The sequence below is a fragment of the Palaemon carinicauda genome, chromosome 11 (genome assembly GCF_036898095.1).
Source record: "Palaemon carinicauda isolate YSFRI2023 chromosome 11, ASM3689809v2, whole genome shotgun sequence".
NCBI lineage: Eukaryota > Metazoa > Arthropoda > Malacostraca > Decapoda > Palaemonidae > Palaemon > Palaemon carinicauda.
This window is the reverse complement of record NC_090735.1, coordinates 126,165,495-126,290,494: the sequence shown is the minus strand read 5'-3', so window position 1 is coordinate 126,290,494 and position 125,000 is coordinate 126,165,495. Positions and strand designations below refer to the sequence as shown.

The window sequence follows — 125,000 nt, the reverse complement described above, 5'->3', positions numbered from 1 at the left end:
GGATTTCTAATTACATTGAAAAAAGGAATGAAGGTAAAAATAAACATGTTATCATATATTTCCATACATTTATTCTAGCGATACACTCTTCGTACACACCTCGCATTCTCTTCAGAATCATCGTTTCAGCGTCCAAGCACAATCGCTCAATTGCCTGTGTGTGCTCCTGTCGCTGGATCCACATAGTATTGCTGGGGGTTCACTCTAGAATGCTGGTACCCCATGGCATTTAGGTTGCTATAAGCGGCCACTCATCTGAATGAATCACCAAACCATATGCACATTTTTAGTACCCTTAATCGAAAAACTGATTTAGGAGCTGTTGTTGTTGTTGTTGGGGTATTAAAGCCAACACTTGTTGTTGGCACGGGCCTTTCCCTTGGTTGGCCCGTAGGGATTTAGGAGCTCCATTTGCTTCCTTTTATATGGGCAGGTCACGCGGACTGTCGGACAGGTCATGTTTTTGTGTGGACTTGGGCAGTTCGGTTACTGTAGGTGCGGGGCTCTGGGACGCTGGTCACGCAGTAGACTTCACCCTCTACCTGGGTAGGCGACATATGGCGGTAGACCTCATACTATAGTAGCACCCTTTCAGCTTATGATATTAGGATTTCTTAAAGGAAAAGTCAATTTAATCTTCTCTCTCTCTCTCTCTCTCTCTCTCTCTCTCTCTCTCTCTCTCTCTCTCTCTCTCTCTCTCTCTCGTCTAGAACAGTCAAAGCACGAGGATAATGCTTTGTCTTTTTTTTTTATTCTAGAAATTTAGTTTGTCCACATTCTTCTTATTATTATTATTATTATTATTACTTACTAAGCTACAACCCTAGTTGGAAAAGCAGTATGCTATAAGCCCAGGGGCTCCAACAGGGAAAATAGCTCAGTGCGGAAAGGAAAAAAGGAAAATAAAATATTCTAAGAAGAGTAACAACAATAAATATCTCCTATATAAACTATAAAAACTTTAACAAAACAAGAGGAAGAGATATAAGATAGGAGAGTGTGCTCGAGTGTACCCTCAAGCAAGAGAACTCTAACCCAAGACAGTGAAAGGCCATGGTACAGAGGCTATGGCACTACCCAAGACTAGAGAACAGTGGTTTGATTTTGGAGTGTCCTTCTCCTAGAAGAGCTGCTTACCAAGAACATTTGTGGCTTCAGACGTGCGGATACAGTACAATGATTTGGTTACATCCGTGAAAGGACCACGGTTCATCTTCTCTTTTGTGAAATACTTGTACACTGTGTACACTCCGCCCTTCTTTATCATATAAATATACATTTCCATTTATTTTTAGGCTAAAAATCTCCTTTATATATATCTGTGTATATGTGTATGTATATGTACATGTGTGTGTATATGTATGTGTATGTATATGTATGCATATGTATATACTTATGTATATGTATGTGTACATTTAGTTTATCTATATCAATATTTACCTTTCATAATTTTTTTAATTGATGATATTATTGCAATTGTATTATTGCCCAAAGAGCTCTGCTCCACATGGGCTTGGACTGAGCCTTTTTTGTAAATATTTTCTATGTAAATATGTTTTTGTCCAATAAACATTATTATTGTTCTCTAGTCTTGGGTAGTGCCATAACCTCTGTACCATGGTCTTCCACTTTCTTGGGTTAGAGTTCTGTTGCTTGAGGGTACACTCGGACACACTATTCTATCTTATTTCTCTTCCTCTTGTTTTGTTAAAGATTTTATAGCTTATATTGATATTCATTTTAATGTTGTTATTGTTCTTAGAATATTTTATTTTTCCTTGTTTCTTTTCCTCACTGGGCTATTTTCCCTGTTGGAGGCCCTGGGCTTATAGCATGCTGCTTTTCCAACTGGGGTTGTGGCTTAGCAAATAATAATAATAATAATAATAATAATACATTTTCCCTGCAATCGGGAGAAGTTTCCATAATCAACGTATAAGTTTGATAGCTTATGTAGTCTCAAAAAACTGCATTTTACACTTCAAAATAAACCATTCATGGATTAAATATGGCTCGCTGATCTTTGCCTGATAAAATTTACCCTTGTGACCTCCAAGATGTACTGGTCAATCAGATTTCAAACCTCCTAGGTCTAGGATATCTGGACCGTGGACGGACCAGGCCATCATGCTTGGTTTAACCTCCTATCAAAAGTGTACTAGGGGTTCCTAAATAAAGTCTTTGATAATATAATATATATTATATAATACATGATATAATATATACTATAACGTCTTTTATTCTTTATAAAGTACTTTAAAAAGTCGAGAGATTTGTAATGGATAACAAAAAATTAAGTTGTTTATTTGCTCCAATCATGAAAAAGAGTAACGGTTATAACCAAAAACGAGGACAACTTCGAGGGATACTTTACCCCAAGGCTAATAGCTCTACCCAGGACCCATACAGTATGGGTCCTGAGACTCCCAACTTTTCCTTTACTGATTAACCTTTTATAAGTACGTGAGAGGTCGGACCGTCGGGGGTATAACGACTCCTTGCCCCCAGGGGGTCATCTGGATTCCTTTTGTCGCCAGGATAAACATTAGCTGGCATCCTCTGGGAACCAACCTGTTTTTACTTCTTCTCTGTTTGTTTGCATCAACAAACATTTTATACTGTTTTCTTCGTATAAAGTCTCCTTCAGGCTTTCAAAAATTATACCCAGATGAAGATACAGTAAAAGATTTGGCATTAAACTCCAATTCATTTATAATACTTTATAAGAAATGTGAGAAGTTAGATAAGATATTTATTTTAATGTTGTTACTCTTCTTAAAAATTTTATTTTTCCTTGTTTCCTTTTCTCACTGGGCTATTTTCCCTGTTGGAGCCCCTGGGCTTATAGCATACTGCTTTTCCAACTAGGGTCGTAGCTTAGCAAGTAATAATAATAATAATAATAATAATAATAATAATAATAATATCGTGAATCTTCCGGAGGAGAATTTCAATAAGCCAATTCGCAGAGAGAGAGAGAGAGAGAGAGAGAGAGAGAGAGAGAGAGAGAGAGAGAGAGAGAGAGAGAGAGAAACGGTCTGTTACTTTGATCGGCAGCCCTTTGTCCTTAAAGCCAGGTAGCCTACAGAGATTATAGCCTAGCTGTGAAAGAGTACAGCATCCCCGGCCAACTGTTGTCTATAAACAGAAAATAGGAAATAGCATTAGAAAAATATAAATTTAGGGGAGTGTTGTCGTATCACAGTCGAAATTAAATTTAAATTAACGAAAACAAGAATGTAGTTATGTGACATGAACTTTAAACCTAGAACGAACTCCTAATGTGGTACATGTGACTAATTACGTAAAATTTTATCGTGTTTATTTGCAGTTTACAGTTGTAAAGGAATTAATAAAAAAAATAATACATCATTCTATGTGTTATCTAGTTTAAAAAGTCAATAGTTGTAAGCGTATTTTTGTCTCCACAGGAAGGAAAATTAGGCCTAATCTGAAACTCGAAGTTTCGTTTATAATTACTTGAGATCCTGAGATGAACTTCCAAACAAAACAACTCCACAGAATGGCGAAGACGCTAAAATACAATCATTTTACTATTCAAAGATGTAGTCATTCCCCTAGAAAATAAACCATGCTAGAAAAAACTCTCTAAAATGTATTTTTACAAAAGAAAAAAAGAAAAAAAATAGGATTTTTTATTCTTTTGTCTGAGACTCAAAACTGTACACAAGCAAAAACAAAGAGGGCAATAGCATTACTACTGTATATTTATATTTTAGGACGTATGTTGAACGTTGAACGTCTTTAAGTAATTATTTCAACCTGAAGTATACTACATATAGGCCTATCGGTCTTTAGTCATTGCAGAAAGTGGAATAAAAGATCAATTGAAAGTAGAAGGAAGAGGCTTGTCAGCTGATATGTTTCTGTTGGCAAGACTGCTTTCAAAAGGCAGCTTGTAGTTCTGTGCAAAATAAGAAAAAAGGAAAAAATAATAAATAAGAAAATGGTGTATGTCCCATTTGTTTTTGTATTTGTGTCTATCAATATATTTCTTCCTCTGATTATATATCAATAGGTCACCAATGCAGGTCTTCAAAATGCAAAATGTTTGACTTGCTTTATTCCATTTTTCCATATTTGGTCGATTATGACAATTCTTTTGAGAATATTCGTTTTTTATGTGATATACCATCTATTTATCATTTTAGAAAAAGTAATCATTATACAGTATATAATCTAAATAACTATAGCAGCACCTTGCTTTTCTTTTGTTATTCTAAGAAATATCTATACCAACCAACCCTTAAATATCTTAATCTCTGGCATCAAAAGTTTTAATTAAATCCATATGTTTTCTTTCATTAATCTATTAATTTCTATACCTGAAGCTTACAGGCAAGATCTAAATTTTGAACCTGATATAAAGGGTCATTTAAAACCCAACGTGACAACGTCTTTGATAGACCTAAGGGTAGAGTCCTAGACCTAAGCCAACTTCTATTTTTTTTTCTTTTTTTTAAATCTAATCAGCTGTAGCTTTAAAAGGCAAACCCATTAGTAAAAGTGGCCAAAAATATAACATTTAAGACCAAACTTTCTCTTTAAGATATTGCTTTCGGCCAACCAATTTTTGAAAATAGGTCAAATTAGAAGTTTTTGGCATGAAAAAGGCTAACCTGGCAACTTTGAGTTGATGCTCGTTTATTTTTTTTCCTCTCGTGGACGGTGGACATAGTCCTAGAGACCTAGACTCACCCCAGACGTCCAGGAATCCAGTCCGAGTTCATCAGCCATTAGTCACCCATAACAATGACCTCTCTATCCGGTCCCAGACAATTCCCCAAGATGAGACGGCCCAGCGTTAGGTCGAGGTCACCAACTCCTCCACCTACAGAGGACATCTCTCAGTCAACCCTTGACTGCTTATCGAATATCGGTTAGTTTCTAAATAGAATTATCTCTTTTAATGTTTTTATTTTCTATTTTAAAATTCATATATTTAATTCAATTCCTTGTGTTATAACAGAGTAGTTATTTGTTCATAATTACATGCCCTTTGTTCGTTAGTTTGTGCACCATGGTAAGTCTAATACTTTACCCATTTTTTTATTTACTTCCGTTAATTATTTGAGTTTTTTAATTATTTAAGATTTCCTTATATATCAGTTTAATTCGGCCAAACTTACAATGCATATGTTAAGCATCTATGTATATTTAAAACCACGTTGGTTGCGGGCTATGCATTTCATATACAGTATATATATATATATATATATATATATATATATATATATATATATATATATATATATATATATATATATTCTATCTTTGAAGACCGTGAGATTTTAAGAACAAAGGAACTTTCCGTTTCCCGGACCGGAAGTGGACAACTCGAAGTTTGTAAACATGTAAACAACACGAGGTATTTTGCTTATAGATAAATCATATAATGATTAAGGAAAACTATCAACTGAATTAAACAAAAGAATTGTATTCTTGTTCTGCGAAATTAAACAATTAATCATTAAAAGAAAAACAAATGATAATGTCTTTGTGTTAGATCGAGTCTCACGTGTTGCTAATTTGTATCATACTTATATTATTTGTACTTTTCGAAGTTAGACATAACGAAAATGTGATAACTTTTTTTCTATTGTTTACTCGTTATTCATTAATCTCAAATTGAAAGAAAAAAATTAGACAAATTTTCTTTATTAGCCTGAGTCAAAGATTTGTACACACACACACACACACACACACACACACACAAAGTTCCTACAATTCGGTCTCTATTAAGTAATAGATCTTTAGGTTTTCGTATTTTCCTCCAGCCATTTCAAAAAATGTCAAATCATAAAAGAAAATTAACAGAAAATCTTGTTCACGTGTTAATTATAGGCGAAACATTACTATATTTTTAAATTTATGTAACTGCTAACTATGATTCACCTAATTCTAATAAAAAAATAAAGATCTTGTCAAGATTAGCGAACCCAACATCTCCATGTACTGTACTGGCAGTTTTGATTATTAGCTATATTTCTATAGGCTCGCCATTCATCGTTGTAATAATAATAATAATAATGTTTATTGGACAAAAAAAAAATATTTACATACAAAGATTTACAAAAAGAAAAAAAAAGACTCAGTCCAAGCCCATGTGGAGCAGAGCTCTTCGGGCAATAATACAACTAAAGTAATATCATCAATTAAGTAAAAATATAAAATAAAGTAAATATGGATATAGATAAACTAAATGTACACAAACATATATATAAGTATATACATATGCATACATATACACACATGTACATATGCATACACATATAGGCCTACACATAGATCCATATAAATGAGATTTTTAGCCTAAAAATAAATGGAAATGTATATTCATATAATAAAGAAGGGCGGAATAATAAACAGTGCAAATTTTGAATTTAAACATTGATATGGTAGAAATGCTAGAATTACAAAAGTATAAAAGCAATAAACAATATAAGAATCAAGAACATTATAATGTGCATTAATGGTTAGGTCATGAAGAAATGTCTCACTACTTGTAATGATGTTTGTATTTAAATTACTCTTAAAAGTCAAAATTCGTGCTTCGGTTGTTATCACTTGCGTTGTCTAACACTGGCGAGGATGTAAAGTTTACTTTGTATACAGATAATATTTTTGTGGCCTGTCACAGCTTGGTGTTCAAACCGTATAGGTGGCACTTCGGTATGTATATTTTCAGTTATGTTTTGTATTTACTATGGAATTGTGTATTTGTTTTAATTTTAGTTTGACTAGAATAATCGCATTGCTATTAGACTGTTAATGTTTAATCCTCGAGTGATATAGCCTTCCTTGTCAGTGTAAAGTATCGTGTGTTACTATGTTAACGTGTTCGTAAGAGTTCTTTATTATTTAGATGTTTCTTTTTGTTACAATCTTACCGGTTCACGACCGGATTTATGGAATAGAGCAATAAAAACCTTGTTAACAATACGAGAAATTCCTGTTCCCGCATTTCATTGCACAAGCAATATATGACATGAATCCACGACTGCAATTTTACTTTTTAATTAGTCCATCCTTATTGATGAGTTTCGTTTATACCGTGAACACACTTTTACCTGGCACTTCCATACATAACAGTCTACAGAGGCCCAGCACTTTATCCAGTTCATAAATATGCCGCTTGATTCACATTTTAATTCCGGTCGAATAATTGATTTGTTTTTCATCCAGTCAATCATAGGTAACATTTCCTTCCCAACTAATGGTTTCACAACCTCCGTGAACGTAGACCTATCCATTTTGAGGGATAATGGATATCTGAATATCTAAATTGGTTTTTCTTTTATATTATATATATGAAAACCATTTTTGAAGAATTTGGTCAGGTTTAAGTAGGAAAAAATTTAACTAGTTGATTAAGTGAATAGAAAAAGGTTTAAAAAGTAAATAGAAGCTTTAAGTAGCTATTGAAATGCTTGGACTTGTTTAACTAGCAATTTAAGTGAACAAAAAGTTCAAAAAGTGAATAGTAGCTTTAAGTAGCGACTGAAGAAGCTCTTGTAAAGATTAAAGAATCCCATTTTCACATGTCAAGAATAGGGAACCCAATTTACCACATATCAAGAATAGGGAACCCAATTTACCACATGTCAAGAATAGCGAACCCGGTAATGGTTGGGTTCGCTACTCTTGACAAGATCCAAAAATAATTGTATTTAAACTCTATTCAATGTTTGATATTTCACTTGCTTAGTTAATTGTTTTTATATTTCACTTGCTTAGTTAATTGTTTTGAGTCTCGCGCGATGACGTCATTACTTAATGACGTCACTACCCTGCTGTTTATCAAAAACAATTCTCTTTGTCGTATTTCGTCCTCATCGTTGGGAACAACATTCTCAACCTTGTTCTCATGTTTCTTGGTTTATATTTAGGCGAAAAATTACTAGGTTTTCAAATTTATGTAACTGGTAACTGTAATATACATGATTCAAATTAATAATAATGGTATTTTTACTCTATTCATAGGTTATGACATTACACTGGCTTAGTTCATTGTTTTGAATCTCGCGCGATGACGTCATTACTTAATGACGTCACTACCCAGCTGTTTATCAAAAACAATTCTCTTTGTCGTATTTCGTCCTCATCGTTGGGAACAACATTCTCAACCTTGTTCTCGTGTTTCTCGGTCTATATTTTGTGGTAAATATGAGAAGTATTCAATTTAAAAGTAGTTTAAGTGCAAAAGAACGATCTCAAGGACCAGTAGTGATAATAAGTGTGACGTTTTCTCGAGAATTAAAGTCAAATTCGTCGAAAATATTTCCTCAGACGTAGCTGAGTCCAGATCTTGGGTAGCTTGCCACTGCTTAAAATCCTCAATTAACCAATATCTTAATTATTTATTACGTATTTATATGACTTGCATTTTTGCAATGGCCTAAGCGTATTGTCTTTTATATTAATTTAATAAGTCGATGTAAAACTCGCTACGTAAATTATTGCGTCATTGAACAACGTAGTTACTTCCAACGTGGAGCTTTTCAGTTTCCATGAACGTAGTAATGTGACCTTGAGGTTTTTGCTCTTATATGGTAAACATTAGTGTTCTATGTGCTTTTTTAGGGTATCTTAGTACTGTTAGATTGAATTTAAGGCATTTTTCCTCTTTGGTAGGCTAAGCTACACTGATTAGCTTGTTATCAGACTGACGCAAGGTTACGATGCTTATTTGTAGCCTTTTGTAATTTATAATGGGAAATCTATCCTTTGATATTAATTTTAAATTGCATCCATGATGTAGCCATTATAGTTCATTGTGTCATGTATATAAACACTTTACAAACGGACAAAAGTTTGATATTAATTTTAAATTGCATCCATGATGTAGCCATTATAGTTCATTGTGTCATGTATATAAACACTTTACAAACGGACAAAAGTTTGATATTAATTTTAAATTGCATCCATGATGTAGCCATTATAGTTCATTGTGTCATGTATATAAACACTTTACAAACGGACAAAAGTTTGATATTAATTTTAAATTGCATCCATGATGTAGCCATTATAGTTCATTGTGTCATGTATATAAACACTTTACAAACGGACAAAAGTATTCCATTTAAGCTAAGGTTCCTCACCTAACCTAATCTAGGAACCGTATCCTTATCTACTGCCTACCACGGTCTACGGCACCCTGCAACCCCACAGTTGGTTTTATTATACTTGTGGACGGGTAAATATATTTCTTATAGAAAAAAAAACCCCGTTCTCTTTGAAATTAACAAAATTTTTGTTTTCCTGTCCGAATCTATAATTTGGTTTGTTATAGTTACAGGGGAACTTTCCTACTTAAAAACAGTTTTTACCTACAGAAATACGCCCGTTTTCCTGGAAAACGACACATTTTCACCGCAAATAGATAATTAGTGAAATATCTATACGTATGTGTCTACTCCGCAGTCAGTGGGAACCCGGGTTTTGGGTGGGGAAAAGATACTGAGAACAGTATAGGCTATAATGGTAAAGCAAACATTTCATTCTCTATATTATTTTCTGAGACGTATAATAAATCCATGGAAAACTGCGCAAATCTATATGCAACTACTGGTATATTTTTCATTGTTTGTTGACATATATGAATCGGTTGTATTTGCTCCCGTTTGATTGTATGTACATGCGTGTTAACCCTTTTACCCCCAGGCTCTTTGGAAATTTCCAACCCTTAACCCCCAAGGGGTTATTTTTTTCCCAGCACATTTTGCAGTATATATTTTTTAAATTGCTCTAACAGCCTTTATTTTTTGTCATAGAGAGGTCAGGTTGGTCTCATTCTCTTGGAAAATGCCTGAATTTTTTCAAACAATTATCAAAAATATAAAAAAATATTTCTAGCATTTTTTTTGCAAGGACGTACCGGTACGTCCATGGGGGGTGAAGGGATGGCTTTTGTGAAACGTACCCGTACGTCCTTTGGGGGTAAAAGGGTTAACCAGTTTTAGAACTAATGTGCCTAAAGTCCCTCCCTCTTTATTTTCATCAATAGGATTTCTCGTTTTCTTATAAGGCCTCCTCATTTTTACCCATGACATTAAAGTGTTTGACACATCTAATACCGTATGTATGTATTCGTTGTTGCAATACCTATGTGTAAATATTTCTTTTTACTCACGACATTCGAGTATACCACGAGACTTGAGTCTTAATACCGTTTATTTGTATTTGTTAATGCAATACCCACGCGTATATTTTTAATTTTCTCAAGTTTAAAGTCTTTTCCTCCGTTATTAAAACATTTTAATGTATTCTAATGAAATATTTATTCTTTCCTTCACATCATCTTATTTAATTGTTATTCATTTCAGTTTTTAAATATGTAACTTCCCCTGGTAGTTACGTATATATAGCTTTAATCCCACTGATTCGGCGATATATATATATATATATATATATATATATATATATATATATATATATATATATATATATATATATATATGTAACTACCAGGTAAGTATATTTAAAAAAATTTTTAAAAATAAAAATACAATTTTTTTTCCTATTATTGCCGTGGTACATTCAGTTTTCACATATTAAATACTTACTTTGAACAAGTTTACACTACAGACACCGCACTGTTAACCCAATGTTTCTCTTAACCAATCACGCAACCGTATGTATGGAAACTTAAATAGGGGGTTTATATTTCCCCCTTCCTTTGTTATTTCAAATGCTTCATTTCAGTACTTGCCAAATCCTTTTCATGTGTCGCCAAGTGTAGCTAAAACTTTTCTAAATTCGCCTAATGACATGCCACAAAAATTAGTGGCCGAAGTGTCGTTCTTGGTCATCATACAAGGATGGAAGCACCTTCGACGGCCCAGTCATAGATGAAGTCATTAATTTTATTTTATTGAATTTTAGGGTCTGTGATTTTTCCATCCATATACCAAAGGCACTTCCCCCAATTTTGGGGCGTAGCCGACATCAACAAGAAACAAAACAAAAAAAAGGGGACATCTACTCTCTACGTTCCTCCAGCCTAACCAGGGACTCAGCCGAGTTCAGCTGGTACTGCTCCAGCCTAACCAGGGACTCAGCCGAGTTCAGCTGGTACTGCTAGGGTGCCACAGCCCAACCTCCCACATTTCCACCACAGATGAAGCTTCATACTGCCGAGTCCCCTACTGCTGCTACCTCCGCGGTCATCTAAGGCACCGGAGGAAGCAGCAGGGCCTACCGGAACTGCGTCACAATCGCTCGCCATTCATTCCTATTTCTAGCACGCTCTTTTGCCTCTCTCACATCTATCCTCCTATCACCCAGAGCTTTCTTCACACCATCCATCCACCCAAACCTTGGCCTTCCTCTTGTACTTCTCCCATCAACTCTTGCATTCATCACCTTCTTAAGCAGACAGCCATTTTCCATTCTCTCAACATGGCCAAACCACCTCAACACATTCATATCCACTCTAGCCGCTAACTCATTTCTTACACCCGTTCTCACCCTCACCACTTCGTTCCTAACCCTATCTACTCGAGATACACCAGCCATACTCCTCAGACACTTCATCTCAAACACATTCGATTTCTGTCTCTCCATCACTTTCATTCCCCATAACTCCGATCCATACATCACAGTTGGTACAATAACTTTCTCATATAGAACTCTCTTTACATTCATGCCCAACCCTCTATTTTTTACTACTCCCTTAACTGCCCCCAACACTTTGCAACCTTCATTGACTCTCTGACGTACATCTGCTTCCACTCCACCATTTGCTGCAACAACAGACCCCAAGTACTTAAACTGATCCACCTCCTCAAGTAACTCTCCATTCAACATGACATTCAACCTTGCACCACCTTCCCTTCTCGTACATCTCATAACCTTACTCTTACCCACACAAACTCTCGACTTCCTTCTCTCACACACCCTTCCAAATTCTGTCACTAGTCGGTCAAGCTTCTCTTCTGTGTCTGCTACCAGTACGGTATCATCCGCAAACAACAACTGATTTACCTCCCATTCATGATCATTCTCGCCTACCAGTTTTAATCCTCGTCCAAGCACTCGAGCATTCACCTCTCTCACCACTCGATCAACATAAAAGTTAAACAACCATGGCGACATCACACATCCCTGTCTCAGTCCCACTCTCACCGGAAACCAATCGCTCACTTCATTTCCTATTCTAACACATGCTTTACTACCTTTGTAGAAACTTTTCACTGCTTGCAACAACCTTCCACCAACTCCATATAACCTCATCACATTCCACATTGCTTCCCTATCAACTCTTATCATATGCTTTCTCCAGATCCATAAACGCAACATACACCTCCTTACCTTTTGCTAAATATTTCTCGCATATCTGCCTAACTGTAAAAATCTGATTCATACAACCCCTACCTCTTCTAAAACCACCCTGTACTTCCAAGATTGCATTCTCTGTTTTATCCTTAATCCTATTAATCAGTATTCTACCATACACTTTTCCAACTACACTCAACAAACTAGTACCTCTTGAATTTCCACACTCATGCACATCTCCCTTACCCTTATATAGTGGTACAATACATGCACAGACCCAATCTACTGGTACCATTGAAAACACAAAACACACATTAAACAATCTCACCAACCATTCAAGTACAGTCACACCCCCTTCCTTCAACATCTCAGCTTTCACACCATCCATACCAGATGCTTTTCCTACTCTCATTTCATCTAGTGCTCTCCTCACTTCCTCTATTGTAATCTCTCTCTCATTCTCATCTCCCATCACTGGCACCTCAACACCTGGAACAGCAATTATATCTGCCTCCCTATTATCCTCAACATTCAGCAAACTTTCAAAATATTCCGCCCACCTTTTCCTTGCCTCCTCTCCTTTTAACAACCTTCCATTTCCATCTTTCACTGTCTCTTCAATTCTTGCGCCGGCCTTCCTTACTCTCTTCACTTCTTTCCAAACTTATTCTCTTCATATGACTGACCCAGTCCCTGACCCCACCTCAGGTCAGCTGCCCTCTTTGCCTCACGTACCTTGCGCTTTACTTCCACCTTTTTCTCTCTATATTTTTCATACTTCTCTATACTATTACTCTGCAGCCATTCTTCAAAAGCCCTCTTTTTCTCTTCCACTTTTACCTTCACTCCTTCATTCCACCATTCACTGCCCTTCCTCATGCTGCCTCCAACAACCTTCTTGCCACATACATCACTTGCAATCCCAACAAAATTTTCTTTTGCTAACTTCCACTCCTCCTCTAAATTACCAGTTTCTCTTACTCTCACCTCGTCATATGCCATTTTCAACCTTTCCTGATATTTACTTTTTACCCCCGGTTTTATTAGCTCTTCAACCCTCACTAGCTCCCTTTTACATCCACCTACTCTATTCCCCCACTCTTTTGCTACAACTAATTTTCCTTCCACCAAAAAATAATCAGACATACCGTTAGCCATACCCCTAAACACGTGCACGTCTTTCAATCTTCCAAACATTCTTTTAGTTATCAACACATAATCCATTAATGCCCTTTCTACTACTCTTCCATTTGCCACTCTTACCCATGTATACTTATTTTTATCTTTCTTTTCAAAAAAGCTAGCACTTATTACCATCTCTTGTTCAACACACATATCTACCAGTCTCTCACCACTCTCATTTTCACCTGGTACGCCATACTTCCCAATGACACCTTGTACCTCTCCAGCGCCCACTCTAGCATTTAAGTCACCCATGACTACTACATAATTCCTTCTACCCAGTCCTTCTACACACCTAGTTAATTCATTCCAGTTCTCATTCCGCTCTTCTTCACTTTTCTCACAACCTGGCCCATACGCACTGACAAACGCCCAACATTCCCTACCCAACCTAACCCTTACCCACATTAACCTAGATGATATCTCCTTCCATTCCACTACTTTACCTGTCATCCATTCACTCGGCAATAAAGCCACACCCTCTCTCGCTCTTCCCCTTTCAATCCCAGACACACTACCAGACATTTCACCAAACATCACTTCACCCTTTCCTTTCATCTTCGTCCGTCTCACACAAGGCCAATACATCCATCCTTCCAATCTCACATCTTTTACTCTCTATCGTACTACATCCACGCACATTCAAACACCCCAAAACTAGAGTGCGGGGAGCAGTCACTCTCCCCCCAGCTCCATCTCTTTGTTGCTGTCTCACAGGATTTTTTATACAGGAGAGGGGGTTCCCAGCCCCCTCGTCCCGTCCCTTTTAGTCGCCTCTTACGACACGCAGGGATAACGTTGGCGCTATTCTAATTGTTTTATGCCCCCGCGGCCACAGGGGGCATTTTTAGATTTACAAAAATCTGTCGCATAATTACCAAGAAATAGAAACTGCTTGGCGAAGCAAGAACCATTAGTTATTCTAAAAAAAATATTTGTTCCATAACTGGAATACAAACCTAACGGCCGTGGACACCGATTATCACACCCTTTGTCCCGCCTGCCGAGGTCAACGGTGTGATAGCGAAAGTAAATGTAGTGAGTTTTGGGAGTGGTCTACCTCCCATTGGGAATGGTTTGGCACCGTTGGGGGTGGTCTGCCTCCCAGTGGGAAAGGTTTGGGCGCCGTCGGGAGTGGTCTTCCTCTCAGAGGGAAAGGTTTGGGCACCGTTGGAAGAAGTCAAAGCGTGATATTTCTTCTTTGAAGGGGAAAAAACCTAAGGCTGCTTCTTTCGCTTCCCGACCTTCCTTTGAAGCTCCTATTTGATCGGCCTCTCCTGACAGACCGTCGAGTAGTGACATAGGCCCTTTAATTGATGGTCAACCTGGTCCTCGAGAGATGGTGTTGCTTCCCCTAGTGAAGCAGCTCCACCTCTCACCCCGGGTGAGCCCTTAGAGTTTTTCTCCTTTTATTCAAGTGTGGTAATCCTTGGGGCTACCGGGTTCGCCCTCTAAGGACTCCTTGCTGTAGCTCATCATCCGTAGTGCTAGTGTTCAGCCTTCGTCGACTTCGGAGGTGGATCTTCTGTTGTGTGTCGACGTAGTGGTGTTAGAAACTTCTTCTGCTACTGCTGCCCTCGCCCTTACCCCTTCAGACTCTTACCGTTACTGATCATCCTTCGAGGGGGAAGTAAAGTCTTTAGGCTATCTCACCTGCGATTGTTTCTTGTCCTCGGAATTCACTCGTAGAGACTCTTCTGCGGAGGACTGCTGCTTCCAAAGTTAAGCTTGCTGAGCCACTGGCCCCGAGAGGGCATCTTCGATCTTTAACTTTGTCCTCTCCTGGACCTTTCAAAGGGCACATACATGTTCCCGATCTTATGCTTCTCGTCGACCTTCTGACCTGCCTTCTGTTCCCGACTCCTGTTCCACGCCTGCCTGCTCGTAATGTGTTCAAACGTCACTCGCCCTCGTGAACGCGCCGCCATACGCAGCGTTCCAGATCTCCAATGCACCAGCGCTCACCAACAACTCTTCAGCGCCCAGCACATCAATGCTCGTTAGTGCTCTCCAGTGCATCAGCACCCTCTAGTGCATCAGCTCTCTCCAATGCCCCAGCAATCTTCTGATTGCTAGTACTCTCCAGCGCATTCACTCCTTGCCAAATGCCAGCCTTTGCCAGCGCGTCTGCGCTCTCCAGCGCAACAGTGCTCTCTTGCGCATCTGCGCTCTCCTACACGTCAGCGATCTCTCTTGCGCCTTAATGCCAGAATGCCTGAAAACTTTAATTGAATCTTCATTCTCCAGCTCGCCAGTGCTCTCTGGTACATCAGTATTCCTCAGCTCACAATCAAAAGGAACAGGAACGTAGAAGTTTTGACAGGTCACTGTCACCCCATTGCCTTCCCTGCAAACGCATTACAGCGCGACTGCCGGGGAAAGAGGGAAAGGTCTCAATAGAAGGGTTCAAGATACCAAAGATACTATCTTCGAAGGCGGACTCACTGCATCAACCATAGGTCGAGACTCCTCACAGGAGAGCTTTCTGACAGTGCCACTGTCAGCAATCAGCCTTTGTTCAGTACTATGGTCCGAGCAGTTGTGCAAGCCTTCGGGCCTGCGTTTTCATCTCGCTCTTCTGTGATCTCGCAACATCTAGCGGCACCAGCAGAGCTAAAGTGCCTCGGCTTCTTCTCCCCTGAAGAGGAAAAGAGGAGTCTGAAATGCGGTAACATCCAATAGGGTGAAACAGACTCCTTTTAAGCCTTCCAGGTCTGTCCTTCCGGACTCTCCCTCCGGTCGCTCAACTGCCTCACCTCTGCAGAGGGAGCCTAGTGTGTGACTGATTTCCTCCCTCCCGCCTTTAGAGGGAAGTTCTCGCACAGACTGCTCTCCACTCAACGGGTTTTCCAACCTGGAGATTCCTCTGTGAGAGGGCAAAGACAGTCTTAGATCTTATCTTTGGCACTCAGAAGCCCTCAAAGACCAGTACAGCCTTGGCCTAGTCTTAAGGGCTAAAGAGTGGCCAGGCAAAAAAGATCGCCCAACAGCTCTCCGATTTCTCCTCTACCGCCAAGCTCCTCCCACCTCCTTGCGTCCAGCAGGGGAGATACTTTGAGATCTTGGACGAGCCTCGTCCAGCTCTTCCACTCCACCACTCAGGAAGAGCTCACCAGGGAGGTCTCTCTTGAGAGGCTCTCCAGCTGTTAGGTCTCTTTCTCGGCAGCTGAGATCCTCTACTAGGAAGAAGTCACGAAGTATGCCATGTAAGCTGCTTCTTGGCTGGATCTTTGGTGAGGAATCGGTGTACGGACTGGGAATTTTTTCAAGGAATGTACCAGGAAAGCTATGGAAACTTTCCTTCTCAGGCACCCACACCATCGAGTTTCTCTCCCATCAAGTTTCGAACTTATGGGCGCACACCATCCTGAAACATCGAGATGCGGTGTCTGAGAGATTCCATCAGCAGGTCCCGAATGCCGAGATAGTTAGGCTCAGGAACTCTTCCAGAGCGATCGTCCCTTTTTGAGCGAAAAAATATGGAACTTGCTGTTGAGAGATGGAGGAAGTCTTACCAGGACTCCCTCCTCCATATGGCTTTGACTTCCAAGTCCTATAAACCACTAGCTCCTCAGCAATCCCATCCAACTAAGACCTTGACAAACAAGACAGCAACGAAGCCAGGGGTGTCTAAAAAGCCTTTTCCGTCCAAGGACAGGCAAGACGAAAAGTCCTCCGGGGGAGGAAAACATCCTAGAGGGAGTGACCGAGGCCGCAAACACTAGGATATGCACCCCCCCCTTGTCCACCAATGGGGGAATGCCTACAGTGTTGCTGGAACAGGTGGAAGCAACTCTGGGCCAAGCCGTGGACAGTCTCCGTGATTTGTTCAGTGTATCACATCCCGTTCACAACATCTCTCCCTCCCCTGACCAGAAATCCAGTGTCAATAAGACTCCTTTGCGATGGGATCAGCAAAGGTCTAGCCCTGCGGGCAGAAGTCCAGACCCTGTTGAAGAAGGGTGCTCTCCAGGAGGTCCTCGATGGGTCTCCAGGCTTCTCTAGTCAACTTTTCTTGTGGAAAAAAGTGTCTGGAGGCTGAAAACCAGTCATTGACCTCTCGGCTCTGAACAAGTTTGTCTAGCAAACTCCGTTTAGCATGGAGACAGCAGGCACGGTCAGACAAGCGGTAAAACCACAGGACTTCATGTGCACTCTGGGCCTAGAGGACACGTACTTCCAGATCCCAATCCATCCGTCTTCAAGGAAGTAATTAATATTCAGCCCAGACAAATCTCCACCAAAGTGTTTGCCCTAGTGTCATCGTGGGCACACAGGATTAGCATTAGTCTCCTCCGTTATCTGGACGACTGGCTAATCGTAGCGGACTCCAGCCCCTATCCCATTTAGCAGTAGAGATACTGAGATGAGCCGAAATCCACTCAATACGATTATCGGCACTCTTCATTCCAAGCTAAAGGAATGTTTGCCGACAACCTGAGCAGAGCATCTCGGATGGTGAGTACAGAGTGGTCTTTGGATCATCTTGTAGCCAACAAAGTCCTGACTTTGTGGGGCTCTCAGACTGTGGATCTCTTAGCAACGGCCCTGAAATTCAGGCTCCCGTTGTACTTCTCCCCAGTTCCAGACCCCAAGGCTCTCTGGCAAAATGCATTCCATCAACGGTGAGACGACATCGACGTTTACGCCTTTCCCCCATTCTATCTGATGAGGAAGGTACTCAACAATGCCAGAACATCAGTCAACTTCTCAATGACTCTCATAGGAGGAATGATTTCTGATCTTCTGCAACTCCTGACGGAGTATCCAAGAGAACTCCCTCCATGACACGCTCTACTCAAAGAACCACGTAGCTTCACTACAACTTCACACCTGGAGACTATCCAGCATCTCACTCGGAGAGGATTTTCGCAACAAGTTGCAAAGAGGATGTCTGGATACCTGCAGAAATCATTAGCAGAAGTCTACCAGGCAAAGTGGAGTCTTCTGTGGTTGGTGTCATGGAAGGGGTATCTCTCCTCAATGCCACTATTCCAATAATAGCGGAGTTCCTTGTGTATGTGCGTGAGGAAATACACCTTTCAGTCTCAGCGGTTAAAGGCTATCGCTCAGCCTTAAGCCTCGCCCTTAGACTAAACAAAATTGATATTTCCTCATCACTAGAACTTTCCTTACTCGTACAGAGTTATGAACTTACTTGTCCTCAGTCTGAAGTAAGACCTCCCTCATGGAACGTGGTTCGTGTTCTCAGTTCTCTAAAGAGACCTCCCTATGGACCATTATGCCAGGCAACAGATCGCCACCTTACTTGAAAGACTTTGTTCCTACTAAGTTTTGGCTTCGGCCAAGCGAGTCAGTGAACTTCATGGTCTCTCATACGACATTGCCCATTCAAGGGGATGGGGAGAGGTAATGTTCGGCTTCATCCCTGAGTTTGTAGTCAAGACTCCGGGAGTAGCGGATCCCTGATTTTGAGCCGCCGCTCTGTAACTGATGACCCTGATCATCTCTTACTCTACCCGGTGAGGAGTTTGAGGCTGTACCTCAAGAGAAGACTCGCAGCCCGTCTCCATGTGTCTACCCTTTTCGTCAGTACTCGTGGAGGAACAAGAGGAGGGTCACTAACACCATATCAGCCAGGATTTGCTAGGTTATAGACCATGCCCTGAATCAGGACCTTCCTCCTTAATGTTATCCCAGAGCCCACGATTTTAGGGGCTTAGCTACGTCTCTGGCATTCAAGAGAAACTTTTTTGTGACGCAGGTTCTACAGGGTGGGGTGTGGAAATGTCAGAATATGTTCGCAGCCCACTACCTGCAAGACATGGCCCATAGGAGGCTCGATATGTTCTCTATCGGCCCTGTGGTGGCTGCACAATTGCTGGTATAATACCTCGAGCTCCTTATGGGATAAGTAGCAGAAGGTTGATGTCACTGTTACCCGGTTTTAGTCTGCGTGAATAAAAATGTTTGGCTTTTATTCTTTTCTTCCTCCCCTCTAGTATTAAGCTAATACTGTTGCGTCCCCATACCCTGGAGAGGTGGTATTGGGAAAGTCTTTGTTACAACAGTATTTCCTACAAGAAGCCTCAGAATAACTTTACCTGGACAGTTCCACTTCTAAATATCTCGACACACAGCTTGCCTAGGCCACGGACTTTGCATAGCAAGGTTTTAGCAAGGAGTAGGGACTCCTTGTTTCGAGTACTAACATACTCGGATAAGGAGCCCCCGGGTAAAGCTAAAAGCCATATTGGCAGGGACGTCCACCCTTCCTAATGGTTGAGTCACCCCTAGATAGATAGCTTAGGTTTGTATTCCAGTTACGGAACAAATTACTTTCGTAGATCATTTGTATTTTTCCTAAAGATACAAACCTTAGCTATTTATACAAATTTGCCTGCCAGCCCTATCCCCCTTGAAGTCCTACCTCTAAGTAAAGTGAGCTAAATCACCAGTGTGTGAGCGGAAGTGGTATAAAGCTACCCCCCCCCAATTCCCACTAATTAGCAGATGGGTAGGAACCTTCGCTAAATTTTAATGGCTCGTCATTTCAGCTTTGCCGAAAGTAATACCCCTTAATAGATACCTAGGTTTGTATCGTTAAGAAAAATCCAAATTATATACGAATTTGTAATGTGTATGGCTCATATTAAGGTTGCTACAACAGTTTCAAAATTTTATTCATTTTTTTTTAATGCTAGTGACTAAATGACCAAGGCCCTGGTCCTGGGTGCAACATATTGTGATCATGAAAGTCAAACTTTCTTTCATTTTATAAAAACTTTTTTCATTGTAATTTATTTGTTTTTATGCTAGTGATCCTTAAAGTTAATTATTTATGAGAATTTTTTAACATTGCATCTAAATTTTAACTTGTCAAAATAAAATTTGTGTAAAGAATAAGACAATATTTTTTTATCAGTCTTATTGCTTTATAATTGACCTCATAGAATGCAGTATCAGAGTGGATGAAATCTAGCAGTCAAGAATGTAAGTTGCATTTATGAGATTGAATACAAAACCACAGTACTGTTCAGTAAATGTACTGTACATTAACTAATGTTTTTTTGCTTACAATTCTGCTTCCTTTTTACTACTGTATTTTGCTGTCAAATTTCTTGAATTTTCATGGCACAACTCTGGGGACTTAACCGCAGTTGCGTGTTGGTGCTGAAGGCTCTCCCTGGCCATAGCAATCTCTAGAAATTAACCCTTTTACCCCCAAAAAACGCAGGTACGTTTCACGAAACGCATCCCTTTACCCCCATGGACGTACCGGTACGTCCCTGCAAAAAAATGCTATTTACAATTTTTTTTTTCTATTATAATTAATTTTTGAGAAAATTCTGGCATTTTCCAAGAGAATGAGACTAACCTGACCACTCTATGACAAAAATTAAGGCTGTTAGAGCAATTTAAAAAATATATACTGTACTGCAAAATGTGTTGAATAAAAAATAACCCTTGGGGGTTAAGGGTTGGAAATTTCCAAATAGCCTGGGGGTAAAAGGGTTAACATATGTATTTTTGTAAGTTATCTCAGTGTTATTTGTTACTGATCTTTGCAGGTAATGTGGTGATGCAGGGAGGTGGGCTGGATGGACGAGTCCCAGTATTCGTCTTTCCGACAACTCTCACATTTTACCTGAACGATCCTTCAACGCATAAGCAAATCGTGACTGTATACAACCCTTATGAGTTCCGAATATCATATCAAGGTGAGCATTGAGAGTTTAGTTGTCCGTCAATTCTTGTTACTTTATCAGATGTGATAAGTATTTTAATTGGAACCTCACATGTGAATGTGATACTGTACTGTGATAAAGGTATTGCTTTTTTATGGTGATTAGAACCTTGCAGTCCATAGATTGTCATCAAAATTTCCTTTCATTTACTTTCTGGCTTGAGTATACTGTACAGTGTTTTGTTTTATGGCTTTTGGATTTTGATGCATTTTTCCCACAATAATTATTTGGAAATTTCAGTAAACCTTTGCTTATATGGACTTTCTTATCCCTGTCACCTTTTCATCTGGACCAATAAGATAGTTTTTAACCCTTTTACCCCCAAATGACGTACTGGTACGTTTCACAAAAGCCATCCTTTTACCCCCATGGACGTGCCGGTACGTACTTGCAAAAAAATGCTATAAAATATATTTTTCATATTTTTTGATAATTTTGAGAAAATTCAGGCATTTTCCAAGAGAATGGGACCAACCTGACCCCTCTATGACAAAAATTAAGGCTGTTAGAGCAATTTAAAAAAAATATACTGCAAAATGTGCTGGGAAAAAAATAACCCCCTGGGGGTTAAGGGTTGGAAATTTCCAAATAGCCTGGGGGTAAGTGTTGGAATACAATGGTTGAAATGACCCTACAGTTATTTGTTCCGGCACAAATACAAACCTTCGTCCTTTACATAAGATAGATTATCAGTGAAACTGGAATATGGCCATTGAACTTTTTTTAATGAGGTATAAACAGGTGGCCGGTAGTGCCGACCAGGAGCGGGAAAGCCCTTCCCCTTTGCTTGCTTACTGAGCACCCATTCTGATTTCAAATGTCTTTAAGAATAGACAATCTGCTACTGGCTAGTGTTTGTTTTAAATTGCTCCTTTCTAGTATTTTTGTGGTTGTTTGCTTAACCCTTTTGCCCCCAAAGGACGTACTGGTACGTTTCACAAAACTCATCCGTTTACCCCCATGGACATACCGGCACGTCCTTGCAAAGCCGTACCGGTACGTCCTTGCAAAAAAAATTCTAATTTTTTTTTTCATATTTTTGATAATTTTTTGAGAAAATTCAGGCATTTTCCAAGAGAATGAGACCAACCTGACCTCTCTGACAAAAATTAAGGCTGTTACAGCAATTTAAAAAAAAACATACTGCAAAATGTGCTGGGAAAAAAATAACCCCTTGGGGGTTAAGGGTTAGAAATTTTAAGTAGTCTGGGGGTAAAAGGGTTAACTATAGATAAGCAAACAACCACAAAAATGCTAGAAAGGAGTAATTAAAAACAAGAAGCACCAGCCAGAGTAGCAGATTGTATGTTGTCACCTTTTCCAGTCATTGTCCCCACATTCAGAGTTGCTACTCTCATCCTCTCCACAGGAAAATATCTGAGGAGAGGATGAAAGTAGCAACTCTGAATGTGGGGACAATGACTGGAAAATGTGAGAACAGACAATCTGCTACTGGCTGGTGCTTCTTTTTTTTTTTAATTACTCCTTTCTAGTATTTTTGTGGTTGTTTGGTTGTTTGCTTGTCTATAGTTAAGCAAATTTGACTTTAAAAGTTTCTTTCAAGTAAAGTTTCGATGAATTACTCGAAAAAGGAATAATCTTCAGCACTTTATGGCAAAGCCCTTGAGACAACTTAGTTTTAGTATGTCTGAAATTGTCCTCCCACCATAGGAGTTTGGAAGAAGACGATATCAGGAGGAACAAGTGATCTTTCAGAGTGGAGTTTTTCAGCTTTTTAGGATACCTACCAACATTCTTGGGGCCATTTGGACGTATATGTATTCCCCCCCCATTCTACCTAGTAATGAAGCTCCCCAGCAGGTTACAATCTTCAACCCACTTATCCGTCAATGATAGCTTTATGGCAACGGGTAGAATGGTTCTCTGACCTTCTACTGCTGCTGACAGTAGTTCTGAGGGAGCTGTCTCTGCTCCATGAATTGCTATACCAACCATATGCCCAGTGACTGGGAGTCCTACAACTTCATAACTGTAGGTTTAAAGGATTAAAGGTCGCTCATGAATGGCAAAGGCAAGGGACAGTGACATTGCCCTAGCGATCAGGACAATGCCCTAGAGACTGACCATATATTATATGATCAGCGCCCAAGCCTCCTCTCCACTCAAGCTAGGACCAGGGAGGGCCAGGCAGTGGCTGCTGATGACTCAGCAGATAGACCTATAGGTTCTCCCAAACCCCCCAACCTTAGCTCACAGGGATGGTAAGGTTGCAGACCCTAATGGCACTAACGAGTCTGAGCGGGACTCTAAACCCTGACTGGGAAACACTAGGCAGAGACATTATCAATCAGGCCACAGAGAGAGAATTTTTGTGACCAGTGGTGAAATAGATGTCTGGGTACCTCAAGGGGTCTTCAACCTCAGTCTACTAGGCAAAGTCGGTGGTCTTTTGTCGCTGGAGTTGTAGAAAGGGTGTCTTTCCACTCGGAGTAATTACACCCAAATTGCCAAAATTTTACTTTACCTCTGGGAGGAACAAAAATTTTACTTTAGCTCTGGGAGGAATCAAAATTTTACTTTACCTCTGGGAGGAAAAACTCTGCTCAGTCGCAGCGGTAAAAGGCTATCACTTAGCCTTGAGGCAAATCTTTAAACTTAAAGGGTTAGATATTTCCTTTTCGATACAGCTATCCATGCTCATACAGAGTTTTGAATCGGCTTGTCCTCAGAAGTGAGACCACCTCCATGGAACATTGTGAAAGTTCTTTATTCCCTAAAAGAAGCACCTTACAAGCTGTTAAATTGGACTTCAGACCTTGATCTTATGTTGAAAATGGTATTCATTCTCTCTTTAGCCATCACCATTCAGGGGAATGGAGACAAGTTATGTTCAGCTTTGTCCCCGAGTTCGTTGTCAATAGACAAAATCCGTTGGTTTCCAATCCTAGGTTTAGTTCCTTCTGAAATTCGAGTCTTTGGGGGGTAACTTAGTATCCTTATCAACTGCTTTTGTGTCCTTTGAGAGCATTAAGGGGCTACTTGACACAAACTCGAGGAACTCGCCCACACCTTGTGCAGGGAGAAGAGGGTGATAAGGAACACCATCTCCTCATGGATCAGGCTTGTCATTGACAGACCGTCAATCCTTACACTCCTCAACACCAAGGTACACAACCCTGACCTTAGATTGCCAGGAGCATAAGTATGTTCTTGACTTTTAAGAAGAACTTCTCTCTGATACAGATACAGTACTTCAAGCAGGGATGTGGAGGATATAAACAACCTTCACTGCCCACTACCTGAAATGTGACTCTCAGGTCCTTAGATAGATTTTTTATAAGACCTGTGGTAGCTGCACAGCAAGTGGTTTAGCTACCTTACCTTCTCATTGGACTATTAGCCGTTGTTAGAGGGCAGAGGTTACTGTGTTAGTGTAGGACTGCAGGCAAGTCCCATTTTGCTTGTAGCAAGGATATACTGTATATGTATATCTATAAATTCCCTGTTGCATCCCATTCTCTTACGAGGGGGAGTTGTTTATACATACTATGACAATGTCATTTACATTCTTATGTTCATTTTCACTTTTTCACCAGCCTTCAACCTGTTGGTATTGATAGGCCAACGGTTTACGAGGTGTCAGGGCACTCATCCTTTGCATTATCATTCCAGATACAAACTTTTTCAGTCCGTTTAAGAGACTTTCACCCACTGAAGTGTTAGTCTGCTATGCAAAGAATGTAAGGTTTGTATTTTGTGAAGGAATAAATGACAAAGTTAAAGTAATTTTTATTTTTCCTAACAATACAAAGGTGTAGTTCTTTACACATACTTTACCTGCCCTCACCTAGCCCCCTGGTGAAAGTCCCGTCTGCTACCACTGGTAACAACTGGAATGGTTGTTGACACCTCGTTAAAAGTATTATAGCTATGTTCTTGCTTGCGCTGATTTCTTCCCTTGTGCAAAGAACTACAGGTGTTTATTGTTAGGAAAAATACAACTTACTTCTAAATTTGTTTCAGTATTTTCATTTGTTCTTGAATTTGTAGCAAAGACCCAAGGGCCATCTATAAGCGACATTCTGTTTGACTCCTCCATTTCATCAATCAAGGAGGCAACTGATGAATTGGACAGTTTGCTGCTTTGTCTTTTGAAGGCAGTCCATCTTTATTTAAGGAGGATCACTAGGATTTGTATCCACATGGGAACAAACTATAAATATTAGAAATAATTTTTAATTTTCCTAGTTATGCAAACCTGAATCCTTTACATATATTACCTGCCTGAACCACCCCAGAAGTCCCGACAGTGTGGGAACGCTGGTGGGTCCATGATGCAACCATTCAATGTTGCCAGACCCACAATAATTCTTCAATTTGGTCGTAAAGTCACAAGTTTTCTTGAGTTAAAAATGGTTTTTATGTATGGAACAAAGATATTAATTTATTTTATGTTAATTGGTTTTGCATTTAGTAAATTGAAAGGGGAAGGATGTTCCTTGCTTGTCAATTTGATCAGTAGATTTCAAATTATATTTCTCTTGCAGTGCTTTGTAACGCTCCGGGACGGTATCGAGTCGAATGTCCGCAAGGTGTCATTAGACCACACTGCTGCATTGATATTGTCATCACCCACTCCGATGCTACCTTGAACAATGTGTTAGCTCCTGATAAACTCAGGTTTCAAATATGTGAAGATGGGAGCAGACAGGTTTGTTTCCAGATAATTTTTTTTTTTTGCTTATAACCTTCTAAGTACAGAGTAGAGTTTGATCATATACACCGTAGACATTAAGAAAAGTTATTGGTTATTTGTACAAAATGAGAAAAAATCCTTTGAGAATAACAAATAATTATAAAAATAAGAAATATAAACAAGCCCAAAGTGAACTATAATTGTATAGGAACTTTAATTATCTATATTTTCATTAGTTTGTGTCTTTTATTACAGTACAGTACTTTGCTTTTCCCCTTTTTTCTTCACCAAGCAATCTAACTTCCAGATTGTCATACCTTAGTTTTCTCTTCATTCATCTATAGTCCTTTAGGGATTTCTTACTGGTGATTTACTGGTTCAGTCAAATTAATGATGATTTCTGAATTGAATTAGTATATTCTTCGACACGACTACTAACCCTAGTCTTTTAATAAGAGTGTTCATTTAGTATAGCTGGAACTCGGCTGTTAAAATTTACTATGAGGTGTCGGTAGTTTCTGGCGAGTAGCGGGGGAACCCCGCCCCCTGACAACACACTGAATAGTTACTGTCTTTAGCTGCCGGAGAGTACAGGAGAACTTCTGGCCTTTTAGTAGATTGTTTGTACTTTTAGTAGATTGTTGGCTACACACATTCATTGTAAGCGAGGGATATATGATGTGAACACTTGCATCGCACAAAAAAATGAGCGGCTATTTAATCATCATAGGTGTAGTATTGCGTAGTGAAAGATTGTCAATCGAGGTTAGTCTAAGCTTGTATGACTTAAACATGCGTAGGGTAGAGGCAATATATGATGAGAGTTTGTAATGAAAAAGGCAAGTGATGAAAGGAATAGCAGATTTAGAAATTCTTTCTTTAAATGTCTCGCTAAGGTAAAATTGAAGGAATTCCATGGTGTGGTTACAGCTAGGTAGCAATTAAACCTAAATATGCTATGGACATCCATTTGATTTTTTTTTTAAATCGGTACTGGGCATATTTCATGAAACTACAATGTACACAGTAAATGTATTTTAAGGTTGTAAGTTTAGAGCAGTGTGTACTGTGCACAATTACTTAATCTTGTCAAATGCCGTTCATCTAGATTTTCTTACAAATTAATGTTTTTGATCACTCAACTTTGTATGTACTGATTGCTTTTGATTTGCTGTACAATGTAGGGAACCGCTTATGCAGTGTCCGTGATGCAATTAGATACCAATATTATTATTATTATTATTAGGATAGAATAGTGTGTGCAACTGTACCCCCAAGACAGTGGATGACCATGGTATAGAGGCTATGGCACCACCCAAGTCTAGAGAACGATGGTTTGATTTTGGAGTGTCCTTCTCCAAGAAGAGCTGCTTACCATAGCTAAAGAATCTCTTCTACTTTTGCTAAGAAGAAATTAGCCACTGAACAATTACAGTGCAGTAGTTAAACTCTTGAGAGAAGGAGGAGAATGTGTAAAGAACAGGCCAGACTATTCTGTGTATGTGTAGGCAGAGATTAAATAAGCCGTAACCAGAGAGAGGGGTCCAATGTAGTACTGTCTGGCAGGTCAAAGGACCCAATAACTCGTTAGTGGTAGTAATGTATGTCAACGTGTGGCTGGTGCCTTGGCCAATCTACTAGCTAATAATGTAATTTAGACAACTAACTTATATGTCAACATGTGGCTGGTGCCTTGGCCAATCTACTAGCTATTAATGTAATTTAGACAACTAACTAGCATTCAATCTTATACTGAACTGTACAATTTTTTACACTTTTAGATTCTAGGGCGAAAGGATGTCTTGGCCACACTGGTGCAAGGTGTCCCGGATCCAAAGAGTGCAGGGGATAGCGATCGGTTTGAGTCCGTCCAGGCTCCAGAACACGGTGCTGTGGTAGTGGCTGGAGATGGTTATCGTGGACGCAATCAACGACCAGTATTTGGGGCCTCCCAAGGTAAATATGTGTAATAATCTTGTTCTTTAAAGTTTGTTTTATGGAATTAGAATGATTTTATTTATAAAGACATTCTTAATTGTATGAAAAAATTTCATTAACCCTTTTACCCCCAGGCTATTTGGAAATTTCCAACCCTTAACCCCCAGGGTTTTTTTTTTTTTTTCCAGCACATTTTGCAGTACTGTATATATTTTTAAATTGCTCTAACGGCCTTAATTTTTGTCTTAAGAGGTCAAGTTGGTCTCATTCTCTTGAAAAATGCCTGAATTTTCTCAAAAGATTATCAAAAATATGAAAAAAAAAATTTTTATAGCCTTTTTTTGCAAGGACGTACCGGTACGTCCAAGGGGGTAAAGGGATGGCTTTTGTGAAACTTACCAGTACGTCCTTTGGGGGTAAAAGGGTTAAATGCCATTGTTATTTCATACATGAGTTATGTCTTCATAATTAGGATTTGTATTACCTGGTAGGATAATCTCATGTTACTGATTTTAAACTTTTTTTTTTATTTATTAATGGAACAGTTCCAGAGAGATTGGAAGTTTAAATGAAATTATTATAGGGATTAATTTCATTACTAATACCACAGTTTGTTGTTGTACAGTAATCTTGTATTCTGTGTTGAATTCCTGTTTTTATCTTAAAGCTGTTATGAAGAATGTTTTAGTAATCATGATTGAGTAAAGTCACAAGTTAATGAAAAGGATAACAAAAAATTAATTTTCAAGTACATACATTAATTAGTTCAAGTATTGTATATTAAGCTTTAAAACTGTTAATTTCCTTAACATACCATAACTTAGGTGTTTGCACGTCCAATTAATTGTTATAGGTAACTTAAGAAGGGGGCAAGAAATATATGATTAGTACTGATTATTTGATAATGTTGAAAATGCATTAATTCTTGGCTAATAAATACTAAGTTAAAGAAAGGTTTATTGATATCAATCATTTCACAGCCATTGAAAATATATTTAACCAATAAAAGTAAATGCTCTGTATATTTTCAGGCAAGAATGGTCCAAGTGTAGTGTTGGTTGCAGCTGCCATAGTTTGCGTGTTAGCTTTGCTTCTACCGACAGAAGGTGATCAGTCGGACTCGAGAATACCAACATGTATACATCCAAGCGCCAATGTCAAAATTGCGATCTCCTTTGCACTGGGTAAGTTGATATGTTTGTCTCATTTAGGTTCTGTGAAGTATTTATGGCTATTGATAAACATTACGTTAAGATAATTCGTGTAGCCCTAAATCTCCAAACCTAACCCAAAATTTAATAACATTGGTAACCCTGCTACCTCCTATTCTGTCCCCTAGTTGGAAACACGTTCAGCTGAACCAGCTTGCCACCCCCAATGAAAATCAGTTGTAAACGAGAGCTTGTGCTTTTAACGTCATGATCACAGTTAAATTCCCAAGCTAATTTTAGCATTGAAAGAAGTTTCGTTCCTAAGTACTTGTTGAAAATCATTTGTAAAAGAGTGCTCTTGTTATTATCACTATCCAAGCTACATCCTTAGTTGGAAAAGCGAGATGCTATAAGTCCAAGGGCTCCAACAAGGACAAACATTCTTGCTTCTACGATTCAGGCTTTCCTTGTCTCCTTGAAGCATCAACTATGTTTTCCATCAGTGTCAGAGGGACATAAGGCCCATTTGTTGGCTATTATGGCTTTTGACAGTTCTGTACCTTGTTTGATATGACAGTTCTTTTGGATATTTTGATGGATCATCAGGGGATATCACTACTGAAGCCAGAAGGGCCTTATCTGGAGCTTTCTCTAGGCTTCTTCCCCTTGGATCAGAGGGAAAGAAAAAGGCAAGTGCTGGACATGGACAGCAGGCTTCGGATCATTCTAGTGCTGCTGCTGCTGTAAGGTTAACCTTGACTGGTCCCTCTTCTTAGGCCTCTGATGCCACAGCTCCCTCTTTTGGCACAGTTTTCAACAAACACAGGACTCATTCTTGGTGTGGCTACAGAGGGAAGAGAAGTTTTGTGATTTCCATCATCTCCTCTTACGTCTGTTGACGCAAAGGGCCTCGGTAAGATTTTGCAGCCGTCTCTATCCTGAGCTTTTAAATCTGTACTTCTCCATTCATCATCTACTTCATGCTTCATAGTCCTCAGCCATGTAGTCCTAGGTCTTCCAACTTTTCTAGTGCCCTGTGGAACCCAATTAAATTTTTGGTGAACTAATCTCTTGGGAGTGCTAAGAGCATACCCAAACCCTCTCTATCTACCCCTCGCCATGATCTCCTCAACACATGAGTAATCCTTCTTATGGTTTCATTTCTAATCCTGCCCTGCCTATCAACTCCCAATATCCTTCCGAGGATTTTGTTCCGAGGTCTACTAAATCTATTGGAGATGGTTTCATTGTCATACTATGACAAAACTGATATATAGTCTTGATTTTTTGTGTGTGTAATTCTTGTCAATTTAATTTCCAAATTTTACTTAAGCTAGCCATTGTCTGATTTGCTTTGTTCAATCTTTCACTAACCTCCAATTCTAAAAACCCTGTATTGGAGATCACAGTTCCTAAATACTTAAATAATTCTACCTCATTAATCCTTTCTCCTTGCAATGATATTTCGTTTTCCATTGCATACTCCATTCTCATCATTTCTGTCTTTCTTCTATTTGTCTTGAACCCAACTTCATGTGATATTTCATGCATTCTGGGAAACAAGCATTGCAGATCCTGTATTGTTCTGCTAAGGATAGCATCATCAGCATACTCTGGGTCTGCCAATTTCCTATTACCAATCCAGTCCATTTCTTCTTCATCCTCTTGGTCTGTTCCATGCATTACAAAATCCACGAGGAAGATAAACAACATATGTGACAACTCATTCCTTGGAGTACTCTTTTGTTCACTGAAAATTAATTTGATAGCACTTCTATGCTCATTAATAGAATCAAATTAATTCATGTATTTAAGAGGAATTCCATAATAATGCAGGACTCCACAAAATTGGCCCGTGCACACTATCACAGGCTTTTTCATAGTCCAATAATGCCATCTAAAGTGCATTTCTATATTACACGCATTACTGTAAAATGTTTCAAAATTAGAGGTCAATACAACTACTTTTTCCAAATTATGCTTGTTCATCTCTCAGCTTTTCATCAATCTTTCTAGTCTCTTTGGAATAAGCATACTATCAATCTTTCTAGTCTCTTTGGAATAAGCATACTATCAATCTTTCTAGTCTCTTTGGAATAAGCATACTATCAATCTTTCTAGTCTCTTTGGAATAAGCATACTATCAATCTTTCTAGTCTCTTTAGAATAAGCATACTATGTATTTTCTTAACTGATGCAAGTGTGATGCCTCTGTAATTATTTTGTGCCATTTTCGCCAACACACCCAACTCTCATTCTTCAGGTTTTGTATCTTCATGCCACATTCTACGAAATAATCTTGCAAATATTCTTAGGGTCACTTATTTTTCTGCCTACATCTAGGCAGTTATTTCATCGTATCAAGGGGCTTTCCTTATCTTTTTTTAATTATAGCTTTGACTTTGACATCAAGGTCTTCATCAGCTTCAGGTATATCAATCAAATTATTCCCTTCATTATCTCCTATTCATGACCTTAGTTAAGTGTTCCATCCAACATAGTCTTTCTTCATATTCATTTGTTATAACAAATTCATCTCTTTTTGATGGGTATACAGTATACAGCTTCTTCTTTGCACCTATAGAGATTTCATTAATAATTCTATTAGCAATTCTTACACCATAGCCATTCCCGGAATTCATAGCTTTGTCAGCCTTAGTGTCAAAATGTTCTCCCCAGTCATTCCTTTCCTGGCTTTTATTTTGACCTCTATCAATACTCCTTCAGTTCTGGGCCAAACTTCATGACTAAAACCTAGAGACCATTGTCAGTACCCCCAGTTTCGAGTCCTCCTTCCCTTTCCTTCAGAAGTTGGGTGGTGATCAAGAGCAGGGTTGCCAGGCTGGCCTTTTTTCATGCCAAAAAACCCCCTAAAATTTGGCCTTTAGTAATATCATGAAAAGGCGGGTTTTAAATACTATATATTTGGCCTTTTTCTACTAATGGCTTGGCCTTTTAAAGCCGCGTTTAATTAAAACTGGCATTTTCTTATTTACAAATCATGGCAACCCTGATAAAGAGTAGTATGCTGTGGTGCTATCCAAAAGTTACTCGACACATCAGGTCAGTTTTTTTTTTTTGTTATCAGTGGTAGGTCCATGAGAGACATGTTTAGGAATCTCTCTTTCTGGCTTCACAAGATGTTCAGCAGAATTTTTTTTTTGTTACTAGTGGTAGGTCCATGAGAGACATGTTTAGGAATCTCTCTTTCTGGCTTCACAAGATGTTCAGCAGAATTTTTTTTTTGTTACTAGTGGTAGGTCCATGAGAGACATGTTTAGGAATCTCTCTTTCTGGCTTCACAAGATGTTCAGCAGAATTTTTTTTTTGTTACTAGTGGTAGGTCCATGAGAGACATGTTTAGGAATGTCTCTTTCTGGCTTCACGAGATGTTCAGCACAACATACTCATCGATTAGTGAGAGTTGAGGTGCCAGCTAGGACCAGAACTCACGAAACTTAGGTTTTGCCCCACCCTAGCCTTCAGGAGAAATCTGCCAGTGGGGTAAGTATTGAAGGTCAGTATCTGGAAGATAAACCAGTTTCATAGCCTTTTTCTTATAAGAGTACTGTACTCGCAACTCCCTTGACCTTATGCTCGCATTACGGGACAAGGATGCATCTTGTCTATGGTAATGTGTACATACAAGTCTGAAATAAACTGTGTTATAGCTGGTGTGTCTCCATTCTTCTATCCCTCTTCGCAGGTACAAAACAGTCCGAAGTGAAAACATTCAAAGCGTTCAATGCTGTGGTGATTTTCACTTCAGATCTTTTCTTTAAGTTTAAAGAAGTATTTCTCCCCATCCTCATTTGATGACCGGGAGGATGGTGGATCTTATACCAACCTATTAATTTTTACTGGATATTTGTTTCCAACTGATGCTCCCCCCCCCCATGGCAGAAAGGAATCTCCTGTTTAAATTGGTCGTTCATCCGTATGAAAGACGGATAGGAGTCGGCAAAGCTCCTTTCTTAGCTTCTCCATACATCAATTGTTGATCATTTAAGTCCTTCAGTCCTTGCAAAATACTGCTATTTACTTTTTTTTTTTTTTTTTTTTTTTTTGCATGTTTTTGATAATTTTTTGAGAAACTTCAGGCATTTTCCAAGAGAATGAGACCAACCTGACCTCTCTGACTAAAATTAAGGCTGTTAGAGTAATTTGAAAAATATATACTGCAAAATGTTCTTAACCCTGGGGGTTAAGGGCTGGAAAGTTCCAAATAGCCGGGGGGTACAAGGGTTAAGTAAAAGTATGTTACATAGGAACAAATGTGAAATTTTAAAAGCAATTCATATTTAATCTAACGACCCTCCTCAACCACCCTTCTCAGTCCTAGGTCAAAAGAGAAGGCTCTAGTAGGAGAGGGTCAGGACTCTTCACCCCTCCCCCCCACACACATCGGTTAGATAACCACTTGTTATCTAAGTTTAACGATGAATCCAGCTTACACTGAAATAATTTCCCTAATTAAAGAACTTGGTTTTATGTGTGGGAAAAATACAAATTATTTTTAAAATGTCATATTTTCACCTGTTCATTGTAATTGGTAAACTGAAGTTTTGTCTTGTAATTATCTTTTACTAGAATATTTTAGTATAGAAGACAAGGCATGAAAAATCAGTAGATAAACAGTTAATGTAATAAAACTTTTATTGGGCCATGTCAAGTTCAGGTGAAATGTTTTGTTTTGTTACTTCAGTCCATGGTGAAGTAAAAGAAAAATAGTTTCTTGTTCATATCATTCATCAGCTGACTTTTTCTGTAGCTATTTGATTAAATTTATTTATTTTTTTCTGCACTGGATTATTTCCTTTGTAGGTAGTAGGTTGGCCAGGGCACCAGCCACCCGTTGAGATACTACCGCTAGAGAGTTATGGGGTCTTTTGACAGGCCAGACAGTACTACATTGGATCCTCCTCTCTGGTTACGGTTCATTTTCCCTTTGCCTACATACACACTGAATAGTCTGGCATATTCTTTACATATTCTCCTCTATCCTCATACACCTGACAACACAGATTACCAAACAATTCTTCATCACCCAAGGGGTTACTGCACTGTACTTGTTCAGTGCCACTTTCCTCTTGGTAAGGGTAGAAGAGACTCTTTAGCTATGGTAAGCAGCTCTTCTAGGAGAAGGACACTCCAAAATCAAACCACTGTTCTCTAGTCTTGGGTAGTGCTATAGCCTCTGTACCATGGCCTTTCACTGTCTTGGGTTAGAGTTCTCTTGCTTGAGGGTACACTCGAGCACACACTCCTATCTTATTTCTCTTCCTCTTGTTTTGTTAAAGTTTTTATAGTTTATATAGGAGATATTTATTGTTGTTACTCTTCTTAGAATATTTTATTTTCCTTTTTTCCTTTCCGCACTGAGCTATTTTCCCTGTTGGAGCCCCTGGGCTTATAGCATACTGCTTTTCCAACTAGGGTTGTAGCTTAGTAAGTAATAATAATAATAATAGGGGCCTTTGGGTTTGTAGCATTCTGCTTTGCTTCTGTTTTTTATAATGATAATAGTAAAAATGAGTGGGTTCAGTTTTAGCTTGCCAGTATTGTAAAATGGTAAAAACTTTAATGCTAGAGTGGGCGCTGGAGAGGTAGAAGGTGTCATTGGAAAGTATGGCGTACCAGGTGAAAATGAGAGTGGTGAGAGACTGGTAGATATGTGTTGAACAAGAGATGGTAATAAGTGCTAGTTTTTTTAAAAAGAAAGATAAAAATAAGTATACATGGATAAGAGTGGCAAATGGAAGAGTAGTAGAAAGGGCATTAATGGATTATGTGTTGATAACGAAAAGAATGTTTGGAAGATTGAAAGACGTGCACGTCTTTAGGGGTATGGCTAACGGTATGTCTGATCATTTTTTGGTGGAAGGAAAATTAGTTGTAGCAAAAGAGTGGGGGAATAGAGTAGGTGGATGTAAAAGGGAGTTAGTGAGGGTTGAAGAGCTAATAAAACCGGGGGTAAAAAGTAAATATCAGGAAAGGTTGAAAATGGCATATGACGAGGTGAGAGTAAGAGAAACTGGTAATTTAGAGGAGTGGAAGTTAGCAAAAGAAAATTTTGTTGGGATTGCAAGTGATGTATGTGGCAAGAAGGTCGTAGGAGGCAGTATGAGGAAGGGCAGTGAATGGTGGAATGAAGGAGTGAAGGTAAAAGTGGAAGAGAAAAAGAGGGCTTTTGAAGAATGGCTGCAGAGTAATAGTATAGAGAAGTATGGAAAATATAGAGAGAAAAAGGTGGAAGTAAAGCGCAAGGTACGTGAGGCAAAGAGGGCAGCTGACCTGAGGTGGGGTCAGGGACTGGGTCAGTCATATGAAGAGAATAAGAAGAAGTTTTGGAAAGAAGTGAAGAGAGTAAGGAAGGCCGGCGCAAGAATTGAAGAGACAGTGAAAGATGGAAATGGAAGGTTGTTAAAAGGAGAGGAGGCAAGGAAAAGGTGGGCGGAATATTTTGAAAGTTTGCTGAATGTTGAGGATGATAGGGAGGCAGATATAATTGCTGTTCCAGGTGTTGAGGTGCCAGTGATGGGAGATGAGAATGAGAGAGAGATTACAATAGAGGAAGTGAGGAGAGCACTAGATGAAACGAGAGTAGGAAAAGCATCTGGTATGGATGGTGTGAAAGCTGAGATGTTGAAGGAAGGGGGTGTGACTGTACTTGAATGGTTGGTGAGATTGTTTAATGTGTGTTTTGTGTTGTCAATGGTACCAGTAGATTGGGTCTGTGCATGTATTGTACCACTATATAAGGGTAAGGGAGATGTGCATGAGTGTTGTAATTCAAGAGGTATTAGTTTGTTGAGTGTAGTTGGAAAAGTGTATGGTAGAGTACTGATTAATAGGATTAAGGATAAAACAGAAAATGCAATCTTGGAAGTACAGGGTGGTTTTAGAAGAGGTAGGGGTTGTATGAATCAGATTTTTACAGTTAGGCAGATATGCGAGAAATATTTAGCAAAAGGTAAGGAGGTGTATGTTGCGTTTATGGATCTGGAGAAAGCATATGATAGAGTTGATAGGGAAGCAATGTGGAATGTGATGAGGTTATATGGAGTTGGTGGAAGGTTGTTGCAAGCAGTGAAAAGTTTCTACAAAGGTAGTAAAGCATGTGTTAGAATAGGAAATGAAGTGAGCGATTGGTTTCCGGTGAGAGTGGGGCTGAGACAGGGATGTGTGATGTCGCCGTGGTTGTTTAACTTGTATGTTGATGGAGTGGTGAGAGAGGTGAATGCTCGAGTGCTTGGACGAGGATTAAAACTGGTAGGCGAGAATGATCATGAATGGGAGGTAAATCAGTTGTTGTTTGCGGATGATACGGTACTGGTAGCAGACACAGAAGAGAAGCTTGACCGACTAGTGACAGAATTTGGAAGGGTGTGTGAGAGAAGGAAGTTGAGAGTTAATGTGGGTAAGAGTAAGGTTATGAGATGTACGAGAAGTGAAGGTGGTGCAAGGTTGAATGTCATGTTGAATGGAGAGTTACTGGAGGAGGTGGATCAGTTTAAGTACTTGGGGTCTGTTGTTGCAGCAAATGGTGGAGTGGAAGCAGATGTACGTCAGAGAGTCAATGAAGGTTGCAAAGTGTTGGGGGCAGTTAAGGGAGTAGTAAAAAATAGAGGGTTGGGCATGAATGTAAAGAGAGTTCTATATGAGAAAGTGATTGTACCAACTGTGATGTATGGATCGGAGTTGTGGGGAATGAAAGTGATGGAGAGACAGAAATTGAATGTGTTTGAGATGAAGTGTCTAAGGAGTATGGCTGGTGTATCTCGAGTTGATAGGGTTAGGAACGAAGTGGTGAGGGAGAGAACGGGTGTAAGAAATGAGTTAGCGGCTAGAGTGGATATGAATGTGTTGAGGTGGTTTGGCCATGTTGAGAGAATGGAGAATGGCTGTCTGCTAAAGAAGGTGATGAATGCAAGAGTTGATGGGAGAAGTACAAGAGGAAGGCCAAGGTTTGGGTGGATGGATGGTGTGAAGAAAGCTCTGGGTGATAGGAGGATAGATGTGAGAGAGGCAAGAGAGCGTGCTAGAAATAGGAATGAATGGCGAGCGATTGTGACGCAGTTCCGGTAGGCCCTGCTGCTTCCTCCGGTGCCTTAGATGACCGCGGAGGTAGCAGCAGTAGGGGACTCAGCAGTATGAAGCTTCATCTGTGGTGGAAATGTGGGAGGTTGGGCTGTGGCACCCTAGCAGTACCAGCTGAACTCGGCTGAGTCCCTGGTTAGGCTGGAGGAACGTAGAGAGTAGAGGTCCCCTTTTTTGTTTTTGTTTCTTGTTGATGTCGGCTACCCCCCAAAATTGGGGGAAGTGCCTTTGGTATATGTAAAAACTTTTAAGATTGTATGTAAAGTTTATCAAGAGTTATTTACAATATTGCTTAGTTTAAAGTCTTCATTTTCAATTATTCACCTTAATGCAGGATATAGTGTGATTTAAAGTTAGTTTATGATTAATTTTTTGGCCCATGTTACTATAAATTGTAGTTATAGCTTTTAGTGGTTATTTTTCAGTTGGAAGAAATAAATTATAAATTTTTCTTGTAGGGATGATCACATTGGCGATATTGAAACGTGGCTGACAAAATACTTCATAGTATTGACTTGAAATGGCTCCTGTGGAAGATGGGACTGTTGGACCCAGGGTGGTATATGCAACTCTTCAACTTTACGTTAAAATTAAAATTGACCTCAACTTTTGAACTTTTTCCAATTACATTAACATGTTTAATAATGTGCAGTTCATCCATAGTTCAAATATTCAGCTACTTAGTCTTGTGAAGTTCATCAGTAGAGCACTTTTTATATTGCATAATATCCATCAAGTAATGAACATAATTTTAAGATATTTCAATTCATGTATTTTAGAGAAAATGTTTTGTCAATAGATCATGTACGATAAGAGAATCTAAGCTCATTTTTTACAATATAAATATTCTGTATAAAATATTCTTTTTTACTTTTATGTCACAATGCTGTAAAAAATATTAGTTTCTATCATCATTAAAGATTTTTAAAATTTATAATTTTTTTTTTGTAAAAAAGAGAATTGCAACCTAGTGAATAAACAATTTGCATGTACTGTATTTGAGAAAATTTATGTTTAATGTGTATATTTTTATTTGCTATCAATCTGTTGTTCTGAATTACCTGGCCCTTCTGGCCAGACACAGGATCTTGCAATAATGCAGCCAGTAATATATATTCTATTGGGCAAGGTCACAGACTCTGGCATTTTAAATGCTTTATAGGCTGCTATATATTTGTGGTACCTTTTTTATGAATAAATTATATTAATAACTCTCTCAATTAATGAATATGCCTTGCAAATGTGAACTTCAAAGATCTTGAATGCTTTTTCTTTTAACACCTAATACAAACCCTTTTGTTCTTTACTTAAAGATGTTACTTCTCGGTAACCCTTTACGTAAACTGGCTATTTACTTTCTTCGTGTTTAGGAAGTGGTCCTCCTCCTAGTGGGAGCTGTCCGGTAGACTACGAAAGAAGAAGGCTTGTTCCCTCCACGTTGTCTGCTACCGGAGGACAAACTAGTAAGAGCGATGACTGACTGATCCCCAAACAACCCTTAGGTGCGGGCACCATAGCTAACCCTAGTGAAGGAAAGACACCTACAACCGATTTAGTCTTCCCCGTTGCTGGTCACGGCATCCTGTCTTCCCTGGGGCTGTCGGGTCTCCCCACTAAGGAATTGCTTTCGGAGTCACTACAGTTAGAGGCAAAGCGGGAGTGCACCGCTGCCTCCCCAGGTGTTGACCTTGGTCTTATATCCTACAAGGCTCTAAAGTGGTTAATCCTACCGAGCTTCTCACGCCCTTAGCTGCGGCGCCCTATGCATCTGTTCTTCCATTCTTTCAAGCAACTCCGCCATATGAACGTGAGTGGTTGCAGACTGTTCCTCGTTGTTACTACCAGTCGGGTGACCCTAAAAGCTGACCACAGTTTGCTCAGCACGCTGAGGTCCCATAGTGTAAGAAGCATCTAGCTTCTCCACCTGGTATTGAGCACCTTTCTCTTTCATGAGCGAGACCCTTCACCTGTGTAGTCACCACCCTGGGGTTTTAGGTAACAAGTTTTCGATTCATTGGTGCCTCGTTCCAGCTCTTCAGAACTTTCTTCTTTGGATCACCCAGATGGTGATGCCTTACCAACCACTAGCGGCCCACTGTCTCTCCCATCGTGCCCTCCTGGACACAATGAATCTTGTGAGATATAACTCTTCAGGATTGTGAGATATAACTTTTCAGGATTGTTACCACAGATGTTGATGCCTGCCCACTGCTTGCCGCCTCCCTTAGGGCACAACAAAGCTCTCTGCCTTGGGCTTCCTCTTACAGGGAAAAGCCTGCTTTTCCTGCTGTGCATTAGCTTCTGCCTTCTCCTGTAGGAGCGCAAGGCTACTCGTCAACCTCCTGTAGGAGCGCAAGGCTACTCGTCAACCTCCTGTAGGAGCGCTGATGAGTGTTCGTGAACTCGTAGACCCTAGTCATGCAAATTGTTGTGCAACCAGCCACTAAGCTCCTTTCACTGATGATCTTTGTAAAATTGTATTTCATGCAGGTTTGGTGCATGGACGAAGACACTATTCATCATAGTGTCTTGCGCAGTGGTAAGCACCCCGAAACTGAGCATTAGCTTAGTGGGGAGCCGAGATCCTCTTGCTGATGAAGGTCTGTGTAAAACTACGGTTGCTTGCCAGCACTCCCTATAGTGAGGTTCAGGCACGGGCTACTAAGATTGCGCATGTGCTCTTGCCTTTATGACAGCCAGATCTCGCACAACGAGGCTTATGAGACATAATCCTTTGGGGTTATTATTGCAGATGGGAATTCCTGCTGACCTCCGACTCTTACTATTGCTCGACCTGGGCACACAAGCACGGCATCAGGATGATAAGTTACCTCGACAATTGGTTGCTGCTTTCAGCCTCAGAGGTAGCCTTAAAAGATTGAGGCATTCGCCTTGTGAATTTCTGCAAGGAGCTCGGGATAACAATCAATCTCGGAAAATCCCAGCTAGTCCCCACCACCAGGATGACGTACCTGGGGATGGTGTTACATTCCCTGATGGTGAGAGCCTTCCCATCCCAGGAGAGGCTAGACAACCTGGACCAGGCGATTCGTCCGTTCCTAGCCGGTACGCCGATGAGAGCCAAGGATTGGCAGAGATTAGTGGATCACCTGGTCTCGGAGAAGTTGGTTCCTCAGGGCAGGCTCAAACTCAGACCGATTCAGTGGAACCTGAAAGATCTCTGGTCAGTGGGAGGTTCCCCACAAAAGACAGTCCCGGTGTCTCGTTCCTCCAAGGATGCTCTCCTCTGGTGGTCCGACAGGAGGAATACGTTGAAAGGAATTCAGTTCGGCGCTCTTCCTCCGGAGATGCTGCTCCTCACGGACGCATCGAAGGAAGGGTGGGGAGCGCACCTCCTCGAGGAAACAGCGGAGGGGAAATGGTCAGTGGAGGAAAAGACCCGGCACATCAATCTTCTGGAGCTCATGGCAGTGCAGAGGGCACTGGTATGTTTCGCCCGCCTCCTTCGGGGGAGCTCGGTAGCCCTCATGCGACAACGCTATGATAGCGTACATGAAGAAGCAAGGAGGATTAAGGTCAAGGGAATTACGCGATCTCACAGCTCAAGTCCTAGAGTGGACCGAAAGGAACGACATTCTCCTATCAGCCAGATTCATCCCCGGAATAAGGAATGTCCTGGCGGACGGACTAAGCAGGACAGGACAAATACTAGGATCGGAATGGTCCCTTCACCCCCAAGTGGCACAGGAAGTCCTCCGTTGTTGGGGCTCCCCAGTGATAGACTTGTTCGCCACAAGACTAAACGCAAAGCTCCCCAGTACTGAATCCGACGGCAGCCTTCCAGCACCCTTGGGACAACCTCGATGTCTACGCCTTTCCCCCCTTTGGAATGATCAGGCAGGTCCTCAACAGGTTAAGACAGTTAAAGTCCACAGAAGTGATGTTGGTAGCGCCCTGGTGGCCAGAGAGGGAGTGGTTTGTGGATCTAAAGCACCTAGCCACCCTTCCTCCGTGGCCCCAACCGGCAAGAGAAGACCTGCTAAGCTAACCACACTTCCAAAGGGTGCACGAATACCCTCGGGCTGAGGCTACACGCGTGGAGGTTATCAAGCGGCTGTTAAGGAAGGAAGGCTTCTCGGACAAAACAGCGGATAGTATGTAAGGGTATCTACGGAAGTCTTCTTGCGTAGTATACCAAGCGAAATGGGCAACCTTTGTCAAGTGGTGTGCCACTCAGAATCTGAGGCTCTTGGACGTTTCGGTCCACAATATCGCTGACTTCCTGGTACACTTGAGGGATGACCTAGGAGTCTCCATCCCAGCCATCAAAGGAGTTCGAGCGGCACTAGGTCAGGTGTTCCAACTCAAGGGGCATCAATCTGGGGACCTCGCGTCGCATCTCGATGCTCGTCAGGAGTTTTGAGCAAACTTGTGACCCCCGCACCTCGAGGGTTCCCCAGTGGGATGTCGCCAAGGTCCTCACGGCCCCCGTATGAGCCTCTCAAAGATATCTTGGACAAGGATCTCGCCCTCAAAGCCGTCTTCTTGCTAGCCCTGGCCTCAGCGAAACTAGTGAGCGAGCTCCACGGTCTGTCCTTCGAGGTGTCCCATTCGAAAGGGTGGAAGGACATGATATTCAAGTTCTTGCCAGAGTTCGTAGAAAAGACCCAGAACCCTGCAATTGCGGACCCTAGGTTCGAAGAATTCTCAATTCCGGCTATTCCGCGTTCGGACAACCCTAGTGACCTGCTCTTGTGTCCCGTAAGGACTGTCAGGAAGTACCTTAGTAGGACGGCCAAACTCAGACCGGCTGTGAAAAGTTTGTTTGTTTCCGCAGGCTCGGTCAAGAAGGCAGTTTCCAAAAACACCATTTCCTTCTGGCTGCGGCAGGTGATAAAGAGGTCCTACGAAAGTGAGGGCTACACGGTAGCTGGGACCCCGAGACCCCATGATATTAGGGGCCTTAGCACGTCCTTAGCGTTTGGCACTAACATGGCGGTAGGCCAAATCTAACGTGCGGGCACTTGGGCTAGGCAGTCCACCTTTACAGCCCATTACCTCAAGGACTGTACGAGGAAGTCCCGGGATGCCTTCTCCATCGAGGTAAGTACTGTTAGGAAAAATATTTGTGATGTTATGAGGTGACTGGAGGGGGAGGGACTCCTCTTGATCCCATATCCTATCCAGTCTCGACGACCGATTCCAGCTCGTGCGAAGTATCTCCCAAATTAAAGGATGAGGGTTGGTATGTCACATAGGACGAAGTTGCACTGTAGCATTTTTTTTCTAAAGTGTCTTCATTGTTTCTTAATCAATTACATTGTTATAATTTTTCTAAGGGGTCTAGGTTGCCTCGCCTAAACTATAGCATTGTTACATTAGTTTTAGAATAGAAACTTCAAAACAGCAATCATTCAGTCCAAGTTGTAACAGCAATAAGGTGTACAGTATAATTTATTAATCAAATTCATAAAGAAAACTAACATACATTTCATACAATGTGTAACTCTACCACTATTAGTGGTGATTAACAAAATGGAATAACAAATTAACCTGTTATAAAGTCATGGTTTAGATATCTAATTTTCCTCACATTTATAAAAAATAGAAATATGATATTTCACACCTTAGTCTAGAGCACCGGTGATTCATACTGGAATGATGTAAAAGTTGAATAAGCAGTTATTTGACCATAAAACATGAAAACAGAAACTATTACAGCCACTAAAGTGTTAAGCAGTGCACCTATGTATTAATATGATTTTATAACTATCCCATACTGTAATTCCAGTAATATTTCAAAATCAAAATAACTTAATTTTCATAAGGCCCTTTTTACAATTACTAATGCAATCTTTATATAATAGACTTTCTTTCAAATAAAATTACTTCTCGTGAAGGAACAGAGCACCATCCTTCATGAGTTACGTTTAAGACTGAAAGGCAGTTCCTCTATAAAGCAAAGTTAGCAGAAATATATATATACAGTACTGTAAAAACTAATCTTAATGACCATCATAAACTAAGCATTATCATCTGAAAAATATCAGTACACACTAATGATGAATTATATACAGAAGCATATTTTAATACAGACAAAAGAGTTAATGCAAAATAATTTGACACTATCAATATTGTGCTGAAAGCATTCAAATATCTGCTAAAATACTAAAGGAAGATAATGTTTCAACAGTTCTGAGAAATGCTTTTTCAGACATAACTCAGTCATAATGTCACTGCTCACTATCTAAGAACATACTCGTACATGAATGAAGGAAGTAAATGTTATTTGCTTTCATCAATCTTAGTAGCTTTACAGTTACATTAACTTGTGTTCACCTTTAATGCTGGTAAAGAGGAAATGTTCTACTTTTAATAACATAACACAATTTTTTTTGTCTTAAGCAGTTCCATATTCACAGATATGACAGGATACTAGAGCAAGCGGTGAGTGGATGTTGAAAAAAAGTTTTTCCTCTTTCCCCAAAACAGACTCCCGGTACTGTAATTATTTTTTCTATTATAATTCAATCTTGTTATTTTACTGTACTCTCAATGCAACTTATACTTTAGAGCCTTCGCTTAATACCATTTCAATTCAATAGATTACTTTTACTCTTGCACTTAAATAATATTCTGATATTACGTTTCTAGTACATAGACACCCTTATCTTAAACATTTCAAACTTTGTAAATATCAAGATGGTGTTTTTAGTCAATTTTGCAATACTGTAATTTTTTTAACTTTATCTTCATTGGCCTGAAAGTTTTGAATTATAATTTTGAAACCTGACAGCAAAAAATTGAAGATCCATACATTGTTTAATCTATATACAGTAGATTGCTATTCTAGACTTTAAGCATCTACTAAACAAATATATATACTATATTTTTTTCTAGTATTACTACCAGTTTATATCAAATCGCCTCTAAAAATTTAGTTTTAATGATTTAAATTTACTCTAAACTTTTCTCTTGTCAATTCCACAATATATGAATCATGGTATATGCACATTAACTTAGATAAAATGGGTCTGCCTTGGGTCCCTGTAGCTCTATAGAAATTAATTTAAACAATATTTAAATATTCTTGAGACTTCCATAAGTAATGATTACTTTTCCAAATTCTCAAAGAATTGTAGGTAGCAAAACCAAAATATGCTAGTAATAACATCTCCATTAACATACACATCACTTAAATGATGACTAGTAATTTTTCGTACTTTCCTTCTACCCAATCGCTATCCATACACTAAGGGGTCAGGTACCTTGATGCTTTTTATTTAACTATATTAATTAACCCTTTTACCCCAAAAGGACGTACTGGTACGTTTCACAAAAGCCATCCCTTTACCCCCATGGACGTACCGGTACGTCCTTGCAAAAAAATGCTATAAAATTTTTTTTTTCATATTTTTGATAATTTTTTGAGAAAATTCAGGCATTTTCCAAGAGAATGAGACCAAACTGATCTCTCTATGACAAAAATTAAGCCTGTTAGAGCAATTTAAAAAAAATATACTGCAAAATGTGCTGGGAAAAAAATAACCCCCTGGGGGTTAAGGGTTGGAAATTTCCAAATAGCCTTGGGGGTAAAATGGTTAAAAGCATCTTTCTCTATCACCCACTTTAAAGAAACAAGCATTTATGGGAAAAAACAAATCTGTTACATAAGGCAATAATTTCCATGAGTCTGGCTTATCAAGCTAGATGAATTTTTTAAAGTGCACTTCTGTACCTGTGACCTTTTCTATAAACTATCTACAGAAAAATTACATAAAATATTTTTGTAACCATTACCCTCAACAATAAAAGAATAATTTATATATATAATCTATGAAGAAGCTAATTATGCAACAGGATTCAAATTAACAATAATCTTTCTACTAGAGCTTTTCACTCATCAATTTACATAAAATTCAACTACAGTATTACCTCCATTTACTAGATCCATCAATAATATACCAGTTATACATGCATCCTACAAAACTAATCATATATCACAAATTACCACTTCTACACAGACATACCTTGTCAGCAGGGTTTGCTCATAAATCAGGGATGAAAATCAAAGCAAGATGTAATTAAAAAGTTGGACAGCTTATTGGGAAGAACTCTATAAAAGGTAAAGGCTGAGGAGTAAAAGACAAAAAAAAAAAAAGTTTTGGGGTGAATAGAAGCCACAAAAATTACTAAAACAAACCAAAAAGATTAATTTAAAAGGTAAAAGGTTAAAGGTAGCTGGTTTCAGTTCTGGTTCCATCAGAATAGATGCTCACCAGAACGTCAGCCGGGCAAGCCCAACCCCCCACTGTGGTGCCCTACCACAGCAGTAGCCTCCCCAGTAAACAGCTTAAACTCACGGTCCTGGGCGGGGATTGATCTCTTGCCACGCGAATGCGAGGCAAACACGTTACCACTGTACTACCTTAATAAAGAACTTGGTTATAATTATAACAGTATCTGGTTCTGATTAGAAGATATAAATAGGGCTTCACTTTACAAGAAGATTCAAATCTAATTTGATGGGATCATAGCTGCACCTGAAAATAATACATTTGCATAAAACTAGGTACGGATTAATTTTCTGTGTGGACGGATGGGCTTTCTACATTTACAGTACTTAGATACATTACAAATCTCGATATTATATTCTGTGCGCTAGTCCTAAGTTCTAGGTAATTATGCAACTATGTGACCCCACGTATAAGTACACTATAGTAGTTTTCCATTAGAATAATAGGAAAGGTAATTAATATTTTATCAAAATATAAAGCAACAAAAAATAATGTAAAGGCCACAAATTTTTTAGGTAATTTGCATTTTTCCTATCTATATAAATCTGAGTCATTTAATTATTAAGACTGATTTTTTGTAAGCTGAAGACGGCTGTTAAATCTTGAAGAATACTCAGTTTTCCATATGGTGAGGGTGCGGGCCGAGAAGCTCCGCCTCCTTTCCCAGCCAGAGAGCTTTGTCCCGAGAGGACAGAAAAATGAAGGAGAGGAGCCAGTCATTCTACCGTTCATTCCAGACTTACATCTACAAGTTACCATAGATGCTTTCTGTCCCATGTGGGAGATGAACAGCCACCACAAGACCATGCACAAAGGTGTCAATGGATTAGTGGGAAAGGGGGTGGGGCTCCTTGGCTAATATCCTCACCAGATGGATAACTACTCGTTATCCAAGACCTAATGACTGTCTCCAGTTTATGCTAAATCAATCTCCCTAATTAAAGGACGATGATTTATATGCCATTTAGGAATAAATCCCATTATACTTTGGCATCTATATCTAAAAATTAATGCTCGCCTTTAATTTGTGATCAAGTGCTTCATTGAAAAGGCCCTTAACTCCTTTGACCTTTAGCCCATGATTATAAAGTGTTCTAGTCTCATTAAAATATATGATAATGATTATAAAGTATTCTAGTCTCATTAAAATATATGATAATGATTATAAAGTATTCTAGTCTCATTAAAATATATGATAATGATTATAAAGTATTCTAGTCTCATTAAACTATGTCATCAAATATATGAATTTGCTATTGTGCCACTGGACTAACCTAAGGCCTTGGATTCAATCAAATAGAGCTTATCGTTATTCACAGAATAAATGATTACTTGAAGACTAACCTAACAATATACTATTAATCTATTTTACACAAGGAATACTTACATCATAGATCCCTATGACTAAGCAACATGTGATTCATTTTACAGCAGTTAAAATTAATTTATATATATGTTTCAGGACAAAAATATTGCACTCTATTCATATATAATTAACCCTTTTACCCCCAAAGGACGTACTGGTACGTTTCACAAAAGCCATCCCTTTACCCCCCTGGACGTACCGGTACGTCCTTGCAAAAAAATGCTATAAAAATTTGTTTTTCAAATTTTTTTTTATAATTTTTTGAGAAAATTCAGGCATTTTCCAAGAGAATGAGACCAACCTAACCTCTCTATGAAAAAAATTAAAGCTGTTAGAGCAATTTAAAAAAAATATACTGCAAAATGTGCTGAGAAAAAAATAACCCCTTGGGGGTTAAGGGTTGGAAATTTCCAAATACTCCGGGGGTAAAAGGGTTAATTAAGATTAAAACAATCTTGTCTATTTACAAAGGTAATCTCGTTTCCCTCCAGTTTTACTTAATAAGCAAATACCTGAGATTACAATTTCATGACTTACAGCTTTACACATGTCATATACAGTGAGAGCTGCTACCGAAGCAGCTGTGAGTGCTTCCATTTCAACACCCGTCCGACCTGATGTTGCAGCACTTGTTTTAATGGAAACGCAAAACAATTCTCTTCCATCTTCAGTCTTCTCATGTAGGCTAAACTGCACTTCTACGTGATCTACGTATAAAGGATGACAAAGAGGAATTAGTTCTGAAGTCTTCTTGGCTGCTATGATGCCAGCAATCCTCGCTACCCCGAGAACATCGCCTTTCTTCATTTTGTTCTCTTTGACCAAATAAAAAGCTTCAGCTCCTAGGTAAACATCGGCTTTTGCTTCTGCTTTCCTCTTGGTCACTTGTTTTCCTGCCACATCAACCATTTGTGCTTCGCCTTTTAAATCAACATGGCTTAATCTTGGAGCATTTTCTGTACAGTCAGAAGTAGTAATCTTTTGTGGCTGTGTTAGAATAGTTGGTACAATTTCAGAGGTCCCAGAATTCTCTGTACTTGGAGGAGATTCCATGTAATTCTCACCAAATTTTTTCCAAAAATTGTAGTTGTGGTTAGTTTCATCTATTTTAGAATCAATATAATTATGTGCTTCATCCAGGGAATTGGGTCTATTTTGTAGATTTTCTGACTCACAAGATTCATTATATATTTCATTATTAGAAGAAGACGACGACGATTCATTTTTCTTGACTGAAAGAGTTGTGTGCAGCAAGGCAAAACTAGTTGTACAAGTAATTGATCCGTTGCGTAACAATGATGGAGAGTAGTTTAATTGGAATCTACGATGATTATATGAAGTCTCTTTATCTGTTATGTAAAAGTGAAAAATAGAAATACAAATTAAGTGGAAATATACTATGCGTTTAATGTTCTGAAGGCACACACTAATAGCAATCTTTTTAGAATTCGTACAAAATACTAAAACTACTGTTCCTGAAATCATGTCGTTTTAAGCTTACATTTTCATCTGTTACTATACTAATATTTGTCACAGTGAAGTTTGAAAAAAAAAAATGGATGAAACCATGAAAAGCTTCTGCCAACCATAAAATTGGGTTATTAAGTATTTTCTGTTCACATCTTGATAATAATGCCAGTTTAGTATGGCAACCTTCAATTTAGCTCAATAAGTGCACAAATGGTGAACATATTTTGGAAAAAAAAATAAGTTAAAATGAAGCTTCTAATGTCTTCACACTTTAAATACTGAGTATTCATTTTGCCTTTACATTTCCTCACAAATTAATATGAACAGATAAAACTTGGAATACAATGTTTATATGGATAAATATGTATATGTACAGTATGGCTGCCCTCTAACACATCAACAGTGTCAGCATAAATCCATCCATCCATATACCAAGGCACTTCCCACAATTTTGGGGGGTAGCCGACATCAACAAAGAAACAAAACAAAAAAGGGGACTACTCTCTACGTTCCTCCAGCCTAACCAGGGACTCAGCCGAGTTCAGCTGGTACTGCTAGGGTGCCACAGCCCAACCTCCCACATCATCCACCACAGATGAAGCTTCATAATGCTGAATCCCCTACTGCTGCTACCTCCGCGGTCATCTAAGGCACCGGAGGAAGCAGCAGGGCCTACCGGAACTGCGTCACAATCGCTCGCCATTCATTCCTATTTCTAGCACGCTGTCTTGCCTCTCTCAAATCTATCCTCCTATCACCCAGAGCTTTCTTCACACCATCCATCCACCCAAACCTTGGCCTTCCTCTTGTACTTCTCCCATCAACTCTTGCTTTCATCACCTTCTTTAGCAGACAGCCATTTTCCATTCTCTCAACATGGCCAAACCACCTCAACACATTCATATCCACTCTAGCCGCTAACTCATTTCTTACACCCGTTCTCACCCTCACCACTTCGTTCCTAACCCTATCTACTCGAGATACACCAGCCATACTCCTCAGACACTTCATTCAAACACATTCAATTTCTATCTCTCCATCACTTTCATTCCCCACAACTCCGATCCATACATCACAGTTGGTACAATCACTTTCTCATATAGAACTCTCTTTACATTCATGCCCAACCCTCAATTTTTTACTACTCCCTTAACTGCCCTCAACACTTTGCATCCTTCATTCACTCTCTGACGTACATCTGCTTCCACTCCACCATTTGCTGCAACAACAGACCCCAAGTACTTAAACTGATCCACCTCCTCAAGTAACTCTCCATTCAACAGGACATTCAACCTTGCAACACCTTCCCTTCTCGTACATCTCATAACCTTACTCTTACCCACATTAACTCTCAACTTCCTTCTCTCACACACCCTTCCAAATTCTGTCACTAGTCGGTCAAGCTTCTCTTCTGTGTCTGCTACCAGTACAGTATCATCCGCAAACAACAACTGATTTACCTCCCATTCATGATCATTTTCGTCTACCAGTTTTAATCCTCGTCCAAGCACTCGAGCATTCACCTCTCTCACCACTCCATCAACATACAAGTTAAACAACCACGGCAACATCACACATCCCTGTCTCAGCCCCACTCTCACCGGAAACCAATCGCTCACTTCATTTCCTATTCTAACACATGCTTTACTACCTTTGTAGAAACTTTTCACTGCTTGCAACAACCTTCCACCAACTCCATATAACCTCATCACATTCCACATTGCTTCCCTATCAACTCTATCATATGCTTTCTCCAGATCCATAAACGCAACATACACCTCCTTACCTTTTGCTAAATATTTCTCGCATATCTGCCTAACTGTAAAAATCTGATTCATACAACCCCTACCTCTTCTAAAACCACCCTGTACTTCCAAGATTGCATTCTCTGTTTTATCCTTAATCCTATTAATCATTACTCTACCATACACTTTTCCAACTACACTCAACAAACTAATACCTCTTGAATTACAACACTCATGCACATCTCCCTTACCCTTATATAGTGGTACAATACACGCACAAACCCAATCTACTGGTACCATTGACAACACAAAACACATATTAAACAATCTCACCAATCATTCAAGTACAGTCACACCCCCTTCCTTCAACATCTCAGCTTTCACACCATCCATACCAGATGCTTTTCCTACTCTCGTTTCATCTAGTGCTCTCCTCACTTCCTCTATTGTAATCTCTCTCTCATTCTCATCTCCCATCACTGGCACCTCAACACCTGGAACAGCAATTATATCTGCCTCCCTATTATCCTCAACATTCAGCAAACTTTCAAAATATTCCGCCCACCTTTTCCTTGCCTCCTCTCCTTTTAACAACCTTCCATTTCCATCTTTCACTGTCTCTTCAATTCTTGCGCCAGCCTTCCTTACTCTCTTCACTTCTTTCCAAAACTTCTTCTTATTCTCTTCATATGACTGACCCAGTCCCTGACCCCACCTCAGGTCAGCTGCCCTCTTTGCCTCACGTACCTTGCGCTTTACTTCCACCTTTTTCTCTCTATATTTCTCATACTTCTCTATACTATTACTCTGCAGCCATTCTTCAAAAGCCCTCTTTTTCTCTTCCACTTTTACCTTCACTCCTTCATTCCACCATTCACTGCCCTTCCTCATGCTGCCTCCAACAACCTTCTTGCCACATACATCACTTGCAATCCCAACAAAATTTTCTTTTGCTAACTTCCACTCCTCTAAATTACCAGTTTCTCTTACTCTCACCTCGTCATATGCTATTTTCAACCTTTCCTGATATTTACTTTTTACCCCCGGGTTTTATTAGCTCTTCAACCCTCACTAGCTCCCTTTTACATCCACCTACTCTATTCCCCCACTCTTTTGCTACAACTAATTTTCCTTCCACCAAAAAATGATCAGACATACCGTTAGCCATACCCCTAAACACGTGCACGTCTTTCAATCTTCCAAACATAAATGTCTATTCAAAAGTGGTGAATAGGTTTTACATAGTTAAATAGCAGATATATGTACAGTAGATGACCTAGACAAGAAGTATTTGTACAGACAGAATGGAAAATTTACATACTGTGTAGCGAATCCCTCAGTCACCCACCAATTAGAATCATTGGTCGATTCTTTAACTTGGCCAGATTCAGCATACCTGGAAAAATAAATGTAGTAAACATAAACTAAATCTAGACATTTAGTTTTTAATTGTAATATAGTCTCACGCAGTTCTTTCATGTAATGAACAAAATATCTCGGGTCAAATTAGCTGTCTTGGGTGTTAAAGTTCTATGGTGTCTGTTATTAACTGGGCTCTTACTAAAGTTCTTGAAAAAGTCTTAGAGGTCTTTAAAGATAAAATTTAGAGGAAAATCACGGGAGCCATTTTCGACCAAGAAACTCTAGAATGGAGAATTCACCACAATTAGGAAATAAGAGATAGAACCTAACAACCCAATATCAGCCAAGTTGTAGAGTCAAAGAGGATTCAATTAGCAAGTAATATTGCGAGGAAGAGAATACACGTATATCCAAACAAATGCTAACTGCTGAAGTTATGTAGCAGAGACCTTTGGAAAGCCCTAGAAAGTATTGGAATAGATGCCTCAAGGAAGATCTCGATTTGGAGGGAATTGAAATGGGTACATGGATGGATTTAGTGAAAGACAGAGGCTGGAAATGTCTTTCGAGAGCAGTCACGGGTCAACGAGTGGCCAAAAGACCAGTGGAGTATAGTAGTAGTTATTAGCTGTAAGAAGGCTTTTCAACTACTGGGTAATTGTAAGTTATATTACCAATCACATAAAATAGCAGTACACTACTGTAGTTATGAAATATCATTTAAAAAAATCTTTGAACATCTGACTATTATGCTCCATCCTTCATATCTTGAATATCCCAATACAAAAAGGAAACCTTAGAGGATTTCATCTCTATTTATATGCACAGCGACCGACGATACAGAACTTAAATAAAACCCACCAGCATGTTGTCTCTTCTTTCTGCTTACAGCTCCCCCTATTACTTCTAATAAGTCAGCATCTGAGCACCCACTGCGCATGGAGTCCCTAAAAAAGACGAAATTTAGCATTAAAAAAGTATTAGTACTTTAACTAAATTGATATACTTAAATATTACTATAGTGTATAGCAACAGCATACAAAAGATACAATTACAACAGTGAAACTTTCCTCACTTCCAGTTTTAACAAGAAAGCAAAATTATCAACAATGACCTCAGAAGTAGTACATACATATACCAAGGCACTTCCCCCAATTTTGGGGGGTAGCCGACATCAACATTGAAACAAAACACAAAACACAAAAGGGGACCTCTACTCTCTACGTTCCTCCAGCCTAACAAGGGACTCAACCGAGTTCAGATGGCACTGCTAGGGTGCCACAGCTCACCCTCCCACATTATCCACCACATATGAAGCTTCATAATGCTGAATCCCCTACTGCTGCTACCTCCGCGGTCATCTAAGGCATCGGAGGCAGCAGCAGGGCCTACCGGAACTGCGTCACAATCGCTCGCCATTCATTCCTATTTCTAGCACGCTCTCTTGCCTCTCTCACATCTATCCTCCTATCACCCAAGAGCTTTCTTCACTCCAGAAGTAGTGCCTAGTAAATATCAGCAACGACATTCTTCAAAACTAGACTGGAATGTAACTGATTCTTATGTAAGTACACAAGATATGCTTAAATGAAATAACCAAATTTCAATCCTTCTATCTAGTTTGGAGCATTAAAGTTTTATATCAAATGCAGTACACAAAGCATTTCAGAGGCATGCTTTTGTTGACGTAACTACATAAAACCTTATCAAGTAGTATATGTTATACAATACAGTGATACCTCTGGATACGAAAGTTTCTGCTTACGAAAAATTCAGGATACGAAAAGCGATACAAAGATTTTTATGCCCCAGTATACAAAAAAAATTTCAGGACACGAAAAGCTTACGAGATCCCAACTCGTTGCCGAGAGTACAGTACCTTTTTTTTCAGGGTATCAACCCTTAATTTAGGTGTATAGGTAACAATACACCTTCACTGATCCAAATGCTTTACATACAGTACCGTAACTTTTATACAGTAGTAAAGAAAACGGACCGTTTTCTTAGGGCTTGGAGGGGATAACTAGGCTATAACTACATTATTGAATAATCTCATGGTGGTTTCTGGAATGGATTAGGCTGTTTTTAACGGTTGGGTTAATTATTGAATGATAGAAATGGCTGCATTGCATGTTTATTAGTACAGTTTAGCGTGTTTATGAAAGAAAAGGTGTCTTTTCCTAAGGCTTGGAACGGATTAGGCTATTTACATGTAAAACGCGACTCAGGATACGAAAATATCAGCATACGAAACCGTATCCTGAACGGATTACTTTCGTATGCTGAGGCATCACTGTATAGTGAATATTATAAAATAAACATAAGCAGCTGATGCTAACAATAACATAGCAATACTACAAATGGTGCAAAACTCAATGGGACAATAATACCTCCTATCTTCAATCTTTGATCAGTCTAACTTTTTTTACAAATAGAAACAAAATAAGTTTCTAGTTTCTATAGATTCAGACAATCAATAATCAAATAAAGTTTCATGGATGTCATGAAAGACTCAAAATGTGTTAAAAAATTCAACAAATCTTGCTTTGCTACATCACTTATAAACAAAATAGGCACTAAAAAGAACTATAATAATATACTCCATGACTATTCACCTTAGAGAGACTTCGGATGATCCAAACAAACAAACTTTGAGGTTGCCATCAGCTGTTATCCTCGCCCGACTGCAAGTTCCGCAGAAATTTTCGGTCATGGAAGTGATAAACCCGATTTGTCCAATATATCCTGGTACCTTAAATGCCTAGGAGAATATTAAAAAGATTACTTTGCAGGCATAATAATTCAATTTATTATAGGGAAAAATTATTTGGAAAAAAGTATTACTAGAAAATAATTCAGTAATATATAAACAAACTTAATTGAATTGCCTATCTTTTGACCACATTGCTCTTCCAAACCCATCTCAGAATGGTACAGTACAGCTAAAAACCTCGCAGCTTTAATGGTTTAAAAGTTTTTCTTATCAATACTACATCAAATTATCGATGAACTGGTTCTATTGAATTCTTGCCTTTGAAGTAACATGTGTTTCTAATCAATATACAGTATACCAATGGCAGAGAAAAACTAAGGCAATATTTTATGGTTCTTTGGAGCAATATCACATCCTCTTTTGATGTTAGAGTGTCTCAATTCTTTACAACAACCAAGGCTATGACTCCAAGGTTCGACAAGAAAAGAAAGACATTGTGGGAATGCAGCAGGCCACTGGGATGCTCTTATAGGGAAATTGTGTGCTTCAATTCTTGAGGCATCAGATGAATATCTCTGCGGAAATAATTGTTTACGGAAGTAGGCCAGGTTGGCCAATTAGGATCTATACGATTAACTTTAAAAAACCTTCCAAATCTGATGCACTAGAACTCAACTTGATGTAATTAACATACTGTACAGTTTACATGTAAGCCATTTAGTACTTATAGCTGTGACTGGATAGTGTTTATTCTTTACTCTTAAGGCAGACTGTTCTTGTGACATTAGCTCTTTGGAGCATTTCCTTCCCAGTCAAGTTCTTCTTAACCTCCAATTTTCCCTACATTCAAATTTATTGAAGCTATTCAAGGAAAAAGTCCAGAGAAATATCAAGAAAATCTACAATGAAGTGGAAAGTTAGGTAATACACAACATATATTTTTAAAATAATATAGAATATATTTTTCCTGGTTATACAAACCCGAATCCTTTAATAGGGAGATTGTTTTAGCGCAAGATGGAGATGGCCATTAGAATTGTTAAACGAATGATTAAACAACTAGTGAAGGGTGTAGGTAAGAAGCCCAGCCCTTTCACCAGTCTGAAAGTTTCACTTTTGACCTTCAGGCCTTAGACTGAGAGGGGTAGTTGAGGAGGGAAATTAAGTTAAAGAACTCCAGTTTATATAGCTAGGAAACATAAAAGGGATTTTGACTAAGGAAAAATCTATTTCTGGGCTTAACCTGTGTCGCTCCGTGAAATGCTCCTTAAAGCACCATTTCAAAGGTATAAATACTGCTAAATATACCAGAGAAAAAAGTTGCATGGAATGCCAGGAATATACCAAGCTCGCTCACCCCTAAAGGGTGTCGGTATTAAAACTGGGGCGAGTGATACCACTACCAGAGGTCCCTTTCCAATTAGACTTCTCCCTCCTCAAAATCCCCCATTACTATGAGGTGTCGTTCACTACAGCTACTGCCTCCCCCCCCCCCCCCCACCACCACCACCTATCCTTCTCCAATCATTCCTTGTTAGCACCCGTGAACGTTCGGACGTGTTTTTCGTAGCTCTGTGTTATTTTGCGATTTTGAAGATGTCAGGCGTTTTGGAGATCCCTATGCGACATACAGACCCTCATCCTTTAATAGGGAGACTCACCTGCTTCGTGGATTGGAAGATCCATAGAATCAAACTGGGTGTTTTTTTCTTCCCTAGAGGTGTTCCCTAGAAGTGTTCAACTGCCTAATCCCATAAGGGACTCCATCACCCTCTTGTCTTTCACAGGAATGAAAAGACTGACAGGACCTGGTCTGTACATGGAGATATGTACTCAGTTAAATTAAGCGACCCATCCCCAAAAGGGGATATCTACTTCGAACGATATACAGGTACATGGTATGATGATTAATGGATCTTTAACCTCATTTGGGAAGAATGAGCAAGATGCTTCTTTATGGATAAAGAATAGTGGTCGGGATTATAACTTACCAACACCAGGTCTGACCCAGCACTTAATGTTTCGAATGATTTGTCCTCGAGAGGGGGAAAGAAAAATGAAGAGCCAGTCATTCTACCATTTATTCCAAATTTACATCTACACATTACCATAGACAAGATGCTTCCTGTCCCATGTGGGGGCTAGGCTGGTTACACAACTACTTCAGCAGTCAACACATGACCAAGCACAAAGGTGTTATGGGACTTGCGGGTATACTCCCATAAATTAAATGCAGTGAAGGTGGTCTGCCTTTTCCAGACTCTGGCCTTCAGTACTTGGCCCACTGACAGGTTTCTCTTGAAAGCTAAGGTGAAGCTTATGCCACTGACTTTGTATGGCATGGTCATAACTGGTCCTGTACCTTGACCCTATCAGGCAGTCGCTGTAGGAATTGTCTCATGAAGCCAGAATAGGTTGTGTTCCTTGACTCTTCTTTCTTGATCCTGTCAGTGGAAACGAAAAGTCTCTGACACTCAGGCCTGAGGTGTTGGATCCTTTTCAGATAGCACCGCAGAGCCTTTATGGGACACAAAAGTATATCTCGATCACCACTTGACGCTTCACACAGAGAGGGGATAGAAAAAGGCCTCAAACCTGGTGCCATGTGCAACGAATTCTGAGTTTTAGCCAAAGACTCTGGCACAAAACTGGCAGCAGGAGAGGGGAACACCAATATCAGCATTTCCCTCTCCCTCCCCTTTTCCCACTGGTCCCCTTCCTGAAAGATCCAGGTTAGGGTGAATGAAAGGGCTGTGCAAGAAAACTTTCTGAGAAGAGGTTGCAGGTGTTAATTGGGGTCTTGGAGCGGGTGCAGGACCCTTTCTAGATCCTGCAGGCTTGATAAAACCTGAAAGTTTGATTGCTGCTCCCTCTAAGGGGCTGGTACCACTAAAGGAGACACCACACTGAATTAGGGAATCCTTCAGAGCAGTTCTCCAAAATTCCACAATGGAAACACATGGCACCCTGCACCAAGGACTTCTGAAGTGACAATGCCACCTCTAGGGTAATTTGTTTTTATAAATGGGAAACCAAAGCATCTCATCTCTATAAAACCCAGTCATCCCACTGGTAAGCCAGGAAGGTTACAGCATTTTCACCAGATAGCCCAAGAATCTTATACTTCCCCCAAAGACTCCAGGGTCAATGACGAAGTTGTCCTTGTGAAGCACGTTACAATGCTGCTTCTGATCACTAGTCAAGTCGGGAAACAGCATGGAGGGAGGCCAGAGCAGACAATTCCATAGCCCTGAACTACAGAGGGGCTGACATAGTGTTCTCTGGCATTTTGAACTTACAAAGTCTTGAGAGTGAGGGGGCAGGATCTTATTTGACTGGACTAGAATGAATTCTCAGATCCACAGATCTGAGCATCAACTTGATCCAGGGCCAATTCATGAAGATTGGAATAAAAGCTACACGTTCCCTCAGCACAGACATGAAGGTACTACCTGAAAGACCTAAATAAGCTCAAGACTTTCTTATATTAAACTCATCATCAGCAGTCTGGACAGAGAAAGGTGAAGAAATTCCAGCTTCTGAAGGGGAACTCCACACACCAATAAAAGCTGGAAAGCCTACTGAAACAGATCCATGGACTCCTTGCTCCTAACACATACTCCCCGGGGACTGAACCAAAGCGTACGCACAAAGCCAGTGCTAGCAGACACACCCACCGAGGAGACAGATGCAGCAAAAGACTTCTTTGGTGTCTTCTTGAGCGTTGCCAAAGACAGACACCAGCGAAGGCTTATCTCACTTCTTTATATTCAGGGTGTATGCCTCCTACTGCACAGGAGACCAGGAACTGCATTAGGCACAGGGGAGTGATTTCAGACAATCATGCCCCCTACAAGAGGTAAAGAGGGAGCATGGATCTACAGCCACTTTCCTCATAAACCGGTTGCAACACTCACCGTTCCCCTGCCATGTACAAATCTCTTGCTTAATTTCATTCTCATCAACCTCAAAAGCATTTACTTCCTGCAAAAGAAACTTGAAAACTTTTTTAAAAGCTGACAGTACATCCGTACTCGTCATCAGCCGAATCAAAAGTGAAGCTTTCAAACCCTCACCCTCCACCAGTTGTTTAACCTTTCATTAAACAGCCTTAATGATTTCCTTAATCTCACGCTGAAAAAATCTCTTATTAAAGGTCAAGGATTTGTATGCTGTATTGGAACAAAATGTTATTTTTATTAATAAAATAAATTTTTGAATATACTTACCCGATAATCATGTAGCTGTCAACTCCGTTGCCCGACAGAATTCTATGGAGGGATACGCCAGCTATCACAATACTAGAAGGGGGTGTACTTACCAGCACCACCTGTGGCCAGGTACTCAATCATTTGTTGTTGACACCTCCTCAATTATTCCTCGGTCCACTGGTTCTCTCTGGGGAGGAAAGGGAGGGTCGATTAAATCATGATTATCGGGTAAGTATATTCAAAAATTTATTTTATTAATAAAAATAACATTTTTCAATATTAAACTTACCCGATAATCATGTAGCTGATTCACACCCAGGGAGGTGGGTGAAAACCAGTGTACATGATTAAAGGATAGCTAAGTATCCCATATTTCATATAACAGTTATCTCAAATAACAATGAAATAATAAGTACCTGGTAAGGAAGTCGAATAGAACCGTTACTCTGCCTTTTTATTTAAAGTTCGTCTTCCTTGCTGAGCGCAGCGTTCCTCTTGGAGGCTGAATCAACCCAAAGGTGCCAAAGTACACGGGGTTGCAACCCCTACTAAAGGACCTCTACCAAACCTTTAACCCAGGCGCTTCTCAAGAATGAATAGACCACCCGCCAAATCCAAGGATGCGGAAGGCTTCTTAGCCTACCGTAACAACCATAAAAAACAACAATAAAAGTATTCAAGAGAAAGGTTAAAAAAGGTTATGGGATTAAGGGAATGTAGTGGCTGAGCCCTCACCTACTACTGCACTCGCTGCTACGAATGGTCCCAGGGTGTAGCAGTTCTCGTAAAGAGACTGGACATCTTTCAGATAAAATGATGCAAACACTGACTTGCTCCTCCAATAGGTTGCATCCATTATGCTCTGCAGAGAACGGTTTTTATTAAAGGCCAACGAAGTAGCTACAGCTCTTACTTCGTGGGTCCTTACCTTCAGCAATGCAAGGTCTTCCTCCTTTAAGTGAGAATGTGCTTCTCTGATCAGAAGCCTTATATAGTACGAAAGCCCATTCTTGGACATGGGTCTCGAGGGTTTCTTGATGGCACACCATAAGGCTTCTGATTGTCCTCGAATAGGTTTAGACCTCTTCAGATAATATTTGAGAGCTCTGACAGGGCAAAGAACTCTCTCTAGTTCGTTACCTACCATGTTGGAGAGGCTAGGTATTTCGAACGATCTAGGCCAAGGACGTGAAGGAAGCTCGTTCTTTGCTAGGAATCCAAGCTGAAAAGAACATGTTGCAGATTCGGTTGTGAAACCAATGTTCTTGCTGAAGGCATGAACCTCACTGACTCTCTTAGCTGTTGCAAGGCAAACGAGAAAAGCAGTCTTGAGGGTAAGATCCTTGAAGGAAGCTGATTGGAGAGGTTCGAACCTAGATGTCATAAGGAACCTTAAGACTACGTCTAGATTCCAGCCTGGAGTGGAAAGACGACGTTCTTTAGACGTCTCAAAAGACTTGAGAATGTCTTGAAGGTCCTTGTTGGAAGACAGGTCCAAACCCCTGTGGCGGAGAACTGAGGCCAACATGCTCCTATATCCTTTAATCGTAGGTGTTGAAAGGGATCTCTCATTCCTAAGATGAAGAAGGAAGTCAGCTATTTGGATCACAGAGGTATTGGTAGAGGATATTGAATTGGCTCTACACCAGCTTCGGAAGACCTCCCACTTAGACTGGTAGACTCTACGAGTGGAAATTCTTCTAGCTCTGGCAATCGCACTGGCTGCCTCCTTCGAAAAGCCTCTAGCTCTAGCGAATCTTTCGACAGTCTGAAGGCAGTCAGCCGAAGAGCGTGGAGGTTTGGATGCAACCTGTCTACGTGTGGTTGACGTAGAAGGTCCACTCTTAGAGGTAGAGTCCTGGGGAAGTCGACTAGCCATTGAAGTACCTCTGTGTACCATTCTCTTGCAGGCCAAAGGGGAGCAACCAGCGTCAGCCGTGTCCCTTCGTGCGAGACGAATTTCTGCAGAACTTTGTTTATTATCTTGAACGGAGGGAATGCGTACAGGTCGAGATGGGACCAGTTCAGAAGAAAAGCATCCACATGAACCGCTGCAGGGTCTGGAACAGGGGAACAATAAAGCGGAAGTCTCTTGGTTATGGAGGTGGCAAACAGATCTATGGTAGGTTGACCCCACAAGGTCCAAAGTCTGTTGCACACACTCTTGTGGAGGGTCCATTCCGTGGGAATGACCTGATTCCTTCTGCTTAGGCGATCTGCTGACACGTTCATATCGCCCTGGATGAACCTCGTGACTAGAGTGAGGTTTAGACTTCTTGACCAAATGAGGAGGTCCCTTGCGATCTCGTAAAGGCTCCTCGAATGGGTCCCTCCTTGCTTGGAGATGTAAGCCAAGGCTGTGGTGTTGTCCGAGTTCACCTCCACCACTTTGCCTAGCAGGAGGGACTTGAAGTTCAATAGGGCTAGATGAACTGCCAGCAGCTCCTTGCAGTTGATGTGGAGAGATCGTTGTTCCTCGTTCCACATTCCCGAGCATTCCCGTCCGTCCAAGGTTGCACCCCAGCCCGAGTCCGATGCATCTGAGAAGAGATGAAGATCGGGGGTCTGAATGGCCAAGGATAGACCCTCTTTGAGAAGGAGGTTGTGCTTCCACCACAGGAGAGTGGTCTTCATCTCTTGGTTGATAGGGATAGAGACTGCTTCTAGAGTCGAACTCTTGTCCCAATGAGCTGCCAGGTGGAATTGAAGAGGGCGGAGGTGGAGTCTCCCTAGCTCGACAAACAGGGCCAGTGACGAGAGAGTCCCTGTGAGACTCATCCACTGTCTCACTGAGCAACTGCTCCTCTTCAGCATGCTCATGATGCACTCTAGGGCTTGGCTTATCCTGGGGGCCGATGGAAAAGCCCGAAAACTCTGACTCTGAATCTCCATTCCCAGATACACGATGGATTGTGAGGGAATGAGTTGAGATTTTTCCAAATTGACTAATAGACCTAGGTCTCTGATTAAGTCTAAAGTCCAATGAAGATTCTCCAGACAACGACGACTCGAGGAGGCTCTCAACAGCCAGTCGTCTAGGTAGAGGGAGGCTCTGATGCTTGACAAGTGAAGGAATTTGGCTACATTCCTCATCAGAAGGGTAAAGACCATAGGAGCTGTGCTTAGGCCAAAACACAGGGCTTGGAATTGATAGACGACCTTTCCGAAAACGAATCTCAGGAAAGGTTGGGAGTCTGGATGAATCGGAACGTGAAAGTATGCGTCTTTCAAGTCCAAAGAGACCATCCAGTCCTCCTGTCTGACCGCTGCTAAGACCGACTTGGTCGTCTCCATCGTGAACGTCAGCTTGGTGACATACTCGTTGAGAGCGCTGACGTCCAGCACCGGTCTCCAACCTCCTGTCTTCTTGGCCACAAGAAAGAGACGGTTGTAGAAGCCCGGGGATTGATGGTCCCGGACTATAACCACTGCCTTCTTCTGCACAAGAAGCGACACCTCCTGGTGCAAAGCTAGCCTCTTGTCCTCCTCTTTGTAGTTGGGAGAGAGGTTGATGGGCGAAGTGGTCAGAGGTGGTTGAAGGCAGAATGGAATCCTGTAACCGAACCTCAGCCAACTGACAGACTGTGCGTCTGCACCTCTCTTCTCCCAAGCTCGCCAGAAGGTCTTGAGTCTGGCTCCTACTGTTGTCTGGAGAAGCGGAGAGTCAGTTCTTTCCTTTGGATGACCTGGATCCTTTCCTGGACTTGCCTTTGTACGAGTCTGGACGGGAGCTTCCTCGGCTGGGGGCTCTACCACGAAAGGGCGGTATGAACCTAGTGGCAGGGGTATCAGCCACTGGGGAGCGGTAAGTCTTAGGAACTGAGGAGGCAACTTTAGACTTACGAGCCGAAGAAGCTACAAGATCGTGCGTATCCTTCTGTATCAGGGCAGCAGACAAGTCCTTAATGAGCTCTTCGGGAAAAAGGAACTTCGAGAGCGGAGCAAAAAGAAGTTGAGAACGTTGGCAAGGTGTAATGCTGGCGGAAAGGAAGGAACACAGCTGTTCCCTTTTCTTCAACACCCCTGATACAAACAAGGACGCTAGCTCGCCCGATCCATCTCTGATGGCCTTATCCATGCAGGACATTAACAGCATGGCAGAATCTTTGTCCGCAGGAGAGGTTTTCTTGCTGAGGGCCCCCAGGCACCAGTCGAGAAAATTGAACATTTCAAACGCTCTAAACATCCCTTTCAGCAAGTGATCCAGGTCTGAGAAGGTCCAACACACCTTCGAGCGCCTCATAGCAGTCCTTCGAGGCGAGTCTACCAGACTTGAGAAGTCAGCCTGGGCAGAGGCAGGTACTCCCAAGCCTGGTGCTTCCCCCGTGGCATACCAAACGCTGGCTTTCGAAGTGAGCTTCGTTGGAGGGAACATGAAGGAAGTCTTGCCAAGATGTTGTTTAGACTGCAGCCACTCCCCTAAGATCCTAAAAGCCCTCTTGGAGGATCTAGCTAGGACAAGCTTGGTATAGCAAGACTTAGCTTGTTGCACGCCCAGCGAAAACTCAGATGGTGGAGAGCGGGGAATAGCAGAGACAAAATGGTCTGGATAAACCTCCCTGAGAAGAGCCAAGACCTTGCGAAAATCAAGAGACTGTGGAGAAAGCTTGGATTCGTCCACGTCTGATGAGGGATCAAGGTGTGCCTCCTCATCATCCGAAACCTCATCCCCAGAATGAGGCGAAGAGATCGGAAACGAATGCTGAACCGCAGAGTCAGAACGAGCAGGAACAATAACCGTGGTGGACGGAGGAGGAGCAATAAGTTCCTGTTCCTGTGGAAAGAGTGGAGCGTGATGAGACCGAGGCTGCGCAGAACAAGGTAAAGTTCTCGCAAGCAGAGGTGTCTGAGGCGCAGGATCAGGGTGCACGGGTTGAGTTCGGTGCAGCAGCTGAGGAGACTGACTCATGGGTGGAAGAGGTTGTTGTACCTCCACCGAGAGTTGCACCACCGGTGGAGCAGCCAGGGGAGGCGGAGGAAGAGTGGAGTAATCCTCCTGATCCCAAACAGAAGGTTGCCTTAAAGAAGGCTGAGGCTGAACAACACTGGGAACAGCGAACACAGAATGTGGCTCAACATCGTACGCCTGGCAGATGGTGCTGCGACTAGCTGGAGCGAGCGCAGGCGGGTTGAGCACAGGCTGAGCGGGTGCAGGCGGAAGGAGTGCAGGTGGAGGCGGAGGTGCAACACTCTCAGCACGACACTCACGCATCAGGTCCGAAAGCTGAGCTTGCATGGACTGAAGCATAGACCACTTGGGATCAGCAGAGACGGCAGCAGACTGAGGTAAAGCCTTAACAGTCGAGCTCTGTTGTGGCAGAACCTTACTCCTCTTGGGCGGAGTACAGTCGACAGATGACTGAGGCGAGTCGGAGCTGAGCCAATGACTGCAACCTGGCTGAGCACTCGCGGGCTGGACTCTGCGTTTAAGCGGTCTCGAGACCTGAGACCAACGTTTCTTCCCAGAAAGAAGATCAGCGGACGAGCGGAAGACGGGCTCAATCGTCTGCAAGTGGGAGTGACGGTCTGTGGAAGACACGCCCGCAACCACTGAGGATAATTCTGTGCGCCTAACAAGGCCTGCCGAACCCTTATGCCCTTCGACATTGCTTCTCCCCTGGGCTTGGGAGCTTGCAAGAGGTCCCGGACTGGGAGGACGACTGGCTCGCACAGAAAAATCCTCACGCACCACACTGGCACTAACACTAGCACAAGGCACTGCACCGACACTAGCACTCGTCACAGCACTGGCACTAACTTCACCCACTGCACTCTTGACCTTCAGCTCTTTCACTTCGGCCATCAGAGACTTATGGTCACTTACCACTGACTCTACCTTATCGCCTAAAGCCTGAATAGCACGTAAAACCACTGACATATCAGGCGGAGGGCACACAGTAGGATCGGGGGTAGCCACTACAGGGGTAGGAACAGGAAGGGGATCATGAGATGAGGAAAATAAAGAAGAGTGAGAAGAACTCCTCCTAGCTCTAACTCTCTCTAACTTAGTAGAATACTTTAAAAGACTGACAAAATCCAATTCCGAAAGTCCGGCGCATTCCTCACATCGATTTTCTAACTGACAGGGTCTGTCCCTACAGTCAGAACAAGCGGTGTGAGGATCTACCGAGGCCTTCGGAATACGTCTATTGCAAGACCTACATCGTCTATGGGAGGGGGCTTGCGAAATGTCAGACATTTTGTTTTCAAGAGTAGTCAAAGGGAGATCCAAAAAACAAGCAAAAATTCGTTAACCGTTAAACTGAACTAAATAAAAGCTATCTAGCTAATATCAGAAGGTTTCCAGTAATGCGACAGCCGTTAATCAGAGAGAATACTTCACCAAATATCCGTGAATAAACTCGAAGACCATAAGCGTATCCCAGAACGTCTAGCCGGAGGCACGACAGAGGAATAATTGAGGAGGTGTCAACAACAAATGATTGAGTACCTGGCCACAGGTGGCGCTGGTAAGTACACCCCCTTCTAGTATTGTGATAGCTGGCGTATCCCTCCATAGAATTCTGTCGGGCAACGGAGTTGACAGCTACATGATTATCGGGTAAGTTTAATATTGAAAAACAAATAATTGCTCAGTAAACAAAAGAAAATAAATAGCTAAAAATGTTTATCACAAAAGAGATTATATAATACCCAATGACTACATAATTCAGTGAATTAAATCATTAGTTTTTTTAAAATAATCGCAAGAAAGGAGATACTGTAGGCTTACATTCAATGTCCAAATTTAGAAAAATAAACTTTTAAAAATCTCTAATAGAAAAAAAAATCCCTTTTACTACTACTGTACATTAGACCATAAAGGGCTGGAATTATTAATGTAAAATAATATAAATAAATTACCTTAGAAGTGTCATTAGGTTTATCCGAAATCTTGATCAAATCTGGGTGGCTTTCTTTTATGGTATACAACATATCTGCATAGCTTACCATTTTTCTGTCATCCCACCTGTTTTTGATAAGAGAAACCATATTTTAGTGCAAAGACAGAACAAACACAATATGCAAATAAATCTATTACTGCAAAGACAGAACAAACACAGTATGCAAATATATCTGGTAGACAGATTCAAGTAGATTTAGTGAGAACCAGTTTGAATTTCTTAAGATGTACTGTATACAAGGTATTTAACATTGTCTCTGTACCAAAATGTTTACAGATAGGATAATGACAGAAAACATTAGCAAATCAAATTTTCCTGAAGGTAGGCCTATTTGATAAAAAGTAGAACAAAGCTTCCGAAGGTATGGCATTTTAACTAACAGTATGATGTACAGAAACGAAGTAGTGAGGGTGAGAACGGGTGTAAGAAATGAGTTAGCAGCTAGAGTGGAAATGAATGTGTTGAGGTGGTTTGGCCATGTTGAGAGAATGGAAAATGGCTGTCTGCTAAAGAAGGTGATGAATGCAAGAGTTGATGGGAGAAGTACAAGAGGAAGGCCAAGGTTTGGGTGGATGGATGGAGTGAAGGAAGCTCTGAGTGATAGGAGGATAGATGTGAGAGAGGCAAGAGAGCGTGCTAGAAATGAGAATGAATGGCGAGCGATTGTGACGCAGTTCCGGTAGGCCCTGCTGCTTCCTCCGTTGCCTTGGATGACCGCGGAGGTAGCAGCAGTAGGGGATTCAGCATTATGAAGCTTCATCTGTGGTGGATAATGTGGGAGGGTGGGCTGTGCCACCCTAGCAGTACCAACCGAACTCGATTGAGTCCCTTGTCAGGCTGGGAGGAACGTAGAGGAGACGTCCCCTTTTTTGTTTCATTTGTTTGATATCGACTAGGGGAAGTGCCTTGGTATATGTATGATGTACAGTAGCTTGAAGGTATGAAATTTGATAACACCTTCTGTAAGGGAGTCTGAAGTCAACACTGTTGGATAGTCACAGTGCGAAGGAAAGTAATGGGCTAATAATAAGGTTCTGGAACAAACATTATATTGTCACTTCACTAAGAACTTGCTAAGTCAAACTAGAAGGGTACCTAACTAACCTAATCTCAGAAATGAATGGCTTCAATCGTTTGTTCTTTTACTTTTCACTATCTACTTAACTAACCTAATCTCAGAAATGAATGGCTCCAATCGTTTGTTCTTTTACTTTTCACTATCTTCTTGCCTTCCAGAGTTATCGAAAATGTTTACTTCCTAAATAGGTTGTTTCTCTCCTTTTCTCTGATATATCTCAACATGGCTGACAGGGAGAGACCTGCATGAAAACTGTGTGCAGAGTAAAAATCCATGACACAATAACTAAAGCACTATCCCTGACTAGTGAACATAGATAGTCTCTCTTTTACCTACCCATGTGGGTAAATGGACCTTTGACATTTAAAACAGCAATGATTAATGCTGCTAGATTTGTGAGGAAAGAAAAAATGTATAAGGAATATGGCCCTGTATAAGTGGGCAAAGAAAAAAGCCATACATATATAAGGATCCAACATTAAACTGTCTGGCCAGCCCTTGAAGGATCCTATAATTCTCTAGAGGTAGTATTTTATGGATGGCTGGTGCCTTGACCTACGAAAGTTAGTCAATCTGTAGGACTTAAATTCTCATTTAACCCTTTCACCCCCAGGCTATTTGGAAATTTCCAACCCTTAACCCCCAGGAGGTTATTTTTTTCCCAGCACATTTTGCAGTGTATATTTTTTTTTTTTGCTCTAACAGCCTTAATTTTTGTCATAGAGAGGTCAGGTTGGTCTCATTCTCTTGGGAAATGCCTGAATTTTCTAAAAAAAATTATAAAAAATATGAAAAAAAATTTTTTTATAGCATTTTTTTGCAAGGACGTACCGGTACGTCCATGGGGGTAAAGGGATGGCTTTTGTGAAACGTACCAGTACGTCCTTTGGGGGTAAAAGGGTTGAGCTACTAGAATGAATATTCTTCTATAAAATACAACTGATTCCCTCACAGTAGATTATATCAAATCAAAAATAAATTTACAAGAGCACATTAGTACAGGAACACAATCGAAAATTTTGATTACTCTCTTACTAAAGACTCTCCTTCTACTGAACATTAAATAATGACAAGTGGGTATCTATGCATTTTTTCTTATATACAGTAGGTTCATTAATCAGCCAATAAACAAACTTGGTCTACATTTTACAATCTAGGTACTTCAACAGTAAGAAAATTGACCACACAAAACAATGTATGTCTATCATATAAAAAACAATCTATGTATGACTTAAGGAGAATAATGTACCACTATTATTATTAAAGTATTGCTACAACTTGTATGGTAACACATTACAGTACACTATATCAACGGTAATAATGTACAGTAGGAATCCTTAGCTACTGTATTACCCTAAAATAAAGAACTGAAATGAAAAATACTAATAACATACTTATTTCCATCAAAAGGCATGTACTCAATAAAACGCACATCAACATCCTTGTCCCGCGTAAACTCGACAAAATTCAGTATCTCGTCTTCATTTCTACCACGCATCACGACACAGTTAATCTGAAAATATAAAACTGTGAACAATCTTTACATAGTCTTCAATTATGCACTGCATCAGCACAAAGATTGCCAATGAATAGATATTAAAGCTTTACTCTTCACTTAAGCAGTTTATCTTCATACAATAATGATGACAGTTGACTAATTTAGCAGTTCATGAATTTTAAAAAGTTGTACACATCTCTGGTAAGTAAACAATGGATTACAGAGCAACTGTTAGGCCACTTAAACATTAAAGAAACTTGGTTTTTTCTTACCTACACAAACCTGAGACCTTTAATAGGAGACTTATCTTAAAGAGGGAGGAAGTCACTATGACCAAAACTGGCTTGGTAAATTGACCTGGGAAATGTCATTGAACTTTGGTCATAAAGAGGAGTGGAAGTCATGACTCCTGTCAACCCATTAACTTACTGTGTATAGGGAAGCAACAGGAGTCAGGGTAGGCGATTAACAAAATAGTAAGTTGTTGAAGAATCTGTATCTTACAGGATATAGTGTCCAGTGCATAGGCATTATAGAGTATGATTAATGTATATAAATCAGGTACATTGTTTGCCTTGCTCAGAGAATGGGCAAAATACTTTATATACAACTCAAAATTGTAAAGAAAAGTTCAGCAACAAAATGCTATGACTGCTATACCCAAAGAGAGGGGAAAAAGAAAGGAAGAACTGCCAGTTAATCTTACCTTTCACACTACATTTACGTTGCAACTGTTATCCAGGATTAGATGCTACTTGTCCCATGAGAGAGTTTAGTTCACTACACCACCAGGAGAGCAGATAGTACCTGTCCCAAGGAAAAGGTTTCCAGGGAACGGTACGTATATTCCCGGAGGTTGTGGGCAGTGAAGGTCATCTGGCATTTCCAGATTCCACCCTTCATGACCTGCTCCATGGACAGATTCTTCCTGAAGGCTAAGGTTGAGCTGATACTCCTGATTTCATGTGGCTTCACTCATGAGGGTCCACTTCCTTAAACATTACCAGGGACGTGGGAGCATCTGGTGGTTTCCTGAAGCCATGAGAAGATGGAGATCAATCTCTTAAACCTCCAAGAGTTTAAGGAAAGTGTCTGGTGCTCAAGTGCTGAGTTCTTTAAATTAGCGTCTCACTTGCCTTCACAGGATAAAGCAGCAGATCATTTCAATCGTAGTTGCTTTTTTAAGGAAGATGGAGGTCTCGAACCTAAAATCACGAATCGCTGAGTTCCGTGTTCTTGCCCTGAACTGCAGAACGAACGAAAACGATGTGAAAAAAATTAATAATAGTTGGGGAAAATACAAACCTTTTCCACATATAACGAGCTATTTATGTTGACAGAAGTTCCCAATTGTAAGGGAAATTTACTCGAGACCACTGTATGTACAGTATATAGGAACAGAGTATCTGTCTAGTACTGCTCATAACAATTATGAATGTGGTTGATGGCCTGTTACCAGTGTGTAGTGGTGGGTGTGTCTGCTCTGTATTCATTTTTCACTGCCTGTGAACTGTAAGTACCATCATGTGTTTGAATGAATAACACCACAACCAATGTATTATAAGGCCATTGGCGATTGCTCGTGTTGTTGACAAAATTTTTGAGACATTGTTATTGTGGGCCCGCAGAGACCTGTACGACATAGTATGCGGCTGTACTTTTCAGAAATTAGGACTGTTTAAGTGACTGTGCATCCCAATGGTGGACGGGAGATTGATGAGAACAGTATTGATTTAGGGAAAATTGTGGTACTGTATTTTTCACCGTTATATGTTCTTTATAGATGGCATACTGGTACTTGCCCAAATAGATACACGGTTAGAAGTGCCCCTGATTATACTTGAACTGTATAGGAACACTTATGAGTGTCCCCCCAGTGGAAATCTTGTTTGTGTAATGTGTTTATTTTGTTACCCGGATGCTGAAGTTTTACGAAAGGGATGCTAATTTTTCCTTTGATTATTTATTCTAATTGATATACTGTACTGTAATATTATTCCTATTAGTTTTTCCAAATAAACATTTCTTGTTTTTTATGTATACTGTACAGTACAGCATCTCATTCCAGTTCCTTAAACCACTGAGTTCCCCTACTCAGCCACTGTTTTTTAATCTTTCAAATAACTTATAATAATCCCTTTCACCTAATGTTCTTATACTTATGATCAGCAAGCTGGAGAAGCAAAGGTTTAAGTCAGGATCTAGCTGGGTCCCCTTGCCCATTATAAATCAAGGGGTGGTGCCCAGTGCTTTGAACTGTTACTTAGGTTTTTGGGTATTCCACCGTTGTATGTTTGTTGTGTAGTGAACGTCGGGTTGTGGTCGGCATTCGGATACTAGGCAGTTTGGGTGCTACCTTTGGCCACAGTCCGCAAACCACTACAACGAGACTTTCTTCCATCCCTTGGTATGACCAACAGCATACAAAAGCAGGAATGTAGTCTTCAGTGTAAAATAAAATTCTGAAGCCCCCTTGAGAGGTTCATATGAAGCACTCTTGAGAGATCCAAGGACCTTCATGATGTCCTATTCAGGAGGTAGAAGTTTCGTTGGAGGACAGGACTGTTCAAAGCTCATTAGAGTATAGAACTCATGTCATGATCGGGGTATCCGCAATCACCGCCCCAAACAGGCCTTGCAAGTACAAACGCTCCTGTCTTGTTACGAGTGGGAGCGAGCAGTCCGTTGCCATCTCATGGCGAATGAGATGTAAAAGCCCATGATCTCTTGTCCCTAGAGGGTGAAAAGGGAGAAGCAAAGGATCTCCTTGCTCCTGGTGAGCAAGATAAAGATGATCGTGTTCGTGGTAACCCGACACAGTGGCTCGGTATATAGCGATTTTATGTGTGTCAATCGAGCAGGTGTCAATTGTCGGCGTGTTCCTCGCTTCTCACAAGGAGACTTGAGCAGGAGATCGTTTCTACTCCCGCCACTGGACAGGTAATTCACAATCGGGGCGTCAATTGACATTTTCTTCTTCCTTGCAGCTTCGTCAGGCGGTCAGCCACTATAGCATCTTATGAGCGTCCTATGGCAGGAGAGGGATCAGTGCACTGGAATCTGACACTGAGCTTCCTTCATAAAGGTTGGGTTACCCCTCCAACGAAACCATGTATGGGATTCATTAGGCATCTCAAGAAACATCGAACAACCAGTCATCCTGTGACTCAGTGACATCTCTGGAACTCTTCAACAAGAAAAGGGGAAGCAGCAGTAGCTGAGAGAGAGAGAGAGAGAGAGAGAGAGAGAGAGAGAGAGAGAGAGAGAGAGAGAGAGAGAGAGAGAGAAGGGGGAAGAATTAGGGTAGCACCCTTCTTCCGCACCAACAATATGTATACTCAGTCTGCAAGAGAGTTGTTTGAACTCACTCTCTGAACAAGATCACACAAAGGTAAAAGGTGTGAAATCACTGAGAACCATATACTCCCCAGAGTTGAGCACATTGATGATCCCCCCACCCCGTAACGCACAACTCTTGGTAATTGCACAAAACAGAAGGTTCCTTGGACTCGCACTGTCCTTTCTCACAGGGAAAGAAGATTTAGAAATTACGCCAACGTAACTCCTAACGATCAGTCTTCATGATGATATCTCCTACAAGTTTTTCTTAGAAAGAAAATTTGAAGACGCTGTGGAGAGAAAAGAAAACTAGAATTTTGTTGTTTCTGAGGTCGTGTTGTTAAATCGACACTCACAGAGAAGTGAACTCAACACCCAGGTGTACCTTTATTCCAACAGAGCACCACCGAAATTCAAGACAAATTCCTTAGGATCCCGGAGTTGTTGCTGATGTCAGACACATACACAAGGGATAGGACAACAACAGACATGCCACCCAACAGGAACAAGTGTGTTGGATATCGACAGTTAACCAGGAAACTGTAACACAAATACAGTTAACCAGGAAACTGTAACACAAATACAGTTAACCAGGAAACTGTAACACAAATACAGTTAACCAGGAAACTGTAACACAAATACAGTTAACAAGAAACACTACATATCCTTACTCCCAGAATCCCTCAAACACAACTACATGAACTCATTTAAAAATAAAAAAGCAAAGGATTAAATCAAGGAGGTGAGGACGCTGAACAGTACATCAGTACTCATCAGTGGCTGAAGTTAAAAGTGGAGGTTGCAATACCAGTCATCTGGTGACCAACTATGTCTGCCTTGTTATAAGTCTAATAAGTCTGACAGCTGTTTCATCTTCACTAGAGTCATATTCTTATTTAAGGTCAGTGTTTTGTATTTCATGTAGGAACATATTACTTTCATACAACATACTATGATAAAAAAGTTAAATAACCCATTTGAACCTTAAATATGACAATTACCTTCACAGGCGAGTACCCTAATTCTAGAGCTTCATCAATTCCTTCTATGACTTTCTCCCAGCCTCTTCTTCTAGTGATAAGCTCAAATTTGGGAGGAATAAGAGTATCCAAGGAAATATTCAAGTGGGTTAAACCTGCTTTATGGAGATCTCTCAATCTTCGTTTCAACAACAATCCGTTTGTAGTCAAGCCAAGTTGTTTTACACCAAGATCTGAAATAGCATCTGAAATAAAAGATGAAAGTACAATATTTTAAAACTATAACAAATATTTATTACACTAAATGTACCAAATGTCTAATAAACTGGATACAGTATTTCAGTATCTAAAATCCAATTAATTCTAAGATGAAACACTGTTTTTTGCGGCATACAAACCCTTGTCTGTTAATTAGGGATATCGTTTCCGCACGAGCTGAAATCAGTCACTGAAAGTTGGATAACAAGTAGCTATCAAACTGGATAGGGAGTGGGGGAGACACTCTACATCAGACTAGATATAACATATTTCATTCTCTGTACTACATGTTATGGTTAGGAGACCATTTGTGGTAGTTTCCATAAACAATTTACTAAAGACATAGTGTACCTGGAAAAATACCTGCAGACAAACTGGTCAAGTTCAACAAATGATAGGGTAGAATCACAAATCTTAATAGTAATCTGCATTTTCCTAACTATGCACACCTGATTCCTTTAGTAAGAGTATGATTTCAGGTGCGTCGGTGGTTACTGGTGGGCGGTGAAGGAAGCCAAGCCCCTTCACCAGCACACTGAGATGACACTTTGACCTTCTCCTAAGGCTTGATAGGTGATTGAGGCAGGCAAAGAGACTTTAAGGAATTGTGTTTGTATAGTTAGGAAGAATACAAATTACTTTTAAAACATGTGATTTGTTCCTACATAAATACGAACACTCGTCCTCTTGTAGGAGACTCATCGTGAGGTGAGAAGATCCTATAACCAAACTACCTAGTTTAAAATCCATTTATATCAAGCACCGCACCGTTAGAGTTAGGGGTTTGACTCCTTCCACCTTCAACATGAGATAAGGATCTCAGAGGTTAAGCTAGGTTTCCGTCTATGGACAAATGGTAATGGAAGTACAGTACTTTATATCATTTTATGGATATTTTATCAATGTAGGTCCAATATAAGTAATGGGGTCTACATACAAACCATCCTCCCCCTTGTAAAGAAGGGTAAGATAGATACTTTTATACCATTATAGAGCAGTGATCAGTGTGAAAGCTTACCTGCATCAGCATCTAATCCAGGAAATAATAGGGCAGCTTCACCCAAAGAGAGGGATAAGTAAAGAAAAATGTTATTTTCATTAGTAAAATAAATTTTTGAATATACTTACCCGATAATCATGTAGCTGTCAACTCCGTTGCCCGACAGAATTCTACGGAAGGGATACGCCAGCGATCGCTATACAAGAGGGGGGTGTACTCACAAGCGCCACCTGTGGCCAGGTACTGCAGTACTTCTTGTTGACACCACCTCAATTTTTCCTCGGTCCACTGGTTCTATGGGGAGGAAGGGTGGGTCAATTAAATCATGATTATCGGGTAAGTATATTCAAAAATTTATTTTACTAATGAAAATAACATTTTTCAATATTAAACTTACCCGATAATCATGTAGCTGATTCACACCCAGGGAGGTGGGTGAAAACCAGTGTACATGTATATCAAGAAGCTAAGTATCCCGTATTTCATATTATCAGTTATTCAAAATAACAATGAAATTACAAGTACCTGGTAAGGAAGTCGACTTGAGCCATTACTCTGCCTTAAATAAGTTCGTCTTCCTTACTGAGCGCAGCGTTCCTCTTAGGAGGCTGAACAACTCTAAGGTGCTGAAGTATCAAGGGCTGCAACCCATACTAAAGGACCTCATCACAACCTTTAACCTCGGCGCTTCTCAAGAAAGAATTGACCACCCGCCAAATCAACAAGGATGTGGAAGGCTTCTTAGCCGACCGTACAACCCATAAAAAGTATTCAAGAGAAAGGTTAAAAGGTTATGGGATTATGGGAATGTAGTGGCTGAGCCCTCGCCTACTACTGCATTCGTTGCTACGAATGGTCCCAGGGTGTAGCAGTACTCGTAAAGAGACTGGACATCTTTGAGATAGAATGATGCGAACACTGACTTGCTTCTCCAATAGGTTGCATCCATAACACTCTGCAGAGAATGGTTCTGTTTGAAGGCCACTGAAGTAGCCACAGCTCCCACTTCATGTGTCCTTACCTTCAGCAAAGCAAGGTCTTCTTCCTTCAGATGAGAATGTGCTTCCCTAATCAGAAGCCTGAATAGTAAGAAACTGAGTTCTTAGAACTTGGGAAAGAAGGTTTCTTGATAGCACACCATAAGGCTTCTGATTGTCCTCGTAAAGGTTAAGACCTTTTTAGATAGTACCTAAGAGCTCTAACTGGGCAAAGTACTCTCTCCAGTTCATTCCCCACCAAGTTGGACAGGCTTGGGATCTCGAACGACTTAGGCCAAGGACGTGAAGGAAGCTCGTTTAGCAAAAACCGAGCTGCAAGGAACATGTAGCCGTTTCAGATGTGAAAACAATGATCCTGCTGAAGGCGTGGATCTCACTTACTCTTTTAGCTGTTGTCAAGCACACGAGGAAAAGAGTTTTTAATGTGAGGTCCTAAAAAGAGGCTGAATGGAGAGGTTCAAATCTTGATGACATAAGGAACCTTAGGACCACGTCTAGATTCCAGCCTGGAGTGGACAACCGACGTTCCTTTGAGGTCTCAAAAGACCTAGGGAGGTCCTGTAGATCTTTGTTGGTGGAAAGATCCAAGCCTCTGTGGCGGAAAACCGCTGCCAACATACTTCTGTAACCCTTGATCGTAGGAGCTGAAAGGGATCTTACTTTCCTTAGATGTAACAGGAAGTCAGCAATCTGGGTTACAGTGGTACTGGTTGAGGAAACTGCATTGGTCTTGTACCAGCTACGGAAGACTTCCCATTGAGACTGATAGATTCTGAGAGTGGATGTTCTCCTTGCTCTGGCAAACGCTCTGGCTGCCTCCTTCGAAAAGCCCCTAGCTCTTGAGAGTCTTTCGAAAGTCTGAAGGCAGTCAGACGAAGAGCGTGGAGGTTTGGGTGTACCTTCTTTACGTGAGGTTGACGTAGAAGGTTCACTCCTAGAGGAAGAGTCCTGGGAATGTCGACCAGCCATTGCAGTACCTCTATGAACCATTCTCTCGCGGGCCAGAGCGGAGCCAATCCACGTCAGCCGTGTCCCTTTGCGAGAGGAGAACTTCTGAAGTACCCTGTTGACAATCTTGAACGGCGGGAATGCATACAGGTCGAGATGGGACCAATCCAGCAGAAAAGCATCCACGTGAACTGCTGCTGGGTCTGGAATCGGAGAACAATACAACAGGAGTCTCTAGGTTATCGAGGTAGCGAACAGATCTATGGTTGGCTGACCCCACAGGGCCCAAAGTCTGCTGCAAACACTCTTGTGAAGGGTCCACTCTGTGGGGATGACCTGACCCTTCCGGCTGAGGCGATCTGCCATGACATTCATACCGCCCTGAATGAACCTCGTTACCAGCGTGAGCTTACGATCTTTTGACCAGATGAGGAGGTCCCTTGCGATCTAGAACAACTTCCACGAAAGAGTCCCTCCCTGCTTGAAGATGTAAGCCAGGGCTGTGGTGTTGTCAGAGTCCACCTCCACCACCTTGTTAAGCTGGAGGGACTTGAAGTTTATCAAGGCCAGAAGAACCGCCAACAACTCCTTGCAATTGATGTGAAGTGTCCTTTGCTCCTGATTCCATGTTCCCGAGCATTCCTGTCCGTCCAAAGTCGCACCCCAGCCCGTGTCTGATGCGTCCGAGAGGAGACGGCGGTCGGGTTTCTGAACAGCCAAATGTAGACTTCCTTGAGAAGAAAGCTGTTCTTACACCACGCGAGAGAAGACCTCCTCTCTTCGGAAACAGGAACTGAGACCGTCTCTAGCGTCATGTCCTTTATCCAGTGAGCAGCTAGATGATACTGAAGGGGGGGGAGGTGGAGTCTCCCTAACACGATGAACAGGGCCAGCGATGAAAGTGTCCCTGTTAGACTCATCCACTACCTGACTGAGCATCGGTTCCTTCTCAGCATGCTCTGGATGCATTCTAGGGCTTGGAAGATCCTTGGGGCCGACGGAAAAGCCCGAAAAGCTCGACTCTGAAGATCCATACCCAGGTAGACAATGGTCTGGGATGGGACGAGCTGAGACTCCTCAAAATTGACCAGGAGGCCCAGTTCCTTGGTCAGATCCATAGTCCATCTGAGAATCTCCAGACAGCGACGACTTGGGGGAGCTCTTAAAAGCCAGTCGTCTGACGGAGTCGGACACAAGATCATGGTACTGCTGCACAGTCTGTGAACTGTCAACCATGGGGAAGCGAGGAAGTACAGTGACAACCCGAAGCTGTCTAGACTGTCTGGGTCGTATAGACAACTCCTTATCGGGTTGCTGAGGTTGCCGCACTGCGTCACAACAAGTCACTTCTGCTGGTTGTTGAACGTCTTCCCAGTGACACACTGACTCCGTAAACAAAAAATCCTCTAACAAGGACTAAGCTTGGACTGCATGTCTTGCAACACAGCTCAAGGTCTATGGGAGCAGGTGTGGTAACAGACGGGGTTAGCGACTGAAGTGGAACCATTACCTTCCCTGGAAGCATATTATGCTTAAATAAAAGTCCATAGGAGGCTACGCAGCTAAAGGCTCCTCTCCAAATGACAGAGTCCTCAAGGGAATATCAGAAGGAGGGAGAAAAGCACTTTCTCATCTACAGGGACCATATCCGAGAAAAGCTAAGTTCTCTCAGTGAGGGTTTCACTGGTGCAAAAGCAGCAGACTAGAAGGCAACGTTATGAAACTGCTTGACAGTCTAGTGAGTTGGCAACAACCAAAGATGTGTGACTGAGAAGCATGCGGTAAGGTATGCAGAGCATGCTGTATGTAGAGCATGCTGTATGTAGAGCATGCTGTAAGAGAAGCAGAGCATGTTGCATGGCGTGTAACATTTCTCAGAAATTCCATGACCAGTGCTAGATTGAGTAATATCGCATTACTGTCCATTGAAAGTGCACGTGCCGAGGGAATTGATTTAGACTGTTTTGTTGATGAATTTGATAGCCGGCATGATAATCGTAGAATTAAGCTGCACTAAATATACGATCTATAATCTACTTCACCTCAGGACAGGGAAACTCGCCCTGTTGGCAACACTGCATTACTTCATGCATGCTTGCATGGGGTTTTAATATCAACATAATATTTCCATTACATTCATAACTCATGATTCATTTTTGTTTTGAAGATATTTTGCCATATTTGCGATTGTTAAAAATATATTGCAAGGAATACATATATATTTTTTATTTAAGTAATACGAATAACCTCCATTATCATAATGTTTGTGTAGGCATACATGTATATGATTACAAATGCAAGTTATGAAAGTAATGAGGTGTTATTATTGTCATTTGTTATTTCAAAGTTGAATGGGAAGAGGCTCAAGTTGAGGAGAAAGTGGCAGATGCATGCGTTGAGGTGGCTGACTCATAGCATGAGGTTCCTGCCTCAAGAGTTGCGCTTGCCTCAAGGGTTGAGGTGGCTGCGCAGAGAGAGGCTCTTGACTCACGAGTTGAGGTTCTTGAGGTGTGAGCTGCGAGAGTTGAGGTAGCGGCTGCGCAGAACGCAGTTCCTGTCTCACGAGTTGAGGTTCCTGAGGAGCTAGCCTCAAGAGTTGAGGCTCTCGCCTTGAGGAAAGTTGAGGTAGCAGCTGCGAGAGCTGAGGTGGCTGCCTCAAGGATGGTAGAGGTTGTCGTACCTCAAAAGGTTGTAGCCTCAAAGATGGTCTAACTGCAAGAAAATCTTGCCTCAAGGCATAAGACTCCTGCTCCCATTGTTGAGGTTGCCTTAAGGAAGGTTAAGGTTGCTGCACAACGCTGGTAACTGGCAACTCCGAAAGCGGTAAGGTAGCTTGAGGAACCTCAACTTCGTACGCCTGGCAGACTGGACTGCGGTGAGGCGGAGCGCTCGCAGGAGGAGGTGTAACCTCAGCCTGAAACTCACGCATTAAGACCGCAAGCTGCGACTGCATGGACTGCAGCAAAGTCATCTTGGGATCAACAGACGAAAAGGTCTGTTGAGGCAAAGCCTTAACAGAAGATGAGGTCTGTTGAGGCATCGCCTTACCTCTCTTAGGAGGTGTGCAGTCACCTGATGACTGCGGAGAGTCAGAGCTAACCCAATGACTGCATCCGGGTTGTTGAACTCTAGAGGTCTGGACTTTACGTTTAAGAGGTCTTGAGACCTGAGTCCAGCGTTTTCTCCCCGAAATTTCTTCTGCAGACGAGCAAAATAAGGGCTCAATCGTCTGCGGGTGGGAGTGACGGTCTCTGTAAGACACGCCCGCACCACCGAGGATACTTCTGTGCGCCGATCAAGGCCTGCCGAACCCTTTTGCCCTTCGACATTGCTTCTCCCCTGGGCTTGGGAGCTTGCAAGAGGTCCCGGACTGGGAGGACGACTGGCACGCACAGAAGTACCCTCACGCACAACACTGACACACTTTGCGCTAATCACTTATCACTTTTGATTTTCTGTTTGCACTTATTTCACTGAACTCGAAACTTTAAGTGGTTTGTACCTGAAACACGCAATTCTATCCTTCCTTAAAAGTTAGTAATTGCGAAAACAGAATTACAATGTAACAGAAAAATCTAATGAAAGATAAATAATTCAGTGGCTGGAAAGAGACTAAACACTAGATCAAATAAACTACGTTTAAAATCTCTCACCGCATAAAGCTTGAGAACAAGAATAAACTCATGAAACGTTTACCTTCTTCCCCTAAAGAGACTAGGGAGAAGAGCAAAAACGATAACAACGTTACTCGCTTGAACGAAACGTTTATCCACCTCTCTCTCCCTCCGTCTCTATCTCTCTCTCTCTTGACTTAGAACCTGAGAGAAGAGCCCAATCATATATATCGTTAAAACATATTATTGTTAAAGGAAAAAAACTGAAATATTTCCCAAATAAAAAGTTCCTTTATTAGAATTAAAACCATTAAGCTAAGAAAGAATGAACAAAACGCTAGAAACGGTTACTCTTACTGCAACGTGACACCGTGAAAATTCTCTCTCTATCGTAACGATAGAGCGCAAGTTGAACGTTCTGAACGTCAACAACTGCAGAGACAAAACAAAACGTTAGTTCAACTTTGAAAACAGTACGAGACTATCAAAGAAATTCTTTCAAAAACATTAAAATAGCATAATATGTTAACAGGTAAAACCGAAATGACGGGCTCAATGTTAATTAACTTCGGTACCAAGAAAAGACCGCCTACTATTAGGAAAGGTCGAATATAAACAAATATAAAAATTAATTTTAATAAGTTTATAATAAAAGGAAGTTAATCGAAGAGGCCTATAAAAGGCGGAGAGATAAAAAATAAATCTATAACTTTGTTAAGCAAAATTAAGAAAGAGAGTCTATACTCTCTTAGACACCAACACTTCCGTCTAAGGGAAGGGTCGGCCATTTAAAGGTGAAAGAGAGTTCATACTCTCTTCGTCACCATAATTAATCAAATTAATTCCAAAAGCTAGCTAAGCTAATAATAAAACTTCCTGAATAGCGAAAGCTGAAATCTTAGAGCAATATTTCACCAAAAACCGTGAACAAGACTCCAAAATTATAAGCGTATCCATGAACGTCTTGCCGGAAGCACGACAGAGGAAAAATTGAGGTGGTGTCAACAAGAAGTACTGCAGTACCTGGCCACAGGTGGCGCTTGTGAGTACACCCCCCTCTTGTATAGCGATCGCTGGCGTATCCCTTCCGTAGAATTCTGTCGGGCAACGGAGTTGACAGCTACATGATTATCGGGTAAGTTTAATATTGAAAAAGGGCCAGACACACTACCTCTCATCCTAGTGTAACGTTGCGACCGTTATTTCAGATGAGATGCTTCTTGCCATGTGAGGAGCTGGGTACGATACACAACCTGTTGACCAGTTCCCACAGAGCCTAGTGAAAATGTGTCCAAATTTCATTCAGTATACACCCGCAGAAAGTGGACTGAAAAGGTTGCCCGACAGTTCCAAACTTCAGCCTTCGATACTTGTGCTACTGACAAGTTGTTCCTAAAAGCAAGCATCAAGCCAATTCCTCTGACTTCATAGGCTTGTAGTGGAACTGAATCATTATGATTCCCTACTTGGGGATACCCCCTTTTGATGTTCATGAAGCCAAAAGGAAATGGTGTTCTTTAAAATCTTTTTAAAGATGGCACTCATTCCTTGTAGCATTGAGCGTGGTGCTACAGATATGGTATTTTCGGGAGGGATCTTGTCTAACCCTTTTCTATGGAAAAGGAGGGCGGGTCCATCAGGACGACATGGCCATCTCGCCAAAAAATAGATTTTTTGCTTCGCTTCAAAATCCGTTAATCCTGCTGGCACTAATAAAAAGATTTAGAATCTGCACCCTGAAGGACTGAGTTCTCTTCAGGCAGCATCTTAGCACCTTCACAGGACAAAGAAGCAAATCATCCGGACTGTCAAGTGTCCAAAAGGGAAGAGGTGTAGAAAGACTTCAATGACAGATTTCTAGTTTCGCGACAAACTCAGGGATGAAAGTAAAAGAGACCTTTCTCCATCCTTTGGAATGAGATACGACACGGGAAACACTGTGAAGTTTGTCTACTCTCTTTGTCGAGGCTAATGCTAAGAGAAAAACAGTTTTTTTACAGTGGGGTCCTCATTTGACGACGCCTGTTGTATTGGTTTGTATAGTACCCTTCTAAGGTACCTAAGGACCCTAGTTACATCTCATATGAGTGGTCTGAGTTCTGAGTTCCCTTGGTGAGTAAGACTCTTCAAAGCTCCTCATGAGCAAAGACAACCATTAGGAGGAAAGGTCCAACATCCTCAGTCAGAAGACCTGGCTCAAGGTTGAGAGATAGCTTTTCCCCGCTGTGACTACAAGGAGCTTCTAGCAAAGGTAGATGAGAAAATCTGCAATTAACTGCAGAGAAGATCCAACCACAGAGCTACCCCTTCTGCGGCACCAATGGCAAAAAATGGCCCACTGTGCTTGATAGACTGCTCTAGAGGATTTCCGGAGATATCCAGATATCTTCTTCGCAGTGCCTTGTGAAAAAACCTCTCTCTCGGAGGAAAGTGCTGGATTGTCTCCATCCAGAATGAAACAGTGAGCTCTAGGATCTGCATGTGGGGCTGTTAAAGCAGATTGGCCCATATCATTATTATTATTATCAGTTAAGTTACAACCCTAGTTGGAAATGCAAGATTCTAAAAGCATTTCAAAATCATTGTACTGTGATCCATACTAAAGACAGCTTACAGCTAAGTTTATCTTGCAGGTCTTGGAAAGAGGACATCAAAGATTTCCTCTGTATTACTAGCTTAGCAAAGTTGAAAATACAGTAAGTTGGATGTAGTGTTAGAACTCCCTGATAAAAATAGGAAATTTTATATAGGGAGAATTATGTTGTTGTTTGAAGAATGAAAACCACTCGGCTGACATGCCACATTACGAGAAAAAAATGCTGAAATGATATAAGAACTCTGCTTGTTCTCGGATTACAGTATGTTAAGTATTACAATAGTACTAACCTACTATAGTAACCAAATCCTTCCGAACCATTGGCTCTCCGCCCGTTAGCCTAACTTTGTCTACGCCTTCAGATATAAATAATCTTGCCAATCGTATAATTTCTTGAGTCGTTAAGAGCTGTTGCTTTGGTGTTAGTGCCACGCCTTCTTCTGGCATACAATAATGACCTGCAAGTATAAAAGCATTAGAATATAACACAATTTCATCAGATATATTGAAATTTATATTAAATACCCTTTAAATACTTTAAATTCTTAAGGCATTCACAAACTCTTGTAAACACACAAACTTCATAATACAAGACAGTTAACCCTTTCGCCACCAAAGGACGCACCGGTACGTTCATGCAAAACACTGTTATTTACATGTTTTTGATAACTTTATGAGAAACCTAAGGCATTTTCCAAAAGAATGAGACCAACCTGACCTCTCTATGATAAAAATTAAGGCTGTTAGAGCAATTTCAAAAAAATATATAGCAAAATGTGCTCAAAATTCAACCTTCCCTTGGGGGTAAAATGGTTAATTAAAAACTTGAAGTACAATCCTCTTATCAGCTTTCAAAAGACAACATTCCCCTAAAACTTTCAGATAAACTTAATATCTTCATAAAAAATTGATAAATTCACATTCAGGCAGTTGCAATTACTGCATCAGGTTGAGTACAAACATTAGAAAACTTGAATACAGTACTATAATAAAAAAAAAAAAAGTACGTTTGCTATCATTTCATACTGCAAACATATCAAATGAACTCCTTCCCTGTGAAGGACTAAATGACAAAAAAATAGCAAGTAATTTTTCACAGAGAAATGAATTGCAGATATATTGTCAAGGTATGAATGAGCAAACTTATTTCACATAAACGTACACATATTACACGAATCAAGGAATTATAAACATAACAAAATATGGATTGTTAAACTTGATATCATATACAGTGCTTATAGAAATTAAGTAAAGTAATGCTAAATCATTAAATAGCCATAAAAAATATCTCAATGTCCTCTCATCAAACACTTACATCTCAAGTTACACCTTTCAGTTAGCGAGATCCTCAAGTAGGAATGTTTCCGACCAAATGAATCTGTCAAGAAAGATGAGAATGGCAGAGGGTCCAAATCCCTGAGTTGTTTCAGCCTCAGCATCTAAAAATATAAAAGATCGGCATCAGCATGAAGATATCGGTCATTATTTCATTTCTAATTTAAACCTAAAGGATATCATTCAGCGATGTTTCAATCTTATTTTAAAAGAAATTACATGTATATCGGGTCGTGTGCAATTATTGGAATTATCTTTATTATGTTGCTGTCTCACAGGATGTAGATACAGGAGAGGGGGTTCCTAGCCCCCTCGTCCCGTCCCTTTTAGTCGCCTCTTACGACACGCAGGGATAACGTTGGCGCTATTCTAATTTTTATATGCCCCCGCGGCCTTAGATGACCACGGAGGTAGCAGCAGTAGGGGATTCACCATTATGAAGCTTCATCTGTGGTGGATAATGTGGGAGGGTGGGCTGTGGCACCCTAGCAGTACCAGCTGAACTCGGTTGAGTCCCTTGTTAGGCTGGAGGAACGAAGAGAGTAGAGGTCCCCTTTTTTGTTTTGTTTCTTTTGCTGATGTCGGCTACCCCTCAAAATTGGGGGAAGTGCCTAGGTATATGTATGTATGTATGTATCTTTATTATGATATGAAAGAGTAGTGATTACTGATTTAGTTTAAAACATAATTACCTGTATTTAATAGTATAATTTGCAAGAAACCATAAAAGGAGAAACAAAATGCTTGATTAGAACTACCTGTAGTACTTTTGTCTTATTGACATCATTACATTAGACAAATTGTGAGTCTGACTATATCAATAAAACTAAAGTAACTAATCCTATAACGATTTTAACTTTTCCTTTTGTGACTTCATACATATCCCGTGTTTATCATGTGTCCGTGTTTGTGAATATTACTCTTAAAAAGACAAATATGGAGGTAATTTGTATTTTTCTTAACTGCAATTTACATACCTGAGTCCTTTACATAAAAAAAAATATCGGCAAAACTGAAGTACAGTACTCAGCAGTTAAACCTTTATAACAAACTACCAGCCAGGAGCGGGGAAGCCCCTCCCTCCTGTTTCTTCACTCAGCGCTCACTTTGATTGTGGCAGGTGTTACCACATCCACAAAATAACGAACAACGGACTGGTCGTCCTCCTTCAAAATTGGCATCCCGGATAACTTTGATAACGAAAGATCGGACAAGTTGAGTTCAGGACTAGAAAGAGAATGTTTCAGCTTCTTTCCTCTTTTTGAGGAGGAAGCAGTAGCCAGAGAGCGATCTCATTTAGCATTCTTTCTATGACTGTTGTACTTTTAAAGGTTTAAAGCTCAATGATGAATGGCAGAGGAAATGCCCTTGACTGACCATATATAGTATACATAAGCAGCACTCAAGGTCCCTTTCCATCCAAACTATGACCAGGGAGGGCCAGTCAATGGCTGCTGATGACTCAACAGATAGACCAATAGGCTATGCAAAAATTGCCACCCTTAGCCAACAAGGATGGTAAGGTTGCAGATACTACAAGAAACTATCGATCTTGAACGGGACTCAAAAGCCCAGTCCAGCAGATCACCAGTCAGGGATGTTTCCAATAAGCCACTGCAACCTTGAAAAAATGACCAATCATTGCAATAATCACTAGGAGAATTCAAAACTTTTACCCTGCACATAGCACACTTGGGATGAGGATCAATCTCTATGCAGCTCATATAGGTACCGTAAGGGAGAATTTCAAGACCATCACATATTCTCAAAAGTACTGGTTTTACAATCATTTTGAAATTCAGAGTAACGATTTAAAACGAAGCACCGAGAGAGTGGTCAGTAACAGACATCTGGCTGTCATGGGGACCAAACGCTACGTGGATGCCCATATGCCAGCATCACCTCACTGAAGCGCTGGTGGAAACATGGTGCAACGTTACGTTGTTGCTATACCACACAAGAAATTTTCTTTATGGTCATAACAAAGTGCACTAAAAGATTACCCATTTAAAATGACGAGGGGTTATATCATTGCAGGAACAGCTAACCATGATGTGTTGGTTTCATTATAGAATAGTAAAATACAGTATCAGTTAAGTCATTGGAACTTTCATAATTGAATGGGTCTTGCATATATACTCATTTTAATGCTATTTACTATTAGAGGAGACAATTATTAACAAAGTTACAGATTTCAAAAAAAATTTCCCATTTTGCTCCTTTTGTCATTTTAGCACATACCGCAGGAGCCTGTGTCCTTCCGTAGCTCAGAAAAACAGATAGGTGGTGCCTCTTTACAAGTTACTTGTTTGAACAGAATAAAGGACCCAATGATTTATATTCTAAACCTCTTTATTATTTGTTTACAGTACAGTATTTATACACATTAATTACACCTTAAATTTCATTTATCATGTTAATGATGATGTTTAGGGTAGAAACATGTGTTTGATATACTGTATTTAGTCTGATAACTTGAAATGGAAACCAAATCTACATTTGAACAGTGGGTGGAGATCAAAGCTAAAATTCATCTCTTTGAAGTCACCCCTTTGTTGAGTTTGTATATGAATGGTTTTATTCAGTCAACTATACAATATTTTCAAGTACTACCGGTAATGTATAATAAAAATTATTTATTTTGTACTGCCTAAACAGAGGAACAGTGAAATGATGTTAAATCACGAGTGAAGTAAGCCAATGTCGAACAAAAACCAGCTTGAACTAAGAGATTAATCAGATACTCAAAATAATGCCAAAATACTAGCCCACGAGGCTCATGCATGCAGCGAAACTTGTTCCGCAGTGCAGAACATAGGAACAATGATATAATCTTAAGTTGCAAGCTACAGCAGAACTTAAACCAGTAAATAATTAGTGTTAATTTGGCATAACAACATACAAGTAAATAAACTTCAATAAGTAATGATGTTTCTGTAGTACTGTACTGTACATTGAACACGGCTACGAATGACTCCATAGAAAACGGAACTGGAAAGTCATGCTTTAAATGCATCTACTAGTCCTTGAAGAAAAGAGCTATAGTATTTTGATCGCGTTCAATTACTACTACTGACTTTTGATTACAGTAAAAGTTCTTTTTTATTACGATTTCTGTTTTTTTCTGTTGACGACAGGTGGAGAAAAAAAAAAAAAGTTTAAACATTTTCCTTTGAATATACAATGAGACTGATACACAGTATATTATTACAAGAAGTTTTGAACGTCATTGATGATAACACCTTTTCAAGTACGGCAGTCGACACACCATAACTCAAAAACTATTGATTTCTGCCATAAATCATTAAAATGTTATTTTGATTATAAAATAAATTTTTGAATATACTTACCCGGTGATTATATAGCTGCAACTCTGTTGCTCGACAGACAACTCTACGGAAAAACTCGCCAGCGATCGCTACACAGGTTGCGGGTGTGCCCAACAGCGCCATCTGTCGACCAGATACCCAGCTCTCAATGTAAACAAAGACTCAATTTTCTCCTCGTCCCACTGCGTCTCTATTGGGGAGGAAGGGAGGGTCATTTAATTTATAATCACCGGGTAAGTATATTCAAAAATTTATTTTATACTCAAAATAACATTTTTCAATATTTAACTTAGCCGGTGATTATATAGCTGATTCACACCCAGGATGGTGGGTAGAGACCAGTAATATATGTTTACACTTTTATGAGCTAAGAGTTTTTTATTTCATTTTAGAAGTTATCAAAATAACAAAAACAAAATAAATAGGTACCTGGTAAGGAAGTCGACTTGAACAATTACTCTGCCTTTTAAGTACGTCTTCCTTACGGAGCCTCGCGATCCTCTTAGGATGCTGATCGACCCCTAGGATCTGAAGTATCAAGGGTTGCAACCCATACAACAGGACCTCATCAAACCCCTAATCTAGGCGCTCTCAAGAAATGACTTTGACCACCCGCCAAATCAACCAGGATACGAAAGGCTTCTTAGCCTTCCGGACAACCCAAAAAACAACAATAAAAACATTTCAAGAGAAAGATTAAAAGGGTATGGAATTAGGGAATTGTAGTGGTTGAGCCCTCACCCACTACTGCACTCGCTGCTACGAATGGTCCCAGTGTGTAGCAGTCCTCGTAAAGAGACTGGACATCCTTTAGATAAAAAGACGCAAACACTGACTTGCTTCTCCAATAGGTTGCGTCCATTATACTTCGCAGAGATCTATTTTGCTTAAAGGCCACGGAAGTTGCGACAGCTCTAACTTTGTGTGTCCTCACCTTAAGCAATGCTTGGTCTTCCTCACTCAGATGTGAATGAGCTTCTCGTATTAACAGTCTGATAAAGTAGGATAAAGCATTCTTTGACATAGGCAAAGATGGTTTCTTAACTGAACACCATAAAGCTTCAGATTGGCTTCGTAAAGGTTTAGTTCGCTTTAAATAGAACTTAAGAGCTCTCACAGGGCATAAGACTCTTTCTAGTTCATTGCCTACCATATTCGATAAGCTGGGAATATCGAACGATTTCGGCCAAGGTCGAGAAGGCAGCTCATTTTTGGCTAGAAAACCAAGTTGTAGCGAACATGTAGCTTTTTCTGACGAAAATCCGATGTTCTTGCTGAAGGCATGAATCTCACTGACTCTTTTAGCTGTGGCTAAGCATACCAGGAAAAGTGTCTTTAAAGTGAGATCTTTCAGGGAGGCTGATTGTAGCGGCTCAAACCTGTCTGACATGAGGAATCTTAGTACCACGTCTAAATTCCAACCAGGTGTAACCAAACGACGCTCCTTCGTGGTCTCAAAAGACTTAAGGAGGTCCTGAAGATCTTTATTGTTGGAAAGATCTAAGCCTCTATGCCGGAAGACCGATGCCAACATGCTTCTGTAGCCCTTGATAGTGGGAGCTGAAAGGGATCGTCCTTTTCTCAGGTATAAGAGAAAGTCAGCTATTTGAGCTACAGAGGTACTGGTCGAGGATACAGAGACTGACTTGCACCAGTTTCGGAAGACTTCCCACTTCGATTGGTAGACTCTAAGGGTGGATGTTCTCCTTGCTATAGCAATCGCACTGGCTGCCTCCTTCGAAAAGCCTCTAGCTCTCGAGAGTCTTTCGATAGTCTGAAGGCAGTCAGACGAAGAGCGTGGAGGCTTTGGTGTACCTTCTTTACGTGTGGCTGACGTAGAAGGTCCACCCTTAGAGGAAGACTTCTGGGAACGTCTACTAGCCATCGAAGTACCTCGGTGAACCATTCTCTCGCGGGCCAGAGGGGAGCAACTAGTGTCAACCTTGTCCCTTCGTGAGAGGCGAACTTCTGCAGTACCTTGTTGACAATCTTGAACGGTGGGAATGCGTATAGATCTAGATGTGACCAATCTAGGAGAAAGGCATCTATATGTATTGCTGCTGGGTCTGGGACTGGTGAGCAATAGATTGGAAGCCTCTTGGTCAGCGAGGTTGCAAAGAGATCTATGGTTGGTTGGCCCCAAGTGGCCCAAAGTCTCTTTCATACATCCTTGTGGAGGGTCCATTCTGTTGGAATTACTTGCCATGACATTCAAGTTGCCTTGGATGAACCTCGTTACTAGTGTTATGTCTTGACCTTTTGACCAGATGAGCAGGTCCCTTGCGATCTCGTACAACATCAGTGAGTGGGTCCCTCCTTGCTTGGAGATGTACGCCAAGGCAGTGGTGTTGTCCGAGTTCACTTCCACCACTTTGCTTCGAAGGAGAGACCTGAAGCTTTTCAAGGCCAGATGTACTGCCAGCAGCTCCTTGCAGTTGATATGCATGATCCTTTGACTCGAGTTCCACAGTCCTGAACATTCCCGACCGTCTAATGTCGCGCCCCAGCCTACGTCCGATGCGTCCGAGAAGAGAACGTGGTTGGGAGTCTGAACAGCCAGGGGAAGACCCTCTCTTAGGTTGATACTGTCCTTCCACCAAGTCAGACAAGACTTCATCTTTTCGGAAATGGGGATCGAGACCGCTTCTAGCGTCTTGTCCTTTTTCCAGTGAAAAGCTAGATGGTATTGAAGAGGACGGAGGTGTAGTCTTCCTAATGACACAAATTGTTCCAGGGATGATAGCGTCCCTACCAGACTCATCCACTGCCTGACTGAGCAGTGTTCCTTCTTCAGCATGTTCTGGATGCATAACTGGGCTTGGCTTATTCTGGGGGCCGACGGAAAAGCCCGAAAAGCTAGACTGTGAATCTCCATCCCTAAATACACAATAGTTTGGGATGGGACCAGTTGTGACTTTTCCATATTAACAAGGAGACCCAATTCCTTGGTCAGATCTAGAGTCCACTTTAGATCCTTCAGACAGCGACGACTGGAAGAGGCTCTGAGAAGCCAGTCGTCCAAATAAAGGGAGGCTCGGATGTCCGATAAATGGAGGAATTTGGCTACATTCCTCATCAGCCTCGTAAACACAAGAGGAGCTGTGCTTAGGCCAAAGCACAGGGCTTGAAACTGGTAGACCACCTTTTCGAAAACGAATCTCAGAAAAGGTTGGGAGTCCGGGTGGATGGGGACGTGGAAGTAGGCGTCCCTTAGGTCTAATGAGACCATCCAGTCTTCCCTTCTGACCGCTGCTAAGACTGACTTTGTGGTCTCCATGGAGAACGTCTGCTTTGTGACAAAGACATTCAGAGCACTGACGTCTAGCACCGGCCTCCACCCTCCTGTCTTCTTTGAAACCAAGAAGAGGCGGTTGTAGAATCCCGGAGATTGAAGGTCCGAGACTTTGACCACCGCTCCCTTCTCTAGTAAAAGAGACACTTCCCGTTTCAAGGCTCGTCTCTTGTCTTCCTCTCTGTACCTGGGAGAGAGATCGATGGGAGACGTTGCTAGAGGGGGTTTCCGTACAAAAGGGATCTTGTACCCCTCTCTGAGCAACTTCACAGATTGTGCATCTGCGCCTCTCTTCTCCCAGGTCTGCCAGAAGTTCTTGAGTCTGGCTCCTACTGCTGTCTGAAGATGCGGGCAGTCAGACTCTGCCCTTATAGGACTTGGATCCTTTCTTCTTCCCTCGTTTCCCTTCGGCACGAGCACCTCCTCTGCTGGAGGCTCTGCCACGAAAGGGCGGAATAAAACGGGACGCTGGAGTGTCCATCCTTGGTCTAGCTGACAAGGTAGGCAAAGGGGGAGCTTTGCGAGCGGAGGACGCAACAAGATCGTGAGTGTCCTTCTGCACTAACGAAGCGGCTATTTCCTTAATCAGGACTTCTGGAAAAAGGCACTTGGAAAGAGGAGCAAAGAGAAGCTCAGATCTCTGGCACGGTGTAACTCCAGCTGAAAGGAATGAGCAGAGATTTTCTCGCTTTTTTAGGACTCCGGACACAAAAGATGCAGCAAGCTCATTAGACCCATCACGTACGGCCTTGTCCATGCAGGACATAATGAGCAAGGAAGTCTCTTTCTCTGTCAAAGAGATCTTCCTGCTTAGGGCTCCTAGACACCAGTCTAAGAAGTTAAAAACTTCGAAGGCCCTAAAGATTCCTTTCAAAAGGTGGTCCAGGTCCGAAGATGACCAACATATCTTTGAGCGTCTCATGGCAAGGCGGCGGGGAGAGTCTACAAGACTTGAGAAGTCGCCCTGGGCAGAGGCAGGAACTCCCAAGCCGAGAACTTCTCCCGTGGCATACCAGACGCTCGATCTAGAAGAGAGTCTAGCAGGGGGAAAAACAAAGGCTGTCTTCCCTAAACTCTTCTTGGACTGCAACCATTCTCCTATCACCCGCAAAGCTCTCTTGGACGAGCGTGCGAGGACGAGTCTAGTAAAGGCAGGAGTGGTAGACGGCATGCCTAACACAAACTCTGAAGGCGGAGAACGAGGAGCCACAGAAACAAACTGGTCAGGAAATAGCTCTTTGAAAATGGCCAAAACTTTTCTAAAGTCCAAAGAGGGTTGAGTAGACTTAGGCTCGTCCAATTCTGATTGTGGTTCATCTATATGTGCAGCAACATCATCATCAGAAAGTTCCTCATCCGACAACTGATGAGGAAACGGCAACGGAGTGGGTAACGGCTGGTTCGCTGAGTCCGGTCGCACTGGTGCATGCGTGACTGAGCCGGATGCAACGTCATGGAACTGCTGCCCAGTCTGTGAGCTGGCAACAACCATGGTAGCGCGGGGACGCACAGCGTCTACTCCAGACTGTCTAGACTGATGTGGGTGCGCAGTGGAAACCACACTGGGTTGCGGAGGTTGACGCACCGCGTCAAAACAAAGCAACTCTGACGGTTGTTGAACATCCAGAACGTCAACGGCAACCTCCGTGCGTCGCTTAACGTCAACATGCGGCTGGCAGATCACACTGGAACGCATGGGTGGAGGAACTCTCTCAACTGGTGTGCGTGAGAAGGTTACCTCAGCGTCCACAGGACGCACAACCGATTGCGTGGAGGGTTGTAGGCTAGGTACTGCACTAGCTGGTACGGCAGCAACCTTCTCCGCACGAAAGTCCTGCATCAGAGACGTAAGTTTAGACTGCATGTCTTGCAGTAGAGACCACTTAGGGTCTACGGGAGCAGGTGCGGCGACAGACGGTGTTACTGTCTTTAGCGGTACCGCTTTGCCTCTCTTAGGCGGTGAGCAGTCATCGGATGACGGCAACGAGTCCGAACTGACCCAGTGGCTACAACCGGGCCGTTGGACTTGTGCTGAAGGGACCGATTTACGTTTTAACGGTCGCGAGACCTTGGTCCAAAGTTTCTTGCGAGAAACACCTTCAGAAGACGAGGTATAAATGGGCTCTCTCGTCTTAGTTAGGTAGGAGCGATCTTGGGTAGATACGCCCGATACCACGGAGGGAACGTCTGTTCGCTGATTAAAGCCTCTCGAACCCATGCGTCGTACGACATTGCTTCTCCCCTGGACTTGGGAGCTTGCAAGAGGTCCCGGACTAGGAGGACGACAGGCACGAACAGACGAACCCTCAAGCGCAACACTATCCACAACACTATCACTTGGCACTTTAGCACTTCCCACTGCACTTTGGCACTTAAGCTCCTTCACATCCGCCACGAGCTGATTACGGTCACTAGCAAGGGACTCAACTCTCTCACCCAGAGCCTGGATGGCACGCATCATATCAGCCATCCATGGTTCCTGAGTGCCAGGAGGGGGGTTAGGAGCAACCACTACAGGGGAAGGAATAGGTTGTGGGGCATGAGGAGAGGATATATCAATAGAACGAGAAGAACTTCTCCTAACTCTATCTCTCTCTAGCCTACGTGTATACTTTTGAAATTCGATAAAATCGAATTCTGAAAGGCCAACGCACTCCTCACACCGATCTTCTAATTGACAGGTTTTATCCCGACAATTGGAACAAACAGTGTGAGGGTCGATAGAAGCCTTCGGAAGACGCCTAGAACAATCCCTAGCATTGCATTTCCTAAATTTGGGGACTTGTGAAGGGTCAGCCATTTTGAATTGGTCAAGGGAAATTCCAAAAAACGATCAAAAAGTCATCAACAAAGAATCCGTTATCAAAAAGAGTTCAAGGATTTGTGTGAAGAGAAACCCTGCACAGCGAAAGCTCAAAACTAGAATATAGTACTTCACCAATTAGATGTGAAAAACTCCAGTTTAGCAACAGCGAGTAAAGTACGTCTTGTCGACACCTCGACAGAGAGAAAATTGAGTCTTTGTTTACATTGAGAGCTGGGTATCTGGTCGACAGATGGCGCTGTTGGGCACACTCGCAACCTGTGTAGCGATCGCTGGCGAGCTTTTCCGTAGAGTTGTCTGTCGAGCAACAGAGTTGCAGCTATATAATCACCGGCTAAGTTACATATTGAAAAAAAAACATTCAGAATACCACAAAATACATTATATAAGAGTCTTATTTTCTATAAACTGTTTATTGCACTAATCTATAATTTCACCAAAGTGTTCATAGATACAGCAATGTTCAATGAGTAAGAAGACGTCATCCTGAGTTAATTTAAATAAGCGGGTGGTGCAGAAGGTTAATAACCCCCCCCCCCCAACAATAAGGGTAAAATTATAGTTACGGACAGAACAACATTTTGAACAGAAAAAATAGTTTCACCTGTAGTTAACAACTTGCTTTCACTAAATTTGACTTCATTTCAACAGCAAATAAACCGAAAACTCGTTAGACCGTCTAAAATCGGGAATATATCTTAGAAGTCTAATGGTTTTTGCTCTGCCGTGCGCTTGCTTTGCTCGCAGAAAGAGAAAGACATGAAGCTCCTATGGACTAGCAACTGTTACATGTTGAGCTGTGCACACTAACCCCATTGATGATTATTTCTCAGATAATAAAGTTTTTATTTGCAGCGAATATAAGTGTCCTTTTCGGAGAGAACAGACATTTTTCTAAAGGAAACACCCGTTTTCTAGTACACAAGCTTTTTCGTCCATACCTATAATAAAACCACAATAAGAAATATGTATTCTAGGTTAGGTTAGTGGACAAATGAAAGGTTTTTGTTTAATAATGATGATGATGACACGCTGGTAAATATTAATAAACAACACTAACCTTAGTCACTTCGGGTGCGGTGACCGTTTCAGGTTCAGGATGCTGAGAAGCCCTGTGCAGAGATCTTGGCGTGCCATTAGTCTTGGTGAAAATACCTCGAAATACACTGCCTGGCCTAGCCACTGATGACAAAACTCTCATTATTAACGTTATGCTGACCTATGAATGGCAACACTGGCCTACTTTAGCCTATAAGGTAGCGTTAAATATTCACTTAGCAAACAATTTTGTCACCGAAGTTTACATTCCATCTGTCAGTTGTTTTTCATGGTTTACGAGCAATAAATAGTTAAAATAAAATAAATATTCACGGTATTGACCTACGAATGGCAACACTGACCCACTTTAGCCTAGAGGATAGAGTTAAATATTCACTTTGCAAGCAATTACTTTTGTCAGAGAAGTTCACAGTCCATCTGTCAATTATTTTTCACGGTTTATGAGAAATAAATAATTGATTAAAATAAATATTCACGGTTTTATAACAATGTCTTCCCAAACCTGCTCTGACGTATCTCACAATCGTGGTTCAGAATAAATTGCTTAGCTCGTAAGACCAACAGCAAGAATAAAACTGAAAGTCATCCCGGTGGACTGATACTGCATTCCAATTCTTCAATTGATGGATCACACGACGACAAACAATACTTTAAATATACTTTTAAAAGGGGAATTTAAGTAAGTAGTTACGACGCACGGAGACAGGTTACAACCCACTGGCTGACTGCGAGTGCGACGTAAACATTGGAGTCTCTTCTTCTTCTCCTTCCAATTTAATAGGAGATCTGCATTACTCTCTAACAACCGCAGGAAAAGTCATACTAAATCAATCACGTGACGTTCTCAATATCATATCAATGATTATTATAACAGGTTTATCTTAACCTTAACCATATTCTGATAAGAATGTCAAGAATAGCACAAATGTGGCTGCCTTCAAGAAAAACCTGAAGACTTATCTTTTTAGAAAGTGTTATAATAGTGACCTGAAAACTATTAAGCCTGAATACAAATGCTAGCGAAATAACTGATAACGATACAGAGCAGAATATTAACTGGAAAGGAATTATTTTTTCATACACCAAGGCCCGCCTGAACAGACCTTTAGTGTTTGATGGAGGGCGTGAAATAAACCTCTAAAAGTAAAAGTAAAAGTAGAGAAGATACAGACCACATAGGATAAAGATCAAAGATAATGTATTTTGCATGCTGTCAAGCTACGAGTGTGTAATGGTAGTCTATAAAGTATGAATAATTGATAAACTCAAACTAACTCTGCCACCTACATAGGTTTGTGCAGAGTCATCGTGTGAAGGCGTATTCACGTGATAATACGCTGGGTAGGTACATTCCACACGCATGATGATTTCACTTGAGAACAGAATAGATTCTGAGAGCAATGCTGTGAGGAGCTAAATGTGAAAGAAAAATTGAGGTATTAACAGCAAAATCTCTTCTCTATAATAAAGAACAAATGTCTATATATATATATATATATATATATATATATATATATATATATATATATATATATATATATATATATATATATATATATATATATATATATATATATATATCTTTCCTGTCACCCTAAGCGGCATTGCCAAACGTATGACTATTTCAATCTCCGTCCCCCATCCCTTAGGTAGGTGGAAGAAAGGGTAGTCATATCATGGTAAGTTAAGGTTCCCCTAGAGGTACTTTCTGAAATCACATTCTCCCACAAATTGCCGGAACTGCCGTGTTGTAGTTAGGAAAGTTGGCGGGGTGGGAAGGGATGTGTGTGTGTGTGTCTACCTATACTAGCGATTATATAAACGGAAATTTCCAAGGCTCTTATAGTCGCATGTCTTATGGACATGACACACACACTCCGGTACACTCGGGCACAATATTCTCTCTCTCTCTCTCTCTCTCTCTCTCTCTCTCTCTCTCTCTCTCTCTCTCTCTCTCTCTCTCTCTCTCTCTCTCTCTCTCTCTCTCTCTTCCTCTTGTTTTGTTAAAGTTTTTATAGTTTAAATAGGAACTGTTTATTTTGGTGTTGTTGCTGTTCTTAAAATATTTTATTTTTTCTTGTTTCCTGTCCTCACTGGGCTATTTTTCCTGTTGGAGCCCCTGGGCTTATAGCATCCTGCTTTTCCATCTAGGATTGTAGCTTAGCAAGTAATAATAATAATAATAATAATAATAATAATAATAATAATAATAATTTGACAATAGACGAGCAATTTGCCTTGGGAAATATTGAATGTCTTGGAATGTATACGATAGAACTAATTACGAAATTCCCTGTAGATAGTAGGGTTCCCCTGCAGTATAGGGCCAGAAAAACAGCCATTATAGTAAAACAAGTAAAGTAAATGCCAGAGTATGTTGAACTTCATTTGCAAATGACACTTTCTATGTAATGTACCATTTTTCCGTAGGATTTTTCTGTGACGTAATCAACAAAATATCCTTCGGAATATTGAGAAAAATCAGTAACGTTAGCATGGGACTAGTGATGATTCTAAATGAGAAAGTTTAGAAGATTTATTTCACAATATCTATAAGAGCAATTTTCTGTGCTCGGCGTATTATTATTATTATTATTACTATCCAAGCTACAACCCTAGTTGGAAAAGCAAGATGCTATAAGCCCAAGGGCCCCAATAGGGAAAAATAGCGCAGTGAGGAAAGGAAATACGGAAATAAATAAATGAAGAGAACAAATTAACAATAAATCATTCTAAAAAAGTCTTCTATTATGTAATTCATATGAAAGTATATAAATAAAAACGCGTATAGCATGCTTTTAATGAAATAAATAATGGACGAGAAATTGTTGAATCTGGGTGCTTGCAAAGTTATTCTAAAGAAAGCATTGAACTATGCGCTTGCAACTGGGGTTTAGAAACCGGTTTGGAGTGCCGGTGAATACCATTATTGTAAACTGGTATGTACTGGCCTTCTTGTCTTCTATGTTTATGTTTGGAGACAAGACAAGCCTCTCTTTTTTTTTATATCACAGTTATGGCTTATACATATCCTGAATTAAACCCACTGTGTGTGTGCGTGTGTTTACTTGTAAATCGCTGTAATCTACATAAAGTTTGCCATTATCAGCTACTAAATAGACAGACATTACTTGTGCGTGTTGAACTGTGTAGTCATTATTAATGTTTACGTTTAAACACATCTGATATTAATCTTCTTTAATATATAACAACGAATTACTCGAGATTTATTAATTATTAACTTAGCTGCCTTATAAAATAAGCATTTAAATTTCTCTATTTATTAGGCATACTGATATAGACACAATCACAATCTAAACCTAAAGAAAAGTCTTAGCAATAATAATGTATCTTATGATTATATGCTTAAGCTAAACATTAGATTGTTAACGATGTCACATTTAATAATCTTGGAAGTCAAAGCTATATTTAAAAGGTAGTAATTTCTTATTTTCATGAAACATACAAGTTATCTTTACTGTTGTTTTGATATAATATTAAGTTTTTAAAGATTTTGTTTAGTTTATGAAGGCTGTCTTTAAAAAACCTCTTTGTCGAGCTATTGTGAAGCTGTTAGGCTAATGAACAGCGTAAAATTTAAGTTTAAGGCACAACTGTAATTACGAAATTAGCAATTTTTTCTTTTTTATTATTTTTTTTATTTAATTTTTTCACATTCGTTGTTGCATGATGGTCATAAGACGAGAATCATATAGGTGGTGCTTCAATGTCAAAAAAAAAAAAAAAAAAAAAAAAAAAAAATGCAATGATCATAAGTTTACTTTGTTGAGTAAGGCTTTTTTCTATCATGATACACAGTACGTCAAGTGCTTGCTTGTGCAATGCAAGCAGTTTTGCCTCATGGCGTAGGTTAAGTACCAAGTCTGAAAACCAGTCTCCAAATAATGTAATATATCTTGAAGAAAAGACCATGCCGTGTCTAAGAATTTTGGGCTTTAAAAATCTATAGTTATATATAATTTTATATTCTATAAACAAAGGAGCCTCAGCTGAAGAGGAACTTTGAAGAAATTGCGAAAATTCCTGTGTTTTTTAAATATAAATTGATACATAACTGTATATTTTAATACCCAGCAATGCGATATATAATAATCCCTTTGATTAATTGGGTTTGATTATTCGTTTCCCGTGTCTTTGCGCACTGGGTCTACAGGTCAGTAATCTGCATACCTAGACCCATTTTAGCCGTTGTTATTCGTAGCTTTGAACATTTCGCCATGTCTTAGATCAGTTGTTTTTCAACAACTCTCATGAAAGGGTTCCTAGAATAATTGTGTTCAAAGTCCGTCTCTGGACTTTGATGATGGGACTTCAAACATGCACTGAACTTTGATGATGGGACTTCAAACATTTACTGAACTTTGATGATGGGACTTCAAACATGTACTGAACTTTGATGATGGGACTTCAAACATTTACTGAACTTTGATGATGGGACTTCAAACATTTACTGAACTTTGATGATGGGACTTCAAACATTTACTGAACTTTGATGATGGGACTTCAAACATGTACTGAACTTTGATGATGGGACTTCAAACGTGTACTGAACTTTGATGATGGGACTTCAAACATGTACTGAACTTTGATGATGGGACTTCAAACATTTACTGAACTTTGATGATGGGACTTCAAACATGTACTGAACTTTGATGATGGGACTTCAAACATGTACTGAACTTTGATGATGGAACTTCAAACATTTACTGAACTTTGATGATGGGACTTCAAACATGTACTGAACTTTGATGATGGGACTTCAAACATGTACTGAACTTTGATGATGGGACTTCAAACATGTACTGAACTTTGATGATGGGACTTCAAACATGTACTGAACTTTGAATAAAGCATCGGTACTGTAAGAGGGGAAATTGATATAAATTTCATGAATTTTACCTATTCTATCTATGGTATATCGTTATTAATCAAAGTCGTTTACAGGAACTTTTGTTTTATTTTTTCTTTATTCCGAAAAAAGATTTTGAAAGAGTTGTTTACAGGAACTTTTGTTTTACTTTTTCTTTATTTCGAAAAAGATTTTAAAAAATTTGCCATTGCAAATATTAAATCTAACTTTAGGATTAAATCGTGGTTCCCTCCACCAGTGCCAAGATTTGAACGTGGGCTGGGAAGAGTTAGCTGGTAACTGTTGTAATTAGCTCTGACAGCACAGGCCTTTTAGGTGGTTTGAGGAAGTATCCCTTCAAGAAATACCCATTTTCTTTCATGTTTTCCATAAATTTGTATAGTTCCCCATAGAAATTCCTCTATGTTTACATTATGAATTATATTAACAAGAATATTTAATCATTTCTTATTTTTGGAACCAATAGAATAGGCCTACACAGCACTTCCTAAGATATAGATTTTATCCCAAAATAAATTGAGAGAATAACAAAAACTGATCGAAATTGAGAACTCTATCTCCTTGTTCATTTTCAAAACCTTGGTATTTTTGTATATTTAGCCTTAAATTTTACATTATTGTATTGCAAAAATGATAGGAAATATATATATTTTTATATGGGTTTTATTAATTAACATCCCAAAATGCTGTATTATATTCAGTTTGAGCCAAAACAGGAAAACTTCTGACTCTTAAGATATGAAGATATACACTTCTCATCAGGTAAGGTAGAAATTGCAGCACGACAGATATACCTTCTCGTGTACCGGGGCAGCACATTGGAAATCGATGTCCAAAGGGTAATAAGCTTTTATTATGCAAGAGAGAGAGAGAGAGAGAGAGAGAGAGAGAGAGAGAGAGAGAGAGAGAGAGACTCAAGAAGAAGAAGAAGAAGAAGAGAGAGAGAGAGAGAGAGAGAGAGAGAGAGAGAGAGAGAGAGAGAGAGAGAGAGAGAGAGAGAGAAGGCTAGGGATTCACGGTAAGGCACACCACACATGTTACGTCAGTGCTCTTGTTTGATAAGTTTGCCTACGTCAGGAAAGAGGTTTTCGAAGAGAACTAAAAAAGGAAGAAGAAAAATACAGTATATCTTCTACTTCCTTTCACTTTACATAGTCACTATAGGCATTTATGGAGTTCGCTTAAAATTATGCATGTAGTTTTAACTGGTAACCCATTTTTGGTACCAATGAGACTGAGTATGATTAATTAGTTTACTTATTTTAAGGGCTGCTTTTCTGGTCCTATCACGCAGGGGAACCCTACTCACTATAGGACTTACAAGATTAGTGTATCGTATACATTCTCAGGTATTTTGCATATCACACGACATGACGTGTTCATTGTCAAAATAAGATAGAATAGTGTGTCCGAGTGTACCCTCGAGCAAGAGAACTCTACCCCAAGATAGTGGAAGACCATGGTACAGAGGCTATGGCACTACCCAAGGCTAGAGAACAATGGTTTGATATTGTAGTGTCCTTCTAGAAGAGCTCCTTACTATAGCTAAAGAGTCTCTTCTACCCTTACCAAGAGGAAAGTGACCACTGAACAATTACATTGCAGTAGTTAACCCCTTGAGCGAAGAAGAATTGTTTGGTAATCTCAGTGCTGTCAGGAGTATGAGGACAGAGGGAAATATGTAAAGAATAGGCCAGGCTATTCGGTGTATGCGTAGGCAAAGGGAAAGTGAACCGTAACCTTAGAGAAGGATCCAATGTAGTACTGTCTGGCCAGTCAGAGGAACCCAAAACTCTCTTGCGGTAGTATCTCAACGGACGGGTGGTGCCCTGGCCAACCTACTACCCCAAGATAGTGGAAGACCATGGCACAGAGATTATAACACTGCCCAAGACTAGACAATTCAGAGATCTGAGACACTAAAGGACACTCAGTGAATAATTATGAATCACTTTAGTTCCTGGTTCTTTCGCTTATGTTTCATATGCACATCTTCATTGGGTATTTCCATTCCAGGTAACCATTTTTTAGTTAATAAAATATGTAGAAAAAATCATTTACACGTTTGAAGTTTAAGTTCTGTAATTTTTGGCAATTTGTTATATATTTACAAACCGTGAAAAACACTAGAAAATGGTAAAAAACAGTGAAAAATCTTGAATACCAAGAAAAACAGTAAAAGAAGTTAAAAACGTTAAATAACCACAAAAACACAGGAAAACCAGTAAAAAACTGCGAAAAAACACCGGAAAAAACGTTAAATAACCACAAAAACACAGGAAAACCAGTAAAAAACTGAGAAAAAAACACCGGAAAAACGTTAAATAACCACAAAAAGACAGGAAAACCAGTAAAAAAATGCGAAAAAAACGTTAAATAACCACAAAAAGACAGGAAAACCAGTAAAAAAATGCGAAAAAACGTTAAATAACCACAAAAACACAGGAAAACCAGTAAAAAACTGCGAAAAAAAACACCAGAAAAACGTTAAAAGTTCTCCTTCGCGAAAAGAAATGATTTATTTATTTACTTATTTTGGTTACAAATGGATTCTTCAATGCAATCGTACACAAAACCTATCTCTTCAATCAGTCTAATTGCAGTAATCACCATTGTAACAACACATAACTATTTTCTTCGAAAAAGAGGATTACCGTGTTATATTCAATTAAGACTCCACCAGAGAAAAATTAATAAGGAAGAAAAATCTGAAGATTCTGGCGCAGCCCATAAGCTGAAAACATCCGAGTTGCACTTACTCCCAACCAGTTTTTGCCACTGTATTTTTTGTTAGTTTTTTCCTATTCGTGTTTTTTCTCGGCCTCGACTCTTATAAGACCAGAATTTTTTTTTTTTTTTTTTTTTTTTTTTTAGGGGTAAGGATTTTTTTTTTAGGGGGTCAGGAGGTGGGGGTATTGGTTAGGATGAGGTTGGGGGCGGGTCTTATCATACCCCACCTCTAGAACTCCAGTACACCTCCTTATCCCTTGAACGTCACGCCCCGTTGATTGTAATAAAGACATGGGTTCATTTTCAAGGTTATACCCAAAAAAACATATTTTTTCCCCCTTTTTCTTTTAAAGAATAGTTAGCAGAGGAGAACGCTTAAGATGTTTTGCTCCCTAGCATCGTGACCAGGCTAAAGTATATACTGCATCTCGTACCATATTTCGGGCACCAATCAGAGGAGGGCTGTGCTAACGAACTGGGAAATCCTCCCAAGATTTCCTACCTCGGGTCATTGTCAGGATCCGGGAGGATCATAGAAGCGCGGTTGGTTCATGCCATGTTTTTATTAAATTCTTTTATGGCGATGTTTTAGACTTGATCATATTAATCCTGAATTTCTGGCCGTAAGGATTTTTACTTTCGTCTCGGGTTTGAAATTCTCAAAATATAAAACCAGATCAAAAGATGAATTTTATTTATTCATTTATTTATTTGTTTATTTATCTATTTTTTTTTTTTAGGTTTTTTTTTTATGGCGATGTTTTAGACTGTGATCATATTAATCCTGAATTTCTGTCCGTAAAAATTTTTACTTTCGTTTCTGGTTTAAAATTCTCAAAGTATAAAACCAGATCAAAAGATGAATTTTATTTATTCATTTATTTATTTATTTATTTATCTATTTTTTTTTTTAGGTTTTTTTTTTTATGGCGATGTTTTAGACTGTGATCATGTTAATCCTGAAATTCTGTCTGTAATGAGTTTTACTTTCGTCTCGGGTTTAAAATTCTCAAAATATAAAATCAGATCAAAAGATGAATTTTTTTTTTTTGGTAGGTTTTAAATATCTAAGTTGATTTTTCGTATTGTATAGAATCTTTCAACGTGGAAATCTTACGCAAGGCTGTAATCGTTTATAGATGAATTAAAATGTGAAATAAACTAATTGTGAACTGAGAAAAGGCTTAAAGAACATTGAATTTTGAACACTGCAGTAGAGAAACACAGTATGATTCTATATTCAATCTCATAATGAGAAATCTGTGTGCGTGTGTGTGTGTGTACACTAGTTTCATTTATACATATTTCCTAAAAAACATAGTTTTTCAGTTTTGTTAACTAAGTCAATTATCTCCCCATCATTTAATCTTCCTTTACAGTCATTTCACATCATGGATTATTCTGAAATTATTGAGTCACTCAAGATACAAAATACAGTTACAATAACCCAGTCTTTTTTCGACAATAACTGTAACGATACCATTTAGGTAAAGGAGGATGTTCGATTGTTTTTATTTGCATTCTCTCTCTCTCTCTCTCTCTCTCTCTCTCTCTCTCTCTCTCTCTCTCTCTCTCTCTCTCTCTCTCTAAAAAAAAACATTGAATTATATTAGAATGGACACCAGGAACTAACATAAGGGAAAAATGGCTAGATAAGGTTGGTACGAATGGATTAGTAAATGCAATTAAGAGCTTGAAACGATAATAAAAAAGATAATGAAGCAATGAACAAAGGAATAAAAAAAAAAGTATAAGGAAAGATATGAAAGTATGGAACTATTATCAGGTAATATCGATAGCTAGTAGTATAACAGCAAATATCAGTGATGGCATAGAAAGAAATACCATAACTGATCTCTCTCTCTCTCTCTCTCTCTCTCTCTCTCTCTCTCTCTCTCTCTCTCTCTCTCTCTCTCGCGGAAGTAGTAAACAGTAGCGTGGTAAACGCATTCGAGAAAAAGTTAGACAAGATCATAAAAAACTCTCTTAAACGTTCAAACAAATTCGCCCTACCCAAGAGCTAAATCATGGAGACTCCGCGTGTGGTCTAAGATATCTTTGAGACATCTAAAATCCTTGTAAATCTCTCTCTCTCTCTCTCTCTCTCTCTCTCTCTCTCTCTCTCATGGAGACTCCGCGTGTGGACTAAGATGTCTTTGAGACATCTAAAATCCTTGTAAATCTCTCTCTCTCTCTCTCTCTCTCTCTCTCTCTCTCTCTCTCTCTCTCTCTCTCATGTTTAAATTTTAGTATCAATATGTTATTAAACTACTTTTTATACTAGATTCATTTTAGCTCTATTGTTCTCTAAAACTACATTCCAAACTGTTCTGGACACAATGCTTCGCTGATGTTGTAATAGTCGTCTCACTCTATACGAAAATCGAGAGCGAAACTTTCAAATGCAAATGGAACTTCATTGAAACGTTCAAAATCAAATGATAAAAGTTTATTTGAAAAAAAAGAAGAAATTGTATCCGTTACATTTTATGATCACTGGAAAATAAACTTTGATTCAGGAAACCCCATTGTTTGTCAACATTGTCTGGAGGCCGCGTTTGAAGGCAGACACCCTCTGATTGAAAAAAAAAAAAAAAAAAAAAAAAAAAAAAAAAAAAAAAAAAAAAAAAAAAAAAAAAAAAAAAACTTTGCTGTAGGTAGACTTGCTTTTATAATTAAGGTTATTTTGAAGACGCACATCTATTTAAAGGTTTAAAGGCCGCTCATGAATGGCAGAGACAAGGGACAGTGACATTGCACCGCTCGTGAATGGCAGAGACAAAGGACAGTGACATTGCACCGCTCATGAATGGCAGAGACAAGGGATAGTGACATTGCCCTATCAAGCAGGAAAATGCCATGGAGACTGCCCACATAAAATGATCAGCTCCCAAGCCCCCTCTCCAACCAAGCTAGGACCAAGGAGGGTCAGGCAATGGCTGCTGGTGACTCATCAGATAGCCCTATAGGCTCCCCCAATAGCCCCCATCCCTAGCTATGTCTTTTGATTGTAATTAAGAATACGAGCCAGGTCTTTGGAGTGTAATTAAGAATAGGAGATATGTCTTTTGAGTGTAATTAAGAACAAGAACCAGGACTTTTGAATGCAATTAAGAATAGAAGCCAGCGCCCCCCCCCCAAAAAAAAAAAACGAATGAAATAAGAAATGAAAGAACAATGATCACTATTATTATTATTATTATTATTATTATTATTATTATTATTATTATTATTATTATTATTATCAAATGTTAAGCACAACCCTAGTTGGAAAAGCAGGATGCTATAAGCCTAGGGGCCCCAACAGGGAAAATTCAGTAGCCCAGTGAGGAAAGGAAATAAGGAAAAATAAAATATTTTAAGAATAGTAACACTAAAATAAATATTTCCTATATAAACCATAAAAACTTTAACAAAACAAGAGAAAGAGAAACTAGATAGAACAGTATGCCCGAGTGTACCCTCAAGCAAGAGAACTCTAACCCAAGATAGTGGAAGACCATGGTACAGAGGTCATGGCACTACCCAAGACTAGAGAACAATGGTTTGATTTTGGAGTGTCCTTCACATAGAAGAGCTGCTTACCATAGCTAAAGAGTCTCTTCTACCCTTACCAAGAGGAAAGTGGCCACTGAACAATTACAGTGCAGTAGTTAACCCCTTGGGTGAAGAAGAATTGTTTGGTAATCTTAGTGTTGTCAGGTGTATGAGGACAGAGGAGAATCTGTAAAGAATAGCAAAGACTATTCGGTGTCTGTGTAGGCAAAGGGAAAGAACCGTAACCAGAGAGAAGTATCCAATGTAGTACTGTCTGGCCAGTCAAAGGACCCCATAACTCTCGAGCGGTAGTATCTCAACGGGCGGATGGTGCCCTGGCCAACCAACTACCTACTAAATAGGAAATGAAAGACCTGGTAACATTTTTCTCACTTATTCTGATCAAGTCCAATGTCATCTTCATTTCTTGTTCTTGTTTCTGCCTCTGGATCCTTTCTGTGAAGATGGAACGAATAGTTTTTTGTTTTTTTTTGTGAGGGTATTTTTTTTTTTCATCAGAACTGACCACTTTTTTCTAGCTAGACCCCAAGATAAATTAGGTTCCTCCTTCGTCTCCTCAAGGCTTAGACCATTCTTCTCCCGTTCAATATTTTAGTCAAAACCATTCTAAATTCTGTTATGATTAAATGGATGTATCTGAATTAAGCAATTCTCATCAATAAATCAGTCGAGGGAGTTTTCATCAAAGCTATCTTCAGTCGAGGGAGTTTTCATCAAAGCTATCTTCAGTCGAGGGAGTTTTCATCAAAGCTATCTTCAGTCGAGGGAGTTTTCATCAAAGCTGTCTTCAGTCGAGGGAGTTTTCATCAAAGCTATCTTCAGTCGAGGGAGTTTTCATCCAAGTTATCTTCAGTCGAGGGAGTTTTCATCAAAGCTATCTTCAGTCGAGGGAGTTTTCATCCAAGCTATCTTCAGTCGAGGGAGTTTTCATCAAAGCTATCTTCAGTTGAAGGAGTTTTCATCAAAGCTATCTTCAGTCGAGGGAGTTTTCATCAAAGCTATCATCAGTCGAGGGAGTTTCCATCAAAGCTATCTTCAGTCGAGGGAGTTTCCATCAAAGCTATCTTCAGTCGAGGGAGTTTTCATCAAAGCTATCTTCAGTCGAGGGAGTTTTCATCAAAGCTATCTTCAGTCGAGGGAGTTTTCATCAAAGTTATCTTTTATTCTTTCATGATATCCACCAAGGAATTAGTTTTTATCATTCAGATAAGTCTTGAAAGCTGCACCTCTTGGTATACAAACAACTTTTTTATCTAATCTACTATTACTTTTAACACTAGTTTACTAGTACTCGAAAACCTTGTTCACTATATTTACATTTACTAGCGTAAACAAGTCGAAAACATATGAAAATTGAAGGTTGTGTATTTTTCATATTTTCTTAGTATCATATCTGTTCATCTGTTAAAGATATCCGAGATTACTTTTCTCCCAAACTCTCATTTGACTATTTCATAACCGCAGTCTCTCATTTGACTGTTCTACTGCAGGTGTCACTATGATAGGGCCTTATCATGGCTCCGCCCCCTTGCGAAGTTACACAAAAGCCTCTTGGCCGATGGAATCTCTTCTTTCTTTGCTCAATTCAGTGTTGTCAGATATGGGGATTTATCCCTAGATTTGGGGATTTTAGTGTTGCCAGATATGGCAATTTATCCCTAGATTTGTGGATTTTTAGGTGTCTGATGGGGGGATATTCTGTGCAAATTTCTATGACGAAGAAACAAAGATGAGTAAACAGTATTGTAATTAATTTGCTTGCACTTATATGAAGTATAATGAGTCATTTCTATATCAGTAAATCCTACGGGATCAGAAGGAAATATATTTGTGGAAATGGGGATGATTTTGGGGTTGTTTTTGTGGATTTTTTATCATGAGTTTTAGGGATTTTTTAGACTAACCCATCTGGCAACACTGGGTCAATTTCAATCGTCACAATCTGGATAAAAAACATGCAACCTTCAAAGTACTATGTTAACAATCTACTGTTAAAACCTCTTTTTGCTAAGAAGGTTATCACTAGAACTCCATAGTTTTTTTTCTACCGTATGCTCCATATCCCTACGGTAGGTATAAACTTCCTGATTATTCTTTTTTTTAACCTTTTTGTCATTCTTTTAACATTAAAAAAAATGCCATGGCGTTCTTCCTGACCACTGATGCCTATCTTATCTTCCTCATTTCTTACTATTCCCGAGGAACTTTGCGCTTGACGTTTTAATGGCATCAGCTTCTTTCCACTAGAAGCAAGTTTCTAATCTTACTACTTCCTGCTATGCCTCCATTGTCCAAGATGGCGGACGACTGGGGCCTTCCTTATTTCTGGTAGTATGTTTTTTCTCCAAAATTAACGGCATACTTGACATTTTTATGGCATCAGCTTCTTTCCACCAGAAGCAAGTTTCTAATCTTACCACTTCCTGCTATGCCTCCATTGTCCAAGATGGCGGACGACTGGGCCCTTCCTTATTTCTGGTAGTATGTTTTTTCCTCCAAAATTAACGGCATTCTTCACGAATTTTCTCGTACACTTCACTCACAGGTAAGACATTCAATTCTCTGAAGTTGCTTCCTGGCTTTCTTCGTTTCCTTGTCTTCTTTGTCTTCCTGTTTAGCTGGTTTTCAATAACTCCTTTGATTGGTTTCATGTTTCTAGGAAATGTCCTCCTTCCATTCTGATTATTTTTTCTGTTTATGTAAAGACTTTTAAAGGTTTAAATAAGGTTTAAAGGCTGCTCATGAATGGCAGAGGCAAGGGACAGTGACATTGCCCTAGCAAGCAGGATAATGCCCTAGAGACTGTCCATATTACATATGATCAGCGCCCAAGACCCATATCTACCAAAGCTAGGACTAGGGAGGGCCAGGCAATGGCTGCTGATGACTCAGCAGATAGACGTATAGGCTCCCCCAAACTCGCCATCCTTAGCTCTCAAGGAGCGTGAGGTTGCAGCGACTAAAGAAACTAAGGAGTTTGAGCGGGACTCGAACCCCAGTCTGGTAAACACCAGGCAAGGACGCTACCACCTAGCCACCACTGGCCACCACAACACTTGAGGTATTTAGCAAACTTATGTTACGCCTGAAAGGTAATCTTATTCCCCAAGTCTTCTAAAAAGGTTTAAAGGCCACTCATGATTGGCAGAGACAAGGGACAGTGACAATGCCCCAGAGACTGACCATATATACATATGATCAGCACCCAAGACCCACATCTACCAAGGCTAAGACCAGGGAGGGCCAGGCAATGACTACTGATGACTCGGCAGGTAGACCCATAGGTGCCCCATAACCCCCAACTCCTTAGCTCACAAGGATGGTGAGGTTGCAGACACTACAAGAAATTATTGAGCTTGAACGGGACTCGAACCCAAGCCCAACAATCGCCAGGCAGAGACATTTCCAATGAGCTACCAATAACCCTAATTAATTAGTTCACCTTCAAAAGTTATTTTTCTGCATTCTAAGAAAATATTTGGATTTAAATGCTTTGTTATATTCGTTTAGAGATTTATTTCTAATTGTCATTGTTCACAATGATAGTGTTCCTAGTTTTGAGACTTCAATAATCAATAATCTATTCATTAATTTATATTCAAATTTTGTCTATCTATCTATTAATCTATTGATATATTTACTTATCTAATATCGTTTTAATCTATTTATCTATTTGCATTTATCTTTATGTAAACATTGATTTTTTTTCTGTCGCACTAAAACCAAAACAAAACCAAATCAATTACAATTTCATCTAGTTTTCCTGTTTGATAACTGAATAAACCATCTTTTCAGCGCCCAACGTATTCCTACGCTGCTTCACTAACCCCTACAAAAACTAGTCCAGAATCATGCATTAAGCAAAGGTTCACATGTACCGTGCATGAGCAGGCATAGAAACAGGTTACTCTGAGTTGAAGGTACTCCGAAGGCCCATCTTTTCCTATCTTGTCTTTTTTTTTTTTTATATAATTCTCTCCAGCGGCCACTTCACCCTCTCGGGATTTCCATCATGTACCTTGCATGAGCAGGCATAGAAACAGGTTACTCTGAGTTGAAGGTACTCTGAAGGCCCATCTTTTCCTATTTTTTTTTTTTCATATCTCCAGCGGCCACTTCACCCTCTCGGGAATTCCACTTACAATAGATGTTTTGGCAAACCTCCATCTGGATTTCCCAAGGTATCATTACGCCGCAGTGCACCTACTATAAAGGTTTAAAGGGTACTCATGAATGGCAGAGGCAAGGGACAGTGACATTGCCCTATCGAGCAGGACAATACCTTAGAGACTGACCATATATATACATATAACTAAGGCAGGCAATGGCTGCTGATTACTCAGCAGATAGGTCTATAGGCTCCTCAAAGCCCCCCATCCTTAGCACACAAGGACGGTGAGGTTGCAGAGACCAAAGGAACTTACGAGTTTGAGAGGGAATCGAACACCATTCTGGCAATCACCAGGCAAGGACGCTACCACCCGGCCACTACAACCCAACACTTTTAAACCCACTCGGCTCCACGCAATAGGGAGGGGGTTTGCTTCTCTCGTCATTGCATGATTGAAAGTAATTTCCTGGACTCGCTGTTCATTGTCAATCACCGTAAGTTATCAACCCTGGCGGCAAACTAAGCTAACTTAGGCATATGCGCCTCCTGAAGTAATTGTATGTCCTGTCACCGAACCTTCTCTTGCTTGATTGTACACTCGGGCATACTATTCTATCTAATTTCTCTTCCTCTTGTTTTGTTAAAGTTTATATAGTTTATGTAGGAGATAATTATTTTAATGGTGTTACTCTTAAAATATTTTATTTTTCCCTTTTTTCCTATCCTCACTTGGCTACTTTCCCTGTTGGAACTCCTGGACTCATAGCATCCTGCTTTTCCAACTAGGGTTGTAGCTTAGCAAGAAGTAATAATAATAATAATAATAACCTTTGGAAAAGCTGTTATAGCATATTGTTGAAGACCCTGCATGGCGATCATCGGACTAGGGTTCGAGTCAGGCTCAAGCATGCTAGTTTCTTATAGTGTCTGCAACCTCACCATCCTTGTGAACTAGGAACGGTTTAGGGGAGCCTATAGGTCTATCTGCTGCGTCATCAGCAGCCATTTCCTGGCCCCCCTGGTTCTAGCTTGGATGGAGAGGGGTTTTGGGCGCTGATCATATGTATATATGGTCAGTCTCTAGACACTGTCACTATCCATTGCCTCTGCCATTCATGAGTGGCCTTTAAACCTTTAAAATTGTTCTCGTACAATAAGATAGAGTTCATTCTACGGTCAGTTCTTTAAACTGGGTTCAAAACTATCTCGGGAAATGGTGCTTCGAACATAATAGTATCCGATGCTTCGAACAGCATAACATAACAGTATGTGATGCTTCGAACAGCATAACATAACAGTATCTGATGCTTCGAACAGCATAACATAATGGTATCCGATGCTTCGAACAGCATAACATAACAGTATCCGATGCTTCGAACAGCATAACAGAACAGTATCTGATGCTTCGAACAGCATAACATAACAGTATGTGATGCTTCGAACAGCATAACATAACAGTATCTGATGCTTCGAACAGCATAACATAATGGTATCCGATGCTTCGAACAGCATAACATAACAGTATCCGATGCTTCGAACAGCATAACAGAACAGTATCTGATGCTTCGAACAGCATAACAGAACAGTATCTGATGCTTCGAACAGCATAACATAATGGTATCCGATGCTTCGAACAGCATAACATAACAGTATCCGATGCTTCGAACAGCATAACAGAACAGTATCTGATGCTTCGAACAGCATAACATAACAGTATGTGATGCTTCGAACAGCATAACATAACAGTATCTGATGCTTCGAACAGCATAACATAATGGTATCCGATGCTTCGAACAGCATAACATAACAGTATCCGATGCTTCGAACAGCATAACAGAACAGTATCTGATGCTTCGAACAGCATAACAGAACAGTATCTGATGCTTCGAACAGCATAACAGAACAGTATCTGATGCTTCGAACAGCATAACAGAACAGTATCCGATGCTTCGAACAGCATGACAGAACAGTATCCGATGCTTCGGACAGCATAACATAACAGTATCTGATGCTTCGAACACCATAACATAATAGTATCTGATGCTTCGAACAGCATAACATAACAGTATCTGATGCTTCGAACACCATAACAGAACAGTATCTGATGCTTCGAACAGCATAACATACTAGTATCCGATGCTTCGAACAGCATAACAGAACAGTATCCGATGCTTCGAACAGCATAACAGAACAGTATCCGATGCTTCGAACAGCATAACAGATCAGTATCTGATGCTTCGAACAGCATAACGTAACAGTATCCGATGCTTCGAACAGCATAACGTAACAGTATCTGATGCTTCGAACAGCATAACATAATAGTATCTGATGCTTCAAACAGCATAACATAATAGTATCTGATGCTTCGAACAGCACAACATAGTATCTGATACTTCGAACAGCATAACATAACAGTATCTGATGCTTCGAACAGCATAACATAACAGTATTTGATGCTTCGAACAGCATAACATAGTATCTGATGCTTCGAACAGCATAACATAATAGTATCCGATGCTTCGAACAGCACAACATAGTATCTGATGCTTCGAACAGCATAACATAACAGTATCTGATGCTTCGAACAGCACAACATAGTATCTGATGCTTCGAACAGCATAACATAACAGTATCTGATGCTTCGAACAGCATAACATAGTATCTGATGCTTCGAACAGCATAACATAGTATTTGATGCTTCGAACAGCATAACAGAACAGTATTCGATGCTTCGAACAGCATAACATAATAGTATCTGATGCTTCGAACAGCATAACATAGTATCTGATGCTTCGAACAGCATAACATAACAGTATCCGATGCTTCGAACAGCATAATTTAGTATCTGATGCTTCGAACACCATAACATAGTATCTGATGCTTCGAACAGCATAACATAATAGTATCTGATGCTTCGAACAGCATAACATAACAGTATCTGATGCTTCGAACAGCATAACATAACAGTATCCGATGCTTCGAACAGCATAACATAGTATTTGATGCTTCGAACAGCATAACAGAACAGTATCCGATGCTTCGAACAGCATAACATAATAGTATCCGATACTTCGAACAGCATAACATAACAGTATCTGATGCTTCGAACAGCATAACATAACAGTATTTGATGCTTCGAACACCATAACAGAACAGTATCCGATGCTTCGAACAGCATAACATAATAGTATCTGATGCTTCGAACAGCATAACATAGTATCTGATGCTTCGAACAGCATAACATGGTATCTGATGCTTCGAACAGCATAACATAATAGTATCTGATGCTTCGAACAGCATAACATAACAGTATCCGATGCTTCGAACACCATAACATAACAGTATCTGATGCTCCGAACAGCATAACAGAACAGTATCTGATGCTTCGAACAGCATAACAGAACAGTATCCGATGCTTCGAACAGCATAACATTACAGTATCTGATGCTTCGGACAGCATAACATAACAGTATTTGATGCTTCGAACAGCATAACATAACAGTATCTGATGCTTCGAACAGCATAACATAACAGTATCTGATGCTTCGAACAGCATAACATAACAGTATCTGATGATTCGAACAGCATAACATAACAGTATGTGATGCTTCGAACAGCATAACATTACAGTATCCGATGCCTCGAACAGCATAACGTAACAGTATCCGATGCTTCGAACAGCATAACATAGTATCTGATGCTTCGAACAGCATAACATAGTATCTGATGCTTCGAACAGCATAACATAACAGTATCTGATGCTTCGAACAGCATAACAGAACAGTATCCGATGCTTCGAGTTATGATGCTTCGAACAGCATAACATAACAGTATCCGATGCTTCGAACAGCATAACATAACAGTATCTGATGCTTCGAACAGCATAACAGAACAGTATCCGATGCTTCGAGTTATGATGCTTCGAACAGCATAACAGAACAGTATCCGATGCTTCGAGTTATGATGCTTCGAACAGCATAATATAATAGTATCCGATGCTTCGAACAGCATAACAGAACCCGAAGTAAGTTAGTATTCGATTCACCAACCTGTTCGGTTATCAACCTTTCGGGAAACGCCAAAGGGCAGTACGCAGTCCGTCAAAGAACTCGCTGTGACTGTTAAAAACTCTTTGATAGACGTAGGCTGACTCGTAAGTATGATCATAAAATCCGGGTTCTTTTCCTGCTGTGACTTTTAAAAACTCTTTGATGGACATAACTTATAAGTATAATCATAAAATAGGTCTACTTTTCCTGCTGTGACTTTTAAAAACTCTTTGATGGACGTAACTTATAAGTATAATCATAAAATGGGTCTACTTTTCCTGCTGTGACTGTTAAAAACTCTTTGATGGACGTAACTTATAAGTATATTCATAAAATAAGTCTACTTTTCCTGCTGTGACTTTTAAAAACTCTTTGATGGACATAACTTATAAGTATAATCATAAAATGGGTCTACTTTTCCTGCTGTGACTTTTAAAAACTCTTTGATGGACGTAACTTATAAGTATATTCATAAAATAAGTCTACTTTTCCTGCTGTGACTTTTAAAAACACTTTGATGGACGTAACTTATAAGTACAATGATAAAATATGTCTACTTTTCCTGCTGTGACTGTTAAAAACTCTTTGATGGACGTAACTTATAAGTATATTAATAAAATGTGTCTACTTTTCTTGCTGTGACTTAAAAACACTTTGATGGACGTAACTTATAAGTATAATCATAAAATCGGTCTACTTTTCCTGCCGTAACTGTTAAAAACACTTTGATGGACGTAACTTATAAGTATAATGATAAAATATGTCTACTTTTCCTGCTGTGACTTTTAAAAACACTTTGTTGGACGTAACTTATAAGTATAATGATAAAATATGTCTACTTTTCCTGCTGTGACTGTTAAAAACTCTTTGGTGGACGTAACTTATAAGTATAATCATAAAATATGTCTACTTTTCCTGCTGTGACTGTTAAAAACTCTTTGGTGGACGTAACTTATAAGTATAATGATAAAATATGTCTACTTTTCCTGCTGTGACTTTTAAAAACACTTTGTTGGACGTAACTTATAAGTATAATCATAAAATAGGTCTACTTTTCCTGCTGTGACTGTTAAAACTCTTTGATGGACGTAACTTATAAGTATAATGATAAAATATGTCTACTTTTCCTGCTGTGACTGTTAAAAACTCTTTGATGGACGTAACTTATAAGTATAATCATAAAATATGTCTACTTTTCCTGCTGTGACTTTTAAAAACTCTTTGATGGACGTAACTTATAAGTATAATCATAAAATAGGTCTACTTTTCTTGCTGTGACTTTTAAAAACACTTTGATGGACGTAATTTATAAGTATAATCATAAAATAGGTCTACTTTTCTTGCTGTGACTGTTAAAAACTCTTTGATGGACGTAACTTATAAGTATAGTCATAAAATAGGTCTACTTTTCCTGCTGTGACTTTTAAAAACTCTTTGATAGACCTAACTTATAAATATGATCATGATATCGGTCTACTTTTTCTGCTGTGACTTTTAAAAACTCTTTAATGGACGTAACTTATAAGTATATTCATAAAATCGGTATACTTTTTTCTGCTGCGACTGTTAAAAACTCTTTGATGGACGTAACTCATAAGTATAATGATAAAATAGGTCTACTTTTCCTGCTGTGACTGTTAAAAACTCTTTGATGGACGTAACTTATAAATATGATCATGAAATCGGTCTACATTTCACCTTAACTTCTAACGGAAAGATGCAAGGGTTTAAAGGTTACTCGTGTATGGCAGAGGCAAGGGACAGTGACAAATGCCCTGAAGATTGACCATATATACATATGATCAGCGTCCAAGCCCCCTCCCCACCCAAGCTAGGAATAGGGAGGGCCAGGCAATGACTGCTGATGACTCAGCAGATAGACCCATAGGCTCCCCCATACCCCTATCCATAGCTCAAAAGGATGGTGAGGTTCCAGACACTACTAGAAACTCTCAAGCTAAAGCGGGGCTCGAACCCCAGTCCGGCATATTGCCAGGCAGGGACGTTTCCAATAGGCCATCAAAGCCTTGATTCCCCTAATTGAAACTTAATTGGTTCAGTAAACACTGAGATAAGAACTTTAGATTACAGAAAAGTGACAGTTTAAGGGTAGAAGAGACTCTTTAGCTATGGTAAGCAACTCTTCTGGGAGAAGGACACTCCAAAATCAAACCATTGTTCTCTAGTCTTGGGTAGTGCCATAGCCTCTGTACTACGGTCTTCCACTGTCTTGGGTTAGAGTGCTCTTGCTTGAGGGTACACTTGGGCACACTTTTCTATCTTATTTCTCTTCCTTTTGTTTTGTTAAAGTTTTAATAGTTTAAATAGGAGATATTTATTCTAATGTTGTTACTGTTCTAGAAATATTTAATTTTCCTTTTTCCCTTTCCTCACTGGGCTATTTTCCCTGTTGGAGCTCCTGGGCTTATAGCATTCTGCTTTTCCAACTAGGGTTGTAGCTTAGCAAGTAATAATAATAATAATAATAATAATACTTCAAAGGCTTATTGGCCTGCTATGCTGGCGTTCATATTATCTGCCTCCTTGAAAAAAAACCTGGTATATCCTTTAAGGAATCTTGAGTCGAAATTGAAGTATTGTTCGGTAAGTGTGTTTACATATATACGTAATTCTATAAATTCACAGAAGCTGATGGAAATCTCTTTTTAAATCTTTCTTCTTCCTCGTCGCTTAGACCTACAAGGAAATTTCATTTTCTTTTTATTTCATCACAGAAATTTCCTTTTTATTTCATTTCATCACGGAAATTTCCTTTCTTTATTCTCATTTAAAAATTCAAAACGGAAATTTCCTTTTTTTCTTATTTCATCACGGAAATTTAGTTTTTCTTTTATTTAATCATGGAAATTTCCTTTTTTTTTTTTATTTCATCACGGAAATTCCATTTTTTTTTATTCTTATTTCACCACGGAAATTTCCTTTTTTTCTTATTTCATCACGGAAATTTCCTTTTCTTTAATTTCATCACGGAAATTTCCTTTTTTTTCTTATTTCATCACGGAAATTTCCTTTTTTTTCTTATTTCATCACGGAAATTTCCTTTTCTTTTATTTCATCACGGAAATTTCCTTTTTTTTCTTATTTCATCACGGAAATTTCCTTTTCTTTTATTTCATCACGGAAATTTCCTTTTTTTTCTTATTTCATCACAAAAATTTCATTTTTTTCTTATTTCATAACGGAAATTTCCTTTTCTTTTAATTCAACACAGAAATTTCCTTTTCTTTTATTTCATCACGGAAATTTCCTTTTTTTCTTATTTCATCACGGAAATTTCCTTTTTTTTCTTATTTCATCACGGAAATTTCCTTTTCTTTAATTTCATCACGGAAATTTCCTTTTTTTTCTTATTTCATCACGGAAATTTCCTTTTTTTTCTTATTTCATCACGGAAATTTCCTTTTCTTTAATTTCATCACGGAAATTTCCTTTTTTTTCTTATTTCATCACGGAAATTTCCTTTTCTTTAATTTCATCACGGAAATTTCCTTTTTTTTCTTATTTCATCACGGAAATTTCCTTTTCTTTAATTTCATCACGGAAATTTCCTTTTTTTTCTTATTTCATCACGGAAATTTCCTTTTTTTCTTATTTCATCACGGAAATTTCCTTTTCTTTAATTTCATCACGGAAATTTCCTTTTTTTTCTTATTTCATCACGGAAATTTCCTTTTCTTTTATTTCATCACGGAAATTTCCTTTTTTTTCTTATTTCATCACGGAAATTTCCTTTTCTTTTATTTCATCACGGAAATTTCCTTTTTTTTCTTATTTCATCACGGAAATTTCCTTTTCTTTTATTTCATCACGGAAATTTCCTTTTTTTTCTTATTTCATCACGGAAATTTCCTTTTCTTTAATTTCATCACGGAAATTTCCTTTTTTTTCTTATTTCATCACGGAAATTTCCTTTTTTTCTTATTTCATCACGGAAATTTCCTTTTCTTTAATTTCATCACGGAAATTTCCTTTTTTTTCTTATTTCATCACGGAAATTTCCTTTTCTTTTATTTCATCACGGAAATTTCCTTTTTTTTCTTATTTCATCACGGAAATTTCCTTTTCTTTTATTTCATCACGGAAATTTCCTTTTTTTTCTTATTTCATCACGGAAATTTCCTTTTCTTTAATTTCATCACGGAAATTTCCTTTTTTTTTCTTATTTCATCACGGAAATTTCCTTTTCTTTTATTTCATCACGGAAATTTCCTTTTTTTTCTTATTTCATCACGGAAATTTCCTTTTCTTTTATTTCATCACGGAAATTTCCTTTTTTTTCTTATTTCATCACGGAAATTTCCTTTTCTTTTATTTCATCACGGAAATTTCCTTTTTTTTCTTATTTCATCACGGAAATTTCCTTTTCTTTTATTTCATCACGGAAATTTCCTTTTTTTTCTTATTTCATCACGGAAATTTCCTTTTCTTTTATTTCATCACGGAAATTTCCTTTTTTTTCTTATTTCATCACGGAAATTTCCTTTTCTTTTATTTCATCACGGAAATTTCCTTTTTTTTCTTATTTCATCACGGAAATTTCCTTTTCTTTAATTTCATCACGGAAATTTCCTTTTTTTTCTTATTTCATCACGGAAATTTCCTTTTCTTTTATTTCATCACGGAAATTTCCTTTTTTTTCTTATTTCATCACGGAAATTTCCTTTTCTTTTATTTCATCACGGAAATTTCCTTTTTTTTCTTATTTCATCACGGAAATTTCCTTTTCTTTAATTTCATCACGGAAATTTCCTTTTTTTTCTTATTTCATCACGGAAATTTCCTTTTCTTTAATTTCATAACGGAAATTTCCTTTTCTTTTAATTCAACACAGAAATTTCCTTTTCTTTTATTTCATCACGGAAATTTCCTTTTCTTTTATTTCATCACGGAAATTTCCTTTTTTTTCTTATTTCATCACGGAAATTTCCTTTTCTTTAATTTCATCACGGAAATTTCCTTTTTTTTCTTATTTCATCACGGAAATTTCCTTTTCTTTTATTTCATAACGGAAATTTCCTTTTCTTTTAATTCAACACAGAAATTTCCTTTTCTTTTATTTCATCACGGAAATTTCCTTTTTTTCTTATTTCATCACGGAAATTTCCTTTTTTTTCTTATTTCATCACGGAAATTTCCTTTTCTTTAATTTCATCACGGAAATTTCCTTTTTTTTCTTATTTCATCACGGAAATTTCCTTTTTTTTCTTATTTCATCACGGAAATTTCCTTTTCTTTTATTTCATCACGGAAATTTCCTTTTTTTTCTTATTTCATCACGGAAATTTCCTTTTTTTTCTTATTTCATCACGGAAATTTCCTTTTCTTTTATTTCATAACGGAAATTTCCTTTTCTTTTAATTCAACACAGAAATTTCCTTTTCTTTTATTTCATCACGGAAATTTCCTTTTCTTTTATTTCATCACGGAAATTTCCTTTTTTTTTCTTATTTCATCACGGAAATTTCCTTTTCTTTAATTTCATCACGGAAATTTCCTTTTTTTTCTTATTTCATCACGGAAATTTCCTTTTCTTTTATTTCATAACGGAAATTTCCTTTTCTTTTAATTCAACACAGAAATTTCCTTTTCTTTTATTTCATCACGGAAATTTCCTTTTTTTCTTATTTCATCACGGAAATTTCCTTTTCTTTAATTTCATCACGGAAATTTCCTTTTTTTCTTATTTCATCACGGAAATTTCCTTTTCTTTTATTTCATAACGGAAATTTCCTTTTCTTTTAATTCAACACAGAAATTTCCTTTTCTTTTATTTCATCACGGAAATTTCCTTTTTTTCTTATTTCATCACGGAAATTTCCTTTTCTTTAATTTCATCACGGAAATTTCCTTTTTTTTCTTATTTCATCACGGAAATTTCCTTTTCTTTAATTTCATCACGGAAATTTCCTTTTTTTTCTTATTTCATCACGGAAATTTCCTTTTCTTTTATTTCATCACGGAAATTTCCTTTTTTTTCTTATTTCATCACGGAAATTTCCTTTTCTTTTATTTCATCACGGAAATTTCCTTTTTTTTCTTATTTCATCACGGAAATTTCCTTTTCTTTAATTTCATCACGGAAATTTCCTTTTTTTTCTTATTTCATCACGGAAATTTCCTTTTCTTTTATTTCATCACGGAAATTTCCTTTTTTTTCTTATTTCATCACGGAAATTTCCTTTTCTTTTATTTCATCACGGAAATTTCCTTTTTTTTCTTATTTCATCACGGAAATTTCCTTTTCTTTTATTTCATCACGGAAATTTCCTTTTTTTTCTTATTTCATCACGGAAATTTCCTTTTCTTTTATTTCATCACGGAAATTTCCTTTTTTTTCTTATTTCATCACGGAAATTTCCTTTTCTTTAATTTCATCACGGAAATTTCCTTTTTTTTCTTATTTCATCACGGAAATTTCCTTTTCTTTTATTTCATCACGGAAATTTCCTTTTTTTTCTTATTTCATCACGGAAATTTCCTTTTCTTTTATTTCATCACGGAAATTTCCTTTTTTTTCTTATTTCATCACGGAAATTTCCTTTTCTTTAATTTCATCACGGAAATTTCCTTTTTTTTCTTATTTCATCACGGAAATTTCCTTTTCTTTTATTTCATCACGGAAATTTCCTTTTTTTTCTTATTTCATCACAAAAATTTCATTTTTTTCTTATTTCATAACGGAAATTTCCTTTTCTTTTAATTCAACACAGAAATTTCCTTTTCTTTTATTTCATCACGGAAATTTCCTTTTTTTCTTATTTCATCACGGAAATTTCCTTTTCTTTAATTTCATCACGGAAATTTCCTTTTTTTTCTTATTTCATCACGGAAATTTCCTTTTCTTTTATTTCATCACGGAAATTTCCTTTTTTTCTTATTTCATCACGGAAATTTCCTTTTCTTTAATTTCATCACGGAAATTTCCTTTTTTTTCTTATTTCATCACGGAAATTTCCTTTTCTTTTATTTCATCACGGAAATTTCCTTTTTTTTCTTATTTCATCACGGAAATTTCCTTTTCTTTAATTTCATCACGGAAATTTCCTTTTTTTTCTTATTTCATCACGGAAATTTCCTTTTCTTTTATTTCATCACGGAAATTTCCTTTTTTTCTTATTTCATCACGGAAATTTCCTTTTCTTTAATTTCATCACGGAAATTTCCTTTTTTTTCTTATTTCATCACGGAAATTTCCTTTTCTTTTATTTCATCACGGAAATTTCCTTTTTTTCTTATTTCATCACGGAAATTTCCTTTTCTTTAATTTCATCACGGAAATTTCCTTTTTTTCTTATTTCATCACGGAAATTTCCTTTTCTTTAATTTCATCACGGAAATTTCCTTTTTTTTCTTATTTCATCACGGAAATTTCCTTTTCTTTTATTTCATCACGGAAATTTCCTTTTTTTTCTTATTTCATCACGGAAATTTCCTTTTCTTTTATTTCATCACGGAAATTTCCTTTTTTTTCTTATTTCATCACGGAAATTTCCTTTTCTTTAATTTCATCACGGAAATTTCCTTTTTTTTCTTATTTCATCACGGAAATTTCCTTTTCTTTAATTTCATCACGGAAATTTCCTTTTTTTTCTTATTTCATCACGGAAATTTCCTTTTCTTTTATTTCATCACGGAAATTTCCTTTTTTTTCTTATTTCATCACGGAAATTTCCTTTTTTTCTTATTTCATCACGGAAATTTCCTTTTTTTTCTTATTTCATCACGGAAATTTCCTTTTCTTTTATTTCATCACGGAAATTTCCTTTTTTTTCTTATTTCATCACGGAAATTTCCTTTTTTTCTTATTTCATCACGGAAATTTCCTTTTTTTTCTTATTTCATCACGGAAATTTCCTTTTCTTTTATTTCATCACGGAAATTTCCTTTTTTTTCTTATTTCATCACAAAAATTTCATTTTTTTCTTATTTCATAACGGAAATTTCCTTTTCTTTTAATTCAACACAGAAATTTCCTTTTCTTTTATTTCATCACAGAAATTTCCTTTTTTTCTCTTATTTCATCACGGAAATTATATACCTTTTATTTCATCACAGAAATTTCCTTTTCTTTTATTTCATCACGGAAATTTCCTTTTTTTTCATTTCATCACGGAAATTTCCTTTTCTTTTATTTCATCACAGAAATTTCCTTTTTTTTTCTTATTTCATTACAGAAATTTCCTTTTTTTATTTTATCACGGAAATTTCCTTCATTTCTTTTATTTCATCACAAAAATTTCCTTTTTTATTCTTATTTCAAAACGGAAATTTCCTTTTTTTCTTATTTCATCACGGCAATTTCCTTTTTTTTTTAATTTCATCACAGATAATTCCTTTTTTTTTTCATTTCATTTTAGGCATGTCGGTGCCATTCCTCATCCCCCCCCCCCCCCACCCCCAATTTTTATGATTCCCCTCAAAATAGACAAAAACGAAGTAAATCAATTTCGGACGGACGAGGGAATGTTGTGATGTCATGCTGCCTTGCAAGTTGTGCTGGCTGAGTTGCCGGTTATCTAATTTCTATTTTTTTTACGTTGAATATTTACCGGTTTTTGTGATCAGTTTTTTGTTCATCAAGTCGGTGTTTCTTAATGTTATAAAAAAGAGATATAAAATAACAATGTGATTATTCGATTCCATTTTTTGTATATCTCAAAATCATTGGTAGGAATGATCACAAATATTTTTTTTTCCTTGAACAGTATGTGGTTCATATTATTATTATTATTATTATTATTATTATTATTATTACTTGCTAAGCTACAACCCTAGTTGGAAAAGCAGGATGCTTTATGCTCAGGGGCCCCACCAGGGAAAATAGCCTAGTGAAGAAAGGAAATAAGGAAAAATGAAATATCTTGAGAACAGTACCAACATTAAAATAAATATTTCCTATATAAAATATAAAAACTTTATTATTATTATTATTATTATTATTATTATTATTATTATTACTTGCTGAGCTACAACCCTAGTTGGAAAAGCAGGATGCTATAAGCTCAGGGGCCCCAACAGGGAAAATAGCCCAGTGAGGAAAGGAAATAAGGAAAAAATAAAATATCTTGAGAACAGTACCAACATTAGAATAAATATTTCATATATAAAATATAAATATTTTATTATTATTATTATTATTATTATTATTATTATAACTTGCTAAGCTACAACTCTAGTTGGAAAAGCAGGATGCTACAAGCCCAGGGGCCCCAGCAGGGAAAATAGCCCAGTGAGGAAAGGAAAAAAGGAAAAAATAAAATATCTTGAGAACAGTACCAACATTAAAATAAATATTTCCTATATAAGATATAAACACTTTATTATTATTATTATTATTATTGTTATTATTATTATAATTATTATTACTTGCTGAGCTACAACCCTAGTTGGAAAAGCAGGATGCTATAATCCCAGGGGCCCCACTAGGGAAAATAGCCCAATGAGGAAAGGAAAAAATGAAAAAATAAAATATCTTGAGAACATTACCAACATTAAAATAAATATTTCCTACATAAACTAGAAACACTTTAACAAAACAAGAGGAAGAGAAATTAGATAGAATAGTGTCTATTTTATGCAATACATAAATAACAACATTCTTGAAAACAAACTACAATAAATAAGTTGCCTTTTCACAATTGCATATTATTGCATAGAAGTTTCATAATTGTTCTTTTTATATCTATAAACAATAGAGACTATTGATAACTTATCTATTATTGATAAGGTTTTCGTTAACTAAAATAACCATTTTGTAATCATAGGGCGTCCAAGGTTTGATTAAATTGTAGAATATAAAATTATATATAACTGAGGTAAACAGGTAAACAGTAAAGTAAATTAGATATTATTATTATTATTATTATTATTATTATTATTATTATTATTATTATTATTAATATTATTATTATCATTATTATTATTTTTATTATCATTATTACTATTATTATTATTATCATTAATTTTATTATTATTATTATTATTATTACTATTATTATTATTATTATTATTATTATTATTACTATTACTATTATTATTATTATTATTATTATTATTATTATTATTATTATTATTATTATTATTATTATTATTATTATTATTATTATTATTATAACTAACCAAGCTTCAACCCTAGTTGAAATAAAAGGTTGTTACAAGCTCCTACAGGAAAGAACCAAATAAGGAAAAAATAAACTACAAAGACGTATAAGAAAATATATGTTAAAATATATAAAATTTCTAAACTAATAAGCGACATATAAACTAAAAATGAAAAGTTTAAGAAAATATGATAAAAGAAAATGAATAATAACTTTTAAACTGATAAGGGCGTATGAATTACTAGGGAGAAGTATACGAAAATATGATATATAAAAAAAAAAAAATTTAAAATTTTAAACTGGTAACCGAAACTCTATAGTCAATTCTTTTTAGTGAGGCAGATTTGTACCGACTCGCAGGGGTGCCCTTTTAGCTCGGAAACGTTTCCTGATCGCTGATTGGTTGGACAGGATAATTCGAACCAATCAGCGACTAGGAAACTTTTCCGAGCTAAAAGCGTACCGCTGCGAATCGGTGCAAATGCACCTCATTAAAAAAAATTGAGTATAGTTAATCTGCTCAACAGAAAAGCAATTTTGCACAAGTTTGAAAATGCGCCTCATTAAAAAAAATTGAGTATAGTTAATCTGCTCAACAGAAAAGCAATTTTGCACAAGTTTGAAAATGCGCCTCATTAAAAAAAATTGAGTTTAGTTAATCTGCTCAACAGAAAAGCAATTTTGCACAAGTTTGAAAATGCGCCTCATTAAAAAAAATTGAGTATATAGTTAATCTGCTCAACAGAAAAGCAATTTTGCAAAAGTTTGAAAATGCGCCTCATTAAAAAAAATTGAGTATAGTTAATCTGCTCAACAGAAAAGCAACTTTGCCCAAGTTTGAAATTTCGAATCGTCATATCATCATATAATTATAGACAGATCTCAGCGTATATCATTACTGAAGCACAGCCAACTTATGATCAAGCACCTGCCAAAAGCATTAGCAAGCATTTCTGAGAATTCCCGTGCATTGAAAACCCGTATTTAACGTTTGGTACATAATTATAACCGGCTAGCATTAAAGGCTTAAGGGCTTTAAAGGCCACTCATTATTGGCTGAGGCAAGGGACAGTGACATTGCCCTATCAAGCAGGACAATGCCCTAGACACTAACCATATTATATATGATCAGCAACCAAGCCCCCTCTCCATACAAGATAGGACCAAGGAGGGCCAGGCAATGGCTGCTGATGACTCAGCAGATAGCTCACAAAGGGGGTGAGGTTGCAGCGACCAAAATAACTAACGAGTTCGAGCAGGACGCGAACCCCAGTCTAGCAATCACCAGGCCACCACAACCCTAAATTCGTCACACTAGCCTGATATATCTGACTTTTGAAGAATTAAATAAAGTCATCTACATGCATTCAAATAAATAAAACTATGAAGCACCCTGAGAGGGCAGACCTCCGTCACGGCAGCTTATTTCGGTCGACCTTTTGCTCGACCTTGACCTTTGGCTGTGGGACCCTAACAGTACCACTCAAACTCGGCTGAATCCCTCGTCAGGCTGGAAGGAGCTGAGAGAGGAAAGGTCCCCTTTTGTTCCTTTGTTTGATGTTGACTAACCCCCCAAAATTGGGGGAAGTGCCTTGGTAAGTGAATGAATGATCACTAAATATATTTCATAATTAATTTCTTTATCATGAAAACATGATACTTGGAAAAGAAGAAACTGTGTTACTAAGAAAAAGTCTATTTACAACTCCTTTTCAAGTATTGATTAAAGTCATTTGATGGACAAAAAACGAAATATTTTCCCTCATTTATCTAATCTATCTGTACTGTAATTATTCAGAGGCCACTTTCCTCTTGATAAGGGTAGAAGTGATTCTTTAGCTATGATAAGCAGCTCTTCTAGGAGGACACTCCAAAATTAAACCATTGTTTAGTAGCCTCTTTCCTTTTGATACGGGTAGAAGAGATTCTTTAGCTATGATAAGCAGCTCTTCTAGGAGAAGGACACTCCAAAATCAAACCATTGTTCCGCTTTCCTCTTGGTAAGGGTAGAAGAGATTCTTTAGCTATGATAAGCAGCTCTTCTAGGAGAAGAACACTCCAAAATCAAACCATTGCTCTCTTGTCTTGGGTAGTGTCATAGCCTCTGTACCATGGTCTTCCACTGTCTTGGGTTAGAGTACTTTTGCTTGAGGGTACACTCGGGCACACTATTCTATATTATTTCTTTTCCTCTTGTTTTGTTTTAAGTTTTTATAGTTTACTGTATATATGAAATACCCATTTTAGTATTGTTACTGTTCTTAAAATATCTTATTGTAATTGTTAATTACTTCTCTTATTTCCTTGTTCCCTTTCCTCACTGGGCTT

The 125,000-nt window shown here is 39.3% G+C and overlaps 2 protein-coding genes across 4 annotated transcripts; one reads left to right on the top strand and one right to left on the bottom strand.

Annotated features, from left to right (window-relative positions):
* The first annotated feature begins 4,758 nt into the window (after window positions 1–4,758).
* On the top strand, window positions 4,759–37,967 carry LOC137650190 (motile sperm domain-containing protein 1-like). 3 transcript variants are annotated; one of them, XM_068383363.1, is made up of 6 exons: window positions 4,759–4,900; window positions 21,012–21,161; window positions 25,697–25,860; window positions 27,627–27,801; window positions 28,815–28,967; window positions 37,493–37,967. In XM_068383363.1, the coding sequence occupies exons 1-6, from the start codon at window positions 4,774–4,776 to the stop codon at window positions 37,525–37,527; spliced, it is 804 nt and encodes a 267-aa protein (XP_068239464.1). In that variant the 5' UTR covers window positions 4,759–4,773; the 3' UTR covers window positions 37,528–37,967. The 3 variants fall into 3 exon arrangements, with proteins under 3 accessions (XP_068239464.1, XP_068239465.1, XP_068239466.1); XM_068383364.1 differs by lacking the exon at window positions 4,759–4,900 and adding an exon at window positions 8,092–8,181; XM_068383365.1 differs by lacking the exon at window positions 4,759–4,900 and adding an exon at window positions 8,555–8,573.
* A 4,469-nt stretch (window positions 37,968–42,436) lies between these two features.
* On the bottom strand, window positions 42,437–93,478 carry LOC137650188 (molybdenum cofactor biosynthesis protein 1-like). The gene is made up of 10 exons (XM_068383362.1): window positions 93,214–93,478; window positions 82,689–82,812; window positions 81,664–81,831; window positions 71,981–72,204; window positions 67,537–67,655; window positions 65,024–65,129; window positions 53,851–53,996; window positions 52,097–52,182; window positions 51,222–51,269; window positions 42,437–48,007 (listed from the first exon to the last, which is right to left on the bottom strand). The coding sequence occupies exons 1-10, from the start codon at window positions 93,352–93,354 to the stop codon at window positions 47,118–47,120; spliced, it is 2,052 nt and encodes a 683-aa protein (XP_068239463.1). The 5' UTR covers window positions 93,355–93,478; the 3' UTR covers window positions 42,437–47,117.
* Window positions 93,479–125,000: the final 31,522 nt, after the last annotated feature.

Excerpts from the sequence above, each read along its gene's own strand:
- LOC137650190 (XM_068383363.1), top strand. The coding sequence starts at position 4,774 with ATGACCTCTCTATCCGGTCCCAGACAATTCCCCAAGATGAGACGGCCC. Across the intron at positions 4,901-21,011 it reads TGACTGCTTATCGAATATCG|GTAATGTGGTGATGCAGGGA; the intron begins GTTAGTTTCTAA and ends TGATCTTTGCAG. Across the intron at positions 28,968-37,492 it reads TGCGATCTCCTTTGCACTGG|GGATGATCACATTGGCGATA; the intron begins GTAAGTTGATAT and ends TTTTTCTTGTAG.
- LOC137650188 (XM_068383362.1), bottom strand. The coding sequence starts at position 93,354 with ATGAGAGTTTTGTCATCAGTGGCTAGGCCAGGCAGTGTATTTCGAGGT. Across the intron at positions 72,205-81,663 it reads GGATTTGGTTACTATAGTAG|ATGCTATTTCAGATCTTGGT; the intron begins GTTAGTACTATT and ends CTTTTATTTCAG. Across the intron at positions 67,656-71,980 it reads TAGGGTACTCGCCTGTGAAG|ATTAACTGTGTCGTGATGCG; the intron begins GTAATTGTCATA and ends TTATATTTTCAG.